The 137,599-nt window shown below is 51.7% G+C and overlaps 14 protein-coding genes and 2 pseudogenes across 20 annotated transcripts; 9 read left to right on the top strand and 7 right to left on the bottom strand.

The window, feature by feature from the left end:
- Window positions 1-11,232: 11,232 nt before the first annotated feature.
- Window positions 11,233-13,420, bottom strand: LOC141940041 (olfactory receptor 52B2-like; annotated as a pseudogene).
- Window positions 13,421-16,634: 3,214 nt separating this feature from the next.
- Window positions 16,635-28,922, bottom strand: LOC141939948 (olfactory receptor 51L1-like). Of its 6 annotated transcripts, XM_074860689.1 has the most exons (3): window positions 22,144-28,922; window positions 19,960-20,306; window positions 16,635-19,798 (listed from the first exon to the last, which is right to left on the bottom strand). In XM_074860689.1, exon 3 carries the CDS (start codon window positions 19,776-19,778, stop codon window positions 18,786-18,788), a length of 993 nt encoding a protein of 330 aa, XP_074716790.1. In that variant the 5' UTR covers window positions 19,779-19,798; window positions 19,960-20,306; window positions 22,144-28,922; the 3' UTR covers window positions 16,635-18,785. The 6 variants fall into 6 exon arrangements, with proteins under 6 accessions (XP_074716790.1, XP_074716787.1, XP_074716786.1 ...); XM_074860686.1 differs by lacking the exon at window positions 19,960-20,306 and having other exon boundaries at window positions 21,164-28,922; XM_074860685.1 differs by having other exon boundaries at window positions 16,635-20,306.
- Window positions 28,923-35,638: 6,716 nt separating this feature from the next.
- LOC141939947 (hemoglobin subunit rho) lies at window positions 35,639-37,368 on the top strand. The gene is made up of 3 exons (XM_074860684.1): window positions 35,639-35,863; window positions 35,982-36,204; window positions 37,225-37,368. Exons 1-3 carry the CDS (start codon window positions 35,772-35,774, stop codon window positions 37,351-37,353), a joined length of 444 nt encoding a protein of 147 aa, XP_074716785.1. The 5' UTR covers window positions 35,639-35,771; the 3' UTR covers window positions 37,354-37,368.
- A 5,444-nt stretch (window positions 37,369-42,812) lies between these two features.
- LOC141939944 (hemoglobin subunit beta-like) lies at window positions 42,813-44,293 on the top strand. The gene is made up of 3 exons (XM_074860680.1): window positions 42,813-42,986; window positions 43,101-43,323; window positions 44,063-44,293. The coding sequence occupies exons 1-3, from the start codon at window positions 42,895-42,897 to the stop codon at window positions 44,189-44,191; spliced, it is 444 nt and encodes a 147-aa protein (XP_074716781.1). The 5' UTR covers window positions 42,813-42,894; the 3' UTR covers window positions 44,192-44,293.
- Window positions 44,294-46,062: 1,769 nt separating this feature from the next.
- LOC141939946 (hemoglobin subunit beta) lies at window positions 46,063-47,755 on the top strand. The gene is made up of 3 exons (XM_074860683.1): window positions 46,063-46,250; window positions 46,369-46,591; window positions 47,515-47,755. The coding sequence occupies exons 1-3, from the start codon at window positions 46,159-46,161 to the stop codon at window positions 47,641-47,643; spliced, it is 444 nt and encodes a 147-aa protein (XP_074716784.1). The 5' UTR covers window positions 46,063-46,158; the 3' UTR covers window positions 47,644-47,755.
- A 121-nt stretch (window positions 47,756-47,876) lies between these two features.
- Window positions 47,877-53,072, top strand: LOC141939945 (hemoglobin subunit epsilon). Of its 2 annotated transcripts, none has more exons than XM_074860681.1 (3): window positions 47,877-51,309; window positions 51,428-51,650; window positions 52,821-53,072. In XM_074860681.1, exons 1-3 carry the CDS (start codon window positions 51,218-51,220, stop codon window positions 52,947-52,949), a joined length of 444 nt encoding a protein of 147 aa, XP_074716782.1. In that variant the 5' UTR covers window positions 47,877-51,217; the 3' UTR covers window positions 52,950-53,072. The 2 variants fall into 2 exon arrangements, with proteins under 2 accessions (XP_074716782.1, XP_074716783.1); XM_074860682.1 differs by lacking the exon at window positions 52,821-53,072 and adding an exon at window positions 52,307-52,532.
- Window positions 53,073-61,310: 8,238 nt separating this feature from the next.
- Window positions 61,311-62,939, top strand: LOC141939942 (olfactory receptor 51G2-like). The gene is given in 5 exon segments (XM_074860678.1): window positions 61,311-61,710; window positions 61,713-61,758; window positions 61,760-61,845; window positions 61,848-61,868; window positions 61,871-62,939. Coding segments are annotated over 5 exon segments (915 nt in total). The 3' UTR covers window positions 62,233-62,939.
- Window positions 62,940-65,013: 2,074 nt separating this feature from the next.
- On the bottom strand, window positions 65,014-66,374 carry LOC141939943 (olfactory receptor 51G2-like; annotated as a pseudogene).
- A 5,080-nt stretch (window positions 66,375-71,454) lies between these two features.
- On the bottom strand, window positions 71,455-72,399 carry LOC141939941 (olfactory receptor 52R1-like). The gene has a single exon (XM_074860677.1). It carries the CDS (start codon window positions 72,397-72,399, stop codon window positions 71,455-71,457), a length of 945 nt encoding a protein of 314 aa, XP_074716778.1.
- A 4,419-nt stretch (window positions 72,400-76,818) lies between these two features.
- Window positions 76,819-77,782, bottom strand: LOC141939939 (olfactory receptor 51E2-like). Its single transcript, XM_074860676.1, has one exon. It carries the CDS (start codon window positions 77,780-77,782, stop codon window positions 76,826-76,828), a length of 957 nt encoding a protein of 318 aa, XP_074716777.1. The 3' UTR covers window positions 76,819-76,825.
- Window positions 77,783-81,189: 3,407 nt separating this feature from the next.
- Window positions 81,190-84,835, bottom strand: LOC141940040 (olfactory receptor 51G2-like). Its single transcript, XM_074860808.1, has 2 exons — window positions 83,521-84,835; window positions 81,190-81,240 (listed from the first exon to the last, which is right to left on the bottom strand). The coding sequence occupies exons 1-2, from the start codon at window positions 84,460-84,462 to the stop codon at window positions 81,190-81,192; spliced, it is 993 nt and encodes a 330-aa protein (XP_074716909.1). The 5' UTR covers window positions 84,463-84,835.
- Window positions 84,836-100,426: 15,591 nt separating this feature from the next.
- On the bottom strand, window positions 100,427-101,510 carry LOC141939938 (olfactory receptor 51H1-like). Its single transcript, XM_074860675.1, has one exon. It carries the CDS (start codon window positions 101,508-101,510, stop codon window positions 100,554-100,556), a length of 957 nt encoding a protein of 318 aa, XP_074716776.1. The 3' UTR covers window positions 100,427-100,553.
- An 11,736-nt stretch (window positions 101,511-113,246) lies between these two features.
- LOC141940039 (olfactory receptor 52K2-like) lies at window positions 113,247-114,254 on the top strand. The gene has a single exon (XM_074860807.1). It carries the CDS (start codon window positions 113,247-113,249, stop codon window positions 114,252-114,254), a length of 1,008 nt encoding a protein of 335 aa, XP_074716908.1.
- A 4,543-nt stretch (window positions 114,255-118,797) lies between these two features.
- Window positions 118,798-119,787, top strand: LOC141940307 (olfactory receptor 52K2-like). Its single transcript, XM_074861096.1, has one exon. The coding sequence runs from the start codon at window positions 118,798-118,800 to the stop codon at window positions 119,785-119,787; it is 990 nt and encodes a 329-aa protein (XP_074717197.1).
- A 3,698-nt stretch (window positions 119,788-123,485) lies between these two features.
- Window positions 123,486-124,433, top strand: LOC141940306 (olfactory receptor 52I2-like). The gene has a single exon (XM_074861095.1). It carries the CDS (start codon window positions 123,486-123,488, stop codon window positions 124,431-124,433), a length of 948 nt encoding a protein of 315 aa, XP_074717196.1.
- Window positions 124,434-130,475: 6,042 nt separating this feature from the next.
- LOC141940037 (olfactory receptor 52K2-like) lies at window positions 130,476-131,516 on the top strand. Its single transcript, XM_074860805.1, has one exon. The coding sequence runs from the start codon at window positions 130,476-130,478 to the stop codon at window positions 131,514-131,516; it is 1,041 nt and encodes a 346-aa protein (XP_074716906.1).
- The last annotated feature ends 6,083 nt before the right edge of the window (window positions 131,517-137,599 follow it).

Genomic DNA, 137,599 nt, shown 5'->3' with positions numbered 1-137,599 from the left:
CAGTATTTTCTGATGCCATTTTGTGTTACTGCTCATTTTACAGCAGGGACCCAAGCACTTACCCCATCGATAAGGGTATTTCTGGCAAAATACCGCATGCCCAAACGTCTCCCTATGGAATTTTGTTTGTGGATAGAAATAAGAAGGAAGGGTGCAGTGGTTTTGGCTGGGATAGAATCCGTTTGCTCCAGAGTAGCTTGTATGGAGCCGTGTTTCGGTTTTGTGATGAAAGCAGTGTGGACTGATAACACAGGGATGTTTTAGGCATCGCTGAGCAGCGCTGGCACAGCCTCAGGGCCTTTTCTGCTCCTCACCCCACCCTGCCCGCGGGCAGCCTTGGGGTGCACAAGGAGCCGGGAGGGGGCACAGCCGGGACAGCTGACCCCAACCGACCCAGGGGACATTCCAGAACATACCACGCACTCGGCAATAAAGATGAGAGAATAAGGAGCACAGGTTTAATTTACCTATTAAATTGTCTTTATCTCAACTCATGAATTTTACTCCTTTACCCATCCAATGTTCTCCCATCCCACTGGCGGGGGGGCGGTATGTGAACGAGCGGCTGTGTGGGGCTGAACTGCCTGTCGGGCTTAAACCACGACAAAGGGCTTGTAGAAATACTGAATTACTGAGTAAAAGAGACAACTATATTTATCATGGTTATGTGTTTCATAGCTGCAGCAGACACACCGTGTAGCTTGTGTGCAGCCAGCTGCAAAACACTCTCAATATCTCTAAAATTCAGCCAAGGCAGTCAGGAAACTTTTCCTATTAATAATGCATCCATTCTGAGCTTCAGAAGAGTGATTTCCCCAAGTTCAGGAAAACTGAGTGGAGGGGCTGGGAGGGTTCCTAGGGCAGGCATTTTTCAGCAGCTTCCCCTCTTTCTGTTCCTTTTCCTCTGTATTAGATACGCTTTTTCCTTCTGACTTGCAGGACGCAGTGTTTAAAGACAGGTGAGACGATGGGTCTGATGTCGTCTCTCACATTTCCCCCGAAGGTTCTGTGCTCCACACAAACTGTTTCGTGGCACAGAGATCTGTTAGGAAGACTCTGGGTGAAACACCTTCAGGGACAACGTTCACCACCGTCTGGTGTCACTAGTTCCAGCAGTGAGTTATAGTCACGGTTACAAACCACACCTCGTTTTGCCTTGGAAGGCAAATCCTAAAGCCATTTTGGATTTGCCAACGGGCGACGTTAAAACATCATCTTACATGCAAATGGGCACCAGCCCTTAGGTGTAAAACATGAGCAGTGTGGCTCTGTTCAGCACACAAAGGCTGGAAGCACAAGGGAAAGCTGCATGTCGGACAAAGCTCCTGGGAGCAGCTTGCTGTGCTTCTCCGTTGTGCCTGTCCCCCAGCGATGGTGGTTCCAGGCTGGGGACAGCACTGTCTGTACCACCCCTGCATCTTGCAGCTCACCCTGGTGAGAATTTCAGATTTAAGGCTGCCTTGGTTTTGCTGTGCAATCCCTGAACTAATGATCACGCTTCATCGCTCCTTTGCCCGGCTGATGGGAACTCAGCGGGGAGTTTGCCCGTGCCTGCTGATACAGATCTGTATTTTTTCTCTCCTTGAAATAGCTGTGGCCCCACCAGGACAAGGAACCTCCCGTCTGGCTTTGATATCCTGCCGGGACTCCAGCCTGTGCTCTTGGGTGCAGACAAGAGACAGAAACCATCATCCTTGGGGGGGTGGAGCGCGTGGAGGAGGAGGTCAGCGCATCGCTGCGGCGTGGTGCCCTGCGCCCGCGCTCACACTCGAGAAGGAGAAATACCACATTGCTATCCTTTGCTGACTTATTAGAACCACGCTGAAATGGCAGCACAACATTTGGAACAGTACATAGATTTTTTTCACTACGCTTTATTGAAAAATTATTCACTCAGGTAAAATCATGAGGGATAAAGCACCTCTGCCTGCTGGAAATGCTTCCACAGTCACGAATGTTCTGATTGCAACCCCAGGGTTTTATCCTTCAGCAATACCGTCTTCTTCCACCGATACTTATCTTTTTGAATAGTTCTAACTCCTTATGTTAGATGTTTTTAGCCATTTTAGAAAATATATGCACTGAGGAAAGCCTGTATACTGATTAATAGTATTTTTCAGCACCGTGTTTTAAAGCAAAATGAACTCCCTGCATCTCTGGCGCAACTGAAACCGAGATTTTAAACCTCATCTTACCAAGATTTTAAACCTCATCTCCTCCAGCTCTGTTTACATGTTTGCTCGGGTCTCCAATCCTGTTTCACAAGGAGGCCGCACATCCCAAGCTAGGAGGAATCTGGGAAATAAAAGACACGCATCCCTTCCCTCCCTAACAGTCCTTGACTGAACTGAATGTGAAACACGTCTGACTCCTGCCTGAGCATCCGTCGACGCGCTTTATCCTTGATGCCACCTGCAGCATCCTGCACCTGCAAAAAGGGAGAAGAGAACTGCTGGACACAAGTCCCCCAGAAAGATTGTGGGGCCTTTGGGAAACTTTGGGCAGGACGGCAGAAACGCCGAGGGTAGAGCTAGCAGAGGTAGTGTTTGTTGTAGCTATAAAAATATCATTATAAATACGTAGCTACTGTAAGTATGTAGCTGCAAATATGTCAGACAAATATAGTTTGTGGTGAGAGGTGCTGTCTTTTATTAGATGAACTTGCAGTCAGAAAAACTATAAAAATCTTTCAAACTCACAAGCTGTTCCTCCAGTCTGAAAGGTAGCAATCTTCACAGCTAAATATAGCTTAAGAAAACGGCTCTGGGAGTTATGGCACACATCTCACATTTGTTTAATGCCTGTTTTTAGCATATTGTGGAATTGGGAGGCTGCATTTTTATGGTGTTCTGCTGGTTGCCTTGAGACCCAGCTCTGAGGTGATGGGAGGTTCCCAGCGTCTGTTCAGGACAGCTGACCTTGGGACCGCGGGGCAGACGTGTGCCCCCCGCCCCCCCCCCCCCACCCCAGGGATCTGGGGGCAGCATCTGGGCTCTCCTCCATCCTCCAGAGCCCTGTGCACACGCGTGAGAAGCTCTGGAGGACACAGCTGCCCCGTGGTACCCGGCCACATCCCAGGAGCCAGCCGAGGAGCCCTCCCAGGCTGCCACACTGTGTCCTCCCCCCATGGCTCCAGCTCCAACACAATAAACCTTTTTCTGCTCATCCTCGCTGCCTCACCAGCATCTTTAATACCCATCCCCAAGGCAGGAACTGCTGGAGAGACCCAAACCATCAACCACCCTCCCTGGCACCTGACTTGGCACTGTGTCCCAGTGAGCTGTGACAGCACTGGGATGTCTGGAGTCTGTAACCCACCCATGGCCGGGCTCCTTCTCCACCCCGAACACGCAGAGGTTGCAGGCAGCGGTGCGGCCATGGTGCCACGCACGGGAACGCCACAGTGCCTGCCTGCCAGCCACCAGAGCTGCAGGTTTTCCGTTTGCTTTGAGCACGAGGTGATTAAACGCAATGGCAGAAATGTTCCTCCCTCCCTGGACAGGTCCTGCCTCATCTTCCCTCCACACCCCGCCATCCCGGCCGTAGCCTGCAGCTTTGTGTCTCTCCCTCTCCCATTTCAGCCACTTGAGCTGCGCTCCGTCCCACCTCAGTCGCCGTGGGTCACTTTGGCTGCTAATGCTGTGTGCTGGGATGGGCTCCCGCTGCCCGCTGCACCTTGGGAAGGTGGGACAGTGGTGGGACCAGCTCCGGGGGGGCCTCTCTGGGGTGAGGTGTGCGGCCCGTGGAGTGCTGCACCCCACCATGGGGCAGGGTGGGAGCAACCGACCCAGCCACTCAGCTCAGCGTCGTTCTTCGCAACCTGGCTTTAGATTTAAGGATTGCGTTGAGCTCCACTTGGGAAGCCGACGTGCAGCCGTCCCAGCCTTTGGCCACCCGCTGCACGGTGCTGGTTTCCCCGAAAGACAGGAGCAGGGAGGCTGGAGACACCCACCCCAGGGGATGGAGGGGCATGGTGGGGGAGAGCTCCTGTACGCAGCAAAGCAGCCTCCTGATGCGCAGGCAGGAGCAGTTTGCTTGCTGTGAGCTGGAGCTGTAGCTGCCAGCTTATAAAATATATATAAATTTTATGCCAGTTTATAAAATATATATTCTTTATTCCTCTAAAAGTGGAAGCTGGCCCCTGTGGTGGTGATTCAAGGTCCAGCAGAAGGGCTGTATCTGTAAATACCATAAAGAACAGAATTTTAGCTGGTGATGCTAGCACTGCCTTTCCATGTATGTATATAAAAGGCTTGGAAGAGCTGAAGCCTGCACTGCTTGGATTTATTAGTGTCATTGACACTGCTCGCAGGGGAGGTTTGCATCAGGAAGATGCGTAAGTGTGTAACGATGTTTGCTCTTCTGTTTAAACAGGGCCAGCGCCTGGCTTGCCTTGCCACAGCCCCCATCAGCTGGAGCCTGCTGGTGAACCACCGACAGTCTGTTGTCACGTGGATTCATCCACTTCTCTCTCTTGCAATCCGTGAGGGTGAAAAGAAGTTAAGCACAGAAGTGGAAAGAGGCAAAGACCATTCTAGGCTGAATGAACACGCAGGAGCGTTTCCCTGCTTGTGCAGCGTTAGAGGTGATCTGCAGTTCAAAGCTGAGGCTCGCAGCTGAGTCAGTCACTCCACGGATCACCAGGCTCCGTGATAAATTCTCCCTCAGGAGTCCCTACACCTCTCATATCAAATGCATTCAGGGGATTTTTAGTGCTACATAAGGATCATGACAAGCAGAAGGCTTTGACTCTGCTGCACTGGCCGCCGCAAACGCGCTATTATTCATTGAAGAAAACATCTGTCTAGACATTCATCCATCCAGGTGTTTGCTTAAAAATCACCCTATTGATGGGTCTTAGCTTTCAGATTCTTCACTTTGCTCTTAGTCATCCATAGAAAACAAACTAATGTCTCGCTCTTGAAAATGTTTCCAATTACTCCAAGAGTTTGGAGCGCACACTGTTGTTTGCGCCTGGTGGGGCCTGAAGTGACACGTAGCTTGTCCTCCCTTATTTGCATTTAGACCCTGACATTCTTCAGTGAAGCCAAGGTGAGTCTGGAGAAACTCTGTTCAGGGCAACGGTGCCATTTCTATTTCACAGTCGTATACCGAGGTTGATGACTGGTCTCATCTCAGCCTCAAGCAGCACTAAAACAAACAATTTTACCTCGTCACTGCTGTTCAGATACCACGGGGAGGGCGGGAGGGAAGAGCAGAAGCCTGGAAAAAAGAAGTGAGAAAAAAAAAAAGTCTTTAAAATTGGAAAAAAAAAGGAAGTCTGAACACTCTGATAGCAGCCGGTAGAAAAATATGGGAAGGGGGCCAGCCCCAGCGGAGCGTGCACGAGCAGACGCGTCCTCGTACCACCAAGGTCGTGGTGCTCCCCAAAAACCCTCCCAGCAACTCACCAGTCAGGGGGTCCCTGAGAGGTTCATGCTCTTGCGTTTAGACTCTGGGGTAAAAATCTAGTCACAGTCCTTAGAAAACTTATACATAAATGAATGATCAAATAATGGGTTTGGCAGGTAATGAGACAAGCAGGAACTTTTGCGAATTTGTCAAATACAAATCATATCAAACAGATAATTTCTCTTGTGTGGAAAGGTAGCAAAGTTTGTACATAGGGGGAAAGAAGATCTCACTTAATTTTTGAGATGAATTAGCATGCATATTGCATAGTGCTTTCATAAATGAGCCAGAGAATATTGCAGAGCTTGAACCATTATGGGGAAGTTTCAAATCCCATTTCTTGTGCTACTGCAAAGAAAGATGAAGTGAGAATCTAAATGAGGGTCCTGGACCTTATATTAGTCTGGGTAGCAGAGTAAAGAAAATACTTATTAAATCCACAGCTTTTCCAGAGCACGGAAAAGGGAAAGATTAGTGCCCAGGGTAATTTTGAAAAATTGAAGGGAAGGTCTGAAAAAACTCCCCCTAATAGAATAAAAATCACATTCAGGATGGGAAAAATGCAGGTAGATAGCAGAAAAGACCAGCGAGGTTGTAGGGGTGTTTGTACACTGTGCAGCAGTCCCCGGCGCTGCAGTGCCGGGAGGAGGGATGCGGCGCCGGGACGCATCCGGAGCGACGTCGCCTGTGAGACGTGTGCCGTTGTGCTACGAGAGGCGTGAGCGGGTCGCTGACCCCTTCGGCCTCCTGAGCCTTCCCAGTTTTACTTCCTCATGGATTATAAGATAAACTCAGCTCTAAGCGTTTAGATTTCAACTCTACTTCAGGTGCAAACGGTATGATTTGGTGCGAAATGCAGCAGCCGGCTGTATTAATTTTGTGAGTGCTGCTGGAAGTGCTATGAATGGTTCTCTATGTCTGCCTCTCGGGGAAGGAGGGATATCGCGCTTCTGACAAAAAGGCTTTCAAAATTGATTGACAATACAGCAGCAGACTTTTATTCTTGCTCCATGGGAAATTCCAGAAAAGAAAAAAACCAAAGCACTTCCCTATCTGTAACAAAGGGGCTCCCAACTGAAGTGGGGGAGGCATTTCCGTGAGAGGGTCACTAGCTGTGGCTCATGCTGGTCACAGCTCCTGGAGAGGAGGCTCTAAGTGGGCATCGGAGCTACCAGGGATGGATGAGATAGTAGGATTGTAAATAGAAGTGGTTGTGAGTTGAATCTTGCTGAAATCAGAACACTTCAAGGATTATGAAATGTGAGGTTGCTTAGAAAGTAAATCCCCCAGAGTTCAAATATACAGCTGAGCCGTAACAGTCGTTATTATTAATGGTCATTAGCACAAATAAAAACAGTGCTTGGGGATGTAGTGTGCTGTTGCCACCGCTGGCCTTCGGTCAGAATAGATTTGTCCCACAGGTTTTGTTTTAAATTTAATTTTAATTGGTGCTTTTATTCTAGATGAGGACTGTGGCCAGAAAGGAGATCTGTGGAAAAGGGCAAAGGGCCTGGGGGTCCTGGTGGGCACGAGTTACCCCGACCTCACCAGGAGACCTTGCAGCGAAGGTGGCTGGTGGTGGGTCTTTGGGGGTGCTGGGGCACACAGGCTGCGCGGGGCCGCGGTTCCCCAACAGTTCAGCACTGGTGAGACCGTGTCTGGGCACCGGGCCCAGTCTGGGTCTCCCGGTACAGCAGACAGTGGAGATGCTGGAGCCGGGGCTGTGTTGGTTTTATGACCAAGCCGTCCACTTTGACACATACCTCAACTGGATGTGTTTCACCCACAGCTTCTCCACCTTCAAATCTGCCATGCTCGTGGCCATAGCTTCCGACCTCGCTGTCATGGTCTGCAGCCCCCGAGGCATACACCCCTCCTGGGACACTCCGTGGCACCAAGAATGGTGTGGGCTCCACCATCCAGGCCATGATTCTGGTGTTCCTGGCCGCCTTTCTCCTGAAGATGCTGCAACATCACTGGCTAAACAGTCTCTCGCACTCTTTCCTGTCTAACCAGTGTATCATCAGTGTGGCCCCGTCACATTTATGTGACTTTTATGAGACAGAAGCACTTATGGCTCAAGTGATTGCTCTTTCCTCAGTGGCTTTGGACGCACTGTTACTTGTTCTGTTGTACATCATGATCCTTAAGACTGTCTTGAATATTGCAGTCAAGGAGGAGCAGTCCCAGGCCTTGAACTCTTGCACCTCCCATATCTGTGCTGTCCTCATCTTTGACATCCCAGTGACTGGTCTGTCTATGATTCACAAGTTCAGGAAAAAATGCTTCTCCCACTGTTCACACCCTCATGGCCAACATCTGCTTGCTGGCCCACCATGATGAACACGATTGCGTACGGTGTGAAAACCAAACAGCCCCGTACCCGGCCCCGCCAGAAAGCTGCAGGAAGCCAGATGTGACTCCACTGTCATGGTGTGAGCTGCGTTGGGGCTGGGGGGTCTGACTGTGATCGCAGGGGTCGGGGGGCAAAGTCTCGCGGGTGTCACTGGAGTCACACAGCTCAGGCGATGGGAATTGGGTTAAAAGTTTAAAGGCAAACTCATCACCCAGCGCTGGCTTGAATAACTGCTGAGACTTGGGCAATAAAATTCCAGTTGAAAGGTGTGCTGGTTTTATAGTCGGATGCAGATTCTTGCATTGCACACAGAAGATGTTATTAATTAGAAGAAATGCGTATAACTCTGAGTGATGTAACTGCATAAATATTTTAACCAAACACAATTTCCTGTATTGATTTTGCTCTTACAATAATGTCTAGAATGATGTTCTGTCTGCTTTCCTTGGTGAAAAAAAGAAAAAAAAGAAGGAATAAATACTTCAATAGAGTTTAAAATGCTGCAGCAGAGTACTGGGTATATCCATCAATATTATGCTAGGGCAATTTGTATCTGTTAATTAGGGAACACAGCAATCACAGGGTTGGAAAGGGGTTATCAGTAAGAACAGTTATTCTCGTCGGGTACAAAGGAGAGTTAAAGATTAACCAGCCAAAGCAAACGCAGGCTCCCACCAGATAGGCAGGTTTAAGAACCGGGTCTGTGGGTCTGCAGAGGAGCTGACAAGGCAGGTCCTCGGGGTGGGATGAATCAGCTCAGAGAGACCCGGGTAAGAGCCCCACCACGAGGATGGCTTTGCCATAGGTCTAGGCAGGGTTTTCTGCACAAATGGAGAGGTTTATGTCTGCGCCGTGAGCCGGGTGTTTCCAGCACACACCAACCCTGCTGCCTGTCAGCCCACGAACAGAGAACTGCAGGTTTTCCCTCCTCGGTGGCGCGCGTGTTTCTAACCCATGAATTTATGGTGTGTTTCTACCTCCACGTAAACAGACAAACAGGGTTTGGAGAGGGGAGGCATTAATCTTGCTGCTAGGCAGTCAAAAGTCCCATTCCACCAGCATTTTCTGCCGTTATGCTCTGGTGTGAGCTCACCCAGTTTTGCCTCCAGACACCTTTCTGAACACGCTCGGCGCCCGCCTTCTCCTGGCACGTGCCGTGGGAAGGCTGAACCATCCTTCACACTGTTTTTTCCCTCAAGACCTTGACAGGATGAGCTGATGCATCCCTTTGGGGGACAGAGACAGTAGTAAGGACAAGACATACACAGTCAAGACCCATCCTCGAAGAGCATTAGTGGCCTGCTGATTGCACGCCTTCGAGGGAAGGAGGAATTCCTTGGGCTCTGGTTGCTCGTGGCGCTTCCATCCATCTCAGGTTGGATGCGGAAGGCAGAAGGGGATCAACACACAGAGGTCTCTGGCTGATCCCCCCGGATCTATGGATTTCAGAGAGTTGTTTTACCACCCCAAGCTCCCTGCTGGGATCTAGCCCTGCTCATCACATAACTCTGCCTTACATGACCAGTCCTGCTTGTCCTGGTGTTGCGGTTTGAACCTGAGATTTGTCATGACCAGGCTGATGGTCACTGGCCAGTTTCTTGTATCTGCTTCTGTTGGGGATGGTGAAATGAAGGATTTTCTGGTCCACAAGTGGGAGAGACTTTCTGACCAGAGTCTGGTCCCAGTCCTTTCCCAGCCCAGCAGAGTTTCAAAAATGTCTCTAGGAAATCTAGGCTGCCCAGGGATGCTTGGTAGTGCCAAGTGTGGGTTTCCCACCTTCCCCTCCCAGCACCCTCTGCTCCAACTCCTTCTCCTGGCCCTGTGACCCGCTGTTCCACGTTCTCCTTCCCACCTACCCAGCTCCAGGCTGCAACACCTCCAGAAAATTGCCAGAGCTACCTGCTTTCCTCAGAAGCTCTCCACCACCTGCAGACGTTACGTAATTATCTGTAATTCTCTGCTTCAACTCCTGCCCCATAAATGGGAGGAATTTATACCGTGGTTTTTTGCCTTTTATTTGCCTGTTGGACAACATCTCTGCTCGTCAACTCGACCACGTGGGTCACCCTGCAAGTGGAAACACGTACGCCTTGCATGGCAGCGAAAGCCCCAAGATCTTTTAAAACTCTTAAATACCAGTCCCCTGGAGCTGCAGATCTGAGAAAGGTCCTGTATTTATTGTTTTAATGTCTTCTTTTCAGACTCCTGGAAAGAAAATATTTAATCATTTGCATATGTTAAAGCTTTAGCATCTGGCTTTTTCCTCAGGGCAAACATTTCCTGAGCGTTTCCACGCTGACCCATAGTTTCACTGTCCATATAGTGACTGAGTAATTTCTTCTCTTTTTTCCAGTTATTGCTTAGAAAAACTATCTCTTAAAGTCCTTCTTTCTCTTAGTTACGGATTTTTCTGTGTGAAAAAAAAAAAAAACAGTATGAATTTCCCTCACTTCCTACATTAGTATTCATACTAATCCCTATCAACTTCCCCTTTCTTCGAGTTTTCCTGTTTTTCACAGCTGATTCACCTTCCTGTGTAAATCAAAGCAAGGTGTGTGTGTCTGTGTCTGTCTGTCAGCTTCCACATAAGCTCTTAGTTTTCTGATTATTTTTTACCAAGTCTGACAGAGGTGGAACAATCCTGGGGATCTCAAGAGCCTCCAGGTTTCACGAGAACAGTCAGGTCTCTGGAGAAGGGAGATCCTGGCAGTGACAGGCAGGAGGGAAGGGTCTGGAGGGGCTCAGCATCGGGACCCTGTGGGATGCAGAGCAGGGGAGGACAGACATTGATGCTCCCATTGCACACGGAGTGACGTGCTCACCTGCGTGGCCTTCTGTGCGGCTCTTGGGAAGATGCAGAGCCTTGAGCCACAAACCATCTTATAATAATTCACCCCATTTATTAAAACTTCTGGTTTTGGTTTTGTTTTCCTGAAAAAGATCTCATTTGGGGGCAGATCTCCAACTATTACAAATAAGCAAAAATTCAGTGGTGCAAAGGGAGAAGTGCTGGCTCTTCACAGTAGGAAGGTCCAGTAAAATTTAAAGGATTGATTATGTTTATCTAGCTTGGACTGAAAAGGTCAGAGAAACCTGAATGGTAGTTTCTGCATTTAGTCCAACACAATATATTTTTCTCACCTAGGAAAATGTTTGATGTTTTCTGAAAACTTAGAGGTACAAAATATAGAAACATGCACTCAGTGGGGAGCTGGACATAGCAGAGTCCAAGCAGAGAACATCACCATGTAGGTCCAGCCAAACCCATTGATAAAGCTCTGGCAGTAATGGGATAACACCAGATTGCATCAGCCCAAATTCTGGTCTTTGGTTCCCCACTAATTTCTCCTTTTCCATTAGTGATGCAATTTAGTCTGAGGAAACATCTAGCAGGAAATGTGATCAGCAGTGATGTGGGGCTGAGTCTAAGAAAGGTATTAACTGGGTGATTACACATGCATACGCTATGCTTCGCTGGTGCGGAGCGTTCGTGCTTTCCTTTCAAGGGAGCAGCATCCCTGTCCCTGCACTTGCCCAGTCCTGAGTGTCCTGAGTCCTCTTTTCCTAGAATTAGTTCGGTTTTCATAGTGTGGATGGGTCGGAGGAGCACATAGAGGTTGGCCAACAGGATGGGAATGTGCTGGGGGACGTTGTGGCCAAACCAATGAGTGAAAAATGAGAAAAATGCCGGTGTGTAGAAAATTAATATAATGCAAACATGGGAGCTGCAGGCGCCAGCTGCCTTGAGCTGGGCATCCGTGGATGAGAGCCTGAAGACACCCTGGAGAATGAGGACATACAACACCCCGATGAGCACGATGTCCACGCCTGGGGACAGGAGGGTGGTGGCAAAGCCGTTCCAGATGTTAAGGGAGATGTTGGCGCAGGCCAGGTGGGTGAGCCCGTGTGCTCGCGGGAGGTGTGTGGCGTGAGGCGGTGCCTGCAGTACGGCAGCCTCTGAAGGAGGAATGTCGTTGGGAACATCACACAAAAGTTCCTGGCTAGTGCAGCCAGCCCCACCTTGGCTACCACCGAGTGCGTGAACGCTGTGGCATATTGCAGGGGGTTGCAGATGGCCACGTGCCGGTCAGATGCTGTGGTCAGCAAGATGGTTGATGCTGCAATGAAGCTCACATGTGTGAGGAACCTCCGAGTAAGGCAGGCGTGGAAAGACATCTCCTTGGAAAGGGCCCAGAACACACTTTGGGCACTGTGGAGGGGGATAACATGAGATTTGCCCCCGCTAAACGTGGCCGGGAAGGGGAGTGTTGGCTCGCGGAGGCTTCGCTCCGTCCCAGTGACAAACAGGAGGACGGTGTTGCCAAGGAGCACCACGACCTACATCAGGCAGAAAGGGATGGAGAGCCCCGGGTGCAGCTCCTCCAGGCCGGCCATGCCCAGCAGCAGGCTGGAGGCCAGTTGGATTGAGAGCTGCCATGGAGGGATGATTTCTGAATTAGTTTGGCCTCCCTTCCCTGGAAGCAGAAATAGGGGAAGAGGTGGGGAGCACAGTTCATAATACCAAAAAACCCACCTGAGTTTCCCTAGAGCACTTTCATAGAATCATAGAATCACCGAATCCTTCAGGTTGGAAAAGCCCCTCGGGATCATCGAGTCCAACCCTCAGCCCGACTCTACAAAGTTCTCCCCTACCCCACATCCCCCCACAGCTCATCCAAACGGCCCTTAAACACACCCAGGGATGGGGACTCCACCCCCTCCCTGGGCAGCCTATTCCACTCTCTGACCACTCTTGCTGGGAAACATTTTTTCCTCATGCCCAGTCTGAACCTCCCCTGTTGCAGTTTAAAGCCGTTCCCTCTTGTTCTGTCACTAATTCCCTGGGAGAAGAGACCAGCACCAACCTCTCTACAACGTCCTTTCAGGGAGCTGTAGAGAGTGATGAGGTCTCCCCTCACCTTCTCCTCCTCACACTGAACAGTCCCAGCTCTTTTAACGTTTATTTCTCTGCATCCCAAAGTGTTTCAAAAAATCACCCCCCCACACATCGGGGGAGCGTGCCTGAGATACCAACGCCAAATCAAGTAATAAATTTGATTAAAAAGTGCGTTTCATAGACTCAGATATTGAAATGCAGCAACGGGATTTACCAAAATTCACAAATCGGTGCAGAAGCTTGGCAAAGGGCCCAGGAATCCATCCTGTCCAGCTGTTATTTATTGTGCTTTTGTTCTGCAGCACCCAAAAGCTTATGAGGGGGCCTGACTGACACTGATTTTATACAACATGCCATTTCTTTCAGGACCTGCCTCACCTCCCTCCTCACCCATTCACACCCCAGTTTGCAGGAGGGCAGACCCCCACCGCTGCAAGGCATCGGATGCTCCACGAACCTGCGCCGAGCGAAGCTGAGAGGGAGGTCAGCCCCGTACTCTGTCACATCTCCCTTTTCTGGTCTCAGCTGGCCACATCTGCCACCAGACGGGCACTGAACAGGCCCAGCCCCTCCGGTTACCCGACCTGCACCGGGTTTGTGTGGGGAATCCTCTGTGCGCGCCGGGGACTGCTGCAGCTTTTCGCCTTGCCGCTACCTTGGGACTTGTGTCTGTGCTTCCCCTCCCTATGCAAGTCGCTCAGCCATACCCAGAAGGAGATTTGTGATATTTCCAGTGAAATAACACTACGGACCATGAGAGCAGCACCAGCCAAACTAGTCAAAATGTGAAGAAAAGCCATGAACCCCTCACAGACGATGCGTGGCCAAGGCCAGGTCTCCAGCTGCTCTGACTCGCAATAACCTGGTGGTGACAGCAGAAGGCTTTGCTGATAGGATTTTGCTTCTTTGAATGCGCATCCCAGTCCCCTTATTGGGAATTATACATGAAAGGCAGCATGAGGTCATCAGGCAGACTATCAGCTTTTTAGAGCCCGGCTGTGAGCTCCTGCATGAAATATTGATTCAGGTGGAGCCTGGGAAACTCTCCCGCAGCTACCAGACCCTTCAGGCCAGGGAAGGACCCTGGAGCCAAAGTAGCAGCATTTACATGAGAAAATCTGCCTGAAAAATGGTGTTTCTCATCTCAGAGCCTAAAGCTGCAGCTTGGAGGGGTCCAGGGGGGTTTCTTCCAGCTGTAGAATTTTACCTTCTAGTTTGAATGAGGCACCTCAGCCGCAGCAACCTGCTGAACGACAGCTAGTGCAAACAACTCACCAGCTCCTGTGGCAGCCAGGACTGAGGATATCTGAGGATATCTGTGTCTGAACGCGAGGGGACACCTGCAGAGAGGGGCGGCGATATTTATACACTCCCCCCCCCCCATCCCATGGGGGTCCCATGTTGCTGGGAGTGGCAGAGCTCTGCTCTGTGCTGCTCGGACAAACGGGATGGAAAATGTACAAAATTATCGGGGTTTGGAGTGGAACTCCTTTAACATGAGCTGCCCAGTGGGAGGTTGCCTTCCCTTTTGGGATCACGGCATGGGACAGAGCGCACAAAGCCGTGGGGGTGCCGTACCCCCTCCTTCCCAGCGGGATGAGGATGAGGCGGGGTGGCCGAAGACACTCGGGTGAGCGATGCTGACCCCCTCCCACCAACCCTACGAGGAGGACACAGGGTCTGCGGCGATCGCAGCCTCCAGCCAGGCTCTGCCGGCCTCTGCGGGTGTCCAAACGCCGCGGCACCAGGCGCCAGGGTGATTAATAGAGGCCACGTGTCTGCTCGCTGCAGCAGCTCTCACTCTCTGTGTGCTCAGCATCGGCCTGGACCCTGCGAGGGCTCTCTTTGGGGGCATAAAAAGAAAATCCAATATTAGCAAATGGAATGGTCAACGAGTGAGTGAGCAGAAAGGTTGTGGGGGAGTGGAAATTAATGAAAGAATGAAGAAACTCAAACTTGGGTACCTTGAATGAAGCACTAAATCTAGATGTAGTTGCTGAAATAAAACCGGGCTGATTGACTTCAGCCAGATATTTTATTTTTCAGCCAGATATTTTCTTTTCCCTTTCTTTCTTTTTCCTTTTCTTTCTCAGGAAAATTGTGACCCGATATCTTGGGAATCAACATTTCAAGATTAGATTTTCAAGCCCCCAAATTGGGATATTTGCAAAAAGTCGCTGTCCCCAGCTTTGCCATGTCCATGCCTTATGGCTGCCCAGCCCAGAACAGGTATTGTAGCACATGACCCCTGGCTCAGCTTGACTCTAGTGTAAGAATTCGTGGTTTTAACTAAATAAGGTCCTTAAGCCTCAGTGACCCCCTTGCCATATCTGTGGCATAGGCAGACTAATGCTTTCTAATGCCTGAAAATCCATTTTATGATGGTAAAGATTCCCTATGCCCCACACCCCATCTGGGCATCCTTCGCTGTGGGAGCCAGTGGCACATCGCGCTCACAGGGTCTCAGGGTGGGGGACTGATCCCACCTCATTTCTCTCCCCCAACCTGGGGCATTTTGTCATTGTCCAGCAGCTTTCAGGGGTTCCTCTCTCTTCTCCTCTCCCGCGCTGGTGGGAAGCTACAGCTCAGGTTGGAAAAGCAGGCAGGGGTGCTGAGCTCCTCAGCTTTTGGGCTTTCAACCTAAATGTCTCAAAATCAAATGAATGCAGCAGCTGTATTTGGAGGGGGGGGAGGTCTCTGTGCACACGCATCCTTTCTCTGACAGAGGCTTAAGGGGGTTTCCTCTGCAAAATGCCTTCAGTAAGCTGCTCAGGTGAGGACCCTCTCCTGGGGACTTGACTTCTGGACACTCCGTGCTTCAGAAAAAGAAGGAAAATGAGAAAAGAAAGAAGAAAAGGAGATGCGACCTTTCCGTGAAGGTCCTGACATGGAACACAGAGCCTGTGGGGTGCGTCTGGTCTGGGGGCAACCTGTGTGACCCCACGGATTTGTGGATTTGTGGCCTCCAAAGTGGCGATGTGCCCCCCTCCTTGTTTGCATGAGGAGCTCCCCCCCCCGCCCCCCCCCCCCCCGTGGGCTGTGACCGTCGGGCCTGGGGGGGGCGGCAGGAGCGGCAGCATCGTCCCGGATCCCGCATCCCACCCCCAGCAGAGGGAAGCAACGAGCCGCGCTGCCCCGGCTTTGGTACCAAGGGATTGCTCTTCTGCGAATTTTTCTTGCTGCTTTTTGAGCTTGTGGAAGCCTTCGCCGTCCACAACGTGCTGCAGAGCTCTGCCCCAGGGGAGGGGGGGCTGGGGAGGGCTCTGGGGCTGCGGACAGCGGCTCTCACCTGTGGGCTGGGCTCTGCCAAGCAGCTCAGGCAGAGGTTGTCTGATTGAATCCCAGAATCCTTCAGGTTGGAAAAGCCCCTCGGGATCATCGAGTCCAACCCTCAGCCCGACTCTACAAAGTTCTCCCCTACCCCACATCCCCCCACAGCTCATCCAAACGGCCCTTAAACACACCCAGGGATGGGGACTCCACCCCCTCCCTGGGCAGCCTATTCCACTCTCTGACCACTCTTGCTGGGAAACATTTGTTCCTCATGCCCAGTCTGAACCTCCCCTGTTGCAGTTTAAAGCCGTTCCCTCTTGTTCTGTCACTAATTCCCTGGGAGAAGAGACCAGCACCAACCTCTCTACAACGTCCTTTCAGGGAGCTGTAGAGAGTGATGAGGTCTCCCCTCACCTTCTCCTCCTCACACTGAACAGTCCCAGCTCCTTCAATCTCTCCTCACAGGATTTATTCTCCAGGCCCTTCCCCAGCTCATTGCCCTCCTCTGCACTCGCTCCAGCCCCTCGAGATCTCTCTCGGATTGAGGTGCCCAAAACTGGACACAACCCTCCAGGTGTGGCCTCACCAGTGCAGAGCACAGGGGGACTATCACCTCCCTGCTTCTGCTGGTCACACTATTTCTAATCCAAGCCAGGATGCCGTTGGCTTTCTTGGCCACCTGGGCACACTGCTGGCTCCTGTTCAGCTGCTTGTCAATGAGAACCCCCAGATCCTTCTCTTCCAGACAGCTCCAGCCACCCCTCCCCAAGCCTGTGGCCATGCAGGGGGTTGTTGTGGCCCAAGTGCAGGACCTGGCACTTGGCCTTGTTGAAGCTCATCCCCTTAACATTGGCCACTGATCCAATCTATCCAGGTCTCTCTGTAGAGCCTCCCTATCCTCATGCAGATTGAGAACGGTCCAAAACCTCGATACTGGAAGAAGCAGAATTACTGGTCTCCAGGGTGTTTAGCTGGGGCTTGTAATTTCATTTTACATGGGAGAATGCATGTATGTGTCTTCATGGGACATATAGATGGTGCCAAGGGGTCTGAGCCTGGAAAGCCTGGGGGGATCCACTGGACCACTTTTGAAAATACTTCTAGTTCCCAGTAACGGTGCTCCAAAGACATGCTGATCTTCCCTGTTAGGGTGCTGGGTGCACAGTCCCTAATAGACACCGTCAGGAAATACAAAAACAGTTCTTAAATGTTTAAACTGGTTTAAAACATCCTTCCAAGGACAGCCAGTTTATACAGGGGCTGCCCCTCTGGGGCAGCTGGAAGAGAACAGCACTGCCCCATCAGCTCAAGGGGAAAGAAATCAGCCTTCTAAGACTAAACGAGCTGGTCTGAGGAGGCGTTGTGCTGCAGTGCCCGATGGAAACTCCAGCATGCTAATTAGTGCATGCTAATTCAGGAATGACAGTTATTTCAAATCTGGTGGTGTAGCCTAACCCAGGCAAAATGCTCCAGGTGAAACAAAGACAAGCCTAGGGAGGGAAGCACTTGTGTTTTAAAGAGAAGACAATACTTCTGGTTAATGTCTGAGGGGCCAAAAGTCATTGGTTTGTATAAAGGGTTCCCCTTGCAGACCTTGGGGGCTGCTTCTGTTAGCACCCCCCTGTTTGGGACACCAGCCCAGCTGTGTCTGAGGAGGGTGAACCCTGCTGGCCTCGGCCCCCTCTGCTCCTGACCACACTCATCCTCCCCCTCACGTACAATGGGCCAAGGCCCAACGGCCAGTGGCCAGCTGGGCCTCCCTGGGGCCACACGCAGTCCCAGGTGGCCGAAAGGACAGTCACAGAGGGCAGTGCCTGTCCTGGCACCCACAGCAACACCAGCAATGCTCACGTAGACATGGCCAGCACAAGCCAGTACCGCTCCTCCCCGATGGCTGGTCAGGACAGGACACGACCCTCGCCTGCTTGGTTCACAGTCACTCTTGTGTCTGTGGGTCCCTCAAACCCTGGAGCAGACCAGAAGCCTGTCCACATCCATGCCCAGCCCCTGGGCCCTGTTTGTCCACGCTCCAGCTCCAGCCTTGGGTCTTTCCAGGTTCTAGTCTCCTCCCACCCATCAGTTAGTCCAGCTCAATGTTTGTCACCAGATCTCACCCATGTACCCCTGTATGCAGACAGTGAGGCCACTCAGAAAGGAGCCAGAAGTGAGTTTAATGAGCAGACAGGACAGGCTGCGGTGATCAGGTGCGTGGCCAGGCAAGTGCATTGACTCAGTTGGCCCCTTTACCAGTCCCCCTCCATTTTCCCATGCTGGTTCCTTCCTGACACACCTGGACCCCTCCTTTCCCTTGCCTTTGGGCCTTCTCTAAACACCCCATAATACATTTTGCACATGTCCACAAGCCCCTTTAATCATCCCACATAAAGTTTTACACAACCCCCATCGAATATCCAGCACTGTCTGCTCTTTCCCAGGGGACCCCTGTGAATTTTCTTTCCCCCTTTCAGCAGTTCTGCTTGAACCTCTTTCCTCCCGGCTCCTCCAGCCGCCCCTCAGCCACTGACCTGAAGGTTGTGGTCTGAGTTATTGCCTCTGTTATCCCCTGGGGTTTGGGGTTTGTGTATGTAGGTGTGGTTTATTTTTCCTGTCTTTGGCCTCTGTTTATATGTTGAAGAGCCCTTTACCAGAAATCCTTACACACCGCGGCTCCTACATTGCAGGTAGCTATGTATCCTTTACCTCTCATATACCTTTTCCTTTCCTTATATTCTTACTTGTCACGTATCCTTACACCAGCAGAAGTGTTTGGCATGTTCCTCTCTCCTGGCTGGTCTTCCTGGGGTTTGAACCTGCATAAGACAGTTGGCAGTGGCCACCACGTTGGCTTTACTGGCAAATGGCAACCCCGGACTTGCGGACCCCTCCCTGGCAGAGCATCCTCAGTATCCGTCTGCGGATGGTTTTGGTTTTCACACTGTAAACGATAGGATTCAGGATGGGTGGGGCGAGGAAATGGAGGTTGGCTGTGAAAGCGTAGGCCTGGGGGGACATGTGTTTGCCAAACTGATGCATCATGGACAGGCAGATCATGGGGATAAAGAAGACTAGGACAGCACAGATATGTGAGATGCAGGTGTTGAGGGCTTTGAGACGCTCCCTCCAAGTTACAGTGTTCAGGATGGTCTTCAGGATGAGGAAATAGGACAGGAGGACAAAGATCAAGTCCAAAACTAGTGTGGAGAGTAGCACAAAAAGGCCGTAGGTGCTGCTAATCCTTGTGTCCGAGCCTGCATGTTTGATGACGTCTGGGTGCAGGCAGTAGGGATGGGAGAGTTCGCTGACCTTGGTGAAGCACAGCCGGGTCAGCAGGACTGGGAGTGGGAACTGGACCAGGGTGCTCCTCACGACGATGGCCACGCATATCTTGGCGGTCACTGAGCTGGTGAGGATGGAGGGATATCGCAGGGGGTGGCAGATGGCCACGTAGCGGTCGAAGGCCATGGCCAGAATGACAGCGGATTCGACATCCGCAAAGGCGTGAATGAAGAACATCTGGGCAAGGCAGGCGCCAAAGCTGATCTCCCTGGCCCCCAGCCACAGCAACCTCAGCATGGTTGGGAAGGTGGACGTGGACAAGCCCAGGTCGGCCACTGCCAGCGCAGCAAGGAGCAGATACATGGGGGCATGGAGGCTCCGCTCTGCCTTGATGACGGAAAGGACGGTCAAGTTCCCCAGCAGTGCCAGGAGGTACACAGAGCAGAGAGGAATGGCAGACCACATCCGAGCGGTTTCCCACACTGGAAAACCACCCAGAGAGAATGACAGAGTCCTGCTCTGGCTGCTGTTGGTCCCAACTGGGGTGAAACAAGGATGCTCCATCTCATCCCTGAAGAGCTGCCCTGGAACGAAAGCCAGCAGGGTCGCAAACCACAGGCAGGCTGTGAGAAATAGGGGTAGAGCGGGGGCCCTCCAGTGTGAACCCCGGGTCAGTGAGACCGGCAGAGCCGTGCTACAGCCCCGCTCGCCAGGAGCTGTACGGAAACAGTCTGAGCGCGCTCACCTGCCCCTGCTGCACCCTGACCCAGAAACCGCGTGTTTGCGTGGTGTGACAGTGCAGGCAGGTCCTACTTCTGGCTGTGTGGTATAGCAGGGGAATGAATAAATTTAAAAAAAAAAAAAAAATCCATGAGAGCTCATGTAAATGTAAAAGTGAGAGAGAGAAGTGACATTGCAATTAGAGAGGGCTGCGATGAGCTCTGCTCTTGAATGTTCTGCTTTTGCTGGGAGTCTCCGGTGAAAGAAGAGGAGCTGGTAACGGCCCAGACACTGGTCTGCCTGGGGAAATACAGCAACTTTTTTGGGGATGGAGACCAGTTGGCCTTTTTAGACCAACAAAACACAGGCCATCTGCAAACACACAGAGCAAAAACGGTCTACTTAAGCTGCAGGACTGTGATTACTCACAAATCAACGTGTGTAAACTGTACACGGATAAATGTAAGCTGGAAATTGCGAGGACATCGTATAAAAGCAGGGTGTCTCTGGACATCCTCCCACCAGAAATACAGGGAGGGGAGATGGAACTGCTTTTATGGAAAGTTTTCTTTCTGTAAACTCATTCTGCCAGGAAGGATGGGGACAGGCCTCAAGGACTGTAATCTCTAGAGTCCTCTCCCCGGGATGTCTCTGCCCGCCTAACTCTGGTCCTCACATCTATCCCTGAAGGACCCTCTGCCACAGACCTTCCCCTGCACCCTTGGGTGCTTGTCCAGGGGCTGTAGGGAGTGAAGCCGAAGCACCCTCAGCATGTATCAGTGGGGGTCACTGAGGGTCCACAGCCCCGAGTCGGCTTGGTGTGGTCCACATTGGCTTTCTAACATCTTCTAGAGAGGTCTCGCCCCCGCCCTCTCCTGTAAGGACATCCCACGGAAAGCCATGGGGAGGAAGACAGGGGGGATGGAAGAGTGCGTAGGAGGGTTTTTAAGAAACTGCTCTGGAAATGACTGGTTTTGACAGCCAAGTGAGATCTGTGGTGGAGGTTTATGTCACCTTCTCTGGAATATCCACCTGTAAGCCTAGAAAAGTTTCTGAAACTGTAAAACCACTGCATTTAAAAATATCTAATCTATCTATCTCTTCAGAAAATTGCAGAAATATTGCCATTCTTCCCTCAAATTCATAAGGCTTCTAACCCACCGCGTATCTCTTTGCCCTTCCCTGTCTCAGCGCGCAGGTTTCTGGCCCCGTGCAGCACCCCTGGATACCTGCAAAGCAGGACAAGTTCCATGGTTTGACCTGGGCTTGCACAAAGCTGCAGACTTTAGTGTGGGGGAGTTTTCTCCAGCCCTCAAGTGAAGCGTATCAAAGATCATCCCCCACATTACATGGAGGGGAAGGAGGACGAGCTACGGGAGAGAGTTATCTTCAGACACAAATGTCTGACAGCATCAGTTAAAGCAGCTGTAATTCCCAGTTCAGTCTCCACCCTGAGAGTACAGGACCTCTCAGAGGTTGTTTTTAATTGCCCTAAATTTCTGGTTTGCCCCGTCTCTTCCTCCAGAGCTCTGGCTGTGCTTTTGTGCTAAGGGGGGTGCTGCATCGGGTGTGTACACGGAGAACTTGTGTCGTCTGCCTTTTATGGCACAAAAAGCAGCTCCCCCCCGCAGCGCTGGGGCGAGGGGGCAGGCAGAGTGTGAGCTGGGGCTGGGCTGGCAGAACGCGAGACCCTCCCAAATTTGAGACCAGGTCCCTGCTAAGCTCCCCTATGTCACAGCCTGGCAGGAAGAGCCCAAAAGAAGGGTGAATCCTTTTGGTTGCTTTTCTAAGTGATGACTCATTTTAATTTCTGGAGTCTGAGGTGCTCCAGAAAATGACAAACTCCACAGATGTGCCTCAGGATTTCACCGAGAGCGAGTGTCCTCCCGAAGCTGTGAGTGGAAAAGGGGCTGCACCCTGCTCTAGCGTGAGGGCAGCCGCGGGGCTGCATATTCCCCTTTGCAAGCAGGGACACATGAGAGTCTGGGGGCTCTGGGAGGTCTCCCGTCTCCGTGCCACCCCCCTGAAAAGGGGACAGAGCACAGCTCCTTGGCGCAACACCCACCTGGGGTAGCTGGAAGGAACTGGCCCGCGGGAGGGTGACGGGGATGTTGGCAGATGCTCACAGACCCTGTCGGGGTCGGGGCCCGGCTGAGCCCTTGGCGGTGGCATGGGGCGACCTTCCACGCTGAACAAAGAGCCCACTCACCTGCTTCACTCGCCACCGCCCCGCGCTCCCCACCAACTCCGCTGCAAGGGCACAGCCTGCTCCTGACCCTCGGGGCTTGCAGCGGTGGAGGATTTATAGAAGAGCCTGAGCAGCCCCCGTGGGAGCAGGAGGGCTCTTGGTTTCTCAGCTTCGAGCAGATGCATTAACCCCACCGCACCAGGGTTGTCCTGGTTTTGGCTGGGATAGAGCTAATTAGACTTTTTTCCCCTTCCTTCTTAGTAGCTAGAATAGTGCTGTGTTTTGCACTCAGCATGGGAGTTGATAGAAGAATGTTGATAACGCACTGATGTTTTTAGCTGTTGCTGTTGCTAAAAAATCAATCACTTCTCAACTTCCCATGTCCTGCCTGCGCACAGGGGCACAGAGGACCCAAAGTGGCCAAGGAAATATTCTGTATCATACAGCACCATGCTCAGGGTATAGATGAGGGTTGGTCGGGAGGCTCCACTCAGGTTTTTGGGATGGTGGTTTCAGGTTTCTCTCTTCTCTGGGATCACTGGCCGGGAACAAGCTGGACACTGGTCAGCAGGTGGTGAGCAACCACGTTGTGCTTTACCTGTTAGTACTTTCTATTATCACTATTATTATTGTTATCATTATTACTTTAATTTTGTTTTCTTTCAATTATTAAACTGTTTTTATCTCAATCTATGAGCCTCCTTACCCTCACCCCTCTGGCTCTCCCCCACCCCCCGGGGGTAAGGGAGCAAGCGGCCACGTGGTGTTTGGCCGCCGGTTGGGTTTAAAATCACGACACAGGTCGGCCCTGGCATGTGGCACCGCTCTGCACCATGCCACCGGTGCTGCTGGTGGAGGCAGGGGATGCACCCTGCAGACCCCTTCCTGAGATGTCCCCCTCCTCCCCCTGGCCTCCCCCTCCCCGCAGAGGCATGGTTTGGGTAAAGGAGCTCCTGCTCTGGGGGGGGGTAATGGACAGATGAGTCCTAAAGGTTGTTCCCAGCCCCACTTCAGTTCTGTGGGCGTGGAAGGAAACCCTGGAACAGGTCCCTGGTCTCTGGGTTAGACCGGAGCTATGTGGCCTTGTGTCCTGTACCCAAAAGTGGCCCTAAACAGGTGCCAAGAGAAGAACGTAAGAACAGGGCAAGTGTACATAGTAATTCCTCAAGCACTTTCCCAGTCTCCAGCAGTGTATGGTCTAGAGGATTCCTCGGCCAGAACTGGTTCATATATACATCATAGCCCAGGAAGGACTTTTTTCTTCTAGCATTCATTTGAATTTTAATTTTGGTAACTGCAACACACAATGGCAAGAAGATCTAGAGCCACAAATTTATGCTTGTTCTGAACGTGCTTCTTTGGAGGGCTCCTAATTCATGTATTGGAAGAGTTGGTGTACACCTGATCCCTGCCACCCATCTTCGAGTCCCTCAGAGGTGGCTTGTGCTGACAGAGCCACAAGCAGTGTCCGTGGTGTCACAGCTGCCTTCCTGCAGTGCTGCGTGATGTCTTCAATGTCAGGTCATACATCAAGGCCAGGTTGGACGGGGCTTTGGGCAACCTGGTTTAGTGGAAGGTGTCCCTGCTCGTGGCAGGGGGGTTGGGACCAGATGATCTGGTTAGGTTAATGGTTGGACTAGGTGATCTTCAAGGTCTTTTCCAACCTAGATGATTCCGTGATTCTGTGATCTTTAAGGTCCCTTCCGACCCAAACCATTCTATGACTCTATGATCTTGGTTCTCCAAGATGTGCAGGGTTTGCCTTCAGGAACTCTTGTCTCAAGCTCTTTGGTCCCTGTGGGACCCTCATCTGAATGGTCCCACATCTGCATCTCTACCCTCTCCCACCTTCCAGCTTTCTTCTTCTTCATCCACCGTTTCAGGACCACTGTCTGCCACCCTGTCCACGTCCTGCTGGCCAGCTTGGGCCACCCAGACCATCAGCCTCACTGGGAATGGGGTGAAGACCAAGGAGATGTGGGCATGGGTGTTTGTCTTGCCGTGTTAGAAGCAGCGCAGCCTGGAGCCCAGCACTGCTCCGGCTGGTAAGGCTGGATGAGCCTCGACTCAGCAGCACCCCCCCTCCCCAGCTGTCCCCCAAATGCCCCCCCTGAACATCCCAGCTCCCCTCCAGCTGCCCTGGTCATTCCAAGCTCCCGCGGTAACTCGCACATCTTTTAGTCCTCCTGTTGGGGTGCTTTGGGGTTGTGGAGCCCCCAGGTGCAGCCACTGGAGTGGTGGGATTTGAGTGACCACTCTGAGATGGTCCTCAGGGACCGGGGCACGAGCACGCCCCTGGGTGACACGCTGTTTGGCCTGACCAGAGAAGATGCTCCAGGACATCCACCTCCATCCCCATCAGCTCTGCGTGGGTCTTCCCTGCACAGACCTCCTGCTCGCCCTTATCGTGTGACGGCAGGCAGCCCTGCGGCGTCGGAATGATGCTTTAATTCAGGTCGGCAGCACGTCTCGGTGTGATTTAAATCCCCTCTCAGCCCTCAGAAAGGTTCTTGCGAGAGGCAGAAGGTTCATGGGGGTCTTTCTAAGTCTGGGAATGGATTTTACTGCAGTGCTTGGTGCACTGATGGATGAAGCGTTTTGAAAACAACACAATAATAAAATAAATGCCACGGGAGGATTTCATCTGACTAGAGGAAATGATGAGAACAAAATGCTTTAATGGCCATTGCTGGTAAGGGGGGGAAATGGAATATTTAGTGCTGAACGTTGTAGCTCAAGGGCCTCAGAGTGGATGAAGATGGTCAGATTTCAGTTCCTAAAGTTATATTTATTACTGTATTCTTTGGGACCTGTCTTCCCCCACCGGTAAAACAGTAATGAAGAAATATGGTGCACAGGGATATGGTGAATGCATTTTTATTGCAGGGAGGAATTGCATTAGGGAAATGTTAATTTTAAAGACCTAAACCGTTTGTGCTTGTGCAGTCATTTTGATGGAGGTTTGTTACCGCAGCCATCACGACCCCCCGGCTGGCGGCGGGGAACAAGCCAGGCTGGAGGCAGCGGCTTGAGCACCGGCCTTGAGCTCCCCGAGACCACGATCACAGCGGGTCCTGCCTGGGATGGTGGCCCAGGAGTGGTGGCAGGGTCCTTATTTTCAGAGTTTAACTGAGATAAGCAAACCGTATTCCCGTTCGGGATACCTGGGTTTGATTTCCACAGCTGCACACAAAAACTGATGGTCTCAAGGGGGGATTTTGCTCAAGCACGAGCACTGACTCTTCACCCACCCTGGGGAACAAGCTACTCCACTGAGCCAGGATCTCCTCCCAGTGCATGGATCTTGCTCCAAGTTCCTCCCACAGCAGAGCAGAGCTGAGACAGTTTCTGTAAACCCGGGCACCTGGAGGTGACGTTAGAGCCTTCCCAGTCCAGACCAGCTCCGAAGGGCTGTGCCCAGACATGCAACGAGAAGCCACCAGCCTCCCGAATCCCCGTGCATGTGGCTAATTTCCATTAAAAGGCGGCGTATGTGGGAGTCCCTGGGCTCTGCTGTGGGGTCAGAACAAAGGAGGAAAGGGGTACAGAGGAGGAAAAGGAAGCAACTAGGAAATTCACCCACACAGTCTGTCCTCGTGCACCTCCTCAGACCCAAAAGGTGTGGGAGGACTTGATCCCAGCCCAGAAAAGCCAGAAAATGCAGCCGCCGGCTGCCTTGATCTTGATGGAGACAGGGTGAGGCCTCCCCTGGGAGGCAGCTGCTGGGGAGGCAAAACTGGATTTTGCTAACAGAGAGATTTGCTGGATTGGGGAGCAGGGGGTCACTGGAGCAGCACACGCAGGCAACAGCACAGAACAGGACATTTACTGGGGCAGGGGGACACTGTCCTCACCCCTTTGCTCAGCTGGTGGCCATCCAAGGTGTGTTTTTTAATCACTAAAGTCAGCTCAGGAGTAAAATCCACCGCCGGTGGGACGTTCCGCTGTGGGCACAGGGAGCAACGAGCCCCTCGCCAGGATCCCCGTTCCCCTGCCCCGGCCCCTGCGGGTGGTTTCTGACCATGGTTTGTCACCACGAGAGGATGGACCCTGCGGGCTGGGGACTCCCAGCAGCGGCAATGGGTGTGAGGGGCTTTCACACGCCGTGCTGGTGTGCAAATGAGAGTGCAAAGCATGGGGGAGCAGCCCTGCTGCTGTTTGGACTGGGTCACACCTCTGAAAAAGAGTGGGGTCGGTCAGGCCTTGGGGGGGCTGGGGGCAGCTCATTCTCCCCAGCTCTGCTCTGCTCTGGAAAAACCAAACCTGGGTTGTACTTCTGAGAGCGGCTTTGGATTAAGCCCCAGATTAACAGCACCAAACCCAGCCTGGCTGGAAAATCAGCACCCAAACTGGGGAGGGGCAGGGGGGTGCTGGAGCAACGAGCCGGGTCTGCCCCAGAGACTGTTTCAGGGTGGCTTGGCCAGCCTTGCTTTTCTTTCCCCCTCCCTTCCTTAAATCCAAGTTTCCCTGCCTGGAAAGAGAAGTTTGCTTTCCTTTGTGCCAGCCCAAAGGCCTGTCTGTCCCCTCGCCCACACTGCCTGCGGTGGGGAAGGGGCTTGTGCGAAACGACAGATCTCAGGTGGATTTTGTACTTTTTGAGCTCAGTCTGGGCAGATTAATGCTTCCGAACACAAATGTTTTGTGCCGTGGCTCGCCCTAAACCACATTTACCCCAAAGCTGCCCGATCCCAGAGGAGGGGACCAGCTTTACAGCGCCCATGAGAGCTCGCCCAGAGCACGGCTGGAGTCGTTACGCAAACACCAGCCTGGCCTGGCATCGGCTAACGGGAGCCTGGCTAAGGAAGATTATATCATGTTTTATCCCTGGGGGAGGAGGAGGGCACGGGACAGCAAACACCCCCCTTTCCTGAGGGGGATCCTGCCCTGCCATGAGCATTTCATGGTACTTTGGGCGAGCAGCTGCCCTGTTCAGTGCCTCAGTTTCCCCACGAGGAGAAACTTCCCAGGGGGAAGCGGGGGAGCCCTCTGATCCCCTTAGAGCCTTTCTTGGGGGGGAGCAAGGTGATGTGCTTCCCCCTCCTATGGAATTAGGGAAGGTTTCAAAAGCAGCTGGCACATTTCCCCACCACCACCCCACACACAGACTTGCAACGGGGCAGGAGGGGAGGATGGAGAAGAGGGGGTGGTTATCAGGACACGTCCCACCGTCCCTTTGGGAATATGAGTCACCTGAGCCCCTGATGGGCTCCGAGAGACGGAGGGCAGTCATGAAAACCACGCAGGGTGAGCAACCCAGGGCCGCCGTCTCGCTCCTGGTCCTGCTAAGAAAAACTAAAAAAGAAAAAAAAAAGCGGAATATTTTTCAGCTGGTTGCCACACTGCCTCAGCAGAAATATTTTCTGCTGTGTCAGAAGTCTGACACAGCATAAAGGGGAACACTGCTCCTGGGCCAGGGGCTGCCTTATCTCTGCCCAGCCGGGCTCCTGTTTGTGCCGTCTGAGTTATCGCCCCGCCGCAGCCCCGCGCTGGGAGAGGCTGCCGTGACTCAGCACCCTGCAAGCTCATTGCGCTCAATTTGTGATGGGAGAGCCCCAGCAGTACGGCAGAAACTGCTAAAACATCCCCTGGCAGAAACCGGGCTCGAGCGCTGGGCATGGGAGTGAGAGCCCCGGCCGGCTCTCCCAGGCCCTGCTGGCCCTAGAGCTGCCTTTCTGAAAAAGATCCTCGAAATAAAGTGTCCAAAATGAAATGGGGTGAAACGGGGTCTGTGGGGTGATTGCTGACCGCCGTCAGCTCAGCCCCACAGCGACGCTGTTATCTGGGGCTCCTGGGGAGAGAGGGGATCCGCCAAGGGCACGATGCTGGGATGGTGGCTTGGTGCTTTGGGGAGCGGGGCAAAACCAGTAACGGCCTTCAGGCCAGTCCCTGATTCACCCACGAGTCCTGGGAGCACTGGGTGGACCCCTCGGCCTCTGGTGGGGCAGCTGGGGAGAGGCTCTGCCCCAACACCTGGGGGTTTGGAGCATCGCTCGGGGCAAGGGGCTGCTCCCAGGTGAGGGGCTGACGGCGCAGGCAGCCCTCGGGCAGTGGCCACAGAGGGGTTGCCCAGGCTGCCCCCCCCCCTCAGAGCCGCTTTTGCTACTTGAATAAGGGTGGTGCCAGGTTGGAGACAGGCCTCCCTTTCTGCCTTCCAAAACCCAAGTCCCAACACAGAAGCAGGCCTGGCTCTGCTCATTGCCAGCACTGCTTGAAAGGCGTCAGGGGAACGTAACCCACACAGAAAATGTGCCCAGCTGGTCCTATGCCACAAACAGGAGGAGAAAAGTCCTTGTCTGAGCTCGGCCATGCACTTCTTGGCCCTGTGGGAGCCTTCCTGGCTCACAGGGTCATTTTCATTAGCGAGTGCCCCGGGACTGTAAGATCCAGGTCACAGCCTCGAGGTTCCCATCCAGTGCCGGGGGTTTTTGGGGGGGTCTGTGGCTAAGGGAGCCCTCTGCAAAGTGATGAGAGGCAGAGCCAGCCAGACCTGCAGCAGGGGCAGTGCTGGGAGGACTCGCTAGGTCCCCTGGGGCTAACCTGCTGTTAGAAAAAAAGGATTCCGGAGCCTTGTTAGGGGGAGGGTGAAGACATTTGCCCTTCCTCTGAAGTCTCTGGGGTTTAAATGTGTGAAGGGTTACCTGCTCCCCACACTGATTTAATTAAATCAGTGCACACTAGTTTTGGACCCTCACTCTGAAAAGGCCGTTGAATGACTCGAGCGTGTCCAGAGAAGGGCAACGGAGCTGGTGCAGGGTCTGGAGCACAGGTGTGATGGGGAGCGGCTGAGGGAACTGGGGGGGTTTAGTCTGGAGAAGAGGAGGCTGAGGGGAGACCTCCTGGCCCTCTCCAACTCCCTGAGAGGAGGGTGCAGAGAGGGGGGATGAGTCTCTTGAGCCAAGGAACCAGCGCCAGGACAAGAGGGAATGGCCTCAAGCTGCGCCAGGGCAGGGTCAGACTGGCTCTTAGGAAGGATTTCTTTGCAGAAGGGGGTGTTGGGCGTTGGAATGGGCTGCCCAGGGCAGGGGGGGAGTCCCCATCCCTGGAGGGGTTGAAGAGTCGGGCTGACCCAGTGCTGAGGGATCTGGTGGAGTTGGGAACGGTCAGGGTGAGGTTCATGGTTGGATTGGAGGAGCTTCAAGGGCTTTTCCAACCTTGATGATTCTGGGATTCTGTACTTCTGCCCAGCACGAGTACAACCAAGCCTCTTCCTGAAGCAGTGGACTCCTCTGCTCTCCCTGCAGCAAGACTCAGTTTGTCCCAGGAACTCTGGGCTCCCTTCGGGACCACAGGTGAGGGAAGGTGTGGGGGGGAGAGGAGAGCAGCCTTACCTCTGAGGTACAAGGCGCTCCCCAAGGCATGGACACGCACATGGGCAGGGGCAGGGGGAAGAGTGGAGGAAGGCAGCATCAGATGCCTTCAGCAGCCGAGCGAAGGAGCACGCTGGTGCCCGCTGTTGAGGTTTGGAGCCACGTGTGCCTTGAGAGCACTGCAAAAGGACTTTCAGAGGAAGAGGTTTCACGCCTCTTGCCTAAGGTCCTGAGGATGGACTCCAGCCTGCCTGGCACAGGCGGGCTCCCTCCTGTGGGGATCTCCCTCCCCAGCCCGCCCCACAGCCCAGACCCTCCGTGCTCCGTGGGCTGATCCTCACCGTCTGTCCAGCACCTATTCGGCTCTGTGGCTCTTCCCTTCCCAGGCCTGTAAAGCACCAGGGTCCAGCCCTGGGCCATGGGTCTTTCTGGCCACTTTCTGCTCTCCTCAATTGACAAATCTGAGTTCGAGCCCTGCACGAGCAGAGCTGCATTTGCAAAAAAAGCTGAGTCCAGGGGAATTCCCTGCTGACTTGTCAGAGTGCAGAGACACCGGAGGGTGACGGCACCAGGGCAGCCCCCAGCTCCAGGCAGTGTTTGTGCCTGCAGACCCGCAGGGATACTGCAAACTGCCAAGGATCGGGAGTTTTGGATTAGCCACGGTTCAGCTGAACTGCCAGAGCAGAGCGGTGGCACTGCAGGATTTCCGTGCGTGAGCAGAGGGACAGGGTCCCTCACCCTCTGAGGGCTTTTTGCATTGTAGGTCTCCTAACCAGGGCACTAGAATTCATGGCACCGTGTTATCCCATGGTATCACGATCATTTATTTTGTCTACATGGGCAGGAGACCCTAGAAGGGACCTTTGCTGTGGGTCTGATTTTCCATCCCTTTGTCCTCTGCTCACCTCCTGCTCTGGCAGAGCCCAGGGGCCTTGGGGAACACACATCTGGGGATCCCCACATCTCTAGAGGGGCAGAGTGGAGAGACCACTGACTGGGAGTCAGCTCCCATCCTCCTGACCAGCTGTGTTGGTGCACACTTTGCTCTGTTGTGAGCGCTGCCTCTGGGCACCGGGGGGGGGGGGGAGGTCTGGAATCCTGTGCTGTAACACCTCGCACTTGCCCTAGGAGAAAAGATGATCGGAAAATTCAGTGTACCCCATAGATACTAGGGCTGATGTGAGGATGGAGGCATGCCTGTCCATACGCCAGCAGGCAGCAGAGCTGGACCCCAGCCCCACTAATGATGCACCCCATTTCTGCTAAATCCAGGGGCAGAAAACAGGCTGTCACATCTTGAGCATGGCTGGGCGCTGGCTTTTATCTCGGGTTGCAGTGAGGGTGGTGAGGAGCTATCTGGCACGGGGCTCACAGGGTGTGGGCGGTGATGGGCTGCCCATGGGCGATAGAGGGGGAGCGGGGCACGGTGAGGGTGGTGGGGTCCCCACCCCCCGCTGTCAAGCCGATAGCTGGGTGTCGTGCGACATTGCTGGGGCTGGGGATGCCACATCGGCCCGAGCCTAGGGAATCCTCCTTATGGGGAGCGGCTGAGGGAACTGGGGGGGTTTAGTGTGGAGAAGAGAAGGCTGAGGGGAGACCTCATGGCCCTCTCCAACTCCCTGAGAGGAGGGTGCAGAGAGGGGGGATGAGTCTCTTGAGCCAAGGAACCAGCGGCAGGCCGAGAGGGAATGGCCTCAAGCTGCGCCAGGGCAGGGTCAGACTGGCTCTTAGGAAGTATTTCTTTGCAGAAGGGGTTGTTGGGCGTTGGAATGGGCTGCCCAGGGCAGGGGGGGAGTCCCCATCCCTGGAGGGGTTGAAGAGTCGGGCTGACCCAGCGCTGAGGGATCTGGTGGAGTTGGGAACGGTCAGGGTGAGGTTCATGGTTGGACTGGAGGAGCTTCAAGGGCTTTTCCGACCGAGATCATTCTGGGATTCTGTGAAACAAGGCAGAGCCCTGCGCTGGGAGCAGCGGTGCTGCAGCGGTGCGGCACGGTCCGCCGTGCTGTGGTGGAGGCTCATCACACAGCTGGTCGCAGCTGGAAAACCCCACCTGGCTCCCCTGCCCTGTCACTCTTCCCCTCTGCGCCCCGGGAAGTGATGCATCCCCCATGTCCCTCACCCGAGCTGTCCCCCTCGGTGTCCCCTCCAGCCCAGAGCAGAGGGGGCAGGGGCCTGTGCCCTTCTTGTGCGGAGCAGATGAAAACCCCGGCGAGGGGGAGGGCTGAGAGCAAACACCAACTCGGTTACAGGCAGGAAAAACGCTGCCTGAAATGAGAGTGTCTTGCAGACAGCTCGTCAGGAATAAAAAAGCTGCTTTTGCCTATTTCTGGATTGCTTTTGCCTGAGTTCTTGTGCTGAGGGATAACTCAGAAGCTGTTTAATTACATCTTTAGCTTTTCCCTGAAGCTTTTCCTGGCTCTTAGGCCTGACCTCGTGCCTCTCATCTCTTCACCTCACTCAGCTCTGAATCCCCCCCCCAACCTATGACACTGGACTGGCTTTAGGACCGAGTGTGTGCTGGTGAATCCCTTTTCAGGGAGGTAGGGACAGGGATGTGTGAACATCTCCTGCTGTGCCCTGGGGGTCTCTTGTGCATTTCTGCGGCCACCAACCCCCAACCTCCAGGCAGTGTCACCTGAGACCCAAATTTCAGACCCAGGAGGTTCCCTACAAAATTAAAGCCATACAGTAAAAGGCTCTAAGCCAATTAAAAAACACTTGCATGATAAGTAAATCGTTATGTGGCATGAAATTCAGGCCAGAGCAGTCAGAGCAAGGGGTGCTCTGCACCTCTTGGAGTTAGGCCTAGAGGGTACAAAGGGTTAAACCTGGATCCTGAAAGGAGAGATCCCTGTTAGGGGCAGAGAGGCATTCATTTAACCTGCAGTTATATTTTCCCTTAGTTTATTGTTACGGCAGAGAAACAATTTGAAATGTCTTTGTGTTGAAAGCAGAGTGCCTCAGGCAGTGAGCCACAGCTAAATTCGATAATTCTCCTTGGTAATAACATCAGGCTCTGCCTGTTTGCTGTAAAACCCCAATCTGCTCCGAACCTCCACCGCAGTGCGCCGGTACCTCTTCTGTTTATGGTCTTTTTTATTTTCCCTTTCCCTCCTATGGAAAAAAATTGCATTTTCAGAAATTCTCCTTGGCTTTCATGTTCAGGCTAGTAACCAGCCAGTCGCAGTCAGGAAAAGCTGTGTAAGTTATGATGCTTTCAGAGCAGGCTGCTGCTGAGTTCGGCACCGACCACATCCTGACCAGGTTTACAGCAGCCGCTCTGCCCCTTTCCTTGCGGTCTGAGCATTATGGAAGGCTTTGCTCTGCTCCTGAATTTGGGGCTCACCTGGACAGGCACCTGAAGTCCCCTTTTGCCCCAAGCACCATTTTCTGGAGCAACCCTTTACATTAACGGGGCGGGGGGGGAAGTTAGCTCTGGCCTTCAAGTGAGATCAAGGCACCAGTGCTAGACTGGACACAGCCAAAGGAACTGGGGGGGGCAGGAGGAGGCTGAAGCTCATGAATTCATGATATATGGATTTACAGCCCACAGTGGCTGTAAAAGGCCGTTGCTGTTATGGACTCTCCACATGCAGAGGCATACAAGTCTACAATATGACCCTGACCTGATTAGCTGGCTGATTCACCTGCTATTCCTTTTCTGCACTGCCCATCCTACGGCATTTAAAGAGTTTAAAGAATTACTGTGAGTGTAAAAGAAGCCATTAAACGGAATCAATACGGCATCAAATGAGCTGGGATGACTTCAGCCTCTCTTCCTCCTCTCTTTCCTCTGCCTTCCCCCTTTCCCCAGCTCTTTGTGACCATCGTTACCGGTCCTGGGAAGCCGTGGCCCTGCTCCCACAGCTGCACCAGCAAACCAGACCCTGAACGGGTCCAGGCGTGGGACCAGGACCCGAGGCTTCTCACCACAAGCCACGTCTCTGCCTGCTTTTCTGCAGAGTCCAGAAAAACAGCATTCATTAACCACATGTTTTCTAATATTAATACTGCAGTTAATAGTCTCCTCCAAGCCTCTGGGTTTGATGTTGTCCCGCTTGTCCCAGCTTCACAGTTCTCCTGATCTCTGCCACCCCTCCCTGAGCTTTTTCATGCTGCTGGTTCAAATGCAGAAGAAAAGCATCATTATCTTTTCTCTTTTAAAGTTCAGCTTTGCAGAGCTGAAAATGAGACTCTTATCACAGACGAGGCAAATGCATTGCTAATAATATACCCAGATGTAGCTTGGATTTTATTTTCAATGTGGGTCTGCCAGGAAATGCGGACTAGGGGATGAGAGAAGTGATACATGAAAAGGCCGTGCTAGGCCATTTATTTTCATCCCCCAGCTGAGCGCACAGCTGTTCTGGTCAGCTCTGTGCTCGGTTGTGCGCGTTGGCTGATGCCCATGGTGGGAATAGCTGCCATGAATTTAGGATTGCACATATTAGATTTCGCTCTTTGAGGCCTGTCTTATTGAAAATTGACAACTTCTGAACTCTTCAGATCTTCTTAAGAACGAAGGGCGTGTTGACTGTGTGTCTGCTCTTTAGGTGAGGAACTAAAGCAAGCGCTGGCCACCTGCACGATACATTTATCTGTGCCGAGCAGCCTCCGCTCCACATTGTGTTATCAGACCACTCCGGGGCCTCGCTCGCTGCTGGAAGGGGCCTGTGGGCCTTGCCTGGGATCCAGAAATTTTAAAAATTAATAATTCCTCCCAGGACCCTGCGGCAAGGAGCTGAAATGTGACCGCAGACGTGAATCCCGCCTGGATCGTAGTGATGGGCTTGTGCCACTGCTCAGCGTGGCTCCGATGAGATCGATGGACCAGTATTGATCCGTAACTGGAGCGGGTCAGAGGTCTGGATGAAAACTCCTAGACTGCCTGCAGACAGACCCAAAGCCCACGGTCTTGTCAGGACATCCCCCACCTCCTGCACCCTGGCTTTGCCTGTCTGAGCATGGGTGCCAGTCTTGGACCAGCCGGGATCGGGGAAACGCACCGAATCATGACAAACTCACACCAGTTTGTTGAAGGAGGGGGCACTGCCAGGAGCAAATGCTGCTGCACTCTGCACAAGCTCCCAATTTATTCCCACCTGTTTACACAGGTTCGTTTTTACTTTTACAGCCTACTGACTTTCAGGTTTTGCCTCTTTACGGCTCACCACGCTCTGCAGGGGGTGTTTTTTACTGCTGTTTTTCACACAACACGGTGTTACATAATGCTGCCTCAGTTTCCCACGATCATTCTTCTGACCTCAAGGTCAGTTTACATTTTGCTAACCCCCAAGTCTTAATTCCCACATGCAGGAGCAGAGCTTCACCTGAAGGCTGAAAAACAGGGGAACACCCATGTAGTTCAATGGGAAAGTGACCCCCAGAGTCACCCACAGGCCCTTGGTCAGACCCTGAGCTGGGGGGGAAGGTTGTAACATGGTGGGTCCTGCTGTCCTTGTGCAAAGCGTTTAATGTCGCGGCAGGGGGAGGCCAGGGAAGGGCCTGCCTTGGTAATACTGTACACACACCAAAAGGGTGGAGGAGCCTCTTCCCCCAGTCACAACATGCCCTGGCATCCCACACAGGTATTCCCCGAAACCTGGAGCACGAGGGGGTGATCTCTGTTTCATGAACACCAAGCACAGCTGCGCCTCCATGGGTCTCCAACACGTGGTTCAGGTGTGGAGGAACTGGGCTGGCAGGCCAACATTTTCCACCCTTTTGCCTGATGAAAGGTGCAGGCTTAGGAAAACTTACAGGAGCATCTCTGCGGGTCTGTGTGTCCAGAGCTGCAGAGTTGTGGCCAAGGGCAACAGCACTCGGCATCCCTGAGAGCCTGCTCCCGTGCAGAGGGGTCTGTGAAGAGCCCAAGTTCATAAATCAGGTCACCTGTCCCATCAGAAAAATACCCCTCGAGTTTAGAGAGCCGAGTGGAGAGTGCAGAGGACTCAAAGGTTGGGTGCTGCTGGCATGAAGCTGTGGTGAAGCACTGTACAGGTGGGTCAGTGCGGGCTGCAGGGCACGGGGCAGCATGTGCGTGCCTGTGGTGAGCAGGCAGTCACGGCAAAAGGAGGCGGAGATAAGGGGGTGTTGTGTCCTGAGCCTGCCCGTTAAGCAAGTCCCAGGGCCTTTTCCTTGAAGACCACACCTTGCTGCGGACTGACCACTCCATGGACAGACTGACTGGTGGGGACCCCCCCGCCGGCCCCAGCCAATGACCCCCCCTGCGCAGGACGGGGAGGAGCTGCTGGCAGGGGATAAAAGCCTCCGTGGGGTCCGCAGCTCAGCTACGGGGTCTGTGTCCTCCTGCGACGCTGAGCAAAGCCTCCACCCGCCACCATGGTGCACTGGACAGCCGAGGAGAAGCAGCTCATCACCAGCGTCTGGGGCAAGGTCAACGTGGAGGAATGCGGTGCCGAGGCCCTGGCCAGGTAGGTCCCGCTCCGGGGCATCTGCTCGGCTGCAGCCGGGATAGAGAAACTGTGGTGATTGCATTTGGAAGCGTTAACGTGTCTGTGTGTCTGCTTGTGTCCCTCTGCCTCTCCCCAGGCTGCTGATCGTCTACCCCTGGACCCAGAGGTTCTTCGATAACTTTGGGAACCTCTCCAGCCCCACCGCCATCATCGGCAACCCCAAGGTCCGCGCCCACGGCAAGAAAGTGCTCACCTCCTTCGGGGATGCCGTCAAGAACCTGGAAAACCTCAAGGCGACCTTCTCCAAGCTGTCCGAGCTGCACTGCGAGAAGCTGCACGTGGACCCCGAGAACTTCAGGGTGAGCTGCACTCGGAGCTTGACCCTCTCTCCTTCCACCCTGCAGAATATCTCAGCGCCTGGGGGGTTTCAAACAAGCATCAATAACACGTATTTTAGTTACCAAACAGAAAGGGGCTGGCTTGGATGGAAGTTGGGGGAGAGGGGAAGGTTAGGTTGCAGGTCGTGGGGGGTTTGGTGACAAATATGGGAGATGCTCTGAAAGCCTGGGGGCTTGTGCATGGCTTGAGAAAAGTGGGAGAAGGATGCCGGGAGGCTGAGTGAGGCTGAGGGTGGAGAGCGGGGAGGGATGTCCTGCTGTGTCGGTGCCACGGGCAGCCGCTCCCTGGCACCTCCTGGCCCCAAGGATGGGGCCCACTTCGTCTCCCCTTTTTCCAAGTCTGGCAGACATGGGGGGAGAGGGAAAAGCAAATGTGGGATGCTCAGAGGCCGGACACTGATAGGAAGAGTTTCAGACTGGGATTAGAGACAGAGAGGACAGGTCTGAGCGGGGGGACAAGGTCAGCAGATGAGGGAGGGGAACAGGAGGGAGATGAAGCAAAAGAGATCAGGGTGCAGGGGGGTGAGAAGTCACTGTGGGTGAAGAGCGGGAGCAGTTCAGGCTCAGTGATTGAGAGGGCTGGATGTGGCTGATGGCCTCTGTTTCAGTCTCTGTTTAAGACTGATTTGGGGGATGTAGCAGGTAGACCTCACACTGACCCTAGCCCTCAAGTAGGCATGTGTTTTCACAGCACAAAAAAAAAAAAAAAAAAAAGCAGAAAATGTCTGGAAATAAGGTAATAAGGTCTAGAGGATGGAAAAAGCAGGTGTGAGAAGAAGCAGAGACAGAGCAGGTGGATACTGCTGCATATGGTCAGCACAGAACTATTTTCCTGCACAGAGAATTCAGTTTCCCTGGGTCACAGCCTCCAGGACCCTCCAGAGAGCCGGGTTCCCTCCAGCCCCTGGTCCCCGGGTCCTGTGCAGGGCGAAGGGCTACTCAGCACCGTGCTGACCTGATTTCCTTCCTTCTCCTCTGCAGCTCCTGGGAGACATCCTCATCATTGTGCTGGCTGCGCACTTCACCAAGGACTTCACCCCTGCCTGCCAGGCCACTTGGCAGAAGCTGGTCGGCGTGGTGGCCCATGCTCTGGCCTACAAGTACCATTAAACACTCCGGAGGGAGATGTGTCTGTAACAGTCAATAAAAACCCACATTTTCTGGACTCCTTAGTGTGCTTCTGTGTCTTGTGGCTGCCTGTGGGGTGGGAGGGAGGGAGCAAGGGCCATGAAAGGGGGAAGATGTGCTGTGGGCTGCTGGGAGCATCCCCCTCCAGAAAGGCAGCCAGGCTGGCCAAAGGGGAGCTGCTTTTCCCGACTATTTGGGGTCTCCCTGAGAGGCATCAGCCTGCTTGGAGCTGCCTCTTCCTGCCTGCCTGCTGGGGTCCTGGGTCTCCACACACAAAGTGATGCTGGGGTGTCCCTCACGCAGGGAGCTCCGGTGGCACATCGGGGGATACCGGCCTCTAAACCAGCGATGGGCATGTCCCAGCCCACCCAGTACCTCTGGGCTGGCTGAAACTGCTGGGGTGGGGGCAGATTTATGGCCTGTTCTGTGCAGAGGCCAAGCAAGGGCCCCTCTGGCCCTAAACCTCTCCACCCATAATACATACAAGGATGTAATTTTGTAGAGATTCACTGAAGCGATCTTAGATTAGGCAGAAATGTGGCCCTTTGTTTTTTAGTACTGATGTATTTTTAAGAAGTTGATCAAAAGCATTTTCTGAATCAGCGATGAAAAGGCTCTTACCATGACTCTTGTGCATTTTGATCAGAATACGGTATCTAAAAGAAAATGCGTATGATCCCAAGAGGAGGGGATGAGGGCAGCTTTTAAACAGGACCAACCACGGCTTTTTTTTCAACTCAGATTGGCTCAGTGGAAGAATGTTTTTTCACTGCAATGGAAGGATTCTGTGTAAGCACATCAGCTTCATCAACACTTTTCCAGGAATAACTTAAAAAACAACAAGGACAGACCTGTGGGTGTCTCAGAACGATGAAATCCTTGCTTTGCATGATTTAGGAATACATTTTCTGCCTTTCTTCTGATAAAGCAGGGATTTGCACTTACAGCCCCTCTATATACACAGACAGCCTGTCTCACAGGCAAAGGATCCAGCCCCACCAGCGGTGCCAAGAACATCCAGGGCTGGGGAAAAGGAAAAACTAAAAAACCCCAGAAACCAGCCCAGCTTTCCCACAGCGCGTCACTCTTCTTTCAGTCAGCAAACGGGCACTTCAGCAGGATTTCAGGGGTGGGATAGTTCTCAGTGTCTTGTTCCCGTTAGCACAAAAGTGCAGTTCAAAACCCTGGAAGTTGCCACCAAACAGGAAAAGTTTTCCTGCGCTTGGGGCACAGACAGACATAACATTAGGGAAGTGCCTGCAGGTGCATCCAGCAGCACACATTCTGGTAGGGTGTTTCCACCTCTGGGTCCCAAACCAGCTTGTTTGTGCAGTGGCTGTGGACCTCAGCAAGATGTTTTTGCCCCGGTCTGGGACTGTTGTTATCATTCTGCTGCTCCTCTCCCACGCTGTGCCATGGGCACGTCCCCGTGGTGATGCGGAGCGTGTCCTGCTCCCTGACTGCGCTGCAGCCGGCGCCTGCATGGTCCTGTCAGCCTTAATCTGCAATTAGAGGTCTGGGCAAGGGCAGGACGCGGTGCTGGCAGCGCAGAGCCAGCGTGCCAGGCTCCCCGTGAGAGCTGCCCCTCTCTCGTGTGAAGCATGAGCAAAGTTACGACGACCACCAGCCCGTCTGGCCCCAAAGCGGGTAGAGGCGAGCCCTGGATGACCACCACGGCCAGCCTGGTGTGGGAGCGATGCTGCCTGGTCCCAGCAGTGTTGCCTCAACAGCTCTCACAGCTCTTTAGGGAGGAAGCGGCATCAGTTGTGCTGCCTTCCTTTGCAGCACAGGGGCAGTGGCTTGACCAAAGCACCTCCAGCAGCTGGTGGGAAAGCAGGAATGAAACGTGTCTTTCCAGAGGCCATCCCCCTGTGCAGACTGGCCTCTTCGGGGAGCGGGGCCCAGTCTTGGCAGCGCAGCCACGGGGGGAAAAAGCAGTGCTGGTGGTTTGCCATGAGGTCAAACGGCCCTCGGGATGTTTCTGCCGAGTGACGCCGGGACACTGGGGAGCCCCGCGATGCCCGGGGGACGGTGACCCCCCAGCTTGGTCCTTAGCAGCTGGCTGGCAGCAGTCAGCTCGTGTTCAGGACCTGCCTCCTGCCTTGCCCTCTGTTACGCCCGTTCCAGTGAGCCCCGGGATCTCTGCAGGGGGCAAACAGCCTCTGGGAGCCCAGAGTCCCTCCAAAGCGGTTCCAGCCCTCCGTGGCCCAGCCAAGCTGCCGCACATCCCCGTTTCTCTGCTGCTTCCACTCGGGGTGGGGGGAAGGAGTGAGCTCCTGCTCTCAGCTGGGAGACCACAAGATGCTGGCACAGGCTGAGAGGAGCCCAGACAGGGCTGTTCAGCTGGGCAAGGAAAATCACAACAACTAAACTGGGAACAAAGACACCCTCGAGACCTGCTGGCTTAAGACACGAGAAATGGCATGTTTGGAGGAGAGAGGAGGAGGGCTGGCCTGGATCCAGAGCAGCAGAGGCCGGGTACAGCTGCCACTCCTGCTGATAAGGGCTCTGGTAAAGCTTGGCGCGGGACACTGCCTGCTGCAATCAGAGTGACCAATAAATTCTGCTTGTTTCAGAAAGGCTGTCACTGAAGCTGTCTTTTGCCGCTGTCAGGATGGTTTAATTATAAAAAGGGAAGGTTCCCATCCATGGAAGTGGGCATGGCCCAGTGTGGGGCCAAGAGATGAAGAGTGGCTTAGGGGATCTTCCACCCACACCAAAGGGAACAGCTGGCTGGAAGGATGCTCGAGGAAAGAGTCCTGAGCATAGTGAAACCCATCCCAGGCAGAGCAAAAGGGCCCCTGCTTTTAGTTCTGGGGATAAGAATGCTGCAAGGCATTGCTGTGGGTGCACTGGGAGAGGACATCTCCCTTTGACTCTCTGAACTGCAAAAAAAGCTACAGAAATTACCTCTACTTGGCACGTTACAATGAGCATTTCCCCCCTGACCCTGTGCCACCGAACAGCCCCCTCAGCAGACAAACCCTGCCCTGGCAGCTCTGAGCATCCAAAAATTACCAGCCAGGCCTCTTCCCCCAAGCCATAAAGCAGGTGATTTTAAAATGTACTTAAAACGAACCCTTTCTTATAAAAATGGATGAGATGGATGGATTCCCTGGAGAAGCCCCAAGCAGAGGACAGGTCTGGGACTGTCTGGGCTGTGGTGCCTTTGTGTTTTGCCAAGTGTCTCCGTGCTGTCTCACAGCGTATTGGGCTGCTCACGGCAAACGCTCGTGGTGTCCCGGCCGAGATCACCCTGCAGGCACCTTCGGGGCCGATTCTGCTTCACTGTGAGCTCGTGCCTCTGACGGTGTTACGGACCACTGCCCAGCAGTGGGAAACCGCCTCCGGGCCTGCCCAGCATAACAAGTTTCTTTAAAATGTCTTTGTGGCTGACTAATGTTAAAACTAAAAAGCCTTTGGAAGTTTTTCATGGGGAGTTTAATCTCATGCTTTCTCCTTCTGTCAGCTGATAACTGGCCGGTGGTGCTAATGCAATTGCTGGAGATGATGTGAGAAGCACTTGGAAGGACTCATTTGCCAGGATGGGAGGATGTTCTCCAGCAGGGACACCGCGAACTCCGGAGAGGCTGCTGCCCACCGCAGTCAGCGAGGAGGAGCTGGGGAGGGAGAAGGAAGGAAAGGTAAGGCGAAGCTCAGCAAGCCCCAGGAGTTCATCCTTTGCCTCTTCTCTTGGTTTAGCATCTTAGCTCATGGCCCTCGTGGGATGGTGCAGCTGAGCTGTGCCAGTGCCGAGGTACCGCAGGACTGATGCTGCCAGTTCACCAGTCCACTCTGCTAATAATGGATCTGGAAGCTGTGTCTGCAGAGCAATTTACTGATGTTGCAGCCTCCTCATTTCTCATGTCTATATTAACTGAGAAAGCACATGCATGAACCAATTTGCACCCACAGCAGAACTAGAGTTGCAATGAGAGAATTTAGTTTTAAGGTCGGGTCAGCAGTTACAGCCGAAGGCAGAGCTCAGTAGCTGGCTGTAGCACAGAGGTTGTAGCACAGACTGTTGACCAGAGGTAAGGCTGGAAGAACTTACTGACAGTTTTATTTGCAGCAGGCAGATATGAGACAAGACAGTGCTCTTCAGATTTGTAAAGACAGTTGCTGAGAAGACAAGGGGACAGACTTCATCCTGCATGCAGTGAGAGATCACCCCTGCAAGGCGTTTTCTTAAGGCTGAATTATTTTATGTGAACAAGTAATCTGATCAGGACAGCTCTACCAACAGTAGAAATGCTGCTTTGCCAGGACAGCTTATTGCTTTTGGGGTATGACGTATGCTACGTATCAAAATAATTCTTTTTTCCAGCGTCTGCGCTCAAGAGTTTGTCAGTGCTGGTGCCTGATATAGCAAAACCATTCAACATTTGCCATGCAGACAAGGTTTTATTGCATATTTGTGGTAGCAGTCTGAAAAAATAAGCATGGTTCCCTATTTGGTTCTGCCTTTTATTTGGTGTACACCCCATTTCTGAGTTGGCCAGGCTCAGAACTGTGCCCCAAAGCCACCCAGTTACCAGTCTAAGGGATGGTCATCAGCCCTATAGAGTAATGAGGCATTCAAACTGTAAAATAAAATGCATGCTGTGTTGTCCTCTTCCTGGAGGCCAGCAGAGAAGATCAACATTGGCCTGGTTTTGCTCAGTACCGCCTGGTCCTAGACCCCTGCGGGCATCAGGTGGGCCTGACCATGCAGGTGACGTGTCCGGCTTGTGCTTCCTCGCAGGACTAAGGCTGGGGTAGCACCATGCTCTTGAGACCCCTGACTCAGGGTCATGCCTTCGAGGTGGATCCACTTTCTCTGAGGACAGGGAATTGCACTAGAGATGACAAATAGGAGAGCTTAGGCTCGGAGCAGCGTGGACAGTGATGCTGGACGGTGATGATGCTCAACAGCTCTGAAGCTCTTTGTTAGGACAAACAAGAAAGGAGGCTCTTGCATTTAAAGCATGAAGCCTAGATTTGGGAGTGATCATTCCATCCTTGTTTCCCAGGAAGCCTCTGGCCCTTTGAGCTAGGGTGGGTGATGCCTAGAGCTGTTCGGGATGAACCCCAGGGGTGCAAGGCACCAATGCACCGTCAAGAGGCGGGAAACATGGTCAAGGCAGAGACTGCAAACTCTTCAAACGTCACTGCCTGTCTTCTTGGGTCTGCCCCGCGTGTTCAGCCCCCAGCCTCCGGCTGCCTGTGCGGCGCTGGGAGCCCACAGCCGTGCAGGCAGCTCCTCCTGCGCGTGGGGCTGCGGGTACAAGTGCATGGGTATGAGATGATGCTTGTCCACTCAAAGACGGAGGGGGGAAAGGGCCTCTTTTCCCCTTGGACAGCATCCAAAATTGCTATCTTTCCTTGTGCAGCCCAGCTCCCTCCCCAGCCCCAACCAATAGCTACGTGAACTGAGATTAGGACAAGCCGTTACTACTGTATAAAAATCCCTGGGGCAGACTGCGGCTCCACTTCCTCATCACTGTTCAGGGAAGCCCCAGGCAAACCCTCCTGTTTGACACCATGGTGCACTGGACAGCCGAAGAGAAGCAGCTCATTACCGGCCTCTGGGGCAAGGTCGATGTGGCCGCAATAGGTGCCGAGGCCCTGGCCAGGTAGGTCCCACTCCGGGGCATCTGCTCGGCTGCAGCCGGGATAGAGAAACCACTCCAATCACGGGAGTATTAACGCGTCTGGGTGTCTGCTTGTGTCCCTCCGCCTCTCCCCAGGCTGCTGATCGTCTACCCCTGGACCCAGAGGTTCTTCGCTTCCTTCGGGAACCTCTCCAGCCCCACCGCCATCACTGGCAATCCCATGGTCCGCGCCCACGGCAAGAAAGTGCTCACCTCCTTCGGGGAAGCCGTCAAGAACCTGGACAACATCAAGAAATGTTTTGCTCAGCTGAGCAAACTCCACTGTGACAAGCTGCACGTGGACCCCGAGAACTTCAGGGTGAGCCGTGCTCAGAGTCCAGGCTCAGCCGGCCAGAGGTTTCTGTGCTCCGGGGAGGGATTTAGGGGTCTCTGAGGTGTCTGACAGCCGGTGAAACCTGGAGAGAAACCCTGAGGCTGCCGGAGTCTGGGAGCCTGCTGAGGGCGGAGGCGGTTGGAGCAGAAGTGGGAGTGATGAGGCATATCTGGGGGGAATAGAGAGGAATTATGAGGCTGGGATCTGTGAGAGGAGGGACCCAGGCTGGAGAGGTGGATGGGGATGAAACGCAGATACATGCCAGGAGAAAGCAACGTTGACTTGGAGCAGCAAGAGACCAGAAGGGAAGACACTGAGACAGGGTTTGGAGGGAAGAGCTGAGCTTGGCTGTGGTGGAGTGGTTAAACCAGGAGAGAAAATAAACACAGCCCCTTCAGCAGAAGGAGGGGATGGGAGCCAAGAGAAAGCAAGGGTGGGTGGGGGTATGAAAGGAAAGGATCAACCCAGTCGAAGCAGAGGGAGGCACAGGCAGGTATCTGGGGAGGAGGATCTGGCACATCCAGGTGTCCTGGTGAGTCCTGTCAGAGACACAACTGTGCAAGGAGCCTGGTGCTCTGCACAGGGCCGTGAGAAATCCGTTCCTTGCTTTGGGGCGAAGTCCCCAATAACCCGTGTCCACGTGCAAACACCCGGGTGGTGCGATGGTGGGGAGGGAGGTGGGAGGCAGCACCGGGCTGACAGCTTCTCCTCCCTCTATTGCCAGCTCCTGGGTGACATCCTCATCATTGTCCTGGCCGCCCACTTTGGCAAGGACTTCAGCCCTGCCTGCCAGGCCGCCTGGCAGAAGATGGTCCGTGTGGTGGCCCACGCGCTGGCCCATGAGTACCACTGAACCTCCTGCAAGCGTTCCTGCCCGGAGATGCTCCCGGAGAAACATCCTTTGGTTCTGCTGGTCTCTAATTGCCAAATAAACACCAACTGCTTCAGCCGTGAAGAGGTGTCTGCCTCTCTGTGGGAATGGGGTGCTGGGGAACGGGAGGGGAACGCTCACACATGCGGGGTGACACGAGCCACGGTCTTGTCTATGAATTCACACAAGTGAGACTTGTCTCAGCGGGAGAATCCAGGGAACATTCAAGACAAAACCCAAAGAAACACACTACGAAATACAAACAGAAATACTCCGGTGTTTTTTTGAGACACCAGGAAACATTGCTGGGTTTAATGTTTTAAGTCTTTCACAGATCAAGTGGAACACAACTTTGTGAAAAACATGCAGTGGGAGGAGTGGCAGTGAGATTAGGTCCATTGTTTGTAACTTCCTTCATGGAAGGAAAAATGCTTTTTTTGGGTTTTTTTATCTAAATTATTATAATTCTCAGGTTATTAAAGTCATAATGTAATAGACACAATTATCTATTATGGTACAAAACATGCCAAGAATGTTAATTTCATGTACAGGAAGGACAGAATATCTGCTTTCACCCTACATCTAACTTTCCACAAGTAAAACAAAATTCCCTGCACAGCCTCCATGCCACGCAGAGGCCCGTGGCCTTCACCAGCCTCCTGTCCTCCTTTCAGGCTCATGGCATCCCCGCAGCACCGAGAGCAGCTCAGGGACACATTTGGGGCTTCTGGGTGGTGAATTCCCCTTACCAGGGAGAAGACGGAGTGAGCGGTTCCGGAGCAGATCCACCACAAACCCTGCAATGGAGAGCTGGGGAGCAGTGTCACCCCCAGGCTCCTTCAGCCAAGGCTGCCCCTGAAGTCAGCAGGCAGAGGAGACCCAGGGCAGCCACGGGAAATGGTGGCAGCCCGTGGCCCATGGCTAGTGCAAACACCTTGCTCCACGGTCATCCAGACCCCTCCGGAGCAGCCCAGGCCCACAAGCTCCCTGCATCCCACCCCAGCACCTCCAGCCCGCTCCGCTGGGAGCAGGAGACAAGGCTGCCTCTCCCACACTGCATCCTGCCTGTGAGAGACAAAAAACAGGCCTGTGAGAAACACAGACTGAGAAAAACTAAGAAAAATCCTTGTCTCCCTCATCTGAGCGGGACATGACACTGCCCTGCGTCCCCAGGGACCCCAGTACACCCAGTCTGCCCACTTCTCCTGGGGCCCTGGCGAGCTGACACCCTGCAGACAATTGCTGTGCCCTGTGTTATAACATTTCCCTTCCAGCCTTGCTTGACCCTCACTAACACTCTCTCTGAGACAGGAGCTCTTGCTCCCATGGTCTTCTTAGTGTTACCCTAAAATCAGCAAACTGTTAAAGAGCTGACGGGAAAGAACAGGGAGAACCCAAAGCCAGACAGGTCCTGCAAGAGGATGACAAAGAGAAACTGCTTGCACATGGCTGGTGCCTTCAGAGGGGTGACCCAACAGCCCCAGGTCTGACTCTTCTGCCTCCTCACCACGCAGCCCGCCGAGGTTTGTGCCATCCAAGGGGCACCAAGCCTTGCAGGGACCTTCCTCCGAGGGCCCACACGGGACTCGAGCAGTGCCGTGCTCGGACTTTGGAGATAAATGCCACCCTTCATCAGGGAGGTGCAGAGCTGGAAATCAAAGGCCGGGGGGAGGGCGGCTCGCCAGCCCGTCCCAGCGGTGCATCTGGGCATCTTGCCCTGGGGCCCCACCCTGATGCTGTGTCCCCTCCCTTGGGGTGCCAGGGCTGCGGGGCCCCCCCCTGGGGGGCCCAGCCAATGGAGGGGTGCACAGGGAAGAGGAGGGGCCCAGCGTAGTGTATAAAAAAGGGGATGGGGAGAGCCACTCGCCAGTGTGCGATCCCCTCGGGAGCAAGAGCCGAGACTTCCTCTGTACCCGCCGGCAGCCACACGCCACCCTCCACCCGCCACCATGGTGCACTGGTCAGCTGAAGAGAAGCAGCTCATCACCGGCCTCTGGGGCAAGGTCAACGTGGCCGAATGCGGTGCCGAGGCCCTGGCCAGGTAGGTCCCGCTCCGGGGCATCTGTTCGGCTGCAGCCGGGATAGAGAAACTGTGGCGATTGCGTTTGGAAGCGTTAACGTGTCTGTGTGTCTGCTTGTGTCCCTCCGCCTCTCCCCAGGCTGCTGATCGTCTACCCCTGGACCCAGAGGTTCTTCGCTTCCTTTGGGAACCTCTCCAGCCCCACCGCCATCTCTGGCAACCCCATGGTCCGCGCCCACGGCAAGAAAGTGCTCACCTCCTTCGGGGATGCCGTCAAGAACCTGGACAACATCAAGAACACCTTCGCCCAGCTGTCCGAGCTGCACTGTGACAAGCTGCACGTGGACCCCGAGAACTTCAGGGTGAGCCGTGTTCCCCCCACTGTGTCCCTGCAGGCAGTTTCTCCCCCAGTCCCGAGCCCCAGCACGTGAGGGATTTACCCCAGACATGCCAGTGCAGGAGGAAGAGGAGCTGGTGGTTGGGGCGAGGGGGAGACGTGGGAGAGGAACAGGGAGGGAAGGGACCACCCTGCAGCTTGGTGAGGAAGCATCGAAGGGGCTGAGGGGTGGAGGTTACGGGGAGGCTGTCTGATGGGTGCAAGCGAGGATGCACGGGAGACGGGAAGGCGGTGAGGAGGAGGTTTCAGTGCGGAAAGGGAAGGGGAGAGTAAAGCAAAAGCAGTTGTTGAGCAGGAAGGGGTTTGAGCCAAGGGGAAAACGAAGGAGCAAGAGGGAAGCTTGGCACGGAGGAGAAAGGTGAGTGAGGAGCAAGAGGTGGCAGCTAGATGCCAAAAGCAGAAGAGGAGTGGGACCTAGAGGGAGAGAAAACTTTGGCTCCCACATCCCTGCAGCTGAGAGTTTCCCAGAGGGGAAGAAACCCCGACATTTGCCACGGCGACTGGTAGAGTTCCTCCCCTGTCAGCACGAGCTTGTGCTCCTGCCAGGGCGCGTTGCAGGGCTGAGTGCCGGCTCTGTGCCGCACGGCAGACGCTCAGCTGTGTCTTCTGCTTGGGAGAAACCCCCAAAGAAAGCCAGAAGGGAGAAAGAAAAATTTAATCAACAACATTTCTGGATAGTTTTTGGTTCCTCTTCCCCTAGCAGTAGCAGAACCTGAATCTTTAGAGCAAGGGCAGAGAACAGGTTTCAGGTACATCTTAAAAAGGACTCCAGGGAGATTTCTAAGCCTACAAACTGCCCGGGGTTTCCCTGGGTCTAATGCGAGTGCTTGTGTGGGGATTTGTGGGCTCCCGGGCACTGCTAACCCAAGTGTCCTCTTGTCCCCCCAGCTCCTGGGTGACATCCTGATCATCGTCCTGGCCGCCCACTTTGCCAAGGATTTCACTCCTGAATGCCAGGCTGCCTGGCAAAAGCTGGTCCGCGTGGTGGCCCACGCTCTGGCCCGCAAGTACCACTAAAGCATCAACAGGAAAACCCCGGCAGCATCCTCCAGCTGTGTGTCGTGCACTGGCTGACACGCTGCGCTGGAGCTGACAGCTTGTAACACCCAAATAAAGCTAATCTTGTGAAGTCTCCTCTGTGCTGTGTGTCCCTGAGAAGATGGAGGGGTTGGGGGGGACAGGGACCCGGGGCACTGACGGGTGGATCGGGGTGTAAGTTTGAGCAGGGCGAGTGTTTGGCTCCCAGAAAATGTCACCTCCTTTCTTCATTCTGTATGTTTTTGGGGGGATTGTGTAGGATTTGCCTCTGCAAGTCATACTTAGCATTGGGTAGACACAGCCCTGCTCCCTTTGTGGTCACGCACAGGGAGGTTTGCTGTGAGGAACCAGTCAATATTTTACTCTGAAACCTGCGTGTTTTCTTGCAGGCAAGGGGAACTTGGAGGATTCATATTTTTTAGAGAGGATAAATAAAGTGAAAACTCTAATCTACTCTGGCTCATTCCTGGCGTAAAGCCTGTAAGAAATGAGCTGACTCATACTGGCCAAGCAGCCAGCTGGGTGGGGGTAGGTTTTAGATAAACATTTTGCTATCAAGACCTGTCCAGACTTTGTTTATGCACCACTTCTTCACCCTGTGCCGTCCATTCTGCAGTTATGGGGTCCCAACCCTGCTAACGGTGGTGACTACCAATAATTTTCGGGATGTATCAATCGTGGCTCTGCGCCCGCAGAGTGTTTTGGGTGTTTAACTGCAGGGCAGGACTCTCGGGCGCAGTTTGTTCTTGGTGTGGGAAGCACCGTCTGCCCTGTCTGAACGGAGCATGACACAGTAAAAGCTTAGCTGGAAGGACAGGCTTACCTTTTACAAGGAAAAAAGAGGGCATGGCTGTATATCCCGGGATCTCTGACAGCCTGTTTGCGCTGTGTCCAACCCCTGCTTCACCCACATTTGCAGACATCCCACTCTCTGCCCCTGAGCCACTCGAGGGTATTAAATAAATGCCCCTTCTCACACACATTACTCGAGGGAAGAGGCATTTTGTTTCTGGAGTCAGGGCAGACACTGAGAAGGTGAGAAGATGATTCGTAGTAAGTCAAAAAGTGGTTTCCTCCCTGCAGGGGGTCTGGGCAGGCACAGTGGGGTGTCTTGATCGGGTGTTCAGGGTCACAATAAAACAGATTCGTACACGATTTTTCATAGGTTTCATGACAGATATTCGTAGACATGAGTGTTCATAGATTTCAGGAAGAAATGACTGAGTTATTTGAACAAGTAGGTCTCCTCCTGCAAGTGGGGTTTTGGGGTAGAAACGAGCCGAGCAGAGCTCTCAGGTTAGACCCTACAGCAGGGCAGGGCTGGGCTCTTCCCAGCGCCGGGGTTCCTGCTGGGGTACCCCCTCCTGGGAGCAGGGACGAGGCTTTCCACCCCTGCACCCCCAGCAAACAGATCCTGTGGGGTGTCCTCTCCCCGTGCTGCTTCACCTGTCCCCATTTTGCCCCCATTTTGTCCCCCGTGTGATGGCAGAACGCCGGCGATGCCCAGTGCAGCCTGGCGCTGCCAGCATGGCGGGTCCCAGAGGGGCCGATAAGGTGGTGGAGGGGGTTGGCACCAGCACCGTTCTGCCTGCACGTTCCTTCCCCCAGGCATGCGCCCAGGCGTGCTTGGCTGCGTTCCTCATCATGCTCCAGCACACCAGCCCGCATGCACTGGATTTTCTTGAGAAAAGGCAAATGTAGGCAACTCGAATGAAGATTATTCATCCCTGTCCATTGGAAAAAAGTCTACATCTAAAGGGGGAAAGAGATATTATAAGGCCAAAAATGTCCCTCAGTGTTTTCTTGCTTTGTTTTCTTGTTTTCTTGTCTCACAGGTGATTAGTGACAGAACGAGAGGGAACGGCTTTAAACTGCAACAGGGGAGGTTCAGACTGGGCATGAGGAACAAATGTTTCCCAGCAAGAGTGGTCAGAGAGTGGAATAGGCTGCCCAGGGAGGGGGTGGAGTCCCCATCCCTGGGTGTGTTTAAGGGCCGTTTGGATGAGCTGTTGGGGGATGTGGGGTAGGGGAGAACTTTGTAGAGTCGGGCTGAGGGTTGGACTCGATGATCCCGAGGGGCTTTTCCAACCTGAATGATTCGGTGATTCTATGATTTTAGGTTTTAATTTTCTTTCTTTTAATGGATTTTCCTTCCATTCCTGTATTTTCAGTAAAAGGTTAAGAAGGCAGGAGGTGGTCCATGGAGGAGAAAGGCAAGCCCTGATGTCTGGAGAGAATCCTGCTCAGCTCTTTACCTCTGCTGCAACCCAAACACCCCACCTCTTACCCCATCACTAGTCCACCAAGACCCAGTGCCTCTTATTCAGCCCGATCCAACTCCTGTGGAAAAGCACAGGAGGACGGGGGATTGCCCCAGGTGCCTTGGGATCAGGCTCAAAGCCCCTGTGTTTGCAGTAGGGACAGTGTTTCTTGGGGGCTTACGCAGCAAATAAAAGAGGACATTCCCCCCCCCCCCATGCAAGGGTGTTGCTGCTGGTGAGGGTGCATCACCCCCGCTGTGCTCAGGGGTGTCCTGGGGGGACAATTCACACGAAGCCCAAACATCTGCCCCTGCCAGAGGAGGCTGGGCACAGCCTGGCTGAACGTGGGGGAAAAGGTGAAATATGGCAACCTTGGCAGGGCAGGATCGGGAGGGAAATGCCTTGGGCTCCCCCCGGGGCTGGGCATCCCTGAGCTGAGCTTTTGCTGTGTTTTGCACCCACAGCAGATCCTGCAGTGGCAAACCTTGTGCTCAACAGCCATTTCACCTGCCCTTTATGGATGTGGATGGAGGCAGAAAAAGGATGAAAGGGGTGATGCTGTTTGATCCTCCCTGTCCAGCAGCGCTGCGTCTGGCTGGTCCTCCTACATCTGAGGGGACAACATTTGGGTGAGCTTCTTCCTGCTCCAGAAGGGACAAGTGAACCAAGTGGGTCAAGTTGTGTTACAGGAGGACAAGAGAGTTAATGCAGGTTTCAGCTGCAAAGCCTGAGCATCCTCTGAACACCTCCAGCATTGCCCACAGCTCCCAGGGGTGCCAGAAGACTGGAGCCTCCTGCAGCGCAGGTTTGCTGTGGCAAACCCCTCTGAGCTGCTCTGCATTTTGGCAGGGACTCTCCTCATTTCGCTGATAGAGGCTGAGGCAAGGCAGCTGTAAAGCACCTGGGAGAGGCCATGCGCAGGGCTCACACCCCACTGAGTCCCGTGCGCACGTGAAATCCTGTTGGACTGTTGCACCATGGCTTGGGCAGCCCTTTCTCTGCCAAGGGGTCCACGTCTGGTAGGTGAGATGGAGAACTGCCTGCACAGAGGGGAAGGGACAAAGCTCTTGAGCTCAGGATAACCAGAGGCCCCTTCTCAGCGTGCCACACCCTGGCCACCCCCTTCTGCTCCCCCGCTGGTGGGGACCCCCCCGCTGGCCCCAGCCAATGACCCCCCCTGCGCAGGACGGGGAGGAGCTGCTGGCAGGGGATAAAAGCCTCCGTGGGGTCCGCAGCTCAGCTACGGGGTCTGTGTCCTCCTGCGACGCTGAGCAAAGCCTCCACCCGCCACCATGGTGCACTGGACAGCCGAGGAGAAGCAGCTCATCGCCAGCGTCTGGGGCAAGATCAACGTGGAGGAATGCGGTGCCGAGGCCCTGGCCAGGTAGGTCCCGCTCCGGGGCATCTGTTCGGCTGCAGCCGGGATAGAGAAACTGTGGTGATTGCATTTGGAAGCGTTAACGTGTCTGTGTGTCTGCTTGTGTCCCTCTGCCTCTCCCCAGGCTGCTGATCGTCTACCCCTGGACCCAGAGGTTCTTCTCTTCCTTCGGGAACCTCTCCAGCCCCACCGCCATCATCGGCAACCCCAAGGTCCGCGCCCACGGCAGGAAAGTGCTCACCTCCTTCGGGGAAGCCGTCAAGAACCTGGATAACATTAAGGCGACCTTCTCCAAGCTGTCCGAGCTGCACTGCGAGAAGCTGCATGTGGACCCCGAGAACTTCAGGGTGAGCCATGTTTGCAGACCCAGCCCCTTCCCTGTGTCATGTGAGGAAAGTCAGATTTTGCTTTGAAACTGGGGTTTTGCCCCCCAAAACGACGCCAAGGGGCACTTTCTTTGGCTGGTGGAGGCAGAGTCCCTGTGTAGCACCCAAGCGAGATGGCAGCTCGTGCAGGACTGTTTGCAAGAGTGTGGGTGACTTTCACACTAAAAAGTCCCATTTTTAGTACCAGCACAGCAAGGAGGAGGAGATGGTGTTGGGAAATTGTTACCTGAAGGAGATCTGGTTGGGGGCAAAAGAGACAAACCCAGGGGAAGGTGCAGCGTGTCTGGAGGAGGAAGAGGCAGAGGGAAGCCAAGGGGAGCATTTGAGGAAATCATAGGTCCTGTAGCAAGATAAGCAGCTGGTGTGCTCGAAAACCACAGAGCAGGTTTCTGCCTTGTCCAGCACGGGCTGCCTGTCTGGACGGGACACTTCCCCCTCCTCCAATACTTTTCAGTAAAAATGGATCATTTCCTTCATTTACATCTAAAGAGAAAAAAGAAAAAAGCCCACAGCATTCTGCAGGGTGACTCTCAGGCCAAATTGCTTTAGCATCCCAAAAATGGGGGGATATAATTTCAACATTCTTTCTTTCATTATTTCTTTTTTTTTTTTTTAAGAATGAAGCAAACATTGTTTCCCTCAAACCCAGAGCTTTCTATGGGAAGACAGAATTTTGTTGTAACAGTCCCAGGGAACGGGGAGTGAGTCAGTGCCCACCGTAACCAGCCCTGCAGCCCCAGAGCCACTCAGATGAGGCAGGGGGCTGAGAGGAGGAGTGTGCAGCATCTGAGAGTCCTTTCAGAAGGGGAATTCAGGGAGAAGTCAGGAGAAAGGAAACGCAGTGTGTGGGTTGCAGGGTGGTGTCTGGGTGGGGGACGGGAAGGAGAGGGACCGGAGGGAAGTCTGCACCAGGAAAATCAGGGAGACAGAGAGCTTGCATAAAGGAAGAAGCTGTTTAGAGCTGAAGAGGTGGCAGGTTGGGGAGGGAGTTGGAGGAGCTGTGTGCAGCAGGAGCGCAGAGCCTTCTTCAAGAGGTTGGGGGTCCCCCAGCTCAGCCCCAGCTCTGTGGTCTGCCGCGGCACAATGGTTCAAGCAGCGCTAACCCTGTCTGTTTTCCTCTTTCTCCTCTAGCTCCTTGGAGACATCCTAATCATTGTCCTGGCTTCCCACTTTGCCAGGGATTTCACCCCCGCTTGCCAGTTTGCCTGGCAAAAGCTGGTCGGTGTCGTGGCTCACGCCCTGGCCCGCAAGTACCACTGAGCACCCCGGGCCCGGCCGTGCGAGGACGAGTCCCCACTTCGCCACTCCGAGCGCAAGCAGATGCCCTTTGGGTATCGACGGGCTGTAACCACCCAATAAATGCCTCCCAGCACCACGTCTGCAGAGCCTGCCTGTCTCCGTGCTGGGGAGGGAGGGGGGCCGGGGGGCAATGCCTGTGGGTGTATTTCTTGTTTCTAAGTGCTGCTGCAGACAGAGTTTCCTCAGTTACACAGTGCTCTCTCATGTGCACTCCCTACCAGTGCGTGCACGGGGGCTGCGGAGAGAAAACTCACGCAAAGGGCCCTGACACCCAGGCATGTTTCAGGGAGCATCGTAGGAACGATGAGGGATTGCAAAGAACCCTCATCTGTTCTCCTGTCTCTACATTAATGGGAAATACGGCGAAGGCAGCACTACCCAGGGCTCAGAGTTCCCAGCCTGGCCCTTGCTGCACTTGGGGAGCTGGCACCTACCTTGCCCTGCTCTAGGGCTGGGGGGGCACCATCTGCTTTTAGAGCAGCTGATACAGGAGAAAACCTTTGAACTCTGACTCTTGGGAGGTTCAGGAGATGTCCCTTCTTCTCACCTGCCCCAACAGGAGACACTGCTTCCCCGAGGGGCATTTGCCATCCTGATGCACAGAGCAGAGCCTCATCCCCAGGCACCCATGGTCCCAAAGAGCCCCCTCTCCCCAGGCTGAGGGCGTTCAGTTCCAGCCTCACCCACCGAAAAAATCCCACCACACTAACTGGTATCGGGGCTTTGGTGTGCCTGGCCCTCCTCCTCCCATCCGAGGGGCCTTCATGGTGCATGGGGCGAGGCTGTGGGTCAGGCTGCGTTATTCGTTCATTGGGACAAAGGTGACAAGTTCAATTTTTTTTAGCTATTTTATTATATAACACAGGAAAAAACATAGAAATGGTAAGGGCTGTGTTTATCTTACTCTTAAATCTTGTCTTAAACCAAGACTGGAGACTCCTTGCACAAGGGGACTGACAACCAGTGCTGCTTACAGCATCTGGCACAGCATAGTCTGATGGAAGTTTCTGGAGTTACCAGGGAGAACACAGCTGGTTTGGGTCATAATCTTTCAAAACATCCCCTCACCTCACCTGGGTTCAGCAGGTGCCAGATCTGCAGGTTTTGGTACAGAGAATAGTGCAGCTCCTGGAAAGGCTGCGCAGCCAACAGCAGTGCAGCCCACGCGCCGGCCCTGCTTTGAGCGGGGCATCAGTCAAGAACCCCTGGAGTGCCCAAATTATCCTGTGGTTCTGCAGTCTGCAAGGCATCTGCTTGCTCTTCTCACCTACGGCTTGTTTTGAAGGGGCCCATAAAGAAACAAGTTGATGGTGCCTTTATAAATCTGCTTTGGGTGCTGTAAAGGACAGGATTGGAGGTGGGTGCGAGGAGGTGTGGATGGGGTGCCATCAGGGTGTGGAAGATGGGGGTGCCTCTTTCCCGGATCCGTGCAGGATGGGCTAGCCAAGTTCTGGGATGAAGAAGGCTGAGACTGCACAACCTTCAGGCCCTTGTTCTTGGAGGCAATGCTGAGAGATGTCATGAGGACCACGATGGAGGACAACAAAATGGAGATCTGAACCCACGGTGAAGGAAATGAGGTCTGGGGCACAGATGCTGTTGAACGCCACCTCTCTGGAGGGCAGCCAGGTCGCTGGGGTATGAGACAAAGGGGATGGGACACCCTTGTCCCATCTCTGTCACCAGGCAGTCAGAGGAGAGGGAGGACCTGGGTACAATCAGGACTATGCTCCTCTGTGGGTGCATTGACCCTATTTTGTCTGCCTTTATGCCTGTTGGCATGGTCATACAGCTCTGTGGGGGGCAGAGGGCCACCAGCCTGGTGAGGGGCATGGCAAAAAGCACCGTTGACTCCTGAAAGGTGAGGGAGCAGATCAGGAAGAGCTGAGACACGCCGGGGTACAGGCTAATCGCTGTGAGCAAGGACTGCAGCACTCCTGGCACGGTGGAGAGACACAACCCAAGGTTGGTGAGGGCCAACACCGAGGGGACATGATGCAGGGCTGGTGGAGGCTTTGGTTCTGCTTTTCTAGCATAGAGAATAACACAATTTCCAATGGCCGTTGTGAGATGAACAGAAAAATATGAGGTGGAAATCTGGGGTAGGATGTCCTTCACACCCAGGGAATGTGGTTAGCAGAAAGGCTGTGACCATGAGGCTGGTCCAGTGCTCACCCCCATGAGGTGCTCTTGGTGTCCTCTCACTTTGGAATTGCAGTCTGCGCAGCCCAGGTTTGGTTCAGGTCTAGTTTAGGAATGATAGAAACCTCCCAAATCCCTACAAATTGCATCATGAAGCCCTGAACTGATGGGAAGCTCACACGAGCAGGTTGATGGATTGTTCTCCTCTTTCATGGCAGCGTCTCTCAAACCGGAGGCGGCAGGTTTCCACAGCAAACCTCTGATGAATGAGCACACCACGTTGCTTCGGAAAGAAAGGAAGGGAATTTCCACGACAACAGCACAGACTAATAACTGAATAGATTTCATGAGAGGATGATTGCTTCTTGTGAAGATTGGTAGGAAAAGGCATCAGTAAATAACGTTAAATTATATAAATCAGAAAACAGTTGTGATCTGTGGTTGCTCTTCCTCAGCCATCGGGAGACGCCACCTTTCCTCCCAGAGCCTGCCCTCCGGCAGATCCACCGTGAAAATGGAGCCCCCAGCTGTGCAAATGGGGGGATGGAAGATAAAACTTCTTATTTATCTCATAATAGACATTGTTTGCAGGTGTTAAGAAAAAGAATCAGTCAAATATCAGTGCTAGGATAATTAACGGAGTCTGTGCAATGAAAAATGTGGTGGTGGGTTCTGTGCTTATGGGAGAAGCATTCGTGTTTTCTCTACGGTGAAACCCTCTTGTTAACTGCTGTGGCATATTGCCTGGAAATGGAACCTTAAAAACTCCTGCTTAAAAATATAACAAATTAATCAAACTCCAGAGCCTTTTAAGGAATTCTTATTCGATGTTTAATGTCAGTCTAAGAAGCAGGCTAACCAGAGGACTATCAGGTAAAATTATTTTTATCTGTCCTGATCCCCACGCTTATCAAAATAACAGGAGCAGAAAAAAAAAAACCAAACAGTTCTCTTCACTTAGCATAAGCCAAAAATACTCTTTAAGTGGCTCTGTGCTGCCCCTCCTGGGGTTATGTATAGTGTAAGGCACGATTTCATAGCTCTAGAGGGAATTCTCTGTCAGGAACGTCAGCATAACAGAGCATTTCAGAAGACAGGTCTTACAGCTGGTGGGATTGGGATGTAATCACAACAAAATTCAGCCATCCATGTGATATGTTTGTTGTGTTTTCCCACACTACTTGAAATGAGGGTGAATGGTAATGTACTTGTTCTGATTTAGCAAAAGATGCTTTATTGCTTTTGAGAAGTAAATAAAGACGTTGTTTTCTCCAAGAAACAGTATGGAAATAGCCAAGCTACCTAATGGCTCCATGCTCCTGCAGCAACCATTTCTGGTAGTTTTTCACACTGCACATTACATTATAGAGATATTTGGACAGAAAATCTATCTGCCTGTGAAACACGGGGGATCCTTTTCAGCTTGCCAAGCCCGTAAGAGAGGGCTTAAGCTATAGGGCCACAAGCAATCCCGTGGGTGAGGCTGGAGGGCTGTGCCAGCTCTGCTGGCTGTTTTCCAGGAGCCACGTTGTGCAAGGACTGGCTGGGAACAGGACCACAACCTTTTTCCTGTGTCACTAGCAAAATATGATGTCATGGCAACTGCAGTACTACAGCAAAAAACCTCAAGCAATACCATTTGGATACGAACAGATTTTTGATCCATCCCCTTTGGTAACTTTGCAGAAACAAAGGTTTGAAACTGCAGAATGATTTATCATAGCTGATCTGCCTCATCTTTTCTTTCTTCCTCCCCCTCACCTCCTCCCACCTCTGCTCAGTGCCCTTACAGCCCAAATTCTCTTTAATAAGAGAACCAGACATGTGCTCGTTTTCCATCCCAAACCAGAAATGACAGGGAAAATGTTTCTGAGATGATGACGAGTTTCTCTTTTGTATCCGAAAGACTCATCTGGCTAGAAGTGAAGGAGTTTTCACTGTCTGGCACAAAGTGAACTCAGAAACCAAATTTTGTTGTTGCTGGCAGCCTTTTATCATGTGCCCTTCCATCTTTCTTTGCCCAGGCTAAACGACCGCTGCTGTGCACACAGGTCCCCTCGCTCCACTCCACAGAAATTAAGAATTCCTGCGCTAGAGACCCATGTATTCACTACGCAGTAACAAGCACCATGGTAATTAATGTGATTAGATAAACCCACACTATCCAACTGCAGCGGCTGGCAGATGTTGGAGAAGCCCCACCATTGTGTGAGTGACAGGGAGGGCACGCTGGCCCCCAGAAAGCAGAGCGCCGTCTCACCGCAGGGCATGTTCCCTCCTTTTACCTGACAGACCACAAACAGAAGAACCATCTTCTGGAGACTACCCAGCTTCACCGCAAGGTTGCAGAGTGATGATTAAACTTGCCCAAAGCCTGCTGTGGTGCTCAGCCACCTGTCGCTCCGGCTCCGCAGCTCTGACCAGCATTTCCTACACATTTTATGATCCTTGTGTTTGGTCTTGCAGCGTTCACCCCTGTGCTGCCTCGAGCAGCTCCAGGTATGAAGGGCAGTACCATCACCTTCCTGGACCGTAGTTGGTTGGAATTTCGTGGCCCCAGCCGCCACAGCAGGTCCCATCTGACTGTCGCTGCTGCTGAGATTTCACACAGGCATTATAAAAACACATTCCTTTGCATGTGAAACACTCAGGCAGGAGCATGGTTCCCTGTTCCTCTGCATCTTCCTCCTAGGCCTTCAGCCAAACAGAGGTAAGGGCATCTGAAGGGTCAATGCACTTCCATGCCAGCCTTGCTTCATCAGTCATGTTTTAATTTTGGGTGGGTCATTTTCCATTCAGATTTTGTGATAAGGGGTAGCTTAAGTTCACAGCTGGCTTGTTTATCTATCACTGTGCATTCCTGCAGCTGTTTCATGCTATCCATCCATCCATCCATCCATCCATCCATCCATCCGTCATCCATCCATCCATCCATCCATCCATCCTCCATCCATCCATCCGTCATCCATCCATCCATCCATCCATCCGTCATCCATCCATCCATCCATCCATCATCCATCCATCCATCCATCCATCTGTCATCCATCCATCCACTCACCGATCCATCCATCCATCCATCCATCCTCCATCCATCCATCCATCCATCTGTCATCCATCCATCCACTCACCCATCCATTCATCCATCCATCCATCCATCCATCCATCATCCATCCATCCATCCATCCATCCATCCATCCATCCATCCATCCATTCACCCATCCATCATCCATCCATCCATCCTCCATCCATCCATCCTCCATCCATCCATCCACCCTCCATCCATCCATCCATCCATCCATTCACCCATCCATCATCCATCCATCCATCCATCCATCCATCCATCCATCCATCCATCCATTCATTCGTCTCCTTCTGTTGGGTTTAACCCCACCGATGTTCAGCAAATGCCCCCCCTTCCTCCTTGCCCCAGTTTTGTTGCTGAGCACGATGCCATGTGGTATGGAACACATCTTTGCTCAGCCAGGGTCCTGGCTGTGTCCCCTCTCAAGTCCCTGTGTACCTCCAGCCTACTCGCTGGTGGGGCAGGGTGAGCAACAGAAGAGACCCTGGTGCTGTGTAAGTGCTGTTCAGAAATAAATCGAACATCATTGTTTTCTCAGCACTGTTTTGGTCACAAATCCACTACAGCTTATGAGCTAGTATGAAGAAAATTAACTCTATCCCAGTCAAAATCAGCACACCCTCCAAACCCGTCACCTCACCCCCCAGGCATCTATTCCAGCCCACCCCTTGGCTGCCTGTTTCCCTCTCCATCTATCCACACCCATCTCCATCATCTATCCTGATTTCTTCCCCATCACACTGTCTCCTCTCGGTCTTTTCCACAGCCCGGGTGCCTCTTGCTGCAATCAGGGACCCTGCAGGGATGCAACTGCTGAGTCGTGGAGGAGGGAGGGGGCATTTCTAACGAGAGTAACAGCCAGCGCTATAACAGCATATTTCAGACAGGAGCTAAAGCCCCGAAGTCAAGCTTTAAGAGCTGTGTTTTCTCATGGGGTCTTTCACAAAACACAGATTATACCCCATCTGCTGATGGGATGATGTTTTGCTCCTGCCTCTGAAGTGGTTGGTGCTGAGCACACTTGGAGGTGGCGAACCAGTTCCTCTGGTCCGTATTCAGCGAGAGCCTGACAGATGGTGCGATGAGGTGCGACCGAGCAGGATCGCGCTGTGGCGACAGGCTCTGTGTTCATCCTTCTGGGCAGAAACTGAGCATCCACCGGCGGCAGAGCGCCCACTCCTCCCCCGTGGCACAGCACCCAGCTGGGCTGTGGAAATTCTTCCTTTCCCTGTGTGCAGACACGTTGCTTACATGTCTCGACAAGGACAAGAATAAAAGGAGGATGGGAGGAGCAGGCCAGGAATATTCCTTCCTCAGCCTCGCTGCGGAGCAGTCAAGGTGAACAGCTTTGTGGAGGGGCACTGGGGGGGCAGGATGCTCTCCTCCACAGGTGGAGGGTGGGACTTTTCCCGGTTTAATGAATATTTACCCAGCCCAGAATAGTTGAGGATGCACAGAGTGAACAAAGCAATCTTTTTTATTTCTGTGGGACATCCAAAGCACATTTATAGATGATGAGGATAAGGCGCATGTTCAAGTCTGTACACCCAGATTCAAATACTTAAATCCATATTTTCACGTTGAAGATAATTAGAGCACCCTGGAAAGCTGTCTGCTAATTTAACTTATCAAGCTAATTATTTAACTAGCAAAGTAGAAAGTGGAGGCACAGATGTCTGGAGCTTTGTCTGAGAACTGGGGCACTTGGAAATAGACTCATTCCATTTTTCGTGGCTAAACTAATGAGTTTAGCCGCATGCCCTCCAATTAAACAATGCCCTGTTCCCTGTTTACACAGGCAGATGGAGCGTGAATTCCTTCAGTGCTGAGGGCTGGAAAAGTTCAACTTCTTCCACATCAGCCACTGCAGCCCCTGGAAAGAGCAGCAGACAAGCTAGGCAAATTAGCATAAGTTAGAAGAGCATTTTATAACTTTTTTTTATATTTTTTACTTACAACCCCAAAAGTTACCATCCCTGTATTCAAAGCTTAAGCCCTTTAAGCAGAGGTTTTCTTTTATGCTTTGTATTTCACACAGCAGTGTATTTCCCTGAGGTATCTGTGGGCTGTGGATTGGAAGCTCTTGGTTGACAGTTCTGTAGAAGAAATGAGAGCTGGGTTTGTGTACACATTGCTTAATTCTACCCATAACTGTTAGCTGTAATAACAACACTCCTGCTAAGAATTATAGTTGTTGTGTATATTACTAACGCACATATCAACTGAAATACGTGTCGCTTTGAATAGCTTGATGGGCTGTCAGTAAGAACTGTAGTAATGGCAACAGCAATTAGAATAGTAAATAATCTGTGAAGTGAAGGGAAATGATAATGTTCTAAACTTGCCAATGCCACGGTCCAAACTCAGCAGCTGGGCAAGGGGTGGTGGTTTGCAGAGCTCCAGACAGGGCATCCTGCACAGGGGCAGGGATGGAAATCTGAAAATCCAGCGAGCAAGCTGAGGGAGCTGACTGGGCAGGCTGGTACCCACGAGCAAGGACATACAGACAAGAGCCTGGAGGGGCAACGGGCATCCCAGGCCTGCTGTGACAGCTCCCGGGCAAGGGGAGGGCTGCCCAGAGGAGTGAGGATGGTGAGAGGGACCATCGTCCCCCCACAGTGTCCCACATGGGAGTGCGTGGGGTGAGGTTGCATGCTTCAGAGCCTGAGAGCAGAGGTGTGAGAAAAGCCAGGGGGCAACGGGAAGGGCTGCAAACCCAATGTAGGGAGCTGGAGAGGGACCCACAGGGAAGCAGAACGGAGTGCCGGGAAAGGATGGCAGTGCTGCTTACAGCGGCTGAGAGAAGAGGCTGCAGCAATGTCCTGGGAGGGATGTAGCCCTGGTGCAATAAATGATGTTATTATTGACTTTACAGGCGAGGAGCCTGGGGAAAATAAAGCAGAAGAAAGGACTGAACTGGCACTGTCCTCATCTCTGCCCTGGCACATCTTCAAGGAGGAGAAAAGAAATGAGATCTGCACACCGAGACACCAGGCTGTTCATTTTTATTGCCCTGCGAAATCTAATACTGCGTTACCTTTGAACTGCTAATGAAAAGGGACTTTTTTACGGCAGGGAGGGCGTCAGCGTGCAGCAGCATGTCCCCAAGGAACAGCAGCTGTGCCCTGGCTTCCCTGCTGACCGGCATTCCCGGGATGGCTCCTTTCCACTGCTGGCTTTTCTTCCCTTGCTGTCTGATGTATCTCGTCACAGTGCTGGGAAATGGCACCATCCTGCTCATGGTGAGAGTGAATCGAAGGCTCCACCAGCCCCTGTGCTACTTACTTTTGGTGCTGGTCGCAGTGGACCTGGGCCTGGCTCTGCCCACCTTGCCCACAGCATTGCACGTCTTCTGGTTCGGCACTGGAGAGAACAGCTTCCCGGTCTGCCTCACCCAGATGTTCTACATCCGTGTCTTCTCCTTCATGGAGCCCTCAGTGCTCCTGGCCATGGCCTTTGATCGCTACGTGGCCATCTGCTGCCTGCTGAGATACTCCTCACCCTCACCAGCGCCAGGATTGCAAAGATTGGGCTGGGGATGGTCTGTGACTCTGACGCTGCTCCCGCTCATCTGCCTGCTCCCGCGGCTGCCATTCTGTAGGTCCCACGTGCTGTCCCACTCCTATTGCCTGCATGGCTGGCGTGCACACACTCCACCTGAACAGCCTCTATGTCCTAATCCTGGTGCTGTTCGTGACCCCAGACACAGTGCTCATCACCTTGTCCTACGCCATGATTGTTAAGGCCGTGGTGGGTACCACCTCCAGAGAGGAGCAGACCAAAGCCCTCAACACTTGCATCTCTCACGTGTGTGCTGTCCTCAACTTCTATGTCCCCATGGTCGGCCTGTCCATTATACACCGGTACAGGAAGAATGCTGCACCCCTCAGCCACAACATCTACCTTTGTGTCCTGCCTGTGTTGAACCTCATCATCTACAGCATGAAAAACAAGCCCATTTGCAAAGGCCTCCTCAGGCTCCTGTGTCAAAGACTGGCCTGGCCTGGCCATGGCCAGTAGCCCAGGAGTCACTGAGTAGTGGGAAGCTTGCCTACATGAAATGCCCATAAAAGGTGACAGGTCGAACATAAGCAGGAATTTAAGAGAAAGAGACCTTAATGGGAAGAGGACCTTACAAAGGATGCTCTAACTGTCAGCAGAACACCCTAAATGCATTAAAAGCAGGAATCCAGCTAGGAAACAGGGCAACCACTTGGTGGCCAAGGGTGAGAAGCAGACTCAGGGGTGATCAGGCCATAGCAGAGAAGCTCAGTGAATTCTCTGCATCAGATTCCTACACTTCTGCACTTTCACACTGTTGTCATGGCAAATGGATCAGAGGATCTTGATCTGTTCAAAGTAAATATGGAGGAGGGGTTGCATCAAAGAAATGTCAGTTAAATAGCACTAACTCACGGGACCAGATGTCATTCACCTGAGAGTCTGGAAGGAGCTCAGGGCTGAAGCTGACGATGCTGGGCAAGGGGCATCACTATTGCAAATGGTCACGGTGCTGCAGGGCAGATCAGCCCGTCAACTCCACCTGCAAAAGGGGCTCCATGGGGTTCCTGGGACCTGCTGGCTGGTGGGACTGGAGAGGCTCTGATAAAGAATAAAGTCACCAAGCATATGGGCAAACACATATGGGTAAAGCTCTTGCAGAGTCAGCCAGGCTGCTGCAAGGGGCAGTCTGGAAGTCTGCTGGACTTCTGAGAGAGTGGGTCCAGCCGGAGAGATCCCGTGGCCGTAACACACAGGGATGCCCAAAAGCCTTTGACTAAATGCTTTTAATGAAATTCATTTGTAGGGGGATTGGAGGAAACCCTCTTCTAGGGATGGAAGTCGGTTACGGTAAGAGTAGGTCATTTGCAGTGCAGAGGAGAGTCAGCAGTGGCCTCCCCAAGGGATCTCTGCTGGGACTCGTTTTATTCCGCACTCTCATCAGTGCCCTGGACAAGGGAGGGCACAGGGAACTCTCAGAGCTTGCAGATGACACTAGGTCAGCCACTGGACTGATAGCAATGCTCTTCTCTGTTTTTATAAGATCGTTAGAACTTTAATTGCAACAACAATAAATTCTTGGCTCCACACAGGAGGTGTGCTTCCTTCTGCTGTAACAAGCATTTGAGTGTAGCACAGCCCCAACACACACACACAACCACCACGAGACGTGGTAACACCTGAACGGGGTAGGATGTTGTTTGGAACACGAGGCCCACAGAAGTGGCTCTCAAAGCACGGAGTCTGAAGAGGCTGCGTGGTGGTGGGGATATGTAATATATCTGTTGACAGGTCTCCTGGGCTGCCGTGGGGGACAGGGAAACTGCATGAAGGTTTGTCACACCCGGCACTCAGCCCTGAAGCCCAAGGAGGGGGGCTCAGCCTGAGGAAGGCGGCTTCTGTTGTTTGGGTCACCCCAGTGAGATCTTATCAGGTAACCTGTAAAGCACCAACAGCCATGCAGTTCTCAGTCTGCCTTGGAATACGTAAGGTATTTTTTGTTATTTTTCTGTAATTTCCCTTGGGTGTTCATGTGCCCATTTAGGCTTCAGTAAAGACCAACGTTGCTTGGTTGTTCTCAGTAATGACAGCTTTATGTGAGGGAAAAAAAGGAGGCAGGATTTATTCTGGCCCTTCTTAGCCCCTCCTGGGCTGGTGGATGCTGCAGACCCGTGGGGAAGGCAATGACCTTCTGTGCACAGCAGGGCTGCCATCAGCGCTGCTACCCGTGATTTGGTTTTACTTTAAGTGTGCAGCGCTGCTTCGCCCCTCTGCTTTTGAAGCTTGTGCCAAAGCAATCCTATTCAAATAAATGGACATCAAAGCAGAGGGAGGTATGGGGAGCAGGCAGAATATTCTGGGGTAAAACCAACTCAAACTATCTGCTTTAGGGTGATCTGAGCCACTCTTCTCCAGGCCCTACCTTGATTAGATCTCCTCCTGGGTGACAGGAGCTTAAACACCCAGTGTGCATGGAGGCACCTCACTTCAGGAGTGCCCGCTGCGAGCTGTAATACAGGAGGGTGGAGCTGCTGTGGCTGAGCTGGACCCACTCAGCTGGGGATCTGACCTGAACCCTTTTCGCATATAATTCTGCTCCCATTGCGACCTGATGGTATTGTGAGCCCGGTGCTGCCACCATGAAGTGGCTGGTCCAGGCAGAGCAGATGAACCACCCCAGATGCTGTGAGTCTGCAACACCCCAGGGCGGGCTGGTCACCATCCCTGGGAAGGGAAACGCATGGTGACTTCAGCTCCCGCAGCACCAGTCACAGCTTTTGGACATGTCTTGTCCTGCTGGAAATGTCACCTGGCTGGAGCAAGAGGGCTTTGCCCAGGTCCTTAGGCACCTCATGGTCTTAGCAAGTCTGGCTGCAGGTGTAAAAGACTTGAATAAACAGCTGTTGCACATAGGTAGATCTGTGCTCTAGTGCGCTCTGACACACTAGAGACCATGTGGCTGAGCACATCTAGGAAGTGTTAGATCTTCCCTGCAGATACATGTCCAGGTGGTGCTGGCCAGGAGGATCAACTCCCTTGTTCTGGCAGGAGCTCTGGGTCCAGCTGACCCAGTGCCATGGTGAAGGTGGGAAACTCTTACCCCCACATGTCCATTGCTATGTCCTCCTTGTCTGAAAAGAAAGGCCATTAGCTTTGGAACCTCAATCAGTTACAGCTGCTGCATTATTGACCAGGAATGTACAGGAGACCGTAGAGACTGCAACACCCCTTCATGCAGCAAAGAAAATGCTGCGGGCCTAGAAAAGGGGTATCTACTTCATCTGCTGCACAAGAAGAGCTTAAAGGTTCAGGATCCTCAGCAGTCAAATGGATGAGAGGATGCAGTATCGAAACTATTATACACCAGCTGTTCTACCATAGGCAAAACTGTGTCCTACATCAGCAGCTTCTTGGGGTGAGAAGTTTGGGCATCCCTCTGCGGATCTGTTTGGTTTTTACACTGTAAATAATGGGGTACAAGGAGGTAGATATTGGCCATGAGGACATGAATCAGAGGAGAAGCAGGTTTCCCAAACCTATACACCATGGACAAGCCAATCATGGGGATATAATCACAGAATCACCGAATCCTGCAGGTTGGAAAAGCCCATCAGGATCATCGAGTCCAACCCTCAGCCCGACTCTACAAAGTTCTCCCCTACCCCACATCCCCCCACAGCTCATCCAAACGGCCCTTAAACACACCCAGGGATGGGGACTCCACCCCCTCCTTGGGCAGCCTATTCCACTCTCTGACCAAAATAATAAATCAGAACAGCACAGATATGAGAGACGCAGGTGTTCAGGGCCTTGAGACGCTCCTCCTTGGATGCGATACTCAGCACAGTCTTAACAATCATGACATAGGACAGGATGATAAACAGCAAGTCTAGTCCAGAAGTGACCACGACAATAAATAAGCCATACATGCTATTCACCTTGATATCTGCGCAGGGCAGCTGGAGTAAGTTGGGGTGCAAACAGAAGGTGTGAGCCAGCACGTGGGCCCTGCAGAAGGACGGTTTCTTCAGAAGTATCAGCAAGGGGAGCAGGAGGCCAATGCTCCTCACTGCGAGCCCCAGCCCGATGCCACTGATGCTGGGGGGTGGTCAGGATGGAGGTGTACCGCAAGGGGTTGTGGATGGCCATGAAGTGGTCGAAGGCCATGGCCCACAGCACCCCAGAGTCCAGGATGGAGAAGCAGTGAATGAAGAACATCTGGGTGAGGCAGGCGTCAAACCTGATCTCCCGTAAACCGAAGAGCAGCATGCTCAGCACCATGGGGAGCGTAGCCAGAGACACGCCAAGCTCTGCCACAGCCAGCATGCACAGGAAGAGGGACATGGGCTCATGGAGGCTGTGGTCTGCTTTGACGACAAAGACGATTGCACTGATTCCCAGGATGGAAACAACATACGTGCAGCAGAAAGGGATGGTGATCCACACAGTCCCACTTCCCATTCCTGGGATTCCTGTTAGAAGGAAGGTAGAAGGTCTAAGGAAGCTACTGTTGGTCATTTTCCTAGTGCAGCACCTTCTTCCTGTCAGAGATCAAGCAGCAGATCCCACTCATCCTACAAAAGAATTCACAGAAATCGTGAAATGATACACAGAAAATCACAGTAATCGTACCTTAAAGCAAAGCTTCCTTCACGTGTCTCTCGCTGCAGTGATGGGGATCCAGACTTCTGAGTTTGCTGAGACAGCAAGAGGGCATTTTAGCTTTGTAAGCAGTTCTTGGCATGGGGAACTGCAGCTCCCAGAAGCTTACGGAGATGGAGGCACACAGCACCTAGTTGATGGCTCAGCTGTGGGCTTCTCTGTGCCAGGACACAGGAGCTGTTTCCTGGACTGGGGGATGTGATACTGCCTTGACTGTGTTGCACCAGAGGGCAAAAAGACTTGAGAGGCAGAATCCTGGATGAAGGGGGGAAGCAGACCTGGATCTTGTACAGAAAGCCCATCTCTGGACTTGGGAGTCAAGGACGGAGTTCACCGGCCCTTGCTCTGGCTTTTCCTTGTCCTGTAGAAGAGCAAGGGAAGGGGCAGCGTGCAGATACCCAGACCCGTGCTCTAACACTGCAGGGTGACTCCCTCAGCCAGATGTCTGAGGGTGCCTTCCAGGGCTTTATAAATGAGATTCCCATATCCCTTCTGTGCAGGTGTTGCAGAGTACATCCTCTCTGCTGGTTGTGAGCTTCATCCTCATTTTAGAACTTTTTTTTTAAATAAAATTCTTTGCACCTCTATTTTCTTCCTTTCTGTGAACGAATATCAGACTTGATCTTTTCCTCCCCTAAAAATAACCTTGACAGCAAAGACCTGATATGAGTGCCTTTGCACCAAGTGATTTCTGTATCTTTGAGAGCTGGGCACAGCTGAGAACTCAGATAGTGCAGCAACATTTTGCAGGATTCAGCCATCAAGCATTCACCCGTGCGCTGCCAAAAAAGCAGCCTTGTTAACATCTGCTAGCACAAGAGCGAAGGATTTCAGACTTGGATATTCTCGTACCTATGAATGCAAGTGCTGTTTTCCAGCACAAATGGAGCAAACAATAGCCAAATCACCCTGTCGCAGGGAGGAGAGCTCTGGCAGCTCCCCGTGGTGTACAGGAACTGCTTCTGCACGCTGAGAAGAGAAGATCTGAGTTCTACTTACCCACCTTGCCAAGCTGTACCACAGGCAGGGATTGTCCCTCCTTACGGGGGACTGTCCCCTCACCTGGGCGCAGGTGCCTGCTGCGCAGCATCTCCGCTGGTTGTCTGGACCCCACCAATCACCCTGGGGAACAGGCAGTTTGTCGCACCCCGATGCCCACCCCGGTGCGATAAACTGCCCTCATGACGTGAGAAGGGTCTGAGGGTAACAAGCTCTTCATGACGTGGGCACCCTCCCTTTAAAACTAATAATCCCTTGAACGCGAATACTACAGTAACACCGACAAAGTTCTCTGAAATTATCTAACAGCTGACATGTCAAAAGCAGCCCAGAAAAAGCAGATCACTTTGCCTTAAATATAGAGCAATACCCAAATATGAGCCGCCTGAGATCTTGTCTCCAGGCTGCCAGTGAACACATCTTCATAGAGCCACTCCACGAAATCCCCCAGGGCTCCCAGGCTCACTGGATACTTCTGCTGCTTTTTTTGTTGTTGTTGTTGCTCTACGATCTCAAAGGAGATGATGCAAATATACTATTAAGAGTGAATGCCAGTGTCAAGTGGGAGGCTACTGTGGAAATGCTTTGGGTTAGCACCAGGAGCTAAATAAGGCTAGAAACTAGGTGTGAAGTCAAAGTGGGACTGAAATGTGGTGTTGGCTTCTGGTTTCAACAAGGAGATGCCAGAGAGGAGGAAACTTTCCTGGGAGACCCTCTGTAGGGGTGGGAAGGTCAGACATGAACCTACCAAGGGGAGAGAGCGATGGTGGCGAGGTGCCCCTTTCCTGTGGCCTCAGGTACCATCATCAGGAGATGAAATGCCTGAAAACACTGGGCTGCCCACCAAAACATTCAGGTTTGGCCTTTTTCAGCAATGGGACCATCTGTTGCCCTTGGATTTCAAAGCACCACCCTGAAATTGTACATCCCCAACCCGTGAAAGTGACTGTGTCCCTGGTTTGGGGACAGACCCCCTTGGCTTTCACAGAATCACAGAAACCCAGAATCATTCAGGTTGGAAAAGCCCCTCGGGATCATCGAGTCCAACCCTCAGCCCGACTCTACAAAGTTCTCCCCTACCCCACATCCCCCCACAGCTCATCCAAACGGCCCTTAAACACACCCAGGGATGGGGACTCCACCCCCTCCCTGGGCAGCCTATTCCACTCTCTGACCACTCTTGCTGGGAAACATTTGTTCCTCATGCCCAGTCTGAACCTCCCCTGTTGCAGTTTAAAGCCGTTCCCTCTTGTTCTGTCACTAATTCCCTGGGAGAAGAGACCAGCACCAACCTCTCTACAACGTCCTTTCAGGGAGCTGTAGAGAGTGATGAGGTCTCCCCTCACCTTCTCCTCCTCACACTGAACAGTCCCAGCTCCTTCAATCTCTCCTCACAGGATTTATTCTCCAGGCCCTTCCCCAGCCTCGTTGCCCTCCTCTGCACTCGCTCCAGCCCCTCGAGATCTCTCTCGGATTGAGGTGCCCAAAACTGGACACAACCCTCCAGGTGTGGCCTCACCAGTGCAGAGCACAGGGGGACTATCACCTCCCTGCTTCTGCTGGTCACACTATTTCTAATCCAAGCCAGGATGCCGTTGGCTTTCTTGGCCACCTGGCCTTCCCACCGCCTCCTCCAGGCAGCTCACACGTAGCGTTAGCGTTGTCTGGGGGGGCAGTGCTGACCCCCTCCCAGCCCAGCAACCACCCCCTCCGTACCGCTCAGCGATCCAGATGTCACAGCCAGCTTGCTTTGTTTGCAGAGAAGGGAATCCTAGAGAAGGAGCCTAAGCTGTTGGTGCTGAGTGTCTGATATTAGGTGATGGCTTGTGTGCAGACATCCCATAGGTCACAAGGAGCTCTATGAGTCAGCCAGTCACGTATCTGACCAGCAATGATCCCCTGCTGTCATCTCTTACTTAAGAAAACCCCATCTTAGAAAACGTCTCCCATTGCCACCGGAGGAGACAGCCTGGTGGAATGGATGGACATTCGTCATGAGGGCAGCTCCATGCTCTTAATGAAAATGAAAACAACATTTTTCGTGGAGCCTGCAGAAAAATGGGGGTTCTACCTCACCAGAGCAGTCAGTCACAAGAAATGGTGCAGCCCTGCTTTATGAATTGGGTGCTCTGAGACCGGCTGGTAGATGAACAGCAGTCCTATCTCTCCTCCTTTGGCTTCCCCTGCCTCTTGTCTGCGGTCCTTGAAAAGCTACTTATGTTTTATCTGAAGAAAAAGGATGAACTGAGTTGAAATTTAAGTATTCTACTGAAATGGTGCCAAAAAAATACTCATTTCCCATTTTGTCTGCAGCCTAACATCTGCTTTGCTTCAGCAGAAGCACATGTTCTCTTCCTGGGGGTCCCCCTCCTGCTTCCCCGCTGGTATCCAGGTCACGGAGAGATAGCAGAGCCCGAGGCTCCTCGTGGGTGGCCACGATAGTCAGGGCTGCTCCGGAAGATAGAGAGCTCCAAGAAATGCCAGGCCAGGTCAGAGCTCTCCTCTCCATCCATTAGTGCCCTTCAGTTTGCACCAAAAATAGAGCAGAGGTCCGTAACGTGCTTGAGTTTCAAAACCTGAGTTTGGGTCATCTGACCTTCACCTCGTCGTGCTGCCGACATTTTTCAGACATAGAGCAGTGGTTCTGTAAAACGGGTTTGCCTGTTTATGGGGATATGTTGTGGTTTAACCCCAGCCAGTCACCGAGCACCGCGCAGCTGCTCGCTCACGCCTCCCCCCTCCCACTGCGATGGGGAGGAGAATCGGGAAAAAGAGTAAAACTCGTGGGTTGAGATAAGATCGGTTTAATAATGAAACTAAACTAAAATATAATAATAACAATAATAAAATATAATAATAATAATAGTAATGAAAATAGTAATGAAAAGGAATATAATAGAGAGAAATAAAACCCAATCAAGCCAAGGGGTGCACAATGCAGTCGCCCACCACCCACCAACCGATGCCCAAGCAGCGATCGGCCCCTCCTGGCCACCCCCGCCCTCAGTTTCTATACTGGGCAGGATGTTCTGTGGTATGGAATATCCCTTTGGCTAGTTCAGGTCAGCTCTCCTGGCCATGCTTCTTTCCCTCCCAGCTTCTTGTGCACCGGCTCGCTGGCAAAACATGGGGAGCTGAAAAATCCTGACCTCAGGATACACACCACCTAACAACGACTAAAACATCAGTGTGTTACCAACATTATTCTCACACTAAATCCGAAATTCAGCACAGCTACCAGGAAGAAAATTAACTCTACCCCAGCCAAAACCAGGATTATAGTTGACTTACATTAATATAGTGCAATCCTGTTAGCAACGATCTCCCTGTGATAGGTCACTCCAAATAATTGCATCAGCAACGATTTCTGATGTTTTTGAAAAGCTTCACATTTACATAAGACTTTTGGAATTTGCTAGCATGGGATTATTGTAGGTTTTGCCTTCCTTACAAAACAAATGTTAATGCTTAAAATTGATTTCCACCCATTTCCTTCTACAAGGACAGACACGGCTCCCATCTGAGCACCCTCCCTTTGAATCACAGAATCGTTTAGGTTGGAAAAGACCTTTAAGATCATGAAGTCCAACCATAAACCCAACACTGCCAAGGCCACCACTGACCCACGTCCCTGAGTGCCACATCTACAGGTCTTCTAAATACCATCACACACTCCAGGGAACACTTCATAAAACGAGAGCTGCTGCAGGAACATCTTTTGGAGATACGCAGCCTTGCAGTGTAAATATTTTAATCATGAGAGGATATTATTTTTAACAGTGAAAGAATTTTAACAGTGAGGAGTTTCACTTCTGGGAGGGGTGAATGCTCCGTCTCCCAGTGGTGTAGAAGCCGGACTGAATGTCTCTATGCCAAGTTTCATCACACAAGAGATGAAACGTCCTGGACAGTGATAACAGAAGAGACAATCTAGTGATTTCTGTGAGAATGCAGCTCAAACTCCAGGCACTCAGGAAGAGCCCCTCCCTGAACAAATAAATAGTCACAGCGTTAACTCTCATTAAATTTACCAGCATCATCAGTAAATTATGAGCACGTTTTGAAGCACATACCTATGGGTCAGGTTCCCTTTCGCTGGAAGAGGAGGACCACCCTCTCCCAGAGCTTCTTGTTTCTCACCCCATAAACAATGGGGTTTAACATGGGGGGCACTATCAGGTAGAGATTTGCCACCATTATATGGACGTGGGGAGGGATGCTCTTCCCAAACCGGTGGGTGAGGAACGTGAAGAGGGCAGGGACGTAAAAGGCAAGGATGACACAGACGTGGGATGTACAAGTGCTGAAGGATTTAAGTTGTGCCTCTCTGGACGACAGCCTCATTACCACCCGCAGGATCATGGTGTAGGACACAGAGATCAGGATCACGTCCGAGCCTGTCACTATGAAAGCTGCAAAGAGGCCGTACATGACATTGACTCTGGTGTCCCCACAGGCCAGCTTCACCACGGCCATGTGCTCGCAGTAGGAGTGGGAGATGACATGATGCTGGCAGAAGGGCAACCTACAGAGAAGGAAGCAGAAGGGACTCACCAGGAGGACCCCACGCACCAGCACCAGGCTCCCGAGGGCCACCACTGCTGGCACAGAGAGGATGCTGGAGTGCCGCAGCGGGTGGCAAATAGCCATGTAGCGATCCAAGGCCATGGCCATGAGCATGCCTGACTCCACCGACGAGAAGGTATGGATGAAGAACAGCTGAGCGAGGCAGGAGAGAAACCCAATCTCCCCAGAGCCCAGCCAGAAGATGCCAAGCATTTTGGGGAGCATGGATGTTGATAGGACCAGGTCAGTGAAGGCCAACATGGCCAGGAAGAGATACATGGGCTCGTGCAGGCTCGGCTCTGTCTTTATAATGAGGAGAAGGGTGATGTTCCCCAGCACAGCAATGGCATACATGATGCAGAAGGGGAAGGCAATCCAGAACTGCTCCTTCTCCAGCCCAGGGATACCAACGAGTAGGAAATAGGGAGGGTGGGAGAAGGCGGTAGAGTTCAGAGACATGAAACTGGTTGGACTCGATGATCCCAAGGGTCTTTTCCAACCTGAATGATTCTGTGATCCTGTGAAACCCTTCTTGTGTCTTGCCTGCACTGAAGGGTCTTGTGTCCTGTAAAAAATCAACAAACACCCTCGGTCTGATCTGGTCAGTGGCAAACAGAGGCTGGCAGGAGGTACAGTCTACGAGCCCCAGTCCTGCCCCCAGCCAGCCATCCCGGTGAGTGCTGCTTGCTCTGGTTCAGGAGAGTGCTTCTGAAGCCAGTGTCCTGCCCATTCCCACCACAAGCACCCTGCCCCACCTCTGGAGCGGTCCTGGAGCACGCAGGCTGGATTCCTCTCAACGGGAAGGACTCCCGAGGTGCACCCCTGATACTCTCCAGTGTCCAACGGGTGGCCAGCCCAGGGGACCAGATGAAAGCTGGTCTGAAACAAACCTTGCAATGTGGGCAGTGGGGATATAAAGTCGTTAGCACCAGCCCTGCGGCTCTACAGAAGCTTTTGACAGCGCAGAGCTGCTGGCCAGTGTAAAGAGAGGCAACAAGTGGTTGCCTCAGTCAAAAACCATCCAATTTCAGGGCAAAAAACTGAGCCAGTGGCACAGTATTTGGCAACCCAGCCCTGCAAACGCAGTGCTCCAGCGATGCCCGTTCTCCCCCCAACAGCCTGCAGCTCGCTCAGCCCCTGCACGTTACTCAGCCCATGGCTTTTCCCTCATACCTGGGAAAAAGGATTCCTTGCAGAGCCCTGCAGCACAGACCGGGCCAATGCTCCTGACCTGAGAAGACCCTTCAGAAACCTTCCTGGGGCCGATGGCAAGCTGCAGGGCGCAGAGGGACGGAGGGGACAGCAGCAGCTTCCGAGGGTCCGGTGGTGACCGAGGACGCTCCCGCAGCATCCGAGTGGGACCTCGCACCCCACCCACCACAGCCCAGTCCAGCACGGCCACCAGTCGCCCGCCAGAGCTGGGCTGGGGGGGCTGAGCTTGAAACCTTACAAACGGCTGGGGCTCGCCTGCGCTCTGGGAGAGATTTCCCGGTTTTTGGTTTGTGTTTTTGTTGGGGTGGGGTTTTTTTGTTTTTTTTTTTTTTTTTTTCCATGTGGCTGTAAACATCCTGGGAATTGAAATCCCTGATATTTTTATTTCTTCATCCCACCTCCTCCCTGCCAGCTGCCTCTGTTGGTGCTGCTGTCCCTAAAACCTCAATTCTGCCTCGGAGAGCGGCGGGACGGGAAGGCGCTTCCCGGCCAAGGCGACGGGAGAGGCAGGAGCTGCCTGCGAGCTCCGCTGCCTGGGGCTGCCGCTGCCCAGCGGGGCGGTGGCATAAAAGGTCTAATTACAGGGCAACAAATTACTGCCCGAGCCCTAAATACTGACCTGCCTCCCTCCCTCCAGTTTCCAAGTAGGGACTCTGCGCTGCAGAGACCGGGAGATAAACCCCAGCAGGGAGCTTGGCATCCCCCCGCTATTTAACGGGTAATTAGAGGGAGACAAATAGGCAGGTTTTAACCCCCTCAGTGCCGATGACCTCACACACAGAGCTGCATTTTGCCCAGCTTTGCGTCTGTTTGCTTGCAGCGTGTTTATTCACAGGGCTGGGTTTGTAATTAAAACAGCAGCAGCATAAATTAGGAAGTGCTTTCCAAACCTCAGGGAGGAGCGGGGGGGTCCAGGCGCCCCATCCTCGGGTTGGGGTTTTCCTTCAGCTGCAGGACAGAAGTGACCCGGGGCCTCGGCAAGGGACGTTTCAGCGGGCAAGCAGTTGCAAGGGTACACGTTGAGGAGGAAGGCAGATTCCTCTCTTCCCCAGCAAAGCCACGCTCTGTGACTAAAGTTTGGAAAACAAGATGGAGAGTGAGAATCCCACACAGTTTTCATCTGTACCCGGGAGAAATTCATCACGCCTCCCTGCTCTGAGGCTCTAATAACTGTCTTTCTGAGAAATAGGCGGCTGGGAAATATAATAGAGCATTTTCAGGATGGTTCATTCATTTTTCTTTATTAATTTTTCTCCTAGCACAAAAGGAAAAGAAAAAAACAACCCAACAACAAAGGAACATATGGAGAATGAGCAGGAGTCATTTCTCAATGTCACAGCCCTCTGAAAAGAGTTCAGATCCATAGCGTGCCTCTGAAAAATTCATTCACGCTTCCCAAATCACATTAGGCAGGTACAGAGTGTTTTCATTTTTATGAAAATTTTTTACCCTTCTAAGCTGTAATAAAACAGAATATGACCAAAATGGCAGGGGGCAAAACTGCCTCTAAGTCCCAGATGGAAACTACTTGTAACTCACTTAAATGAAAGTATTTATTTTGAAATAAAATGTGCTTTAATTTAGCAGAAAAGATTATAACAAGATGTGTTTCAGGGAGACTGAAGCTATGCAAGCACAGACTACAAAAAGGACCCCCATTTTACTCTCAGCGTTAGCTGGCAGTTGGAGGAAGCTGCACCCAACTCCAGCAAATATTGCTGCCGTTTGAAGGCCCCGATGCAAGGCAGCGCGTGTCTTTGCTAAGACACCTCTTTCAGCGCTCCTAGAACTTCTGGGCAAGATGCAAGAGCCCCTGAGTGCAGCCCTTAGACCTATCTTCTATCCTCCCTGATGGAGCTCATCGTTCATTGCCTGCTTTCCACGCGTTTCCCTGTTTTTCTCAAATAATTTATTTCTTTTTCACAGCTAGGCTTGCAATATTTTCGCCAGCGTGTACAGGGGCAACAGGAGCACGTGCCAAGCAAGGGAACGTTGCCCAGAGGGGCTGTGCTGCTTCTATCCTTGAAGGTGTTTAGGACCCAGCTGGATAAACCCTCAGCAAACTGGCCTAAAATTAACTGAAATTCCTCCCTACAAATCTCAGATCAGCAAGCATGGTGTGAATCAGTGTAAATTTATGTGCTCTGTAATTTTTATTTTTCTCTTCCCTCCTTCTCTAGCAGTTCCTGCTGATATTCACTGGTTTGGGCTCTGGGTTGACCTTTCTGGAGAATGAGTTCTATGCCCCCAAAGGATTATCCCACAGTCTACTCAGCACTTGCTAAACCGCACCTAGATACTGCGTCTGGGTTTGGGCCCCCGCGCAAAAAAGGCATCAGCAAAGCTCAGCTGATGGCTCCCAGGGTGGCTGGCGTTGGAGCAACGTTCCATGAGGAGAGGCTTAGGAAAATGGGCTTGTTCAGCCTGGAAAAGAAAAGGTTTTGGGAGGGCCCACAGCAGAAGATCAGCCTTCCTCTACCCTTGTCCAGAAGATGGAGCCAAGTTCCTCACAGTGTGGCATGGTGGGAGAATGAGAGAAAACAAGTGTAAGTTGAACCAAGAGAGGTTTAAACTGAGTATAAAGAGAAGCTTTTTCAGAGTAAGAACAATCAAGCACTGTAATAGAGACCCAGAGAAGTTGTGCAACATCCATCCCTGCAAGCTTTCAACACCGAACTGGATAAAGTCCTGAGCAACCTTGCCTGACCCCGGAGCTGCCCCTGCTTTGAGCAGGAGGCTGGGTTAGAGATGTCCCCAGGTCACTTCCAACCTGAATTACCCCATGATTCTGTGATAATCACCTACTGATGGAGACACCGGTGTTCAAGAGCACCTGGGCCTCCTGATGGAGCATAGATCAGCCTTCTTAGTAGTATCTGGTGCTGCTCTAGTCCCGTGGAGGGTCCTGCTGTGCGAGGCTTTGTGCACTACTCCCTTGCGGAGTGAAAGCCAGTGTTCAAAGCAGAGATCACACCCCCCGGCACCTCTCACTGGAGGAATCCCAGGGGCTGTTGCAGTGGGAACAACCAACACGTCTCTGTGCATGGCAGTGCAGCCACCTCAAGGATGAAGACCATTCATGGCAACCAACAGCAAGGTTAGAGTTTAAACCGGGAGGAAAAAGAAGAGGTTGCTTCTTTCTATTTATAAAGAAACAGATTTATTTTTAAAAAGGCAAAGAACATTAGGAAAAAAACTAGAAGTGAACACTCTTCAAATCTGTATGTTTCTTTGTAAATCCTATTGTACATCCTTTCCCAGGATCTTTAACCTTTTCCAAAATATGAAGTGGTGTTTCCACCTGTGCAGACATTCAAAAGCTGTCTGGACACAGTCCTGGGCAGCCGGCTCTAGCTGGGCCTGCTTGAGCTGGGGTCTGGACAAGATGTCCTTCAGAGGTGCCTCCAGCCTCAACCATTCTGTGATCCTGCAATGGTGTGAAAGCAAACGCAATTTGCTTTCAGACCTTCTTGGTTGGCCCAAACGCTTGGTGGCTTTCATTGTATTAAAAGGGTTTTGTAGTAGTGTCCCACTAGTAGAAGATTCATGAGAATAAAGAGAAGAAAGGCTGTTAGGTGGTCTGTTTCATGGGGAACAGTCCTGCACCAAAGACTTTAAGTGTAAAACAAGATGAGCTGGTGTCAGGATACAGGAGGCAGCGGCTGAGTATGGGTCACTGGGCAGTTCTGTCGCTGTATATATGAATTAAATTCAGGATCCTCCTCTGTATCTGCTTGGTCCTCACCCCGTAGATGATGGGGTTGAGCACAGCGGGCACCAGGATGTAGATGTTGCCCATGATGATATGGACCAGTGGAGCCAGGTCCTTCCCAAACCTGTGCACCACGGACAGCCCAATCAGGGGCACGTAGAAGGCCAGGACCACGCAGATATGGGCAACGCAGGTGCTGAACACCTTGAGCCTCTCCTTCCACGACGCCAGCCGCAAGACAGCCTTGAGGATCAGGACGTAGGAGAGGCAGATGAGGATGGCGTCCAAGCCCATGACCAGCAGGATGGCGGTGAGGCCGTACACCACGCTGGGGGTGGTGTTGGCACAGGCCAGGTTCATCACGTCCTGGTGCAGGCAGAAGGAGTGTGACAGCACCCGGGAGCTGCAGAAGGGAAGGGGCAGGAGGAGTAAAGGCAAAGGCAGGAAGAAGAGAATTCCCCTGGCCATGGCTACCAGCCCTATTTTTGCTGTGGCGGCATTGGTGAGGATGGCAGGGTGTCTCAACGGGTGGCAGATGGCCACGTACCGGTCCACAGCCATGGCCAGGAGGATGGTGGACTCGATGGCCGAGAGGGTGTGGATGAGGAACATCTGGACAAGGCAAGCGCTGAAGCTGATCTCGCTGGTGTTGAACCAGTAGAAGGAGAGGGCACGCGGCACCGTGGATGTGGACAAGGCCAGGTCGATGGCAGCCAGCATGCAGAGGAAGAAGTACATGGGAGCGTGCAGGCTGGGCTCCGTCTTCACAATGAACAGCACCGCGCAATTGCCTGTGACTGCCAAGATGTACATGGAGCAGAGAAGGATCGCCATCCAGAAATGGGCCACCTCCAGCCCCGGGATGCTGGCCAGGATGAAGGAGGGTGGGCTGAGGTCAGAGCTGTTGGGGAAGGGCATGGCATGTGGGCTGGAGAGCAGTCATGCTATGCCATGGCACGTCCCCTGCTGTAAGGGAAAGAGAAACAGCAGCTTTATGAATCCTTTCCCATGACTCCGAATCCCGTGGGGCTGCGGCTGTGAAATGCAAAGGGATCTTAGAGCTGCCATACTGATGCAGAGAGACCCTCTCTCATTTCTTTAGCCCACCATGGCTACGTACAATAGCATATGCAGCCACAGAATGGTGGCATTTGAATTTGAACAGGGATTGCTTGAGTTCTCTTCAGTGCAGAACACTGTAAAATCAACATTTTAAATGATAAACCCAACAGCTGAACTTGTTTCCTTTTATTTTTAAAGGGCAAAATTAAAAAAACCCAAACAGATTTTTAGTGCTTCCTGTTAAACTTCAGTTCTCTTTGAGTTTTTCCATATGTGCTGTGCTGCCCTGTCAGAAACGTGCTCTGTGAAACTGGCTGTGCTGCCTCCCACCATCCACCACTCCCAAGTGCTGCAGACACGCACAGTGAGACGCTCATGTTTATTTGTTTGCACACACAAATTGGATTTGCATCCATTCTGCTTGAATACACACATGGAAATACCAGAGTATCTGTAGAGAAAAGAATTCGGATTAGTCAGCTTATTCTGTCACTGTAAACTTTCCAGGAGTGCTGTGAGCCAAGGAGAATGGCCAGGAAGATACATAAAAGCCTTTGCTTTTGGTGCCTTTCTATTCTCAGGGAACAGATTTTTTTAAAATATTGAGATTTTAAAAGCGCTGGGGTGAGTGCCAAAGGCTGGGGCAGGGGCAGGGTGCGAGCCCCAGCGCTGCACAGCCCAGCCCGGCGTGGGAGGGCTTGGGACGGGGGTGCAGCCCCTGCCCGCCCGCAGCCCCCAGCCCTGACCGAAGAGAGGGATTAGCGATCCGCAGCGTTACTGAGCTGCCTCGGTATCTCTTTCATGCCCTATCCATGCAAAACAAGGATGCAAAATGGTTTTGTGGCAAGCTCTGCAGGCTGTTAATACAGTTATTTTACAAGTAACGTGCAGTTGTGAAAACATGGTGTTTTTTACTGCACATCTGTGGTGAAGTCCTTATCCTAAAATAGCAATCACGATTTATTTTCCTGATGTGGGGTTTTTCCATCTTGAATCGATAACAAATAAGACCCACACTGTAGCTTTTTATACACAATTTACAAACAGCGTAGGTGGACTGTTACTGTCGAGTTGCCTAAATGCTGTTCTAGTGATGAGATCCTCAGCAAACCACTGGCATTGAGACACGAGCTGAACGAACAAGGCGCTTCAGTAATTGCCAACAAGTATCTGAGCCAAGTTACCTGCCAGCCACTGAGGTGTAATTACAGTGTGAGTCTCACTGTAAGATATCTGCCACACTATTCATTTCTTTTGAGAGATTGTGACTGCGAGAGACAGACACACAAAGTAAATAATCCCTGGATTATCATTAATTATTATTATTAATCCTCAGTCCATCTTTAGTTTTTTGATGTCAGTAAATGCACCGGCGTTTTCAGAAGTGACTAATGATTTTTGTTTGCTACTGGGATGAAGACCAGGTACTGCGAGGACCTTGCTTTCTGTCGAGATGAAAACTGGATCCCTGTCTTTAAAAACACCAGTAAATGCATTTTCCTGGCATGATCCTGCCACCAGCAAGCCCCAGTAGCTGCATTCAAGAAGAGGTAAGCACATTCAGACACTAAAACCATCCAAGCTGGAGGACCACTCGCAGCAGCCACAGCAGTAAAGGCTCATAAACATTGACCAGACTTGCCCCATGGACCCAAAACTGGTCTGAGCCCAACTTGCCAGGATGGAGCAGGCAATGGGACAGTCTTCACCATCCGCATCCATCTCCACTGCTCCCTCCTGCGATGTGGCAGTGAGAGGGGAATATATATATATATATAAAATATACCCACTCAAATGCCCTCTAAGTCATTTTGAATATGTAGCCATTTATCCATACCATCTCACTAGAAAAAAAAAAGTATACATCAAGCCAAAATATTACTTCAGAAGGAAAAGAGAAAAGAAAAATTAAAAAGACAAGGCAAAGCTCAAATCCAAAGCATTTTGGAACCATACTTAAATTTCATCTTAATCGATGCCTTGATCAAATGCCTTTTGTGTTTTTTTTCTCTAACTGTTTGTCATCACTTGTAAGCAGAAAAGCTGTACCTGCGTGTCACCCTGCTGCTATTTTATAAATTTTATAAATGCGCCCAGGTCCTGCCTAGGTCAGTCGCTGTGGACAGGCCCTTGCTGCATCTGGAGTCACAGAAGCTAGGCCTGTAGGAAAGTGAGCGGGAAGTGGCTGGAGACTCACCCCACCACCAGCCACACCGTTAACCCATTCCTTGCCTCCAGGGACAGTCCTGGCTGCTGCCAGCCCTCAGGCAGTGCCCAGGCAGGAGTGAGGGGTAGCACTAGCCAGGGGATGATGGCCACTGGGCTGTGGACTAAAGCCATCCTGGTTAGGAAAGGACAAAAGGGTAGATATGGATGTGGCCAAGAAGCACCAGGTGTCTCCAGGACAGAGAACTGTCCTTATCCCTCTTTTAATTATCATGTGGACAAAGCCACAGAGTGCAGCAGGGACTGTGGTGTGGTTCTGCATGCAGGAGGTAACGGGAGAGTTTCTCAGGGCAGAGGAGATGCACAATGCAGGGCTCAGGGAGGGCTCAGGATAGGAGAAGCTTCTCCTTCTCCTTCTCCTTCTCCTTCTCCTTCTCCTTCTCCTTCTCCTTCTCCTTCTCCTTCTCCTTCTCCTTCTCCTTCTCCTTCTCCTTCTCCTTCTCCTTCTCCTTCTCCTTCTCCTTCTCCTTCTCCTTCTCCTTCTCCTTCTCCTTCTCCTTCTCCTTCTCCTTCTCCTTCTCCTTCTCCTTCTCCTTCTTCTCCTTCTCCTCCTTCTCCTTCTCCTTCTCCTTCTCCTTCTCCTTCTCCTTCTCCTTCTCCTTCTCCTTCTCCTCCTCCTTCTCCTTCTCCTCCTTCTCCTTCTCCTTCTCCTTCTCCTTCTCCTTCTCCTTCTCCTTCTCCTTCCTTCTTTCTCTTTCTCCTTCCTTCTTCTCTTCTCCTTCTCTTTTTCTCCTCCTACCTCTTCCCCTTCCCCCTCTCCCTCTCTTTGTCTCTCCCTCTTTCTATCTCCCATTCCCTCCTTCCCCTTCCCCTTCCCCTTCCTATTCTTCTCTCCTCCTTCTCCTCTGCTCTCCAGAAATGCCTCTGATATGTCTCAAACTGCTCCTCCTGTGCCTCATAGAAAATAAATCCACAGGCAAGCACTGTAAGGGATCCCATGGTACAAAGCGGAGAGTTCAGGGCACCACAGAACAGGAATTAGCAGCTTTAAGTGACACATCCATCTCTTTTTTTCTCGTGCAGATGTTAAACCACAATTAAGTTTCCCATTCCCAGAAGCAGCCACGAAGGTTTTTGAAGAGATGTTCCTAAAAGACAGTACCTTATACAGAGGCTCCCAGACCTTGAGTGTCTGCCTGGCACCCTCCAGCTCCGCAGGTTGGGAAGCAAACGGGGCGGCACACGAAGCTCTGCTGGACTGGCTGGTGAAGATGCACCAACTCACCGCGAGTCTCGCTCCACTGTGGTCTCCAGCTGTGCTAATAAATACACTAATAAATCTCCCACACATTTCCTCCCTGGCCCTCCCCCCCGAAAGTTTGCTTGCTGTGGCAAAGGCTCCTTGGGCTTTTGCTGTTTCGGAGAATGGCTGGAGCACAGATGAAGCACAGATGTCCAGGGACAAACTCTGGAAGTTTTCAGAATGGGAGGATCCTGCAAGCTAAGAGTCTCTCCAGCAAAGCTCTTTTCAAGGCTTTTCTGCTGAAAGTTGTGTTTGTTCCCTTATGTTAATCTTTCCTCTGATGGTAGCTGGCTGCAGGCACTGGGTTAGACCTTCGATATTTCAAGCAAAGAATGCTCCCACTGGGTGCTACCTCAGTGCAAACGGGCCCCCCACCCCCAGGCCCGCTGCGCCAGCGCTCAAGCAGAGATTCTGGGGGTGGTCTGCTGAACAGTATTTCACCCTGTGCAAGGGCCCACAGGGACCCTCAGCAAGACAACTAGCACAGCACAAAACAAACAGCGGCCTGCGAATCCTCCCCTCAGGAATCTTCCTTTCTCCCTTTGCATTTTATTATGGAGATGTTCCCTCATTGCTCTTTTCTCTCTATTCCACGTACTGTCGTGTGTAGAGCAGAACAGAAGGAGACTACTCCTGGGTTAGTCTGAAGTGTGAAGTGCTCAGCAGCAGGCAGGAACAGGCCAGTTCTGGAGTGTAATCCTGTCCCAACACCTTCTGCTGCCTCACCTTTCCGAGGTGAACATTGACCATTTCTTCCTATTCTCCACCATGGTCAAGACTAATCAAAATATGGCTTAAGACCAAAAATACAGCTCCATAATTTGAAGGCATGAAAGGTTTTGGGCTATTTTATTCTGGACGCAAGCCAGGAGAATCATGAAACCTTTCTGCGTGCCTGGCTGAGACCCCTCCTACAGCAGAGCAATAAGATGCTGGGAGACACTATCACCCCCCATCTGTGGACTGTCCCTGGAGATCTCCTCCTCCCATCCCTCTGAGGGGTACGGTCACTACCGGGCAGATCTCAGCTGGAAGATTGTAGTACGTGGCCCTTAGTGTCAGGAAGTTTAGCCATCCCTATTATATTTTTAAACCTCTTTTTTTTCAGCAAGAGAGCTAGGCACACCAGACCCCCAAGCACCATCCTGATGCATACCTAATTCATGCAATCCTGTGCTCATCTACAGCAAATCCTGAAGATTTTAAGCAACTCCAACCTAATATCTCGGCATCATAGAAACAGAAAAAAAATGGCTTCATCAAGTCTTTTGACCTTTTACGACGAATAGATGTCTTTTATTGAGAATATTGCACACATACGTTACATTCAATGCAAAACAATGGCTGGAACATTAGACTCGGCAGGATGGTAAGACTGAATGACATCAAAGAGCGATGCAAAGGCAGGAGTGGTTCCATCACTGTAGATGTGTATGGCACTTTAGAAACACAGATGAAGGCTGAGCCTTTTCTTTAAAAGGACTGAGAGTGCTGTGGGCCCACTTAACAGGACTTAATTTTCAGGAAATGCTCTGTGCTCAGCCTCTGGAGCTGAGCTCCATCTTGTGGGATGTTTCCAGTTGAATAACTAATGCCTGGGATATTCAGAGTGACTCCAGACCCTTGGCCCAAGCCCTGTCCTGGTGAGCTTAGCTGTGCTGTAACATGCAGAAAGGGACCGATGACCCCATGCAAGGGAATCTGAGTGAAGCTTAAACACTGTTATGTGGCTACTAGGGTTTACATAAGATGCGTTGCAGAGGTTCCTTGATGCACCTCATCACATGACTTGAAAAGAAAAAGTCATGCAGCCCATTTTTCTTTAATTGTCTCCCTCTAATTGGGGCTTCCATCTGTATATATCACTGCATTAATGCTTGGGGTGTTCACAGGCTGCTGGAAGGGACGAAAGCATCATGCTAGGACAAAACATGGAAGATAACAGCTCTGGGTTGAGGAACAGCCTGCGAGTGGATCTGCAGTTCTTTCATCTGGCAGTGACCCATGTGGATGGAGCGCCAAGAAACCAGTCCACTAGCTCTGACCAAGAAACCAGTCCACTAGCACTTTCTGGCAGAACTGGTGGAAAAAGCTACCAGTCAGAGTCACTCTTCCTCCGCAATGCCCTGAGCAAAGCCTCACGGATGTGGCTGGATTTTATGCTGTAGATAATGGGGTTGAGAGCAGGGGGGATTATAAGGTAGGTGTAGGCCACTAAAGTGTTAACCAGAGGAGGAACGTTCTTTCCAAAACGATGCATCATGGACAGTCCGATCATTGGGATGAAGAACACTAGAACAGCACAGATGTGAGAGACACACGTATTCAAAGCCTTGAGACACTCCTCCTTGGTTGCAAGGCTGATAACAGTTTTAATGATCAGGATGTAGGACAACACAATGAAGATGAAGTCCATCCCCACCGTTGATAAGAGAATAATCATACCGTAGAAGACATTGACTTTTATATCTGCACATGCTAGTTTCATGATATCAGGATGGAAGCAAAAAGAATGAGAAAGCTCAGTCTTCCCGCAATAGGTTAGTCTCTTGAGCAAGAAGGGTATGGGGAGGAGGGAGACCATCCCTCTCAGTATAATTGCCAGACCTATCTTTATGACAGTCGTCTTGGTCAGTATGGATGGGTGTCTCAGTGGGTGGGAGATGGCAATGAAGCGGTCAAATGCCATTGCCAGGAGCACAGAGGATTCAATGAAGGACAGTATGTGGATGAAATACATCTGAGTGAGGCAAGCATCGAACCCAATCCTTCGCATATTAAACCAAAAAAGGCCCAGAGTGGTAGGCAGTGTACATAGAACCAAGCCCAGGTCAGTGACTGCCAGCATGGAGAGGAAGTAATACATTGGTTCATGAAGACTTTGGGTCTTCTTTATGATGAAGAGGATCATGCAGTTTCCCGAGAGAGCAATAAGGTACAGTGCACAGAAAGGGATGGAGATCCAGTGGTGAAGGGCTTCCAGGCCTGGGATGCCCCTCATGAGGAAAGCTGAAGGCTGATAGAAGGAGCCATTGAATTCCCACGTGGTATGTGAGTCATGCTCCATCCCAGCTCAGCTCTCACATGACCTCTACCTAAAACAAATCAACAGAAACTCCACGTAGTTGGACTCTGCACTGAACAGAGAAGTGGGTAACGACAAGCGCCACATCCCTCCACCTCCCCAACAACCTGTGCAGATGCCCCCATCCTGTTTAGGACACCGGTCTAATTACCATAATGTCACGTATGACTACCACTCTTGTTTATCCATCAAACTATGAAGTGAAGGAAAAGAATGGACATTTTTTCTTAAAAAAGAAAAAAAAAAAGAAAAAAAAAAGAAAAAAAAAAGAAAAAAAAATTTTTTCTTAAAATGAAAGACAAAACATTCCTGGTGAGTACTACTGTTTTACAGTTCTCCCCAAATTCCACAGGTTGAGACGCTCAATTGAATGAGCAAATGCTTTTTCTACAGCCAACCCAACCAAGACTTGCTAAGCAGCTGGCTTCTTTTTGATGCTAACTGGAGATCAAAGGACAGGAAAATGGGGCAAGTTTAACTCTGACTTCTTAGATAAGAAATCAACATTGGAAATAATGCAAAATGTAACAGAGAATCAGGCACTTAGATGCCACTGCTCTCACCTCAGATGGCCACCACGGTAAGGTGGATTTTCAGCGGCTCTCACAGCCAAGTTGTGGCTCATTTCATAATCTACCTTACTATCAGGTGAAGGGAAATAAATGAGCAAAACCCCACTGGTGTGGTGCCTGTGACTTTTATTAATAACAGGGAAATGCAAGCCAAAGCACAAGAGGTTGCAGGTTTAGAAGCACCGAGGAGGCATCCACGGAAAGTCTCTGGGTCTGAATCAGGGGGGAGGGGCACAGGTGGGGTCAAGAGTACCAGTTGAGTGAGGCCTTTCCAGAAACCTAGCAGATGTCTACTCTCGTGAGGTCAGCAGAAGGTCATTGAGATGGATGGGAGTTGGAGAAATGCCCCAGGGTAAGGGAGCAAGGAAAGAGGCTTGTTCAGCCTGGTGAAGAGGTGGCTTTGCAGGGACCCGAGAGCAGCCTGCCCCTACCTACAGGGAGGCCATCCAGAAGGCCGAGCCCAACTCTTCACAGCAGTCCCTGGTGGGAGGATGAGATAACAGGTATACGTTGAAACAAGGGAGGTTTAGACTGGATATAATGAGAAATGGTTCCCCATGAGCACCACCAAGCATTGGAGCAGGTTGCCCAGAGAAGTTGTGCATCTCCATCCTCAGAAGTTTTCAAGACCCAACTGGATAAAGCTGTGAGCCGCTTTGTCTGTCCTCATAGCTGGCCCTGTTTTGAGCAGGAGGTTGGACTAGAGATCTTCTGAAGTGTCTCCAACCTGAATCATGCGATGAACCTATGAGCCTGTGACCTTACCATCGGCTTCAGTCCTCTTGGAGGATTCAGCCACCTCAGCACAACCCAGATTCCTACATGGCACGTGACAATGTGCCCTGGCAGAGAGGCTGGAGAGGCTGACGGGGTCCCTGAGCTCTCTCTGTGCCTTCTGGGACAGAACAACTGGCTGGGTGGATGGGGGAAAGCAAGGAATGTACAGAACAAGAGCTGGTTAAAGGAAAAGAAATACTTGTGGTTTAAGTCTTAATGCACTTTCTGTGGGATACAAAACAAGCAGGTTGACGACTGCCTGAATTGTGAGCAAGAGGGTTTACTACAACACAGTTCATTTTTGAGTAAACACACGTATCTTCCATGATGTATTTATGTTCCTAATATGACTTTGCTCCATTAGACTCTCAGCCTGCTTGAGAGTCTAATGTGGCAACAAATCCCCAAGCTTAGCCGGGATAAACATCTTCCTGCTCCAGGGCAACACTGGGGAAGACCCAAAGTAATTTTATTTCCTCCAGGCAGGGCCACTTTATCTTCCTTACAAAGTTGCACGTTAGTATCAGGAATCACCTTGGCCGGTGTCAGTTGCTGAAGGGACAAGTCACAGCCCTTCTTTGGGAGCCTCGCTGGCCCGTGAGATTACACAGATGTGGATGGGCAGCCAGCGCCTTCCCTGAGACATCGACAGCGGTTGACTTTGGCAAAAGGAAACTGTCCAGAGGTACCTCTGGTCCTAAACAGCAGCTCGGAGCCCCCCAAAGGTAAGAGCTGTCAATCCAACAACATCCGGGCAGTGAGCATTCAGCTGCAGACTCCTGCGATTCACTCTCATCTGGAGGATGGGTTAAAAAAACTGAACAAACCAAGTGCGTGCATGCCTGCTCGCCTGTCTAACGGCGTCCCTTACTGCCACGTCTGGCAGATATCCACAACTCTCAAAGGTACTGAGATTCAAGAGGTTTTTAGGAATATGGAGGTGGATAAAGAAGAGAGACTGTTAGAGCACAGTGGGAAAGAAAGGACTGGTGAGAACGCACTGGGGTCTGTAAGGGATGCTCCTCCTGCAAGAAAACCTTCATGCAAACCTGACTCTGTTAGACACAAGCAACTCCTACCACTCTGTGTGAGTTATTTAGGAAGGGGCTTTACCAGCTCTGCTTCCCTCTGAGCTACTCTGGTTTGTTGTGTGCTCCTACGTTACAGATATGAATCCCACTCCCAGCTGGTCTTTTTCCTCTCCATGTTTTATGTGTGTGTGTATATATATATGTGTGTGTCTATAAATAACATATAAAAAATACATAAAATACATAGACTATATAAAATATATATATTTTTAAAATATATATATTTATAAAAATATATAAACACCCATGCATGGTTTTTTGTGTTTACATACATTTGTATGTGCATATATAACACACATATATATGTTACACCTCCCAGCTGACTGGGACAGCAGTTACACCTTTCCCATTGCAGCCAAGCCCTGATGAGGAAACAAACCCCCAGTTAGTGGAGGATATCAATTTAAAGATTAATGGCAGCACCTGGGCAGCATTTGCTGCCAGCCTAGAAAAGCATCCTACCTCAGAGAGAAAACCATCCACCCGATCAGTGCCCAGGGCATTTCTGCTCCCCAGGAGCTACCCTGGACACCTGGGGGAAGGGGTCAGGCATGAATGCAGATGCCTCATGGAGGACACGGTGACATCCCTCCTTCTGCAGCCCTCAAAAGCCACCTCCTGATTTCTTGCCTGTCCCTGACTTTGATTTTCAGCAATAACTTAAGAAAAGTACTGGTGCTTTAAGAGTTCTTCTCAGCGTAGGCAAGAGCAGGGGCTGGTGAAGGATGAGACCAAGATATCTGCTTTTTTCCCAAGAGGAGGTTTTGTTATTTTCACAACTACATCGCTGCCAACTCAAGCATCCAAGCGAGGGCTCAGCCGCTCAGCGAAGGGAGGAAGATTAGCAAGGGAGCTCTGGAGATGCAGCACCCACAGAGATGAATTTTTGTTGACTTTCCAGGCAAGGACAGGAAGGTGCCATTCCCACCAGCTGAGCCAGGCCAGCAGATGGTGGAAGAGCAGGCTGACTCTTGCACAAAATTCACAGCACAACAGCAGTCGGCACCACGATGGCTGGATCTTCCCCGGCTGTAGCACAGTGCCGGCAGTGCCTGAAATTACAGCCGCCCACTCCCTCTGGTCCATCCAACCCAGCGCGTCCCGTGGAGCGGCGTGGACCTCCCGAGCAGGGCTTTGGAGATGCACGTCCCCACCCGTGTTGGTGTCCAGCTCCATAAACCACAGCCACTGCACCAGTAAACGGGAGTGCAAGGATGGAGAGGCTGCTAATTGCCCCAGGTACTTACCGAGCACGGTGGCGGAGGCCCAGGGGCTTTACGACCTGCGCAGACAGCACAACCCTGTTGTGATGCAGAGGAAGAACGTGCATCCGCATCCCAGTGTCGGGAGGGCAGCGCTTATAACGCACCCTGAGGACTGACCCCGTCCAATCACCCGGGAGCCGTGTGGAGCCCAAGCTCCCCATGCGTAAACAGCATGAGGCGTAGCGGTGAAAACAGTGTGTGAAGTAAACGATCTTTTCCATTTATGATGCTCCCCCAGCAGGCATGATTTTCTCCTGATAGTTTATTGGGCGACATGTTTATAGCTCCCTGTGATTTATGGCTGGCAATGCTGCAGCATGCTGTCAATGCACATAATTTTTATTGTGAGAATGGATCCGTAATGCAAATAATAATAAATTTTGCAAGAAGAGTGTTTGCAGTATCTCTCTGAGGGAATAACAGAGGTGAAGTTCTGGCTATCCCCCTGTGACCAGTGAGACACAAAATGTTTAATTAAAATCATAATATATTGCACAATAAAAACAAACTAAATATTTCGAAGCCAAACACAGACACATTAGCGGATATCCTCTCAGATGGCCCAGAAGCCTGTTGTACCTAGATGTCTCATGGTAATAATTTTATCTTTGCTACCTCAGCTGTGGCGTGGAAATTGCTATTAACCCCTATTTCTGTGGCTGCCAAACCAAGACAATGGGTTTGCCCATTCTCGCAGGAGGTGTCTGTAGTAAATACAGCCGCTGGACCTAAGAGATATTTCTGTAGTCATAAACCGGGCTGTGCCGGGGCGCTGCCCACAATGGACACCAGGACATTGTTATCAGGGCCCCTGGCACGTTGCTGACCGGAGCCAACTGGCCCCTCGGCAACTCCCAGGCAGGGGCTCAGGAGCCTGAATGATGTCGCTGCCTCAGTTCAGAGGCTGAAGGGTTTGTTGGCACGATCCTGGACCGCCTGGTGCTGGGTGGCCCCAGAGCCAAAGAACAATTAATTTACAAGCATTAATTTTAAGTAAGGCAGCTGCCGGCTCCTACCTGGTTGTTAAACCTCACAGCCAGGCTTATGGCTGAATACACTGAGCCTTGGTGACACTCATCTGAAGGGTCCTGGCAGAGGTTTCTTATCTGTAGACCTGCCAGATGTGAAAAAAACAGAGGAAGAAGAACCACTGAAGCTAGCAAATGGCCTGGAGAAAACATGCTCAAAAGTGAGGAAAGGAAAGGGAAGGGAAGGGAAGGGAAGGGAAGGGAAGGGAAGGGAAGGGAAGGGAAGGGAAGGGAAGGGAAGGGAAGGGAAGGGAAGGGAAGGGAAGGGAAGGGAAGGGAAGGGAAGGGAAGGGAAGGGAAGGGAAGGGAAGGGAAGGGAAGGGAAGGGAAGGGAAGGGAAGGGAAGGGAAGGGAAAATTCAGTTGGAAGGAACCTACAATGATCATCTAGTTCAACAGCCTGACCACTTCAGGGAAGCTCTTGTAGAGGTGGGGATTATCATAAAAGGACTCTTCAGCCTTGAGAAGAGACAGTAAAGCAGTGCAGGAAAGGTCAATAAGATAATGAGTGGGGAGGAGAGAATACGTATGGAATGATTATTCACCTTTCCTCACACCATGTGCACTAGGAGGGGGAGGACACACCCTGAAAATATCAAGCAGATTTAAAACAAATAAAAAAGCATTTTTTTAAAGAGTTTATAATGGAATTATGGTACTCATTGCTGCTGGCTGTTGTGGGACCCCAAAGTACATATATAAGTTCAAGAAAGTATTAGTCAAACCCATAGGTGAGAGATTAATTGATTTCTATTAAACATAATGGCCAAGGCACTGCCTTCTGTTCAGGAAGCCTCTAAATTGATTGCTAGGTGCTGGGACATGTGCCAAGAGAAGGATAAACTGAATTACCTTCCTAAATGGCCATTAATAGCCACTCTTCAAGGCAGGATGGAAGGATGGATGGACCTTTAGTTTGGTCTAGTAGAACAGTTCTTAGGGTCTTCAGAGCAAACAAGCTTTAGCTGGAGAACAACGTCTTTACGTTGGAAGTGAAAGCTGCATCACAGCTGGCCATGACGAGCACAAAACTTAAATGTGGTGTGATGGGTTTAGAGCGGCTGAGATGCCACGGTGCAGAGCGAAAATGGGAGATGGCCTCGGAGGCAGCAGGGAGAGGAAAGTGTCCTGAAGGATGCTGCAGAGGTGGGAATAACCAGACTGGGGGGCGAAGGCAAAGTGTCATGGGCTGAACTGGCAGGAAGGAAACCTGAGGTTAGGCAAGGGGTGGGCAGTGAAGCCGGGGAGCAGGTTGGCATGGTCATGGAGTGGCCACCACAGATGGTTTTCCTGAACATTTTTCCTGTATGTTTTTCGGTGGCAGTTTCAGCTGAGCTGATCCTGTCTCAGGGCAAAGGCACAGGCAAGATAAACACCTTCTCCAGGCCCCTTCCAGACCTGTTTTTCCACAGATCTGCAGAAAAGGTATAACCTTGAATCTTTTTGGACTCGTCATCTGTGGAAATGACGTGGTCTCTCCTTCCCTGCTCTGCTCAGCCCAGCTGCCTGCACACGCTCATTTTTCACGCACATTAAGTTTCTTTTCCCTGGGCCTCTCTGCCACCATTTTCCTCTACGTATCAGGCAGTTCCCAGCGTCACTTGTCCAGGCTCCTGCACTGAGAGGCTGCAGACAAACCTGCGTCTGTGCAGCTGGGAGCAACGATCTGGTTTACAAACTTGCAGCATGACCCCTAGGAACCGCCAGAGAGAAAATTTCCCCCTGGTTACTTATCTGGCATCTGCTGAAATCATAACCTATTTCTAGCCTGAGTGTCGTGCTTGAGGTCCTCTCAAGACCAGCGTGCCGAGCAACCTGGTTGTAGGCTTGGCCCAGAGAGGGGTTGCATAGGGTCTGCTGGAGCAAGGGAATGGCTTGGAGGTGAAAGTGTCTGCTCAGGGTTATCCAGCAGGCCCATGGCTGAATGAGAAAAAGGGCTCAGGCTTCCAGCAGCCACTATAAAATGTTGATCTTACCTGAATGACCCCCACGCCTATTGTATAATGTGAGATAATTTCATCTTGTACCAGACATGCTCAAAATCTTACAATTCCCTCTGATTTGTGTCTCAAGGCTCACCCACATGCACTGAGCTTCCTGCAGTGATGTTCCCACCAAGTCATTCTTGATGGTTTTCTGCTTAATCCCTTTTCCCAGAAGCACAGGTATTGCATGTATATGGGAAGGAGTGTGAGGATCTGTTAATCTATTTTCCCATCTTAAAAAAAAAAGCTTTCCCAGAACCACAGCTGAGGAGGAACACAGCCACGACTTGGCACACATCAGTCTGGTGTAAATGTTTATAAATTGAACATAAGCCAGTCCTAATCATATTTACTGTACAGGCCAGAGTTCACTGTGTGAGTACTGATAGGAGTGTGAGAAGGGATGGTGAGGAGGGAAGGGCAGGGGGGACTTGGTCTTCCCATGTAAAAGACTTTACAAGACCCAGTTCAAAATGAGGACGCTCACAACTTTTAGGAAGGTAATGCTCCTTGGACATATGCAAATAGGAAAGGGTTTAGGAAGATCCAGGAGAACAGGACCACCGTTGCTACCTGAAATCATCATATTGGCACCAATTCCGGCTTCTTTCTTTTCCACCATCTGTGTGTCCACACAAAGGTCTGAACTGAAAGGTGAGACTCAAAGGCGGCTGCTGTGGAGGTTTCACTTCCCACTGGCCCAGCCATGTCCCTCAGGGTTGCTCCAGAGTTTGGAGAGGGGAGGAAGGCAGCCACGTCCCCCATCCTTCTCTCCTTCAAAAAGTTTCAGAAATGCAAAGGCTGTTTGATCATACACAGTTTTCTTTGGCTGCAGCGGCTGTGTTGAGCTGGACAAAAATATCCCAGCTGCCTGGAAGGAGACATTGCAGACCAGAAGGGATGTCTTCTCCTTGGCAGGCTGTCCCTCCCACTTGCTACCGAAGGAGCAGATGACCACATTGGCAGCAGCAGCTCTGACATCACCAGCAGTGACGCAACAGTTTTCCCAGTCAGCCATCAACCAAGGCTCAAAAATAACACCGAGGAAAAGAGCTCGGGAGAACCTGGACAGGCACCAGCTGCTCTGATGACGAATTCCCCAAAGGACCACATAACCCTGGAGTTGGGCAGCTCTCCCGCTTTGGGATCCCTTGGGCCTTAGCGTGAGGGGGAATCCTCCCCACTGAGCTCTGGGGATGAGCTGGTAGCACCAGCTGACAACCCAGGGGAGGGTGTGATGGGTCAGACACACAAGATCCAGCAGCTCCTGGCAGGCGGCAGTTGTAGCGTGTCCCTGGGGGGCGGGTGTGTGTTGAGGGCTGTGGTTGAAGATGGTGGAACTGGTGGGGTTGGGACTACAATCCTGGCCTGAAAGGTGTGTGTGGATGCTGGAGAAGCGTGACATGGGCCAGGCTTTGATTGCAGTGGGACATCATAGAAGCATAGAGTCATCAGGTTGGAATAAGCCCTTTAAGATCATCGAGTCTAACCATTAACCTAACACTACCAGGTCCACCACTAAACCATGTCCCTAAGTCCTGGGGAAGGATAAAGAAGGGGGGCTGGAGAAGGGAGGCTTTGGTCTGGCGCCAGTTTGGGGTTGCAGTAAGTGTGTGAGGGACTTTCATGGGGCAGGACTGGAGTCAGGGGCAGATGTATGTGTGCACAGAAAAGGGGAGGATGGACAAGTGCCCTGGATCCAGGTCTGGACCTGGAAACAACATCTGCTGCAGAAACCTCTGCAACTGCGACCACTTCAGCCCTGGAAGTTGAAATAGCTTTGAAAGGCGACAGGAGGTCCCTCCCTTCTGCTGCTGTGCCTGGTGTCGACAGTGGTTCTCCTGCACTCTGTCTGAGGTATCTAAGCTGGCTGCAAGACTTTTTGTAGTCTGAACAGTCAAAGGTGGGATCAATCTGTGGTGAAGCCCGGATGTGACTCCATTCATGTATTCCTGTCCTGGGCGTCTGGGCAACTTCCAAACCTGCAGAAACCCTCTCTGGCTCTGGTCCTGTGCCTAAGTGGGTCCACTTTAACTTCACCACTTTATGAATGACATGGTGACCTCAACACAGGGCTCGGATGAAATTATAGAAGCAGATACCACTCCAGCAGGTCTTCTGCAGGGAGCAGGGCAGTTAAACCTGTGTGGAGCACTCTTAAGCCTGTACAGCTGCAGCTGGTTCAGAGGCCAACCCACCTGGATTGTTTCAGCAGAAAAATAGTGTCTTTAATTGAAATCATCACAAAAACCCTGGGTAAAGTGAAGTGGTGTCAACCAATTTCCTGTGCTGCCCTGAGCGACATGCAGGAGATCCTCGGTCACCAGCGCTTCATCCTACAGAAATGAACGAGCTCACAAGAGCTCACGGGCAAACATTGACATATTTAATGCCTGACTTGGTACATCAGGTAAATAATACAATGGGAGGATTCAGAAAATGCAGAAAGGACAGGGAGTCCTGTCACGAAGGCAGCAGACTCTCTGCTTTTAGTGTGTGGGCTGGAAAATCAAACAATCCCAGAGAAATCTGCAAACATTGCAAAACCCCTGTATTTCATTTTCCTGTATTAAGTGAAGCTGGCAGATAGAGGTGATTCAGAGGCAACTGAGAGGGGAACGCAGGTCAACACAACCTGTCTCTAATTTGCTAAAATATGAACCCAAAGCACATCATGTACAGCATGTCCCAGACCTCCACCACCAGGATAACATTGTCCAAAGGCTGTAAATAACAGCTGGGATGCAATAAATTTACCCTGATGGCGAAGGAATGTCGAGACAAAGCAGTGAAACTTGCTGCTGGTGTGTGATCTCAGTGAGAGTGGTGCCAGATCCCCAAACTCAGCGGTGCGTGCTGTGACTCTTGGACAAGCATCGTTCCTTAGGGACTTCTTTCCATGGTTTCTACCTCCTTGTGCTCGCCGTCCACAGCACAGCTCCACCAGGAATGGCATTAGCTGTAGAGAGACCACTGTTTTGCAAAAGACAAAAAAAAAATGCACGTGCATCCCTGAGAGACCTAAAATGGGGTCAAATGCTTGCTGGGGGCAGGAAAATCCGTGGTCTGCAAGGCGGGAGGATTTCCTGCTTAGAATGAAAGAGAAGAATGGCACCAATTAATTAATCCGAAGTGTTTCCAGGTTGTCTGGCTCCATCCGGATCAAGGTGGCCGGATCGTGGTGCATACATGCCACACGCACGCCGGAAGAATTTCATGTTTGTCTTCACCCTGTTTTGCAAGGTTTAAAGAGACTGAAATTCCAGAATATAATTTTGAAAAGGTTGAAAATACTTTGGGTATTAATTTTTGTATTCTGTAGGCTAAAGTAGTTTCATACTGGTAAGGCCAGATGTGTCCATTCACCTTTATCAGTCTCTTATAATGTCATAATTTTAAGATATCGCAACAGGCATCTCAGTAACAGCAGCAAGGAAATGAGAGCAGAGCTGTGAGGAGAGACAGTAATGAGGTTATGTTGCTCATCTGCAATGATTTCTTCAAAATAAATCACTGTGACATCATCGAACTGGTTGAAATCCAATCTAGGAATTGAGAAAATGTTATCAGATGACTCTGCTTTGGAAAGGGGCCAAGTGAGGAATCAAGGGGATTTGGTGATTGACGTAGGAGTAACTCTGACGTTGAGTGAAGTCAGAATCTTGTTGCTGCTCCTGCATACACAAGGGTTTTTTTGCTTGTTTCAGAGACAGGTTTTATGTCTGAAATGGTGTCTCAAAGAGGAGGGGTGGGAGCAGAGCAAACAGCCAAAGGAGAAATACCAGTGTAACCAGAGGTGCCGTTCGAAGGATTGCAGGGAAATTTTCCATTAAAATTTGCACTTATGAATTTTCCAGTTCCTTTGAGAATAAGGTCCCCTTGGGAAGCAATTTTATGACCAGAATTCTGCTTTTTGGGCAGACTGGTTTACAGATCTCCTGCAGAGCTGCCTGGTGTTGCTGCTGGCAGCCCCGGGCACACAGAGGTGATTCCCCAGGTTGTGCACAAGCATGAGTCCCTGCAGGAAGGGGGGAATCTGGGAAGGATGACAGGAGAGGTGCTGATTTCAGGGGTCTGAGGCACTTGTCCAGTGATGTCCAGCATCATCACAGGGGTCAGAAGATGAGCCAAGGACTGTAGGGCCAGCCACAGGGTACCGTACTCAGGTCCCACAGCTTGTTGGCCTTTATGCCTGGAGACCCCATCTTCTCAGCCCTCAGGCTTTTAAAAGTATTTAACAAAGAGAGGACAATGCAGGTATCTCTGGATAAAGACACGACTCCTACCTCCTCCATTATCAAGTTTAGGAAGAATGAGGTATTTCTCTGAGAGCACTGCAATAGGGACACACACCCAGCCTAACCTCACTGAGGAAGAAGGTATGGAGAGGGCAGGCATTGAAGGCAATTTCCATGAAATTAGACCAAATCAGGCTCGGCGTGGCTGGCAGTATCAGAAAGGGTAGGACTGGATCTGTGAGGACTTGCGCAAAACACAAAATATATCTGGGTGCATGGAGGCTTCTCTTCACCTTTGCAATACAGGGTGCATAGTTTCTAGCAGGTACAAGGATATTAGAGCACAGAGGCTGGACAGAAATGTCACTGCCAGCCACCAGGATGGATGTCTGGTGATTAAAGATGTCACTGTTGTTGGGCAATGGTTTCTGGACACGGTAGGCCAAAGTCAGTAATGCAGCACTCCACAGCAGAAGCAGGGATGAAAACCTAACCAGGAGCCCTTAGCACCATCAAAGCCATGATGGTACAGTTTTGTGCTGTCCGTTCTGTCCTAATCCTAGAAATCATAGACAGTTCGATCAAAATGGGCTTGAAGAGGTCATCTGATCCATCCCTCACACTGAAGTGAGTTCATGGATTTCTAAATGAGGCTGGACAAACTCTCTCTCTGCAAGAAGAAACGCAACGGTAGGGCCGAGAGCCACAAGACTAACCCTGCTTAACCAAGGTGCTGAGAGGAAGAGGAGGAGGAGGAGGACACTGGAGAGCCATCCCCTGGTGACAGTGGGCAGCAGCTCCCAGGCATGGGCTGGCCAGGTCCTCGCATGATCCAATGAGATCAGCCTCTGCAGCCACGATGCCTCATTTTTCTCCCACAGCTGGAGACCAGGATCATTCTGCAAATCCTAAAACCCACCCAACGTAACCCACCCTGAGCTTCTCCAAAGACACTTGTGGGGAAAAAGCTGAGGGTTTATTCATGCATGACCTACAGAGCTGTAAACACCTCCAATGGGTCACACCCACCAGGTGAGATTTAAGATGAAGTGCTTGTTGCCTAGGATGTGGTTTCAAGGGTAGATTTTAGTTTGAATTTTCCTTGCTTGAACCTACAGAGCATCTCAGCTCGCCTTAGAGCAGATGTGCTCCACAGCTCCACGGCTGCACTGACTCACCACCCCACAGGACTGTGGACCCCAGGCCCACACGTAGTCCCAAATTTGGGACACTGAATGCAGAACTGCATCTAGGGAAACCCAGAAGCTGGATTTTGGAGTTTTTCCTCAGTGCTTTGAAAAGCTCTACACCCTTTTATGGTGTTCCACTTTGTCTGCTTGAAACGTCCAATTCATTTTGGCCTCAACTGTGATCTACTTCATTCTCAAGGTTGAGATTAATGTATGAAATCTGTTTACATGGAGCTAAAAGCCGCTCTTTCTGGAGATGTGCAAACATACGGATATGGAGGCATAAACAGAGGATTTTGTGGTCTTAAAGTAGGTCAGAACATTAGTCCACGTCCAATTCCAAAGATAAAACAAACTTTCCCAATGAACATGTAACTCTTCTCGGACCTTCATTCATGTTGATTTACTACAAAGTTCCCTGGAGTTTAACAGGACTTTGTAACAGATAAATCCCAAGATGCATAAGGAGTTGGATGGTTGCTACTAAAAATAATAAACAGAAAAAAAATCTCAGTGGTATGCATCAGATTATCCCAGATCTGACCCAGTTTCAGAACTTGTCTATAGACTCCCTTAACTTCATAGCTAGGGCCTGGTTTTTATGTCTTGCAGAGCAGATGAAGTTTTAGCAGTAAGAAAGCTGGGCTGCTGCAGGGAGCCTTCCCCCTTCCTTGGAAGAGAAACCCTGTGAAATCTGTTAAGACAAAACCAGCTGAATCCGTCGCGAGGGCTGTGTGTGATCAGCTATTTCAGGAGGAAAGCTGCACACACGACTGAAATGTGAGACTGGTACAAAACACAAATGTTGACCAGAATAAGAAGCAAGCAAGGCGGCGTCTGGACTTCGTTTATTTTCACATCCCTGTGTAGCATCATCAGAGCCACTGTGCTTACCCGGCTGTGCAGGTGCTGGTGGGAAGGAGAAGCTGACAACTTACACTGTTTGCTGGCAAAAGGGAATTTTGTGATGGCAAATGTATGATGTAGGTACAGGGCCGAGCAAAGGCAGATAAGAGAAAGGGATCGACAGGTGGAAAGCACTTGTAGAAAAATTGGTATGTACATTATTGCTTTTGGTGCCGTCGATGGAAAGTCAAACATAGAAAAGCAAACAGCGAGTGTTAGGAAGCCGCGCGGTCCTGTCAATTATTAAATGAAGCCGGCAAATCGCCGTGACTCGGAGACAGCTGGAGAACAGCCGGGTTCAGCGGGAGCTGCAGGTTCGGCGAATGCTTGCAGGCCTCAGGGCAGCACATTTCTGTGATTCTGTGATTTCAGATTGCAAACCTAAATCAACAGCCAGCACAGCACCCGGTCTCGTTACTCCGTAAAGTGGGTGAGGTGTTTTTAGGATAAATACCAACTAAAATTACTATGAATTTCATTCCTCGGCATCACACAGGCCCTTCAGGAGGGCAGTGCATTAGCTGCGCTCTATTCCTGAGTGAGAGTCGCCTCCAGGAGGGCTGGGAAGCCCCATTAGCACCAGATGGACAAACTGTCATGTCACGTCTGTCCCTGGAAGGAGATGCTGTCTGGGGCTGCGAGATGCTCTCTGGGGCTGGGTGACTCAGAGCCTGGGGTCGGTCAGCACTGCTGGGCTCAAATGGGTGAGGTGCTGGTGGTTTAACCCAGTTGTGGACTTTGCCTGTGAGGCAACTGGTCCAAACCAGCCACCAGATTTGTCAGTGGCTGACATGCATCAGCTGCATTATCCTCCCGGGGAGCTGCTCTCTCCCGTCCACAAGCTGATTCCAACAACACTTGCTCTTCCCCAGGGCTTGCTCAGTCTGACTCACTGGATTTAGCAAAACATTCAAGCACGAAATAAACTTCTCCTTCTTGAGCTCACACAGCGACACGCCTGTGGTCACGGCAGGGTGTAACAGCACCGAGCGCTCAGGTCGCCGTGGTGAGGTCCCCGGCTTCTGACCTCTTGTTGGCAGATCGAAGCTGCCCAGCAGTTTCAGCACGGACATACACAGATGCCCTGTCTTCAGACATCTACTTTACAGACCCTTGGAAAAACACAGAAGAGACTTCTGGCAGCTTCCCAGCCACGAGCCCAGAGATTCCGTGTTAAACAATGGCATTTGCCTTGCATCCACCTTTATTTTTGCACGGAGTGCATCTTTCCTCCTGCAGACACTGGTCCCTTCCCAGCATCTGAGAAGCAGCATGCACAGCAGCAGCCATGTGTTCCTGCTGGATTTACTGCTGGGCACCTCCCAGTGATGGTACCCAACAGACTCTGGAAGAGACAGAGCATTTCCTCCTCCTGATGAAAAAGAAAAACCCAGGTACAATTTTCCTGTAACTCTCTCACACTTGCCAAAAAAAAGGACCTAACTCCCTTTCATGGCACTGATCCTTGCCATTTGGATGCTCCACAGCAGCACCAAGGAGAGCTGGGAGAAGCTCTCAGTGCAATTCCCAAAGCAGCTTTTGGAGCTGGGTGGGGTGGATGGGAAACAAATAAAAAGCTAAAGAGAAACACCATTTTTTTTTCTCCCTAGCAAAGCTCTCCAGCACATCCCTGCTACGTGCAGCATCTCCCAGTTTGCTGGAACCTGCTGACAGATGGCCAGGGCATCCCAAGCTCCAGTCTTGACCTTGTGCCTCTTCTTCACATGGCTGGACACTGACCCTGCCAAGAGCCTGCACTGAAATAGGTGGTTTCCTCTGCCTTCATCCCTCCCCGGCACGAGTGCTGCTCGCAGCATCCCTGCAGCACGCTCTCTCCCATGAGCTGGGGGCTCTCACGTGCAAGGTCACGGCTTCTCTTTCTCCTTTTCACCCTGCTCCCTCCTTCTTGACCGCTCAGCTACTGGGATGAGGCAAAGGCTGGGCTGAGGGAGCCCAGAGGAGGAGACCAGCCCATGAGAAAGACCCAAGGCACTGATTTGGGGGCAGAAAGGAGCAAAAGGTGTGGTATGACCCTGCAGATGTGACAGAGTCACAAGGATTTGGCTTGCAGGGGGTATTATTTTACACAAGGGTGGTTAGTCAGGAGGTGGATTGCCTTGGGACGGGGTGGAGGCTCCACTAACGACAGCCTTGATGCTCTAAGAGGGGCAGCTCAGACCACCCATATGGAACATGTCACTTATACAAGGATCTGTGGCAGTATAGAAATGGCACCAGGAGTCTCAGGGTGAGTTCAGATCGCATCGCACACCCGTCGCACACCCATCGCACCCTGTGCCTCCACACCAGACCAACCTGCCCTCATTTGAACCCTAACCTGGGAGGTGGGGAGAGATTTTTGTGACGTTCCCAGCAGAGTTATAGGCCGGGCAGATGGTATCATGAGACAGTAAAACCATACACTCCCTTTGCAGACGCTGCAGCAAGACGGGACTTGGTTTTCTGGGTTTGTGTCCTTAGGTCACAGTCCATAGGCCACTAGTTCCTGTCTCCATAACTGTAAAGATGTGAATCACATTGTTTGTATAATGAAAGCTGAGGAGTCTCATATAATCACATAACTCTGGGAGCTGACATTTTCATATAATAAACCAATATAGAGATATTGTAATTAAAAGCACAAGCCTGGCAACACTGTTTATATTTCTTCAGAGACCAAAACGGCTGTTAGCTGTGAATTCTTTGACAAAAGTCTGCTCTCAGCTGTCTTCTCTCTCCCACCTGCAGGGAGGACAGCTCTGCCTTCCTCCCACACCAGCTCTGCCCTCCTGCAGACTTTCTGGGAAGTCGGGCATCCCAAAATGGGAAGTGGAATACTGTGAATTGCCATAATCCACCCCTCCGTGGAGAGGAAAAGAGCTGTGCTGCGGAAGAGGTGACAGGTTTCTCCTGGGAAGTGAAGGAGCATGAGTGATTTTCTCCAGGAGATGATATTGCCCATGAGCAACCAGTCCGGAGAGGAAAGGACGGAGACGATCTTTGGGGCGTTGCTGCTCTGGGCCTAGACCCGCTGCTGGGTCCCTCTCTGGCGGAGCAGGATGAGGATCCGCCTGCGGATCCGCGTTGTTTTCCAGCTGTACACGAGTGGGTTCAGGACAGGCGGCACGAGGAGGTAGGCATCGGCCAGGAGCGTGTGGGTGAGGGGGGGCAGGTGCTTCCCAAACCTGTGGATGATGGACAAACCAATGAGCGGGATGTAGAAGATCAGGACGGCACAGAGGTGGGAGATGCACGTGCTAAAGGCTTTGGCTCGTGCTTCCTGGGAGACGCTGCCCAAGATGGCCCTGATGATCATCATGTAAGACAGGAGGATGGTCAGGGAGTCCAGCCCCTTGGTGAGGATCACCGCAGTCAGCCCGTACAAGCTGTTGACCCTGACATCGCCACAAACCAGCCTCAGCATGTCCTGGTGCAGGCAGAATGAGTGAGACAGGACACGGGGCCTGCAAAAAAGCATCTTCTTAATAAGGATGGCGACGGGTAGCACCACACAGACGCCCCGTGTGAAGATCACCCCCCCCACCTTCATTACCAGGGATCTCGTCAGGACAGAGGCGTAGCGCAAAGGGTAGCAAATAGCAACGAAGCGGTCAAAAGCCATGGCCACCAGGACCCCAGACTCAATGGCAGAGAAGGAGTGGATGAAGTACATCTGGGCAACGCATGCCTCAAATCGGAGGGAGGTGGACTTGAACCAGAAAATGGCCAACATGGTGGGCAGGGTGGAGAGAGACAAGCCCAGGTCTGCCATGGACAGCATGGAGAGGAAATAGTACATCGGGGTATGGAGGCTGTGGTCTGTCACTATCATCCACAGCAAGGAGCAGTTCCCCAGGAGCATGAGGAGGTACAGGCAGCAGAGAGGCAACGCCAGCCAGTAGCTGCTCACCGGCAGGCCGGGAATGCCGGTGAGGATGAAGGTCAGAGGACTGGACCCAGTCCTATTGGAAGATGACATCTCACACACTGATGGTCCGAGGGTCTGGAAATAATAGTGTCTTGGAATAAAAGCCCTGCTGTGAGACACCCCGTGCACCCCAGCTGCAATGGTCTTGGGAGGACGGCCCAAAACCCCCCATGCAGCTGCCCTCAGGAATAACCATCACATCGACCCAGGGGACCAGTCCCAGGGTCACTGTCTGGGCTGTGCAGATAACAAGGAAAGAGCAGTGTGGCATTTAATGTGTCTCCCCAACCTTTAAATACCCAGAGTTTCAGGATATTTGGTGCTCAGCCCTTTGGGAGGCACCTAAAGCTTCTCAGCAGCACAGGCAGGACGACAGCCTGGGGTTGGGTTGCTCCTGCCTGGGGAAGGAGGAGAGGTGGGCTCAGGACCTGGAGGTCAGCCCTGGGACCAGGGCAGCAGCCGGAGGGCAGCCTTGGCCGTGTTGGTCCTGGCGAGGCCGAAGCACCCGGACGGGAGAGGGGAGATGGAGGGGGAGAGAGTCAGAGAAAGGTCAGTGTTTGTGCTGAACCAAATGCGGTCAGACCACAAGAGATAACAGCTCACTCTGAGTTGAGAAGTAGCCCCATTATATGTGACTCTCTATTGATTTCCTCCCTTTTTGTTTAAGTATGGCAAAACGTATAACGTTTTAGGGAGCTTTATCAGCTAAAGCTGCAAGTCAATTAACCAAACCAACCCTGATGGAAGGAAAATGGATTTGTGCTTTATAGCTGCCAAAAAGGTTAAATGGAAAGGAAGAAATTCAGAGGCTCAAATAAGACAGAGAACCTGAAGTGGTGTTTCGTCTACCTGAGGCCGTTAGAAAACCCAAGAGCAAACACCAGGTCTCCATTTAGCGCTCTGGAAGCTGCCAGCTCTCCTGGGCAGCCTCACGGCCATCAGCTGCGATGCTCAGCGACGGGAGGCTGGGGCAGATTTCCAGAGAAATATTCCAGACAGGTTTCTCTGCAAAGGCAGTTAAATCTAGTGCATCTTAAAAGCGCCAGCTGAACAGCTGGTGGCCACAGCAGCACAGCCTCAGCTCTTGCCAGGGCTGAGCAGGGAAAATGTCTCTATTCAGCTGGAAACAAATACGTTTTGCATCACTGAAGAGCACAAACTGATTAAGATTTGTCCCGGATTGTGTCTGCGCACCCATGTGCACGCTGAGACCTCATCTGCTATCAGGAAAAAAAAAAATAAATAAACCAAGATTTCACATGGCCGAAGGGTCAGGCGGTGGGAGAACGGTCGTGCCCGCAAATAGCACAGGTCAGGGCGGTGCTGCTCCTCAAACACCCGCTGCCCTCAGGAGGGGAAAGAGCCACCCGGGGACAAAAGATAGAGCTGACTGTCCCTGGGCGGAGGGGACAAAGCTCTGAGACTGACCCGAGCAACGTGGGAGAGGGAGAACTGGGACAGCGACAGAGGGAACTGAGGGGGTAAAGAACCTAAAGCCGAGGAGCTCCTGTGGGGAACAAAGTCATCACAGAAATAAACTTACACATCCCATTCGTGTAGTACTTGAGAGAATGAGGACATTTTTTAATCATTGATGAAGATCAATTTTTAGGGTGGCTTTTCATATAAGTCCATCTGTATATATCAGATCAAAATTAATATTTAGCGAAGCGATTTGCCATCTTAGCACTTTTCTAACATGCTGCTTTGTTGTTCCTGCCAGAGACTTTTGTAAATCCTTGTTTTGGTGCAAACCCTCAAACAAATTGTCCTGGCGGGGGAAGAGCGTCTCTAGTCTGTCATCCCCAGGCAGCCCCCCCTGTACTTACCCCGGGTGGCAGCAGGGGACGGGGCTGGGGAGCTGCAGGCAGGCGCTGGGCAGAGACCTGGGAAGCTGCATTTAACCCAAACGGAACAAACCCCACGGGTCTCGCCCAGGGACTCACAGCTGATTTCTTTGCTCCTCAGGGGCTGTGAGCACCACAGGGCTGTGCATATGTAGATTTTTTCTGTCTTCTCTGAAAAAAAAAATGGCAGAGTGCAAAAAGGGGAGTGAAGGCAGCCTGTGGAAAAATAAATGAGAAAAAGTGAGTATTCAGAAAATTCCCCAGTTTCACCCTGCTCTGTGCAACTGTTGCATTCTGGAATGTGAAGAGACCCAGCTCTTTTATCTTCCACCTGCCCAGGTGCCTCCATGCAGCTCCCCCATTATACATAGCTACACTTTATATAGGGATATTTGTATATGTGTGCATATTGCATTTAAATAGGCAGGTTAAATACAAGGAATTGCATTTATATATACATATATAAAGTGAATATGTGCACTTATATTGCATTTAAATAGATAGACAGGTTAAATACAAGGAAATAAGGACAGTAACAAAAATCCCCAAAAGGTTACCAAAAAAAGAGCACAAACCAGAAGAACCAGACAATAGCTTCATAATCAGAAACTTTTTTTCTCTTTTCTTCTTTTCTTTTCTTTTCTCTTTTCTTTTCTTTTCTTTTCTTTTCTTTTCTTTTCTTTTCTTTTCTTTTCTTTTCTTTTCTTTTCTTTTCTTTTCTTTTCTTTTCTTTTCTTTTCTTTTCTTTTCTTTTCTTTTCTTTTCTTTTCTTTCCTTTCCTTTCCTTTCCTTTCCTTTCCTTTCCTTTCCTTTCCTTTCCTTTCCTTTCCTTTCCTTTCCTTTTCTTTTCTTTTCTTTTCTTTTCTTTTCTTTTCTTTTCTTTTCTTTTCTTTTCTTTTCTTTTCTTTTCTTTTCTTTTCTTTTCTTTTCTTTTCTTTTCTTTTCTTTTCTTTTCTTTTTTTCTTTCTCTTTATGAGTCCTCAAAAGCAGGCATGCACCCACTGCTCCACACCAGTGTGGTGGGTCTGGGCTCCACATCACTGACGTCCCCCCAGGGCACAGGGGTGAGGACCCAGCTCGGTGCCCCAGGCAGCTGGTGGTCCCACAGGTGTGTCAATACTGCATCAATAGTTACCAATGCCAACTATTGTCATTTTTGAGTCTCAGGCCCTTTAAGGGACGTGTTGTCCCTGTTGAAGGAACATTTCCCTTGGCAAAGAGATTTTCTTTGTGCGTGTGTCTTCTCCAAGTGTGTAAATACCTGATGGGATGGAGTAAAGAAGACAAAACCATGTTCTTAGTGGTATCCAGTGAAAGGACAAGAGGTAGTGAGCACAAACTAGAAAACCCAGGAAATTCCATTTAAACCTAACAAATACCTTTTTTTTTTTTTTTATGATGAGGTTAATCAAACACTAGCACAGACTGCCTGGAGAGGCTGTAGAGTCTCCATCCTTGGAGATACACAAAACTGAGGTGTACACGGTACTGGGCAACCTGCTCAGCCCCAGTGACTCTGTGTCTGGATAGCATGTTTCACACTGTGAAAGCACTGCTCTGGTGGTACTACAGTGCAGCTCTCGTGCTGGTAACATATTTTCAGTATGAAAAATAAACACACTTAACATTCTAAGACTGCCAGAACACCACCTGGCTCCAGAGGAGGGACAGAACCAAGTCATGCTCTGCCCCTTCCCTTCTGCAGCTCCCGGGTGCTGTCACACTCCTTCTGCCTGCACCAGGATGTGATGAACCTGGCCTGTGCCAACACCACCCCCAGCGTGGTGTACGGCCTCACCGCCATCCTGCTGGTCATGGGCTTGGACGCCATCCTCATCTGCCTCTCCTACGTCCTGATCCTCAAGGCTGTCTTGCGGCTGGCGTCGTGGAAGGAGAGGCTCAAGGTGTTCAGCACCTGCATTGCCCATATCTGCGTGGTCCTGGCCTTCTACGTGCCCCTGATTGGGCTGTCCGTGGTGCACAGGTTTGGGAAGGACCTGGCTCCACTGGTCCATATCATCATGGGCAACATCTACATCCTGGTGCCCGCTGTGCTCAACCCCATCATCTACGGGGTGAGGACCAAGCAGATACAGAGGAGGATCCTGATTTCAATTTAAATTTCCAATGACAGGCCTGCCCACTGAACTGCACCCAGCTCGACTTTTCTTGTATTTTCTCAGCTTAGCTTTGGGGATGGGGAATGTGCTCCTCTTCTCTGACTATGCAGCGTGCTGCCTGAGCCCTTGGCAGGCTCTCAGTCACTATCACAACACAAATAACAATAATTTATGACTGCAAATTGTCGAGCAAATATACTTTGTGCAACAAGCACTAGTGCTGTAATAAAAGGCTACACAAGCTCAGCAGGTTGATGGCTTTATGGATGTAGCCAGAGCCCTTCAGGAGTTAACATTTAGCTGGGACTTGTTCCTTTCCTTGCAGCACATCCCAGCACGTCCAAGAAGGGCAGTGAGACAGACAGAATAAAACATTTTCATCCAATATTAACTTTTTCACTGTGTCTTCTTTTTCTTGCATTTATTTACTGGCTATAATTTAGAAAAATATGTTTGGTAGGAACAGATACATACCACTTTGTGGAAGCAGGAATTTCTAGCAAAAATCTTATTAAGAGCTTCAATTCCTGAATTAGGAAAAAAATAACTCGTTATCCACACAGCACAAAGCAAACCAGTATTTGTAACTGGCAGCTCAAGATATTTGTGACGAGTGTACTGGGTGTAGCTGGTAAGGTTTGGGTATTGGAGTGGGCTGCAGGGGTGGCCAGGAGGGAGGACCAGCACTGCCCAGTGCCAGAGCCAATGGTTCCAGCTGGATCAGACCCATCATGCACCAAAGCTGAGCCAGCCAGGGGAGTTTGTGGTGCCTCTGTGAAAACATATTTAAGAAAGGGCAGAAAATACCAGGCAGAGAGGAGGAGTGAAAAAGAGTGAGAAACATCAATGGGAATGGCAAAGTCAGAGCAGTAGGAGGTGCTCCATGGTGGTAGGAGCTCTGCCCCCGAAGGGACTGCGGCCCATGAAGGGCCCCCACCAGAGCGGGTACCCCCAAAGAGACTGCAGCCCATGGATCAGCCCACACTGGAGCACTGGAAATGAGTGAGAAGGAAGAAATGGCTGCGTACCAGCCCTGAGCTCCCCCTCGCTGAGGAGACCGAGTGAAACCTGTGGTGATAAACGAGGAGAGGAGTCTGGAGTGAAGATGTGATGGTACCACTGATGTTTTCGAGGAGTCATCAGTCATAGCCCCAAGATGCCTATTTCTGAGCAGGGATGGATAGCTCAGAACACAACATTGTCAATGCAAAACCAGGGCTGTGTTTTGCCAGAGCACCTCAGTTTTAATGAATCTGTACTGAACTTTCCTGTCCAGTTAATCACTTCATCACTCAGCTTTGCGAAGTTCTCACAGAATCCTTCAGGTTGGAAAAGCCCCTCAGGATCATTGAGTCCAACCCTCAGCCCGACTCTACAAAGTTCTCCCCTACCCCACATCCCCCAACAGCTCATCCAAACAGCCCTTAAACACACCCAGGGATGGGGACTCCACCCCCTCCCTGGGCAGCCTATTCCACTCTCTGACCACTCTTGCTGGGAAACATTTGTTCCTCATGTCCAGTCTGAACCTCCCCTGTTGCAGTTTAAAGCCGTTCCCTCTTGTTCTGTCACTAATTCCCTGGGAGAAGAGACCAGCACCAACCTCTCTACAACGTCCTTTCAGGGAGCTGTAGAGAGTGATGAGGTCTCCCCTCACCTTCTCCTCCTCACACTGAACAGTCCCAGCTCCTTCAATCTCTCCTCACAGGATTTATTCTCCAGGCCCTTCCCCAGCTTCGTTGCCCTCCTCTGCACTCGCTCCAGCCCCTCGAGATCTCTCTCGGATTGAGGTGCCCAAAACTGGACACAACCCTCCAGGTGTGGCCTCACCAGTGCATAATCCCTCATCCCTAATCCCTCATCTCTACTACTTTGGGTATAACTGTTTCATAAAAAGCTTCATAACACCCCAATTCACATCCTTCCCTAGAGCTCTGATCAGTAGAACCACTGGGAACAGCCTGGGGGACGCAAGCAGAGACCCCACAAGACCCTGTGACCCTCATGGGAATGTGGGCGATGAGCCACCGCATACAGCATGAGCTGGTTGGATGTGGGGATGTCTCACCTGCTGGGCTGCGATTGCAAAAGCCAGGTCAGGGATGCAACAGCTACAGATGGACTAGTAAAATAGGCCAGACTTTGTTCGTGTGCCACATAAATTCATTAGACGCTCTGAATAGGCATCTCCTTTTGTAATAGTCCAGCTTTATAAATATGCCAGCTATGCAGCAAAACACATTTCTCATTTTAAGGCTTGGAGAAAATAAAGGAAGTAGATACATTAATTCAGTAGAAATATTATGGACTTCATTCTTTTTTTGTGCTGTGTTTCAGTGCTGATCTATGAATCAGATCTACGGCAGCTTAGCACATCAATAAATAACTCAGGCAACAGAAATCGCGTCCAAGTCATACAAGGACAATCAGAACTGAAAAGGCAGCTAAAACCCGCTGTGCTCACAGGTGTTTGTGCTCCTCCCCGTGACCCTGGGAGCTGCTCCCCCGATCCCCCGGTGCGTGCAGGGGTGGAGGAAGGGGCCAGTGCTCTGCCTGGGCTGTTGAGGGGGTGAGGTGTGTGCCGCAGGTTTAACCTCACCCTTCCTGAGACCATCCTCAGAGCTCATGCTGGAAAATGTGAGCAACCCTCCTCCAGGCAGATGCGTCATCGGCCGCGGCACGTCTAGCCAAGAGGCTGGGAGCAGGCGCCAGCACCACGTGCCTGAGGAGCAGGCAGCACCCACCACCCACCCCCTCTCCTGGCACCGAGGGTCAGCACCTCAAACCTCACTCATCTCCAGCACAAGACGGTTTGGCCCCTCTTTCCCCCACCCACTTTAAATGGTCCAGCAGCATCAGTAGCTCTTTGGATGACCTGCAGGCCATCAGCTCATTTCCTTAGCACACAAAAAGAGAAGAAATGTAGCCCGTGGAGCTCAAACAAGAATGTTATTTACCTCCAGCTCATTATCAGCGCAGTGACATCAAAGCTGAATACTCTGAAAATTTTCCAGTTCTACATAGGCTGACCTGTGGATTTAGCACCCTCCTCAGTCTGCCAAGCAGGCTTTGCTGCTTGCCTCAGGCAGCGATGAGCTGAAATGCTGCCATATTTAGCATATATGTACAATCCTCTCACAATTTGCAAGTCTTAAACTTGGGAAGATTCAGAAGAAGAGATGGGACTCATTTAAAGGGGATCATGTACATGCTGCACACTTGTCTAAGGTTAATTTTTGTGGCCCATCATGTGCTGCAATTTGCATGTGCAGTCATATGGAAACACGTACACGCTCCTGTGGACTGGATGTGCAAGGGTTTAGATTCTCGTGAGAGAAAATGCAATGAGCACCTGGTCACGGATCTGCTTGGTTTCCACACCATACACAATGGGGTTCACCACGGGGGCAAACATCTCCCCTGTCTCAGCTCCCCGTGTCGTCCCCACACATTGCAGTCCTGCCCTCCCAGCCCCTTTGGTGGGATGACGGTGGTGCAGGAGGTCTGGATCAGTGCATGGTGCTTTTCTTCTGCTGCTCCTTGGTCCTTATTCACTCTCCTCTGCCCCACCTTGGGTCTCCCACGGTCACTCAGGGCTGTTCCTGCCCCAACATGGGTCTCCTCCTTCCAAGAGCATCTCCAGCCATGACGTCTATTTGTCTGTAGCTAAAATGCCAGCAGAAGCCACAAGGCTTCTTAAACTGATCTTCTGGGCTTCTCCTTCTCTCCAGTCTCTGCAGATTTCTACTAGTTTTGGTTGCTTTCTTTTGAAGGACCAGTAGCCCAAGGGGCCAGCACACCCATAAGTCATTGTTCTTTGTGTCCTGTTTGTAGTTGCCAGACTGAAACAGCTGAAAAACTGACACTGATCACAGCTGTGGGGATGATCTGAGCGGCTTCTTGCCCTCCATCCCCACCTCACCTCTCCCTAAATGCCACACTGTGGTTCATACCTGACCTCCACCCTCAGAGGCTGCAAGGACAGGGAATACCTAAACTAGGTCCAAAGGATCAGCCCTCATTTACAAAGCATTCACTGAAGTTCATGGATGCTTCAAGATCCTCATAGGAAGGGTGACATTAAAATACAGCCCTAAGAATCAGGCTGCTATCTTGTGCCCCAGGACCACATGACACATGTACCAAACCAAAGCAAGCTTTACACAAACAGGGTTAAGCCCGAAGGACTCATGCACCATTGTGTGTGGACCAGGAGAACAGCTAGTCATGCCCAGAGGGATATTTGCCCACCCAGAGGTAAAATTCCCCCCTTGTGGACCAGCGATCTGTTTGTCACTGCTTAATGCTGAGACAGACATAACCCCTGCAGTGGGACAGAGGAGTGAATTTGTTTACAAACCTTGCTATTTCTGGTTATTCCCAGGCAGCTGTTTCTCCTCTGTGATGATTAGTGTCTCTGAAGTCCCAGCAGTGAGTGATTAGGGTGATCAGGTTCCTTAAGACATATAAATATTTCCATGCAGTGCCTTTTGGCAGGTTGAGGAGTTGCTTGGTTGTGTGAGAGAGAAACAGTATTTGAAGGTGATGTAGGTACAGCCAGGGTCACATCCAAGTCATCCAGGTGGGCTGGGTAGATGTTTTCTTTTCATTTAACCTGGTGTTATGCCAGTATTTTTAAGCATAGTGCCAAGCTCTGAGCCAAGTTCAAATTTTAGCCAAATTGAGGTGAAATATAAAACAATCTATCCAGAAAAGCTGCCATGCAGATATGCCAATATGTCTAAGTGGACTTTGTCTCTTATTGAATTAATGAGCTGCTTCATTACTTCTAGATACCTCACATTAAGGGAATGTTGTGGTAGAGAACTGCCAGTCAGACCCCTGCAACCTCAGTTTGCTTCCTTGCATGGCTTAATTACAACAGTGCTAATTATTGGGCTGCAAACTGTTCCTTGGTTAAATCAACTTCAAAGAAGCTGCAGACACGTAGGTGTAACATCTGCTAAGGCAGTTCTCTGTGAGACCTGCAATTGCCTGATCAGAGCTCTGGTGCTGTCCCTTTGGCTGGCACACCCCTGAAGAGGATGGCAAACACAAGAAAGGTAACAATTTGTTCTTCTCCCTTAGGGAAAGGACAAAAGTCACGAGCTCCGGTGAGATATAGACTTGACGTGAGGAAACGCTCTGAAACGGGTGACTTGGGGAAAATACTGAGTTTCTGTGATGGGAGATCGGTTTGTGCATGTATCTATCAGAGATTACTTTTGATCTTATACTGGGGAAGGGGTATGGACTGGATCATTATCTCTCTTACAAGCCCCAGTTGGAGGGATCTTTGTTTCAGGACAGGCTGTGTGCTGCTCAGGAGTGCTGGCTGGCTCTTGGCACAGGCAGGTCGGTGTGTGGTTGCAAAAGGTGTTGGCTGGTTGTTTTTCACAGCCTCAGGCTTCATGGCTGGTGGATTTACAATGTCTAAGAATGACACAAAATGTTAAGCGCATTAAATCTGGTAAATTTAACGATTATTGCTTAGCAGCAGAGAGGCAGAGCTGACCAAATTGAGTGAAGGAAAGAGTTAAAATCTGAACTTCAAGTACCAGGATCTATTCCCTCCTTCCAAAGTCAGGGAAGCTTTGCTGGTATGCTGGCAAGCAAAGATTTCAATTCCTTTTGCAGTTTGTTCAATACCAAGCAGCTCATTCTCTGAGGGCATTTTAATCTGTTTCACTGCTTAAAAATAAAGTACAGTAAGTTTGTAACAAATCTAATGGGGTACAGCAAGCTGGGTCAAGGTGCCTGGTAACGTCCCCCATTTCTAGAAAATCTTCTGGATTTTGACTACTGCAATGAGCAAAACTTGCAGCTTTACAAGTGAACTACTTAATTGCACAAAATAAAACTCTATCAGCTTCTCTTGCCAAGGAAGCACCAAAAAAATGCTCAGAAGGGTGTCAACAGGCCTGAAAGTACTGTTCCACTTGAGCAGTGACAAGTCTGAAAGTGCTGCTGTTGCATGTACAACTCAAAAATAGCCCAAAAGGGGATATCTTCCTCACGTGGCATTTGTCTGTAGGCTGCAACTGCAGCCGCTCTTGGGGGCTGGTGGTAGAAGTGAGGGGTCTGTGCTGGCTTGGAGCTGGCGAGGTGAAGGAGTTGCTGCTTCGGGTGTGATGCTCTGGGCAGGGCTGGGAAGCAGCACCAGACGCCAGCTCCCGTGTGTGTGTTCTGGGTCTGGAGACACCTTTAGTTGCTGGCGCACGGGCACCGTGGCCGCAGGGCACGTCAAGAGGAGGACGAATGACGCACAGAGGAGGTCAGGAGTAGCGTGGATGGAACTGAAGCGCAGTGGGGATGGTGTCTTGGTGCGACCCAAACAGGCTGGTCAGAGAGACTGAGCTAAAGAAGTGGTTGTGTGTTGTGTGCACCCAAGAAACGGGACCCTGCTCAGGGACCAGCCCTGGCACAGCACTGTCCATGTACGTGAAAAGGACCCAGTAAAAACTGAGTCTGATCCGTGTTGAATAGCATTATTTAATAATCTGGGTAGCTTTATTGTACAAGATGAAGTACAGGTAACACTGCCCTTTGACAGAGAGGAGGGAGGGGGTATCTGCTTTTTTCCCAAGCACTGAATTACAGGATCTCAGATGTGTTTGCCTTTTCCAGATAAATAATTCTGGCACAAGACACGTTTCCTGCTGGACTGGCTTGTGCCAGCTGTGGCTCTGCCTCCCTGAATTTATAGCTGAGGTAGCTGACTGCACTGCAAACAGAGTCCTCTTTGCAGTAAACTATTATAAATAACATTGTCTTGGCAGCGTTTTCACAATATTGGCTTTGCAGTATTTGGCCTTACACTGCAAATAGCAGTGGCTAGAAACGGACTGAAATGCCTGTTGGGTTGTGTCACATGGACGACTCGGAGCAGCTTGGAGGAAAGATGAAACTATTTAGGGGTCAAAAAAGTCAAATATCTGGAAAGCCAAGGAGGTGAAGTCTGGCCCTTTGGTATGTTGGGGAAAACCGAGGGTACAAATGCCTGAGAAACTTGCATCTAATTCCCATACTGCCAGCGGGTTAACTTAACCTTTCTGTGCCTGGCTTTTCCCCATAAAACAGGGACAGTTTTGGTCAGGACATTGGTTTTCCTCCGACGGGGGCCCTGTGGGTGGGAAGCCCATTCAGAGAGGGACTCCAGCGAGGCGGTTTGGGTCTGGGCTCCAGCAGGAACAGTCCCACAGCTGATGGTGCTATGCAGCTGGGGGACGTGCGGGGTCAGTGGCTGCTCCCACAGGCATCAGCTCTCACAGCAAAAATGCTCTGGGCAACAAACATTGATGCTGTAAACATACATCTGCTGCAGTTTCCCAGGGTGGGGATCAGATGGGACACACCAGCCCAGGAGAGGATGTGGTTTACACCTGCAGCAGAGTGTGGGTGAGCAGAGTCCTGCTGAGCTGCATCCTCCAAGTATTCTGGATACTCCCCCTTCTCCCATCTTAGATCTTTGTACCGATGGCAACTAAATGTATTCAACTGCTAACTTGTAAATCCCAAATTGTAGAGGGGAGGGGTGAAGACAACAGCCAGAGGCCAGCCCCGGATGGGAGGAGAGGTCAGATAACTCCCAAATGTTTGGGCTAAGACCATGTGAGTTTGCGTCTTGCCAATGATGGGACTGAGTGCAGCTGGGTAAGAGGCAGGAGGACATGAATTGGATCATAGAATATCCCAAGTTAGAAGGCACCCGTAAGGATCATCAGGTCCAGGTCTGTGTGCCTGAAAAGATGGGCAGGGGGATTCTGCCTGTGGCTGGAGTCCACAGCAGTGCTCACTCCAGCTCATTCCTCTACCTGTCTATGTCTTCCCTTCCAGCTCAGCAGCAGGGCCTCATGTCCTACTCAAACCACTCCAGTCCCTCGTCCTTCATCCTGACAGGCATCCCTGGGCTGGAGGATGCTCAGTTCTGGATTGCCTTCCCATTCTGCACCGTGTACTTTATGGCAGTGCTGGGGAACATCACACTCCTCCTAGTGATTAGGATAGACCTGAGCCTGCACCTGCCCATGTTTTACTTCCTCTCCATGCTGGCTGCCATTGACCTCGTCCTCACCACTTCTACCATGCCCAAGCTCCTGAGTATCTTCTGGTTCCACTCCCACGAGATCAACTTTGAGGGCTGCGTGGCCCAGATGTTCTTCATCCACAGCTTCTCCATGGTGGAGTCAGGGGTCCTGCTCACCATGGCCTTCGACCGATACTTGGCCATCTGTAAGCCCCTGCGCTACTCTACCATCCTGACTGGCCCCACCATCGCCAAGCTGGGTTTGACCGCTGCGGTGCGTGGCATCGCCATCGCCACCCCTGCGACTTGCATGGTCGCCAACCTGTCCTACTGCGGCCCCCGCGTCATCCACCACTCCTACTGCGAGCACATGTCGGTGGTGAAGCTGGCCTGTGGGGACACCCGGCCCAACAGCATCTACGGGATCACGGTTGCCACTGTCGTGGTGGGATCAGACTCCATCCTCATCGCTGTCTCCTACATGCTGATCCTGAGGGAGGTCGTAGGCCTCTCCTCCAGAGAGGCTCGTCTGAAGTCCTTCGGCACCTGCAGCTCCCACATCGGTGTCATCCTGCTCTTCTACACACCTGGGCTCTTCTCCTTCTACACGCAACGCTGGGGCCGGAGCATCCCCGTGCACGTCCACATCCTGATGGCTGACCTCTACCTGCTGGTGCCCCCCATGCTCAACCCCCTCATCTATGGGATGAGGACCAAGGCGATCCGGGAGCGGGTGCTGAGCATGCTCTGGCAGAAGGGGAACAAGCCCACCCCATCGCTAATGCCAGGTGGCAAGGAATAGGGTTCAGAGCAGGGAACAACAGCAGCATGTTTGGGGAGCAAAGAAAAAGCTTAAAAAGCTGTCTACTGGAAAAGCAGGATGATCCCTTCAGCATTGCGGCCAAGCCCTGAAAGCTGGAGGCACCATGGAAAATTTGACTGGTGAAATATTATTTTTAGAAAGTGAATTCTACATTCCTGTTTAGAATGGAAAGATAAATCGTGTCTAACTGTATCTGTATCTTTGTTCCTCCTCAGATCTGTGTCACTTCATGACTATCCATCTCCGCTCTTGATAAAAGACTGTTACCACTCTGAAATTAAAGTCTGTTGTTGGATTCATCCTCCCCACGTACCTTTTTCACCCAGTCTGTAACTCTCTATTTATTCACTTCCTAGTTTATAGCAGCTGCCTGATCTTGGTGCCTGGCTATGAGGGAAGAGCGTGGTGTGTGCGTATGCACATTTGCACACACACACTCGTCCAGACATTGGCCCAAACAGACATTGTTTTCCTCCTAATCCCCTCTTGAAACCTTACTGAAGCATTTGCAGCAATCACAAAGAGCCAGAGAACAGGGTCTGCAAGTCACACTCAAACCCTGCAGTGCCACTGCAAGGTTTTGTTCCTTTCTTATTAGAAACCCCAAAACAGCATCAGTCGTGGAATGTTGTTCTACAATTTTTTTCCCAATGTTTTAATGAGACTCTCTAACTTTCTGTGTTGTGTCTCTCCCCTAACACGCAGGCACCTGTAATGGGATTTGCAGAAGCTCCAGTTTTTCATAAGCCTTCACTTGCCTCTGAACTCGTGTGAGATCCCACTCCTGTGGCTTTGGCACTTGAGCAGACTGGCTCTCCTCTTTGGAGACGGTGTAATTCCGCACGTGCTGCGCGGCAGGAGGGTACATCACTGCTTCCTTCCCCTGAACTAACACCCAGGCGCAGCACTGCATTAGGGAGAGCAGGAATTGTTTGCAGTGGGGTGAGCAGAGCAGCTGGAGAGTGCAATTGCACAAGTCTCCTTCGCTTATGTGAAGGACGGGGACATCAACTAAAAAAAAAAGCCTGTGGGGCTGTTGTAGGAGGGTCACCTCTGAGCACTGGAGTCCAGGAACAGGAGTGTGGGTTAAAGCAGGGGACCAGAGAACAGGGACTAAGCTCCTCTTGTTCTTCTCAGCAAACCTGTACCTGATTTTAACTGTGATGAAAACTCATCTAACAGCACATACTGACTTACCATCCCAGCTCTCCTTGTGCCTTCACCCCATGGAAATCAGGGCAGAGGAATTCCCTCGGTCTGGTCTCTGAGGGAAGCCCGAGGTCCCGCACGTATCCTGCCCGGTGAGAGGTGAGGAGAGCGTTATGAAGTGCCGGGGTGACCACCAAACCCAAGCTGGTGGCTATAAACTCAGTTCCTTCAGCGCCTCCTGATGCCGCTGCCTTTGGGCACCTTCTGGGCTACGTACAGTTGTATCCCACCACCACCATCACCCCCCTCAGCAGCAATGTACACAACGTTGGTCGGGGGTTTCAACAGCAAACCCTGGCTTCACAGAAGAAGGAGACTTAGATAAAATTAGTCTCAGTTAGGTCAAAGTGGTCAGAACTTGTCTGCCAAATGGTTTCTATCCAGCTGTGCTCTTTCTGCTGTCGCCTTAGAGGATGCAAAGGGCAAGTGTGGGACAGGACGTCCCTCCCCTGACTTGCAGCCCCTGACAGGATGGAGGCAGCCAGGAGCTCCATCTCATGGCCACATAGACCATGGAAGGAGACCCAGACCTCGTTTGCATCTGGAAGGATTCAGCATCCCGAAAAGAGGGAGCTGGCAGTGACAAGGGACCTGTGTTTGGAGGGCTGCAGGGTCAAAGGATGAGGAAGAGTTCAACACACTGCAAGGGGTGTAAGCGTTACAGGGGACTGGCAACACTATCTTCTCAATTAAACAAACTGAATTAGGAGGTGAGTCAGTAAATGAGCAAGTCAGCTGCACACATGCGTGTGTGTGGACTCATTTCTTGAGCCAAGAGACAGACACACCAGGGATTCCTCTCACCAAACTTATAAATGCTTCCACCACTGGAAGCTGCTGGGTCAGAGAAGCAGGAGACGAACCTGGGGGAAGCAGGACTGGCTGCATCACCCCCGCAGTGGCTGGGCGAGCTCATTTATCTGGACAAATCTGCAGCAGCAAGCCAGGTCGGTCATCCATCAGTTTAAGGATCTTAAATAGGAGTAGTACAAAGGACTTGTGGCTGCAGCCTTTTCTTTAGAAACTTAGAAAATATATCTAGTAAAAAAATAGATAGATAGATACAGACAGACAGACAGATAAAAAGAGTCTGGAAAAGGCCCCACGAGCCTCTCCAGTCCCACACTTCTTGACCACATTGTATACAAAAACAATGCAGCTTGGATTTTGGAACAAATCTTAGGCAAGCTTCCCTTCTTTCAACAGAAAAATCTCAGACCACCTTGCACACTGCCATCGCAGGGAGCTTGCTTTACAGCTGCATAAATTTAAGGGTAAACTGTATCCACAGGCACGTAGCTTTTATTCTCCTCCGTTCTGTTTGCCTGCTTTCGGGAATGGGAACGCGTGGGCAGGGGGAGTGGGGAGGGAACGTGTGGTTTTGGTTTCTGAAGGTGTTTTTGCAGCCGCTCCACGGACCCCCCTCAGAAGTCTCACAGAACAGATGTGAACAAAACCTGATCCGATCTGGCACTCTTGCCAACACAAGGCAGCTGTACCAGGGTCATCCCTAACAGATTTTTATCCCTTTTCTGCGAAAACAGCGCCAGTCTCCTTGGGCACTGCAGTTCTGTTTTCATCAGTGCATTGCTATCTTTACCATGGGGAAATTTCCTTTAAGCCTAGACTGAATTTCTCCTACTCTTTCTGGGGTTTAGACCCCTGATTGTCCTTTCAGAGGACATGTAGGGCAGATTATTCCTTTCCACTTCACTGTAGCCTTTAACACGTTTCAAGGCTTTTCTCAAGGTCATTCCCCAGGTGAACCAACCCCCCCAGCTCTCCAGCTTAACTTCATCCTTATTTCTGAACTCCCTCTAGTTTGCCATTGTTTTTCCTAAAGTGTCACAATGCGCTTCAGTCTGCAGACCTCCAGCTCAGTCCTTTGCCGCTGCCCTTCACATTCCTCCTGCCTGCTGGTATCCACCAAACAAGCAATTCTGAGAGTGTGATTCGCTCAGAAACTTTATGTTAATCTGGTAGTGTGTTTTATAACTGATGAGAAAGAAAGAATCAGATTTGCCTGGGATGATCTACCCTTGATCTACCCTCTGGGCATGTCACACTCAGCCTGCAAGGTCCTGCTGGAAAAGAATAATTATTTGACTGAAAGGTGGGTTACATCTCTGGGAAACAAACCCCAATTCCCTCTCGTTCCCAAGTGGGAGAGGTGAAAGTGATGTGGGCAGCTGGGCCTCAGAAGTGTGGGAGTGTTGAAACCACACATAAAGTGGGGCTCTGCGAAGGCTGGTCTTGGGCAAACTGTTGCGCACCATCTAAGTCCCCTTTGTGAGGCCTCGTCTGTGTGACTCTAAGCAGATGTGGCCAAGAAAGGTATTTTAAGAGGAGGTGTAAAGAGGAAAACCGCTCGTATGACTGGGAGCAGAGCTCTGGCCTTGTGAAAGGGAACAAAGGAGCAGAGACTTTCTCTTAGCAAATGTCAGGCTGGGTTGTGTGGCTTTGTAGACACGCTGGGGTGCAAATGCCAGTGAGGGGAAAGCATAGTCAGATTTAACTTCAGAGGTGATAGAAACTGGAGAGGAGAGTAGAGGTAATTTCCCAGCTGTTGGAGCAAGGTGGAGGGTTGGAGCTGCCTTCCAGCAGATGCATGAGAGCAAAATATTGTAGGATGGTGACTACCGGTTTCCCTGGGTCAGGTAAGCTGTCACCCCTAAAGCAACAGGCCCTCGGCTCTGTGATACAGAAGATCCTTTTCAGTTCCATCTTTCTAGACACAGAGCAAGGCAGATGGGAGATGAAGATGGGAAATCAAATAGTCAGTCCTGACGGAGGAGTTAAAAACTGTCCTGCATGTCTGGAATAAAACTTCCATCATCTGAGGTTTGCTTACTTCCACATCTCATGGTGGCATGTGAAGGAAGGACAAGGATTGGGCCAACTCTTCTCTGCTCACTTTGATATACGAACCATGGGACATCAAATGACACTGGCAAATGTCAGGCCCACTGGGAAGGGAAGGGTTTTTTTCACAAAAGGTGCCATTAGTTTGTGAAACTCCTTGCTAAAAGACAGCGTGGGTGCTCAACTTTTGCGCAGAAGAGGCTCGATGAGTTTCTGGGGTAGGGAGAAACCATGTCCAGCTGAGGAAGTCCCTGACCTTCCAATGGTTGGAAGCTGGGGAGGCACTTGGGAAGAGGTATCATGGCATGTTTCCTTTCTTATATTCTTCCCTAACGTCTACTTTTGGTGCTGGACACAGGATCTGAGGCTGGATGGACCTTTGGTGTGACCCAGGCTATGGCTGTCCTTGTGTGCCTGGGTCCTCCTCGCCCAGGCTCCTGCAGTGACCACCATGGCCCACTCACATCCCGCCAACGCCTCGCTGTCGGAGCTGCACCTGACAGGCATCCCAGGGCTGCAGCACCTGCACCCCTGGATCTCCATCCCCTTCTGCATCATGTACCTCATCACGCTGGCCGGGAACAGCTCTCTCCTGTGTCTGATAAGGGCTGATCCCAGCCTCCACCTGCCCATGTTCCTCTTCCTGTCCATGCTGGCTGTCATTGACCTGGTGATGTCCACCTCCATCACCCCCAAAATGCTGGGCATCTTCTGGTTTCACTCCACAGCCATCAGCCTGGATGCTTGTCTCACCCAGATGTACTTTGTTCACGCTTTCTCCGTGATGGAGTCAGGGGTGCTGGTGGCGATGGCCTTGGACCGCTACGTAGCTATTTGCAATCCACTGCGCTACTTGTCCATCCTGACCAGCCCTGTTGTGGCTGCCATTGGCTTGGCCACCTTGCTCAGGGCTGTGGTCTTCATGAGCCCCCTCACCTTCCAGATTTGCCACCTGCCTCTCTGCAGGCCAGCCATCGTGGACCACTCGTACTGTGAGCACATGGCCGTGCTCAAACTGGCCTGCGGCGACGCTGCCTTCAGCAACACCTACAGCCTCTCCGTCTCCACCTACGTGGGCAGCTTCGACTCGCTGCTCATCGCCCTCTCGTACATGCTCATCCTCCGAGCAGTGCTCAGCCTCTCCTCCCCACAAGCCCGCAAAAAAGCCTTCAGCACCTGTGGCTCGCATCTCTGTGTCATGGCCCTCTTCTACATCCCTGGGCTGCTCTCCATGTACATGGAGAGGTACCACCAGGAGCAACCACCCCATGTCCAGGTCCTCTTGGCAGATCTCTACCTCCTCATCCCACCAGCACTCAACCCTCTGATCTACGGCATCAGGACGAAGCAAATTCGTGATGGAGCACGCAGGGCAATCTCCTGGAGGAGACCCATGCAGGAGGAATTGACCCAAGGCAGAGCCTTCAGGGCACAGGGATGAGGCTCATGAAGACAAAGTCCATTCCCTAGAATGGCCAAAACCTCTGCTGGACCTTGGTGTGGCTTTCAGGCTACGTTCAGAGCTGCAGGTGCCTCAGAAAATGTTGGCACCCACTGAACTCAGCACCAAGGGCTTCAGCAGGTTGTTCTCCTGCCTGTCCCTAGCACAAGGTAGTGACATCAGCACAGCACCCCTGGGTGGTCCCATTCCTTCAGATTTCCCAACGTAAATAAGGATTGCAGCCACCACCTGACCTTGTGCTGGCAAAATGACCTACTGCAGCCAAGCCACAGAAAATAGCTGTATCCTGAATGTATCACTTTGTGTGCAGTGGAGCTGTGCCAAGAGATGTGAGGGATGTGGGATCGCAGGACCATGGGATAACTCGGGCTGGAAGAGGCCTCAGAAAAATTCTAGTCCGACCACCTACGAGGTCAGACCATGTTGCTGAGAACATCCCCTCCTCCTCGGTGAAGGTCTGTCTGCCCTGGGGAGCAGGTACCCACACACTGTCCTGAATGCACAAGCACAGCACATGCTTTATCTGCCTCTCACCGAAGTTAATCAGTCACCTGAACACCTCCCTGACTCTCCCTGTCTCTGTTCCCCACCCCTTGGGGTGCACAAGGAGCAGGGAGGGGACACAGCCAGGACAGCTGACCCCAACCAACCCAGGGGATGTCCCAGACTTTATGGCATCATGCTTAGCAATAAAAACTGGCGGGGGGTGGGGAGGTTTTCCAGGGCTGCCATTGCTCAGGGACTGGCTGGACATCAGTTGACTGGTGGTGAGTAATTAGATTTTTTGCATCACTTGTTTTTCTGGGGTTTGTTTTCCTTTGTTGTTGTCATTGTTGGGTGTTGCTTTTTCCCCTTTTTTATTAAACTGTCTTTATCACAACTCACGAGTTTTCACAGTTTTATTCTTCTGATTCTCTCCCCCATCCCACTGGGGGGGGGAGCGAGCAGCTGTGTGGGGCTGAGCTGCCTGCCGGGATTAAACCATGACAGCCATGGACACCGTCCCACAAAGATCTGCAATGGAGCTTGCTGCGTGGCAAGGCTGTTGGGTTGTGTGATTAAAGCTTCACCTCCATAAACCTGAAGGAGAAGAGGAGTGTGGCAGGCAGGGGAACTCCAATATCCTCCTCAGAGCCAGTAAACCCCCCAGCCCAGCTGTTCCCAGGCTGTCCCAGGAGGATGTTGGATGTTCAGCCCATGGCCAGGTGTGGGACCTCCCAGTTGGTCCATGGCAGAGGGTCCTGGCAAACTGACACGGGGTACAGCCTGCGGGGTGGGGGGACAAGCAGTCTGGGATGCCAGGACTTTGGGGTTGTGTGGCACACACTGTGGGATGTTCACTATGGGAGACCACCCCAATCCCCCACAGAATGATGAGGGAGAGCTCGTGAAAGAAGCTGAAGCAGTCTTGAAAATTTCCATCTCCTCACAGGACAGACAGCCTAATCTCTGTGTCCTCCATCTGCTCTCCCTTAGGGGATTTCCAGAGGAGGGTTTAATACCCCAGCGCTGCTGAGCTCAGAGGTGCACAGAGAGGTGCTGCTGCAGCCTCGGGGTGAGACAGATACCTGTGTTTATCCTCTTGGCAGACCGGGATCAGAAGCCTTTGCTTAGGCTGCAAAGCTCATCTGTGCTGGTTTTCCATCTCCCAGGACAAGAAGTCCCAGCAATCAGGGCTCTTCAGTACTGCTGCAATACTGATAATAATAGTGTGAGGGGCACTGGCTGGGGGAGAAAGCTTCTGGAAGCAAATATACTCTTGCCTGGGATGTAGGCACCTGGGGATGCAGCTCTGGATTCAGACACACGTAGGTGCCTGGAGGTAGGTGTCCACACACCCTTGTGTGCATGAGAGTTTGGCCCGTGGGTCCTGGAGAGCAACTCACCTCCCCCTGGGTCAGATCCCTACATTTAGGGAGTTGGTTACACTGCAGGCTCCATGCTCGAGCCCTTCTCTGTCCGCAGGAGGGTCTCAGACCCTTGGGGTGTCACTCCACTGCCCCTTGCTTGGATGTCAACAGCCACCTGAGATGCCCCCAGGTACCCAAGGCATCCGTGTGGGAGAGGCACACCACCACCCAGGGTTTGCAGGGACCGGTAGAGGCCAAGTGGGACACTCCGAGGGGGTCTCAGATGGCTCCAGACACCCGTGTTTGGGCAGCTCAACCGTACCCTGAGTCTTTGCGGGGGGACCCCCGTGTAGACACTTCGATCTGGTGCGTTGCAGCAGGGGCTGCTCTGAAAGGCTGGTGGGTGGCAGCGGCAGCACGTGGGGCTGCTCGGGAGCGTGGGACAGTGAAAGCAGCCGCGGGTTCACCCCGCTGCTCAAACCTGGGGTCACGCCTGGCTCCTGCAGCTGCTGGTCACCAGCACACAGAGGGGCAGTGCAGCCCAATTAAGTGCAGTAATTAAAAAGAAATTCTGTTCCTGTTTCAGCCTCTAAAATGTCCCAATTTGCAGACATTTAGGCCAGAAGGTAAGTGCTTCTGTCCTGAGCAGTGTTTTCAGCCAGCACCTCCTGCAGCAACCCCAAACCTGAGGCTAAGCCATGGTTCAAAAGGAGGGTTCGAAGCCTATTTGAAGCTCTCTATTTTAAAACTTCAAGCATTGTGTTAGTGCCTCCCAATATCTTCTTTATTTCTGCTCTGAACTTGTCTACCTTCTGCTTCTCCCTACTGCCACACTGCCCATGTCTAACATTAAATTTCAGCCTAAATGACCCCAATAGCAGGGCTGTACACAGGTGAATTTTACTCCATGTTGTCACTAGCACGGGTATTGCCAGCCACAGCCACCCCACAGCTTGCTGCTGGCTAAAAAGCTGCTGGTGGATGATCACCCAGGGAATTTCTTTTAACAGGCAGGGGTCTGGTGTGGTCATCACCTGCCTGGTCTCTGCCACTGGGTGGGCAGAAGCAGCAGGAGCAGTAGCAAAGTTTTGGCACAAATGAATGTGTAGATGCTGCCCACCATACGCAGACTCATCTTCTTGTCTCTCCAGGATTGTTCTCTGGAGTTTCTTTATTACCTTCAAACTTGTCCCGTCAGAATAAAACCTCAGAAATTAATCTTTTTGTCTGACTTACTGCCTAGTTTTTCAGGCTTTTCTCATGGATAAATGACAGAATGAAGACAGAGCAGCAAAAGACATTTTCATGATCATGTTTAATGTCCCAGAACACTTTCTGAGACCACTTTTTATCCTACAAATTTGGAGCAACGTCCTAAGTTGGGCCCATGGCAGGGAAGCCAGGTCTGCTCAGGCAAAAGCACTGCCTGAGGGAAGCTGGATGCTGACCTTTTTCTCCTCTCTTGCAGCTTATTTCAAAATGCCAGGTGAGCAGTGGTGAGCAACCAGCAAAGAAACAAGCCTTTCACAAGCAACAAACTGTAGATGTGCCTTGGTTATCCCTGGTGGCACAACTTGAAACATGAACTTCTTCACCTGATAGGAACTGTCAAGCCACAACAGCCCCATTTATTCAGCATTTCTGCTCCACTACCCCTCCTACCTGGTCATGCCATGCTGTAGCACTCCTGTCTCACACGCTGTAAAAACGATGTGGATTCCTGATTTGACTCTTGCACTGATGCAGAGTCCCCACCCCTTAGTTCTGGACATCTCAGGGCTCAAAACTGGGCTCCTTTTTTTATGCATAAAAGCAAGATTCTCCTGCATGGCTTCTGATCCCTTAACCCGCCCCAACAGCAGCTCCTTCTCTTTCATCCTTGTGGGTGTCCCCAGCCTGGAAGCTTTCCCCACCTGCCTGGGCATCCTTTTCTGCTCAGGCTACATCATTGCCTTGGTAGGAAATGGTGTAGTTTTGCTTGTCATTGGGCTGGACAACTCCCTGCGTGACCCCATCCATTGCTTCCTGGGCATGCTGGCGATCATCGATGTGGTGATGGTGACATCCATTGTCCCCAAGATGCTGAGCGTGTTCTGGCTGAACTCTACGGAGATTGGTTACGTGGCCTGTTTTGTTCAGATGTTTGTTGTTCACTCCACAACATCGGAGGAGTCGGGAGTGCTCCTGGCCATGGCTGTTGACCGCTACGTTGCAATTTGCCACCCTCTCAGGTACCAAGTCATCTTGAATCGCCAAACAATTGCCCAAATAGGCCTGTCCATTGTGGGGAGAGCTCTCCTTTTCATGGTGCCCTTAACTGTGATGGTGACAAATCTCCCCTATTGCCATTCCCGTGTGGTTCCCCATTCGTACTGCGAGCACGTGGCCGTGGTGAAGCTGGCGTGCGCAGACCCCAGGCCCAGCGGGCTCTACAGCGTGGCTGGGTCCTCTCTTATAGTAGGGATGGACGTGGCTTTCATTGCGGTGTCCTACGGGATGATCCTTAAAACTGTCCTGGGGAAGAAATCATGCTGGAAGGCCTTCAGCACCTGCGGGAGTCACATTTGCGTGATGCTGCTGTATTACATCCCCGGGATAGTTTCCATCTACACACAGCAGTTTGGCAGCGGTGTGTCCGTGCATGCACAGGTTCTGCTGGCTGATCTCTACCTGACCCTCCCCACCATGCTGAACCCCATCGTTTACAGCATGAGGACCAAGCAGATCCGTCGGGCAGTCCTCAAAATGCTCTTTCCCAGGAAGGTTCATGCCTGACGCGGTAGCCGGTGGTTTTCCAGGTGTACTTCTCTACCCAAAGACAGCACCAATTTCATTCCCACTGAACACACACGGTGAACAGAAGCAATGAGAGGAGGAGGGAGGACTTGCTGGCTTTAATGACCACGTGAGACCCTACTCTGTGACGAGAGTTATTTGGGACTGGGAGCATGAGCGTGTCAGGTCCTACTTCCCTTCCTTCTTTCCAGGTGGCACAGAGAAGTAAGCAACCACCTTTGAGTTTTGAGATGTTCCCGATGCCATGAACATCCCTGTGATAATTTAAAGCAGCATTTCAGGACTCCAGGTGTATTTGCATCAACACACAGATTCTATTCGAAATGGGGAAATTTTCTCTCTGTTGTCTTCAGTCCTGCAGGACTGTAGGGGCTGGCAACAGACTGCCAGGCACTGCAGGTGCCCCAGCCACAGAGGGTCTCCTCTCTGAGCCTCTCTTGCCCAAAAGGCCGGCCCTCACTGAGCACAGACCAGCTCTTCTGGGTTTCTGGGTGATGATGGAAACTGAGCATCTTCACAACTGATCTCTTCAAAGCATTCTGTCCACCCGACAGTTCACAGCAGCTGGGTGAGGAAACCCAAGGGGGGAGATGCACAACAGTGTTCCTCACTGTACCCAGGTGTCCACAGCTTGTGGTGGTGGAAATAAACACTGCGTCTGCTTGGGGTACTTACCAATCCTGTGTCTGCTTGTTGTAATGACCACGAGCGCCTGAACAGCTAAATCCAGCAGGTCTTGGAGGCCTGAAGGACAGCATGCTGTAGGTCTGAGTGTCCTGAGCCCAGCTAACTCTTGCTGCTGGTAGACCAGCTGCATCCCAGACTTTTCTGAGCCATCTCTCATCCAGCCAGCTATGTCCTACCAGGGTTCACAGGCTCTGTCTGGAGGTTGCAGCACCCAAACATGCTGAGCCTTCCCTGAGAGTGAGAGCCCTCCTGTTCTGGAAGCTGGGAACCAGCTGGGAACAACCCAGACAGCTCAGGTCCCCCAGCAATGACAGGTCTTATCGGGAAGCTGCAGGCACAAGGAGCTGGTCTGAGGCTCTACAGCTTAGTGGCAGCAGATGGAGAGTCCAGCTCTGACCTGGGATAAGGAGGTGCTCTACAGGTGTTATTTGGAACTGGAGGCTCCCTGGGAGAGGTGCAATTTCAGTGCACATGATGATACATGTCAACAACAACTACCCAAAGTACCAGCAACCTGTATCCCCATGTGTTGCCTTTCCTCGAGGTTCAGCAGGTTCAGAGGTTCAGCCACCCCAAGGGTTCCTGCTCCTCAGAAATGGAGGGTGCTCCAAGGACAGGGGGATGCTCTGCACCCGCTCTGCAGGGATGCTCCTCCCAGGGTCAGACTGGAGCCTTCTGAGGCTCAGTAACACCAAAAGTACAAAGAGTCAATGTTTGGGGCAAAAGCAGCAGGCTGGCGAGCATTTGCCCAGGGTGAGAGCTCCCATTAGGACGTTTCAGATCTGGGAGTGATGAAGTAGAGTTCGGCAGAGGTGAACAGTGGTGTCTCAGAGGTGCTTGTGGTCCTCTGCCTGGGAAGGGGAGTTTCAACCAGAGAGAGGAGCCATGAGCCCACCGGGGTGTGAGAGTGGTGGAGGAGCAGAGGGATGACGTGGAGGGTCTCCACTGACACAAGGACTCAGAAGAAAAGCAACAGGGGTGGTGGGTTTCCTCCAACAGCAAAGGGGGGGGGGGGTGGCTCTCACCCTCCTCAGCCACGTTCGGGGCAGAGGGTCCACGTGGTCACTGCCATCTCCCTGATGGTCATGACGCTAAAACAGGCAGGTGCAGCATAGTTCCTCCGACCGATTTCAGATCTCAGCTTTAGGCTGGGATGAAAACTGCCCTGAAACCACTGTTTGTCTCCACGGATGTGAAGGCAGGCTGGAGGATGAGCTCCTGTCATAGACTGGCACCAGTTCTAAACTGCCACCTGTGTTTGTTCACATGAATCCCATCCAAAAGGTCACGTTTAGTCCTCACGTCTACATTAATTTAAAAATTAAACTCAGTGAAAAGCATTTGGTTTCAAAAGTGGTTTGAATGTGTCATTCTCCACGTCAAAAATATTTTTTTCTGTCTCTGTGGTGTTTATCTGACTTTCTGCTGCACTCCTCCCTGACATCATGAACAAACAGTTGACAGGATGTTTCTGCTATCCTGAATTTCTATTTTTTGCTGTGCTGTATTTGCACATTTCAGCCTTATGCTGCCTGGGGCTTGGGGAGGGGGTCAAGGACATGGCCCTGTGTATGGAGAGCTGGGAGACACTCACAGCTGTTGTTCAGCAGCCAGAAATGAAACTGCACTTATATTGCTCCAGGCAGAAACACAAAGATCTTTCATTCTGCTGGAGACAACTTCGCAGCCTATTCCTGCCTGGCTTGGTCACTCCTTGCAGCCGTCATTTGTAAAAGAAATTAGATGAGGGAGAATTGACTTGGGACTAAGGCTGTTACCATCCAGCCCCCTCGCTGGGGTTATGACAGAAGATGCTCTTGGGAATCTGCATCCAGGAGACCCGGCGGCATTGCCTGGGGTGATTTATGCTCAGCCCTGCGGCTCTGCCCTCGCGCCCAGGAGACGTCCCCGAGGGTGGCAGCTGTCTGGAGCGGAGAGCAAGGTGGGTGACTGTACGGGAGGGCTGGCACCAGCCAGGGCACGGCGGGCTGGCGGGAGCTCAGCATCTGGCCTGCGTGCATGCACAGTGGGAGTCAGGCAAGGAAAAAGGCAATCGCTGGAAAATTTATTTTAAAAGTAGGTTTTCGGAATTTTAAAGTTTCTTATTAAATGAAACTGCTGACCCAAGGCTGCAGAATTCTGATTTTTTTAGGTAAAAATAGGAGTTGAGTTTAAAAACATAAACAAACACCAAACCTTTAAACCAAAAGCAGAAATTGTTTGCTGCGAAAGAGTCAGCTTGTTTCTGTTTGTATAAATTAATCAATAATTAGCTAAATACACGTTTGCTGTGAAACAAACTAGATTTTCAACCACAATGATGTTCTTAACCCCTTGCACACAGCAGCAGGTATCTGAACAGAAAGCTGCGGGCGGGCAGCCGGGGGTTCTCGAGGACAGGCTGAATTCCGTGAAATAGGCTGGATTGTGTCACCCATGGTGCAGCTCGCTGGGATGGGGTGGGAGGGTGAAGGAGGCAGGCAGCCCCTTGGCCCCGGATCCCAGCCCAGAGCGGGGACAAAGTGTTATTTTGGGGGGTTGTCCCCTGCAGAGGGGGAGCACACACTGGACCAGGTGCACGCTCAGGGCACGGTCTGGAACTGGAGCTTTGCCTTTGACGTGAACGTGTGTCCTAAACACAGCGCAGGCAGCACTCGCTCTGTGCCCAGTTCCTGAAATAACCTTGTTTTATCTCCATAAAAAGGTGTCTGGAGCCTGCACTGTGCTGCCGAGGGCAATGCCCTGCTGCCACCGAGGGGTCTGTGATGAGAAGGAAAGGGGTGCAAGGGTTGAGGGGGGGGGGGCTTGGTCTGGAAGATGTGACAAAGCAGCTAGAAAATGTCACAGCAGAGTGCAGGGACGTGCCTTCAATCAAAGGGTTCTGCGTCCAGCACTAATTAACTGTGAGGAGTAAAGAGGAATTAAACTACCGGAAAAAAAAGTTGGTGGTGCCTAGGAACCGGTGGCGGTGATCTCAATGCTTTTCAGCCTGTGGCACTGATTTTTCATTGAAGTTCCATTTTCCCAAAGCTGAGGGAACTTAAAGGCAGAGGGAACTTAGACAAGGAAACTGTGAAGTTGGGAGATGTTCAGGTAACGGGTGGCCCCGCTCCCCGGCGTGCCTGCAGGAAGGGACAGCTCTGGTTAGGAAAGGGAACGGAGCGCTGAGAGTGGACAAAGTGAAATGGGGGAGCTGGTCGACATCTGGTGGGAGTTAGAAGCTGTTAAGTAGAGAAATAAGATCAAGGCAGGTGAAGGCATCTGCCCCTCTGCATGGAGAAGAGAGGTCCATGCCTACCTGAGAGAAAAGCAATCAGAGAACTTTATTTTTTAACATAATTTAATTGATTGGTGGCTGAGAATGATGTTAAACAGCTTCTGCTAAGAACAGAAAACAAACGCAGTAGCAGGTCTGGGTGATTTCCACAAGGGAAAAAGCATTTCTGAGTCGGCCAAGGAAGTCTTTGGCCTGTTCTGCTAAACTTTTATGAGTCCTGGCATGCTGCGGTGACTGCAGACGCTTCCTCGGGCCATTATTTTAGTGAGAAAGTACAATGATGTGATTAGCTGCAGATTGCTTGGCCTGACGTCAATGCCCAGCAGAATGTCCAAGAAGTTAACAGGAGATTTGGTCAATAAAGAATTAAAGGATTGGAATCAAATTAAATTATGGCAATCAACACAGCCTTGCAGGAAACGGCTCTTGTCAAACAAACCAGATTTCATTTTCTGATGAGATAGCAAGTTCAGTTAATCAACGTGTGCATGTGTTTGAGTACAGTACACAGAGTTATCTAAAAGAAATGTGCCTCCACCTCGCTGCTTCCAGGTGAGGAGCTGACACAACACAACATCTGTGAGGCATCAGCAAAGTGGATGAAGGACTGCGTGGTTAAGAGACCTCAAAACGAAGCTGTCAGAATCACCATCACAAAGCCTTTTGTTTCCGCAGGGATGTCACCGTGGCTGGCTCTAGACTAGGAGTTGTTCTGCACGATTTTCATCAGTTGTCCCAAAGTCAGGACAAATGTGTCTCAGACCATGCTGGGGAAAGGCAAGTCATGGAGAGCAGTCAACAGAGACTTGGTCGTTCACAGGAACCACCTGCAATAAATACCAGGGTGGGGAGAGTTGGGCAGGTTCTCAGGGTGGAACACTGTACCCTGGAGAGGGCACACTGAGAGGGGAACACTGGGACCCAAAGGGTCAGGGCCATTTTGGGTGCATAAGAGGGAAATGGAAGAGGTTCTATTTTTTCAAAAAACATGTTGAAATCTTGGAGATTTGCAAAAAAAACCCTCTCAGGAAGACAGATAGTGAAACAGGTGAGTGGAGATGAGAAACCTGCAGTGCCCTAGGTCTTTAGTTTATCCAGAATAACTCCTTGGCCATGGGAAATACATACCTTCACGAAATAAAAGACTCTCTGGCCAAGCAGAGGAAGGTCAGAAGGATGCTGTGGCTGGGAGGAGTAGACACCCAGTGTCCGATGGGAAGAAAAGGCACATGGTTATAACCATGAGGACAATTAGCACTTGAGGCAAAAATCAAGGGAGGGAGGTTCTCCATCTCTGGATGCCCACAAGCCTGCAATTTCTTCCAGGAAAGTGTGCTTTAGCAAATCCCATGTTATCGGGCTCCAGAGAAGGAAAAAAATGGGTGTAACTCCACCGTTTTTGACAGGACAGCATTCTGCATAAGTCTGGCCTTCAGTCTCATGGATACATGAGTGTGGAGGAGGGGTAAGGACCATTTTAACTGTACCTTCCTTGACTGGGGCTAGCAGCTAGAGGCTGTCAACAGGGCTTGTGTCCACTTAGTGCTGGGCGACAGCTTGGAGCATCTTTTTTCCGGATGCAGTTTCTCTCAGCCCAGTTTCACCATGGACACGTTGTCCAGGTGCAGCTTCTGCATGACCCAAAGTGGCAACAGGATAGAACTTACATGACCTGGACCCACACGCCCAGTCCCCTCTCTCAGCAGGGCATAGGGAGGGCACCCATATGGCAAAAGCCAGAGGTAAATCAGAGGTGCTGGGTAAATCAGAGGGGCTGGAAGGAGGAGCAGAAGGGAGGGTGGCCCCATGCAAGCCATAGGACAGCCAGGACTCTCCAGCAATGTGTCCTCTGGAAAGCACTGGCCACAGCATCAGTCTAAAAGCCCGACTGTAGTTAACAGGTTCTGAAAGTTTTTCCCCAAATAAATACAACAAAATTGTGCAATGCTTGAAAACCGCAGTGTGCAGAGTTTTCTGATCAAACCAGCAGTAGCAGAATCCCAACCTTTCTGTCACTGTTCCAGGGAACTAAAGATGTGGCTTGGCCCACCCGTGCCATGTCAGCCGCCAACCGATCCAACACCAACTCTTCTCCTTTTCTCCTGACGGGCATCCCTGGCCTGGAAGCTCTCCACATGTGGATTTCCATCCCATTCTGCTTTACATACATCATGAGTTTGCTGGGAAATAGCATGGTCCTTCTTGCTGTGAGACTGGAAAAAAGCCTCCACGAGCCTATGTACTATTTCATTTCCATGTTGGCTGTCATCGACCTCATCTTCTCAACTGCTGTAGTTCCCAAAATGCTGAGTATATTCTGGTTGGATTCAAGGGAGATTGGTTTTGAGGCCTGCTTCATCCAGATGTTCTTCATCCACACATTCACTGCAGTGGAGTCAGGGGTGCTCCTGGCAATGTCCTTCGACTGGTATATAGCCATCTGCAAACCCCTGAGATACACCACCATCCTAACAAGCTCCCGGACCATCCAGATAGGGCTGCTGTCCCTGGCCAGGGGAGCTGGTGTCATGATGCCTTTAATGTGCCTCCTCACCAGCTTACCCTACTGCAAAACCAGAGTCATCCCTCACTCCTACTGCGAGCACATGGCCGTGGTGGAGCTGGCCTGTGCCGACCCGGCTGCCAGTGATCTCTACAGCCTCACTGTGGCAACACTATTGGTGGGGACAGACTCTGTCTTCATCACCCTCTCCTATGGTATGATCCTCAGGTCTGTGATGAGGCTGCCATCCCCAAAGGCTCGTCTTAAGGCCCTCAGGACCTGCGGGTCCCACGTTTCCATCATCCTGCTGTTTTACATAGGTGGCCTACTCTCCATGTACCTGCAGATGTTCTCTTTTGGCTTGGCACCCCACGTCCAAGTCCTGGTGGCTGATTTCTATTTGACGGTGCCTCCCATGCTCAACCCCCTCATTTATGGCATGAAGATGAAGCAGATCCAGGAAGGGATCTTCAAACTGCTGGGACAGTTGGCGGGACTCAGTATCTCACAAGCTGATGAAGACAGGTCAGATGCTGAGAGAAGGAGGCACCACCAGATAATAATTTATCCCATCCTAGAATCGGTGCGAAGTTAAGTGCAGTGAATTATCCCCCAGAAATGTCCATCTCTCAGCAACTAGAAAGGGAAACTAGACCAGATGTCTAAGGCTGACATGGTTTATTTGCATAGAAGCAATTGCTGCTGCATACACCGACCTCAGAAAATCACTCAGAAATCTAAAGTGAAAGCTGTTTCCTATTCCCCACATAACCTATGGTGCCAGGAATGATCACAGATCACTCTAGGAAAAAGAGTTACTTCATAGTTCTGCAAAGAGTGAATGCAGATTTATCACCCACTTAGGAGAGAGTGCGGTCAAGGAGTAAGGAAAAGAAAATGTTTCCTCTAAAATGTGATGCATCCATCTTTGCTTCCTTCCTTCCTCCCTTTATAGAGCGTCCAAACCTCTCTCAAAACCGACATAAACCATCAGAGTCCCACTGACACACATCTGCTGGCAAACTTGCATGTTGATCTTGGCTATGAACGTCTAGGTTAGACATGTTGGGAAAAAAAAAAGTCAACTAGGAAGGTGTTTAGCACTCGAGTGGGTGGCTTGGCAAGGAGGCAATCCACCACCAGAGAGCCTTAGACCAGCAACCTGCTGAGCATCTCGCTCCTGCCATCAATGCCCCAAGAGCTGCTCCTGCCTTCGTTAAACACTGCCAGAGCTCAGTGCATGACTTCAGACAGGGGGACTCGGAGAGAGGAAAGGAGTGAAAATTAAATGCCATCTTTTCTGTCTCTGCTTCCTGCTCTCTGCATCAAAAACATCTCCAGGATGATGTTTCCACAAATAAAAGTTAAAATCTCAAAAGTTCAGACGCTTGGCTCTGTGCTCACGTGGGTGGCTCAGTGCACGGGGGTGCCCAAGGGTTGGGCTGGATTGAGCCCCTCACCGGTGGAGCCTTGTACCCACACAAATGTTTCTCATCCAGCACAAGCACCAGGAATCAGCAGCTCCACTGTGTCAGCCCGTAGGATCCAGGCCTTGCTAACACCCTCCCCAGCGCAGAGGTGACACAGGGCTCGTAAGAGAGAGGGGAGCGTCCTGCCCCAGAGGTGCCAGAGGTCGGGCGACTGCCTGAGAAGCAGGAAGGCAGCAAAAACCTGTGGGAACTGGGGGAGAAGTAAAGGCAGCGGGGGGAGATCAGAATCCCAGAGTCCCAGAATGATCTTGGTTGGAAAAGCCCTTGAAGCTCCTCCAGTCCAACCATGAACCTCACCCTGACCGTTCCCAACTCCACCAGATCCCTCAGCGCTGGGTCAGCCCGACTCTTCAACCCCTCCAGGGATGGGGACTCCCCCCCTGCCCTGGGCAGCCCATTCCAACGCCCAACAACCCCTTCTGCAAAGAAATCCTTCCTAAGAGCCAGTCTGACCCTGCCCTGGCGCAGCTTGAGGCCATTCCCTCTTGGCCTGCCGCTGGTTCCTTGGCTCAAGAGACTCATCTCCCCTCTCTGCACCCTCCTTTCAGGGAGTTGCAGAGGGCCATGAGGTCTCCCCTCAGCCTCCTCTTCTCCACACTAAACCCCCCCAGTTCCCTCAGCCGCTCCCCATCACACCTGTGCTCCAGACCCTGCACCAGCTCCGTTGCCCTTCTCTGGACACGCTCAAGTCATTCAATTCGAAATCATGACCACTGACTCAATTCCAGACCAAAAAAACACCTGGAAGGAGCTAATTTACCCAGCAAGCACGGCTAATTTAAATAGAATTAACCAATAGCAAGTGGGGTGGTAATTATGGACCAAGGAGTGTAAACTTAGACAGGTTTTTCCTAATCGTGTAACAGGCTAAATAGGCTGTAGTTCCTCTGTGTGGGGCGCTGGCTTGGTGGATTCCCCCCCTCCGCACCCCTCTTTGCACAACTATGGAATAAAACTGATATTTCAGCTCTGGGTGTGCGATTGGCTCTTGCACAGCGGGGACGAGCCCTGTTTGAGGGACAATAGTGGTGGCAAAGGCCACCTTGTTGCTCCCGGGACAGCAGCCTGGCCCAGCCAAACGCTGCGGAGGGGGTGCACAAGGCTGTGATAGTGGGGGCTGGGGGGGTCCCTGTCACCCAGCAGCTCCCAGTGTGTGTTTGACCCGGGGGCAGCCCCCCCAGACCCGGGTTTCTCACCTCGGAGCCTCAAGGAAAGAGGCACCAGCCCTTGTTTACCTGCAAGGTAGCCAAGAGGCAAGAGATGGCTGCTCAGTAATTAGCCTCAGGACACTTCCAGCTATTAACCAGAGCTCACTTGCTAATTTTTAATCTCTCCTTGGGGTGAAGTGTCCAAAGCAAACAACAGTTTAACCCTGTGAGTGCTGGGCAGGAGGGCTGTTCAGAGATGGGCTGGGGCGGGGGGAGGCACAGAGACCTGCGCTGGCCACGGGCCCCTGCAAGGGCTGGCGGGTTTGGGGGGCGATAGCCAGCCCCGGCCACGCGTGGGGGTGTCTCTGCTCCCTCCAGAGCTGGTTGCAGAGCTGCAAAGCCTTTGGGTGCGAGGCTGGCACCCCCGAACCGCCGTGGCAGAGCCCATGCCCCAGGTCGCTCACAGAATTAATGTCTATTTTAATCCCTGGTAAATTCACACGCTCAGCAGCTCTTCCTTACAGGAACCCTGCTTGGGATCTGCAGCTCTAAAGGTCCCTTTTGCACACACCACCCAGACTCAACCTCCCAGCGGCGGGTGCTGGAGGTGCCCCTGGAACAGGTTTTCTCATTTTATTGCGGCATTTTCAGCCCCTAAAAATGTCCCGGCCCCGGGGCTGGGTTTGGGAGACGGCAGCTCTGATTTTTACAGACCTCTGAAAAGTTTGCACTTGGCTGCTGTTCCTGGTGCCAAGCAGCTGCCCCCGGAGAGTGCCCTCGAGTGTGAGGTGTGGGAATAAACCCCCCCAGCACCAGGAGGGAGCTTGAGGGTCCCCATGGGACACCCCGGGAGAGTCCCTGTCTGGCAATAGCGGGCACCAGGGGACAGCGAGGCACAAACAACCCCCCCACTGCAGAGAGGACAGACAGCCGAAGGGACAGAGGGGTCCCAGTGCCACCAGTGCCCCTGTGCAGGGCTGGGGAGGGGCTGAAAAGGGGCACATTACTTGGGGGTGGGGGGGGTGGGGGGTGTGTTTGGAAGGAAGGACCAGGCTCCTCCAGCCACGTCTCTCCCCACTGTGCGATGACCGAGGGGATGCGGGGACAGTGTGTCCCCCCCCCCGCCAGTGCCACCAGTCCCAGCAGAAGCCCCCGCGAAGCATCATCGGCTGCAAACCCGCTAATTGTCCCCGCGGCAGCGAGCCCAGGGGGGGCCAGGGGCCACCAGCAATCAATCCTCCCCGGGCCAGGGCTGCAATTACCATCCATCTCGTTAGCACTAATTGGACTACTCCCAGGAAGGGAGCCTGATGGAAAAAAGTAATAAACAAAGTTCTATTGCTTTTAACTATCTTTTCGAAAGCCCAGGGAAGGAAACAAGGCAGAGGGTCCGCGACACCCGGGAGGGCCTGTCCTGCCTCCTGTCACCGTGGCTCAGAAGAGATGTGGCTTGTGTCACCAGCCCAGGGTCTCTGCCCCAGGACTTTCCGTGGGCAGGATCCAGCCTGTCCCTGGGCCAGGAGTGCTCAGCTCGCTGCCAGCCCAGCGCTGCCCCTCACAAATACCCCATCTGGGGGGTGCTGGGGGCTCCCGAGCCCAGGAGCGGCTCTTCCCAAGCCAGGGCCAAGCTGTGCTCTCGCCTCCGCTGCCCAAGGCCACCCCAGCACAAAATGCTGGGGGTGTCCTGATCTCTGTCTCCACTGGCCCCATTTTGGGGGTGCTTGTGGCCTGCAGGCGTGCCAGCCATGTGCAACTTGGGGCAGCGCTGGGGGGGGTGCAAGGAGTGTCTGACCCAGGCCAGGCCACACGGGGCTGCGAGGGGGACAGCCTTGGGGACAGCCTTGGGGACGGTCTTGGGGACAGCCTTGGGGACAGCCTTGGGGATGGACTTAGGGACAGCCTTGGGGACAGCCTTGGGGATGGTCTTGGGGACGGCCTTGGGGACGGCCTTGGGGATGGCCTTGGGGATGGCCTTGGGGACAGCCTTGGGGACAGCCTCGCGGACAGCCTCGAGGCTCTCCTGGCTGCCCGGGGCATGGGGCAGCTCTTGGTGCGCCTCTGAACCCAGGTCCCCAGCAAGGCCTTCAGCTCACACCTCCCAAAACCCCAGTGCCACCAGGGGTTTGCTGGGCTGGTCCAAGGCTGGGGGGGCCCAGCAGAGCAGAACCACCTGGGGGGGGGATTTCCTCAGGGCCATCAAGGAGGCAGCAGGGACTGAGCGGTCGGTGACAGGTCCCTTGGCCACTGCTCCCTCCTGGTCCCGCCCCAGCTGGAGTACTGGGACCAGCCACAGCAGGCAAGGGGTGGCCAATGGGACAGGTCAGGGAGAGTCTGGATTGGAACCCCCCACACACACTCTCCTGCATCCCCCTTTGTGGGCACAACCCCAGAGCCTGACACCCTGGGAGGAGGTGTCCTGGGTACCCCCAGAGTATCTGATCCTGGGCGGGGAGCAGAGGAGTGAGACCAGAGGATGGGCTGAGCCTAAGAAAGGCCCCGCAGGGCTGCGGGGAGCTGTGGGGCTGAGCCCCTGGCATGGCTCACACGGGGCAGTTTGCCAGTGGCCATCCCCAAATTGCCCCATCTGTGGGGGTGCCCCTGGACTCGGCACTGGTGAGGCCGCCCCTCGATTCCTGGGTTCAGTTTTGGGCCCCTCACTCCAAAAAGGCCATTGAATGACTCGAGCGTGTCCAGAGAAGGGCAACGGAGCTGGTGCAGGGTCTGGAGCACAGGTGTGATGGGGAGCGGCTGAGGGAACTGGGGGGGTTTAGTGTGGAGAAGAGGAGGCTGAGGGGAGACCTCATGGCCCTCTCCAACTCCCTGAAAGGAGGGTGCAGAGAGGGGGGATGAGTCTCTTGAGCCAAGGAACCAGCGGCAGGCCAAGAGGGAATGGCCTCAAGCTGCGCCAGGGCAGGGTCAGACTGGCTCTTAGGAAGGATTTCTTTGCAGAAGGGGTTGTTGGGCGTTGGAATGGGCTGCCCAGGGCAGGGGGGGAGTCCCCATCCCTGGAGGGGTTGAAGAGTCGGGCTGACCCAGCGCTGAGGGATCTGGTGGAGTTGGGAACGGTCAGGGTGAGGTTCATGGTTGGACTGGAGGAGCTTCAAGGGCTTTTCCAACCAAGATCATTCTGGGACTCTGGTGCAATTCCCCTCCCTGGCCCCTTGCTGGACTGCTGGGTGCTTGGTGTGACTCCAACCCTCCCCTCCTGGGCCACACACCAGGCCAGGGCGGTCTGAACTGTGAATGCAGGGGACCAGAGCATTAAGCCCCTCCTTGGCGTGCCCGGCTCCTGCTCCCGCGATGGCTGGGGAGGGTTATAACAGTCCGTCACCCCCTGGCAGCCGGGTACATCTGGGCCTGGGACATGGCCGAGGGACGGGGATAACAGACCCGCACGTCCAGCGAGTTCTGGGCCTGTGCAACTAGTGGAAAACACCAGAATATTTCATCACTCGAAATATTGGGCTGGAGTGGAAAAGTACCTGATAGAAATCAATTATCTTGGGCAGTATAAACAGTGGCCCTAAGCGAGACCCTTTGAGCTCTCCTTTAAAATAAAGTGTTGCATTTTCCATCACCTAACACGGCCATCGAGCCCAGCTAAACAGGACTAAAGATGCCCCTGACCAGCATCTCCCCTGGGCTGGGACCCTCTCGGGTATCAACCCCTCGAGGCACCGTCCGCTGATGGAGCCGACGGGAGCCCAGGGCGAAGTCGATCCCCTCGAGTCTCAATTATCCCCCGCTGAGGAAGGCCGATGCGCTGTGAATATTCCCTCTAAACTCGAGAAGAGGGAAATTGTAACTTCGAGCCGGCTTCTCTTGCATCCACCTCTCCCCCTACCGATGTGTTTGGGTAGACACAGTTATTTTTTACGAGTGTGGGCACATCCACGTTTCACTGGATCCAAATAATTTTGTCTGTCTGTGTGTTGTATGAGCAGATGTGTTTATGAATATGCATATACATTATGAATATACATTATAAATATACATACATACCGATTGTGGATACTTTATAGTAAGTTAGTGTTAATCTT

This window comes from Strix uralensis, chromosome 2 (assembly GCF_047716275.1).
Source record: "Strix uralensis isolate ZFMK-TIS-50842 chromosome 2, bStrUra1, whole genome shotgun sequence".
Taxonomy (NCBI): Eukaryota; Metazoa; Chordata; class Aves; order Strigiformes; family Strigidae; genus Strix; species Strix uralensis.
Note: the sequence above shows the minus strand (reverse complement) of the source record. Positions and strands in the feature narration are given on the sequence as shown.

Coding starts and splice junctions, on each gene's coding strand:
- LOC141939948 (XM_074860686.1), bottom strand. CDS start 19,778: ATGGAGCATCCTTGTTTCACCCCAGTTGGGACCAACAGCAGCCAGAGC.
- LOC141939947 (XM_074860684.1), top strand. CDS start 35,772: ATGGTGCACTGGACAGCCGAGGAGAAGCAGCTCATCACCAGCGTCTGG. Junction 35,864..35,981: donor GGTGCCGAGGCCCTGGCCAG/GTAGGTCCCGCT, acceptor GCCTCTCCCCAG/GCTGCTGATCGTCTACCCCT. Junction 36,205..37,224: donor TGGACCCCGAGAACTTCAGG/GTGAGCTGCACT, acceptor TCTCCTCTGCAG/CTCCTGGGAGACATCCTCAT.
- LOC141939944 (XM_074860680.1), top strand. CDS start 42,895: ATGGTGCACTGGACAGCCGAAGAGAAGCAGCTCATTACCGGCCTCTGG. Junction 42,987..43,100: donor GGTGCCGAGGCCCTGGCCAG/GTAGGTCCCACT, acceptor GCCTCTCCCCAG/GCTGCTGATCGTCTACCCCT. Junction 43,324..44,062: donor TGGACCCCGAGAACTTCAGG/GTGAGCCGTGCT, acceptor CTCTATTGCCAG/CTCCTGGGTGACATCCTCAT.
- LOC141939946 (XM_074860683.1), top strand. CDS start 46,159: ATGGTGCACTGGTCAGCTGAAGAGAAGCAGCTCATCACCGGCCTCTGG. Junction 46,251..46,368: donor GGTGCCGAGGCCCTGGCCAG/GTAGGTCCCGCT, acceptor GCCTCTCCCCAG/GCTGCTGATCGTCTACCCCT. Junction 46,592..47,514: donor TGGACCCCGAGAACTTCAGG/GTGAGCCGTGTT, acceptor TTGTCCCCCCAG/CTCCTGGGTGACATCCTGAT.
- LOC141939945 (XM_074860681.1), top strand. CDS start 51,218: ATGGTGCACTGGACAGCCGAGGAGAAGCAGCTCATCGCCAGCGTCTGG. Junction 51,310..51,427: donor GGTGCCGAGGCCCTGGCCAG/GTAGGTCCCGCT, acceptor GCCTCTCCCCAG/GCTGCTGATCGTCTACCCCT. Junction 51,651..52,820: donor TGGACCCCGAGAACTTCAGG/GTGAGCCATGTT, acceptor TTTCTCCTCTAG/CTCCTTGGAGACATCCTAAT.
- LOC141939941 (XM_074860677.1), bottom strand. CDS start 72,399: ATGTCTCTGAACTCTACCGCCTTCTCCCACCCTCCCTATTTCCTACTC.
- LOC141939939 (XM_074860676.1), bottom strand. CDS start 77,782: ATGCCCTTCCCCAACAGCTCTGACCTCAGCCCACCCTCCTTCATCCTG.
- LOC141940040 (XM_074860808.1), bottom strand. CDS start 84,462: ATGGAGCATGACTCACATACCACGTGGGAATTCAATGGCTCCTTCTAT. Junction 81,241..83,520: donor TCCGTGAGGCTTTGCTCAGG/GCATTGCGGAGG, acceptor ACTGTCTTTTAG/GAACATCTCTTCAAAAACCT.
- LOC141939938 (XM_074860675.1), bottom strand. CDS start 101,510: ATGTCATCTTCCAATAGGACTGGGTCCAGTCCTCTGACCTTCATCCTC.
- LOC141940039 (XM_074860807.1), top strand. CDS start 113,247: ATGTCTTCCCTTCCAGCTCAGCAGCAGGGCCTCATGTCCTACTCAAAC.
- LOC141940307 (XM_074861096.1), top strand. CDS start 118,798: ATGGCCCACTCACATCCCGCCAACGCCTCGCTGTCGGAGCTGCACCTG.
- LOC141940306 (XM_074861095.1), top strand. CDS start 123,486: ATGGCTTCTGATCCCTTAACCCGCCCCAACAGCAGCTCCTTCTCTTTC.
- LOC141940037 (XM_074860805.1), top strand. CDS start 130,476: ATGTCAGCCGCCAACCGATCCAACACCAACTCTTCTCCTTTTCTCCTG.